This window comes from Sarcophilus harrisii, chromosome 6 (genome assembly GCF_902635505.1).
Source record: "Sarcophilus harrisii chromosome 6, mSarHar1.11, whole genome shotgun sequence".
Taxonomy (NCBI): Eukaryota; Metazoa; Chordata; class Mammalia; order Dasyuromorphia; family Dasyuridae; genus Sarcophilus; species Sarcophilus harrisii.
In genome coordinates, this window is record NC_045431.1 from 147,983,626 (window position 1) to 148,105,521 (window position 121,896).

The 121,896-nt window shown below is 35.6% G+C and overlaps 1 protein-coding gene and 1 pseudogene across 4 annotated transcripts; one reads left to right on the plus strand and one right to left on the minus strand.

Annotated features, from left to right (window-relative positions):
* The first annotated feature begins 33,756 nt into the window (after positions 1-33,756).
* LOC100918148 lies at positions 33,757-35,082 on the plus strand (annotated as a pseudogene).
* Positions 35,083-51,123: 16,041 nt separating this feature from the next.
* SLC39A8 (solute carrier family 39 member 8) lies at positions 51,124-119,485 on the minus strand. Of its 4 annotated transcripts, none has more exons than XM_031943492.1 (9): positions 119,412-119,485; positions 117,966-118,581; positions 98,592-98,754; positions 90,972-91,141; positions 79,784-79,906; positions 79,151-79,321; positions 57,694-57,901; positions 57,301-57,485; positions 51,124-52,921 (listed from the first exon to the last, which is right to left on the minus strand). In XM_031943492.1, exons 2-9 carry the CDS (start codon positions 118,185-118,187, stop codon positions 52,772-52,774), a joined length of 1,392 nt encoding a protein of 463 aa, XP_031799352.1. In that variant the 5' UTR covers positions 118,188-118,581; positions 119,412-119,485; the 3' UTR covers positions 51,124-52,771. The 4 variants fall into 4 exon arrangements, with proteins under 4 accessions (XP_031799352.1, XP_003772984.1, XP_031799351.1 ...); XM_003772936.4 differs by lacking the exon at positions 119,412-119,485 and adding an exon at positions 119,149-119,370; XM_031943491.1 differs by lacking the exon at positions 119,412-119,485 and adding an exon at positions 118,930-119,097.
* Positions 119,486-121,896: the final 2,411 nt, after the last annotated feature.

The window sequence follows — 121,896 nt, forward strand, 5'->3', positions numbered from 1 at the left end:
TTAAAGGGGGAAAAGAAGCTATTGTATTTGGGTATACTCCCCCCTCCCCATAACTCCTAACACAGCAGCAGAACCAGAGTAAAGACACTGCAAATATAGGAGAGGGAACTGATTAAATCACTAGCCTTTCTAATGGCACAATAAATGAACTCTTCTGAGCTTGTAACTCAAAGTTGCCTGGAGCATTTTTTACTCATTTTTCCCCTTGGAAAAATCTTTTAAAATCTATAAAAGTCCCTGATAATGGGACTTGCTCTACCACTAATTTAATGATTACTTCTCTCTGAGACTCCAGAGGCAACTCTAACTTGGTTGGTGTCTGTAGAAAAATAGTCACCACGAAAACATCAGTCAAAAACTCTTCATGCAATAGAAAGAAATCAGAGTTGTTTCACTAAAGTTTTTACTTTTGGTTCCTAGAAACAAACTAGAATGATTAATACTCAACTAATAAAAAGATTAGGGACTGATCAAAGAAATTTTAAAAGGTCCAACATATTCCAGATAGTAGTCATTCAGTGGGTACTTGATGGAGATTTCCTCATTTGGGCTATTTGTAAATTAATTAAAAGAACAAATTATTTCCAAGAATTTCAAGTATGTTAAAAGAAACCAATTTTCTACACTGGATGAGAAATCATTAATTACTCTAACCTATCCAATAAGTTGATCCCTTAAGAACCTTTCCACAATGCTAAATGGCAAAACTTTATCCAGGTCACCCATGCAAACCGCAGGAATCCCATAAGGCTCTGTCTCTTAGATATCTTAAACTCAATATATACCAATTTAATTCACTTACTTTTCCACAAAATCCCTCTGTCTTCCTTTTAAAATTTTATTTTTAATTTATTAACAAAATAAGCATTTCTGTAACATAATATATTAAAAAAAAGATAATTGTACATGAAACTGCAAATCTATTATGCACATGTTATTTCTTTCAAATATACAAGAAAATAATCATGCACATTTCTCTTTTTTTTCTTTCCTCCCCTTATACTTCCCACCAATCCTAGAGATGCCTACCATCTTTCCTGTGATTGTTAAGGTCACAACCACCTTCCCATTTATCCAGACTAACAACTTGGATATTATTATCAACTTCTTACTCTCTCACCATTATCACCCCTGTTCAATTAGTTGGCAAGTACTGTTAGTTCTACTTTCATAATATTTCTCATATATTTCCCCTTCTCCCCTCTACCATTGTCACCACCCTAGTACAGGACCCTCAACCTCTCACAGATGGACTATTGCAATAGCTTTCTCATTGGTCTCCTCATCTCGTATATTTTCTCCACTCTAGTCCATCCAACATTTATCTGTGAAATTATTTTTTCTAAAGAAGAAAACTAGCCATCTCTCTCTCTCTCTCTCTCTCTCTCTCACACACACACACACACACACACACATACACACACATGCACACACATGCACACACACATACACATTTGTAACCTTGTTAGCTACCTCCTTCCTACTCTTTCAATGTTCTTAGATCCTTGCATATACTCTGTAATCCAATGACATTGACCTCCTTACTGCTCCTCAAATTAAACCCTCTATCTTTCAATTCTTAGCATTTTCACTGGCCATCCCTCCTCCCTGGTTCTCTCTCCATTTTTATCTCTGCCTCCTGTGGTTTCCCAGGTTTCCTTCAAATTTCAGTTTAAGTTCTACCTTCTATAACAAGCCTTTCCCTAGTGCCTTTCCTCTGAGATTAACTCTTAACATACTCTATTACTTATGTATACCTAGTTGTTTATATATTCTTTTCCATTAGGCTGTGAACTCCTTGAGAAACAGGACTTCTGGGATTTGTTATCATTGTTGCTTTACCTGTATCATACCTGGGGCTTAGAATAGTGCTTAGCATATAATAGGTCCTTGATATGTTTATTGACTTGACTTGTTAACTTGAAGACCAGTTTGAATTATTATGATCAGGAATGTATAACAGGGATGTAAAATTAAAATAGAAACATGGTCATTAATCCATACATAAGGATCTCTATGGGCAACATATTAAATGAGCTTTTAAATGTTAAAGTAATCTATTGTATTTTTATCTATTTTGTTAAACATTTCTCAGTTACATTTTAATCTGGTATGGGCTGCACTTGCAAACATGTTTGAAACCACTGACATACAATATAATCAATGTTTCATTAAACCAAAACTTTGACAGGCACTTTACCCTTAACAAAATATTTCACTATGGAATTCCTTTGAAAATATCTTTGCTTCTGGGTATGGTGGTACACACCTGGGATCCCTTCTCCTGGAGGATAATGAAACTGTGGAGGGAAGGGTGTTGTGCCACAGTTTCCTGTTATTGTCCTGCCTCATTTTCCCTAAATGGTTTTGCCTCAGTTCCTTGAATTGTTCTGCCTCAATCCCCCTGGTTGCAAACGCCCTTCCTGACCATTACAACTGAGATAATTAGGGCTGGGACCCCTAACTATTGGCATTCCATAGGCAGATAAATTATTTTGAGATATGCTTACATATCTCTTGTTCCAAACTTTCTGCCTCTAGTGACTACCCCCTTCCATCCCAATTTATCAGAATTTATGGTCTTACTCCCAGCCTGTCAAAACCAAATTGATTCCTGCAAATTCCCCCACTCACCAGTGTTTGGACTTCATCCCTTGCCTTTGTTTCCCCTGATTTCTGGAGCCATATAAAAACCATTGGAATCTCACATTTGATGCTGAATTCTTTGAAAATCCAATTCAGCCCTGGGGGGAATATTAAATCTGAGCCTAGCTGGCTCCATATTATTATAATGCCTCCCTTATACATGTAGATTTCATTTATCATTTGCTTAAGTGATAATAAAGATCATATTGTCCAACACTCCCATTTTGAAAATGATAAAATTGAGGTCCGTAAAACTCAAGTGATAAAACCAAAACCACAGAGTAATAAGCAGCCAAACCCTGATTCTGATGTGGTACAGTCCTTAGGAATAACCCCAAGGCTACCTGGTCTAGGGAATAATGTAGTTTATATTGATGCATTTCTTCCTTTATGCTGTCCTGCCTTAGTTCACTTTATATGGCTAGGATGCAGATTATAATGGGGTTTCTGAAACCAGAGTAACAATAATGAAGTGTCTGAAGTTAGCAGCACAAAACTGTATGCCTGCCACTTGACCTAGTTAATTTGCAGGCCTAAAAACACACCTCTGAAAAGTTTCTCTTCTCTCCCCAATGTCCCCCCAACTCTGCCCAGAAAACCATGGGTACTGCACCTGTGCATAAAATTATAACCAGACCATGCCTCAACTTCACTTCTAGCATAAAAAGTTAGCATGTCAGTGGCACGAAGCACCTAGTTTCTCTTACTTTTCTCTATAAATTTATCTTCTTGGTACTTGCTCTTTGGTAATCTCTTTTGGAATTTAACCACTCACTGGCAATACAATTATAATAACCATTGTCCCTTGACTTGGAGGTGGGTCTGGGTCTACAAATTCTTTTGAGATACCTCATGATACCCCAACATTTTGGGGGTTCTCTTGGTCTCCAACAAGTCTAACCCACATCTTTGGATACCAAGATCCAATCCTCTTCTTGTTGTATTACAACAATTCTTCCAAGCTTACAGCATGTTTTCTTGTTGTTAATAATTAGCATTAGCTCAACAGAGATCGATTATAACTGGACAGCTGAGAGGGCTCAATGAACAATGGCATTTGGTGTACAGCAATATAGTTATATAATTCCAGAGCTCTGTAGGTTGTACATTTTTCATGACAGACAACAACGAAATACTGGGGAGAATCTGACTCATTACAGATGGAAAATGCATGGGGAACAATAAAACTTTATTAATTCAGATCCCACTAATTAAGAATTCATTAGGGTAGAAAGTTACCTTTTCACTCCAAGTAAAATCTAATTGCAACAAATGCCATTACAAATAGGGCCAACTATGGTTAGACCAAAGGGTCTAGAGTCAGGAATATCTGAGTTCAAATTTTACCTTAGATACCTACTAGTTCTGCAACTCTGGGCAATTCACTTAACCTTTTTTGCTTCAATCTTCTCATCTATAAAATGAGCTGGAGAACGAAATGGCAAATCACTCCAATACCTTTGCCAACAAAACCCCAAATGGAGTCACAAAGAGTCAGAGATGATTGAAAAAGATGATTAAATAACACCATAGCTGTCTCTCATTTAAATCCATTTCACTTGCATGTCATGGCATCAGAAACCTGCCGTCATGGTCCTCTTCAAAGAACAACAACAGTTACAAAGAAAAATCCAGTATAACAAAAGTATTGTTAGTCTTGAGAAACCTGACTGAAGACTGTCCAACCTATGCATTAACTCACTATATATTTGCTCTGAGGCAGGCAGTTAAGGAGGATTACTAAATTTTGACTAAAGGAACATAAATTCAAATTCTGTTTCTAATTCCTACTATCTGTATGGCCTTAGGCAAGTCACAACTTCCTAAGCCTCAGTTTCCTTTGAGGTTCTTTTTAACTTTTGGACTTTATGTAAAACCCCATAGATTTAGAGTTGAAAGGAATCTCATAGTCTATCTAATCCAGCCCCTTCTTGGCTGATAAGAAAACTGAAACCCAGGTTTAATAAATTAAATGTTAGAAGTGTGAATTTAACCCAAGGTAATCCAGAAATAGAGCTTTTTTCCACTGTGTCACAATTCATGATCTAGCTCAGGCACTTCCTTTCTGTGTGACATTGGGTTCTTCTCTTGACTCCGTTTCTTCAGGTGCAAAATGAAGATAATTATTCTCATGCTATCTACCTCTCAAGGTAACAACCTTAGAACATTAAGGATGAGCTTAATTTTATTTAAGGAATATCTATATAGCATTTACTTTGTGCAAATCAAGTCAAGCCAGACATTATGAGAGATAAAAGAGACAAAGAGACAAAGACAGACAGACACAGACACAGACACAGAGAGAGAGAAGAAAAGGAGAGGAGAAGAGAGGAGAAAAGAGGAAAGGAGAGGAGAAGAGAGGAGAGGAAAGGAGAAGAGAGGAGAAGAGAGAAGAAGGGGGAGAGAAAGGGGAGAGAAAGGAGGGGAAAGAGGGGAAGTAGGGGAGGGAAGAGGAGGGAATGGAGAGGAGAGGAGGGAAGAGGGAGGGAAATAAGATAAGACAGAGAAAAAGCCTTAAATCGCTATTTATGTTTGCTATTAGCTATTATTATTGCAAATACTATGGTGTAATCACTAGAGAATAAAACTTGAAGTCAATAAAACAGGAGTCAGATTTTGTTTTATGGAGACAAAGAACAAATATCAAATGTTCCCTGACCTCATTGAGTGCATTTTCCATTGGCGGGGGAAGTACCTAAAAACCTTAAGTAGATTACTACAAAATATATACCAATTAAGACAAAGTAATTTCAGGAGGGAGAGTTATACCTGGAGAAATCAGGAAAATGGTTTTATGTAGGAAGTCACACCTGAGCTGTGTTTGGAAGGAATTCTACAAATTAAGGATTCTTGCCTTCCTCTTTACCTTGCTTCCTTTCCTCCCTCCCCACTATCTTTCTCAGCACTAGTACCTGGCACATAGTAGGTGCTTAAATCATGCTTATTGACTTGACGACTACACTTGTACAAAGGCAAAAGGTGGAATGATATTTGAAGATCAAGTTTCTAGCCAGATTAACTCAAACAAAAAGCCCATGTAAAGGGAATAATATGAAAAGACTGGAAATGTAGGTGAGAGCCAGATTGTGAAAGGTTTCAAATGCCACTGGAGATTTTTAAGTAGAAATCCTTGTAAATCTTAGAACACCTACTTTCTCTCAACAGATGGTGGTGGGAAAATAGTGAGTTCCATAAGAGGCATCATACATAGTTGAAAGAAGAATGGATTTGATGTTAGAACACCTGAGATTAAATCCTGGCTTTATTGACTTAGACAAGTTACATACCAATTTCCCCATCTGTAAAATGGGAATAATATTGTTTAAGGATTCAAGTGAGATACTATATATAAAGCATTTGTAACCATAAATCATGATATAAATATAATTTTTATTATCACATATTATTCAAGGGCAATGATAATTAAGAATAAAGTGCTTGGAAAAATCACAGATCACATTATTCCACAGATATTGATAGATAGATAGATAATAGATATACCAGTCCATTTTGAACCAGTCATTTATTGCCAACATGTTGTTCTACTAAAACTTAAAGATATTATCTGTTGATTAATATATAGGGAAGTAACAGCTATGTTGTTTGGTAAATGTGTCACACTGACGTATGTAAAAGTAATACTTCAGATATCAACATTTGTGTTCTGGAGGACAGAGAGATGGCCACCCACACACATATATCTACATGCACATGCCTATAGTTTAAACCATATGAACTCTTTTTAGTTTTCAGATGTCAAGTGATTTTTAAGGGCCTACAAATGTTCTGTGTATGAAGAGCAATAGATATTTCTCTCCCAACAATACATTCACATAAAGGAAAGTAGAAACAATTGAAAGGCTGAGCTAGAAAACATGAAAGCTACAGAAGCTCTTTCAATTTCCTTTAACCTTGAGAGAGCCAAAGGCAGTCATGTGGCAGAGACAGAACAATAGAATGGAGTGTCACTAGAATTCAATTTTGAACTGACCAGATGAGGAACTTATATATGTGTGTATGTTTATGATATATAGTTGAATGGGCAGCCCATACTGATCAATCAGTACATATATCTTAGACAGACTTTCTAGATGAATTACAGAATTGAAAAAGAGAACAAGCTTATTTTATCTTTTTTAAAAAATCCATATACTTTTAAAGACATCAAACTTCTTCCTGAAACAAAGATCTATCTTTTTAAATTCACTATTCTATGATGCCATGCCACTGTGACTCATGAAATTCTACAGTGTCTAAAGAATTAAAGTTAGAGATCACCCAAAGGACAATGGAAGTACATAAATGAACATGAGTAGGAAGGACGGAAAAGAAAGGAGAAATAAACATTTATTTAGCATCTATTATTTTCCAAACACTGTGCTAAGGGCTTTGTAAATATTATCTCTTTTGGCCCTCACAATAACCCAGTAAGCTATGTTGTTGTTATGTTATTTTATATATGTTCTATAATAGATTCCATTATTCCCATTTTAAAGATGAGGAAACTGGGGCAAATAAATGATAAGTGATTTATCCAGGGTCATATAGCTGCTCTGTGGCTAAGACTAAATTTGAACTTGGATCTTTCTGACTCCAACCCCAGCACTCTAAGTGCACTGAAGCCTACTATATTAAAAATATCAACAATGAAGAATTGCACAGGAGAAGCAACATAAAGGACATCATCACATAAACAAATAACTAAAAAAGGAGATGGATCCCTTCCAAAGTGTGTTGACAACAGGTAACGTATGGATAGCCCACATGCTTCTTTAATATTCTTGAGAGAACTTGATGAAAGCTTCCAACACATTGGATAGACTCCATATGGATCATTTATAAGAAGACTTGGACAAGAGCTATTTAGGATAAGAAAATTGTGGTTAGATTGAAATCTGAGCAGCTGGCGGGAGTACTCATAGCAATAAAGCAGTTACAAAGAATCTAAGTATTTATGTTTGTGAACAAAGAATTTTATCAGCAACTTAATATTAATAGGAATATTCTGGGAGGATGAATGTTCAACTTCCAAAAAAAATTTTGGATTATATTGGTCATATTTATTTTCATAAAACAATGTACTATTTATAAATGAAACTGTTCTATTGAAGCAAAACTGTTTCACAACATGGAAATTAATTGGAGTTATTAAACATTGTTTTAAAATGTCAATGGTATTCTTTTCTGTTTAATACTTTACATAGGTTATCCCATTTCATCCTCAAAACAAGAAGCAATTGACATCATTGATCCCACTTGGACAGATGAGAAAACTCAAGTTCATCAAATTTAAATGATTTTAATTGATTTAAAATTTTTTATTTGATTTTTAATTTTTTTTAGTAATGTAATCATTTAAATGATTGCATTATACCCATGATTACACAGCAAATAAGGCAGGACTGAAAATCAGGTTTTCATATGTCCAAATTCAGTAATTCCTTCTAAAACATTACCCTGTGTCAGGATATCCATTCCACTGCTGAGCTGGCTACTCATCCAGTTTTACTCATGCTGGGGTATTCTTGTTGTTAAGGGTTTCCATAAATTTTCTATTGATAATCCATTCAGCATAATGGACTCCTCCTAAATATTGAACATTTTTTTAATTTAATTATTTTCCCCAATTATATATAAAGTGATTTTAACATTCTTTTTTTTGAAATTTTGATTTCCAAATTATCTCCTACCCTCCCACCTCCCCCACCCTCATTAAGAAGGCAATTTGATAATGATTATACATATGAAGCCATGCAAAGCATAGTTCCATGTTAGTCCTGTTGTGAAAGAAAACAGATCAAAAAAGATAAAGGAAGGAAGGAAGGGAGGGAGGCTAAAATAAAGAAAAAGTCTTTTTTTTGATCTGTATTCAAATACATACATTCTTTTACTGGATGTGAATAACATTTTCCATCCTAAGTCTGTAAAATGGTCTTGGATCATTATATTGCTACGAATAGCTAAGTTATTCATGGTATGGCATCATGCATGTTATTGTATATAATGATCTTCTAGTTCTGCTTGCTTTACTTTCCATCAATTTATATGTTTTTCCAGATTTTTCTGAAAGCATACTGCTTATCATTTTTATAGCACAATAGTACATCATCACAATCATATATTACAACTTGTTCAATCATTCCCCAAATATTGGACATCCCTTCAATTTCCAATTCTTTACCATCATTAAAAGAGCTGCAAGAAATATTTTTGTACAGATATGTCTTTTCCTTTTTTTGTTTTTTATCTCTTTGGAATATATACCTAAAGAATTTTTTAATTCACTATTCTACGATGCCATGCCACTGTGACTCATGAAATTCTACAGTGTCTAAAGAATTAAAGTTAGAGATCACCCAAAGGACAATGGAAGTACATAAATGAACATGAGTAGGAAGGACGGAAAAGAAAGGAGAGATAAACATTTATTTAGCATCTATTATTTGTCCAATAATTACTTAATCAAAAGGTATACATGTTTTTATAGTCATTTGGGTATAGTTCTAATTGCTCTCCAGAATGGTTGAATCAGTTCACAACTCTACCAACAATGGATCAATGTCTTAGCTTTCCCATTTCCCTTCTAACATTTGTTATTTTCCTTTTCTATTTTGCTCTACTTTTTCTCTTTTTTCTTTCATCCTATCCATCCTTAGAAGTATTTTGCTTCTGATTAATGCCTTCCTTCAGCTTCTTTCCCTTTTATCATTTCCCTCACTTCTCTTAATCCCACCATTTCTACTTTCTCTTAAGATAGATTTCTATATCCAACTGAGTGTGTATGTCTTTGAACCAGTTTCAATGAAATTGTTTCAAGCACACATATACCTATCTTCCTGATCTTCCCTTCCATTGTGAAAAATGTTTGTACCTCTTTTATATGAGATAATTTACTCCATTCTGTCTCTCCCTTTCCCCTTTTCCTAGTGAATTCCTTTCTCACCCCTTAATTTTATTTTTAGATACTCCATCATATTCAACTAATGCCTGTGCCCTCAATCTGTGCATGCTCCTTCTAACTGCACTAATAGTGCTAAAGATTTTTAAGAATTATAAGTATCATCTTCCTATATAACAATGTAAACAGTTTAATCTTACTGAATTCCTCATTGTTTCTCTTTCCTTTTGCATCTAGTATTTGAAAATCAAATTTTCTATTCAGTTTTGGTCTTTTCATCAGGAATGCTTGAAAGTCTCCTATTTCATTAAATATCCATTTTTCCTAGTAAAGGATTTTACCCATTTTTTCTCAGTAGGTGATTCTTGGTTGTAATTCTTGCTCCATTTGCATCTGGAATAACGTATTCCAAACTTCTAAAGATTTTAATGTAGAAACTACTAAATCTTGCATTATCTTGACAATGGTTCCATGATATTTGAATGGTTTCTTTCTGTTTGCAATAGTTTGTCCTTCACCTGGTAGCCCTGGAATTTGGCTTAATATTCCTGTGAGTTTTGATTGAGAGATTTCTCTCAGGAGGTGATCAGTGAAGTCTTTTTATTTTTATTTTAACCTTTGATTCTAGGATCTCAGGAAAGTTTTGCCTGATAATTCCTTGAAAAAAAAATATGTCCAGCCTTTTTATTGAGGAGGTGCAGGATCATGACTATCAGGTAGTCCAATAATGCTTAAATTATCTTTCCTAGAATTATTATACAGGTCAATTGTTTTCCCAATTAGATATTTCACGTTTTCTTCTATTTTTTTAATCCTTCTTATTTTATGTCATTGTTTCTTAATGTCTCATTCATTCCTTAGCTTTCATTTACCCAACTCTAATTTTTAAAGAGTTATTTTGTTCCATGAACTTTTGTGCTTTCTTTTCCATTTGGCCAATTCTGTTTTCTAAGCTCATCTCTTCAGTGAATTTTTGTATAACTTTTTCCCCATTTGGTCATGTTAACAGAATTTTCCTGGCCTTGTCTCTAACCTGGGAATGACCAGAGATGAAATACAGCTAGTCAGAAGTAAGTATATCAGCAATCAAGTAGTGGTTTAATTAATTCATTTCAGAGTGAAGGATGTGGTTTGCAAATCTTTGAAGTTCTCTTGGAGAGAGCTCCTCATGCTGCAGAAAAAAAACAAAAATTATATAAATAAATCAAAAGTAGTAATATAGGGAGAAATGTATTACAACACAATCATTTCTAGGATTTGAACAATTTCCCACAGTAAGCTTATGAGTGCAGGCCAATACAGGTGTTCTCAAGTCATGTATAAAGTTGCTTATTTCAAGTTCTGGTGGAGTACAGAACTCCACCAAAGTTCTGTAATGGGAACAGATTCTGCAGTGTTTGATTCACTTCACTTAGCATACACAGGCATAGAAAAGAGTGATTGTGAGAGTGTTAACAAGAATTAATTAATAACTTTAAGCTTTATTATGAGTCTCTGATTCCCAAACCAGAATCTTCTGGCAAAATGGGAACTCTAAAAAAAAAAAAATCTGTTATTAGTATATTAATTACACATATCATATCAATTAATATGAAAATTACAAATCCCTTCATATTCCCTCCTTTTGATCAAAGGTCAGAATAACTCTGAAGAGTAAGAAGGAACAATCATCTGAAAAAAAATTAGACTAGAGAGTAACTCAGAATTGTTACAGAATCGATCTATTATTTACAAAGTTTATTGATTATAGAAAATTATAATAAAAAGAAGAAAGATGGAGATAATTATATGAGAAGGAAGAATTTCCTTAGCTCTGTTTGATTGCAGTCATGAGTCATATCTGGCCTTCATTTATGTAATTACAAAGTGTTAAAGGCAAGGATTGGGATTAATCATGTGGACAATTTTCCTTTTCCAGAACGGAAATAGTACTATGGGGAAATAGAGTCAGTAGGATCCCATCTAAGCCGTATCCTACCTCCACAATCTTTGCCAGGCACAAATATTTACCTTAACAATCCCCAAACTGCTTACATGCCATTTTCTACAATTGACTTATAACAATTCAGATAACTATCTTAGTGATTAAAACTCAAAGCACATTAGAATCCCAGGAATTTTTACCTTAAATAGTAAAATACCACTAGCCTCAAATTAAGGCTTGACTGCCATTAGGCATTTAATGAAAAACAAACTGCTAGTTCGATGAGCAGCTGCAAACCTCAGAACACATCCTAGTCTGCATCTACTGTCATTTCTCTGTTAGTCTGCAGTGTTTCCCAAACTTTTGACATATGTGTACCCCTTCTATGATTTTCATAATGCTGAGTACCCCTTGTCAAAAAAAGCTTGTATTTTAATAGCAAAATATATTTATCTTTTTTATACATATACAAAATAATAAGTGAAAAATAAAATTATTCATAATAAAATATAAATTCATGCCAGAAGGTTTGCCACATGCAGAAGAAGAGCAATTGTTAGAATTGGCTTCAGACGGATTCTTGAAAAATAAACATAAAGTGTGTACTTTAACATCATTCTGGTTATAAATGCAGCATATGTATCCTGTTTTAACAGAAAAAGTTCTGAAATACATCTTGCCTTTTCCAACTTCATATTTATGTGAAGTTGCTTTTTCAGAATTTGTAGACATTAAGTCAAAAAAAAAAAAAAAAAAAGGAACAGACTATTGGACATGGAGCCGCATCTCAAATTAAAATTAACAACCAGGGAACCAAATTATGACGATCCGTTATCTCAGCACAAATAATTTCATCCTTCTATATAAAAATAAAAATCAGTGGGACTTACTAAAGCATATAACAAAACTTTCCCATAAGAAAAATCGCACAAAAGCTAAAAATACACAAGTGTGCGAATTTAGGGTTAGGGAAGCCACTAACTATTAACAAAGTAAGTTGTCTTTGTAACGAAGTGCGGTATATTCATGCTGTGTCACACCAGACCATCTCACGTCTCACAAGATTGTCTGGACTTGACTCATGTGGACGTAGAATTAGGCGCAGCTAAGCACGGTACAATGCATATTCCCACCAAACTCCGGGACAACATGTACCCCCACCAAACTCTTCCCATACCCCTGAGGGTACACATACCACACTTTGGGAAACACTGGTCTGGGGGATCTTGGAAACAGCAGTCTGTCTCAGATATCAGTTATTTCAGACTCTATTTGATTTTCAAGGTCAGGTCAGCTATAGGTTCCACAATCCAAATGGGTGCTAATGATAAGCTCAAGTAGCAACTCCTACTTCAAAATAAACATGTGACAAATTCACAATGAGTATTCTCTTTGCTAAAGGGTAGGCTTATTTAAAGGAAATACAGACTAATAAGAGGTAAAACAGGAACCAAGAGTGATAAATATGAATTCGATATGGATGAGTAAAGGGGTTAACAAGGAAAGAAGTTTGGAAGAATATGCAATAAAGCTGAATATGTTATTGACTGGCTGGTTAGATCCATAGAGGGATTTAGCAGATTAATCTGAATTAGCTAGAGTAAGGATAAAGACATCATTAGAGGTAGATATTTTGAAGGAGAAAAGCAGAAGCCTACTGCCTTCTAGTGAGCTTAGTCCTGTAAAGAAATCAACAAAGATCTTCATCAGAAGCAGCTCTTTAATAGGGAAAATACAGCCTTGGGGTTTTTTCAGGGGAGAGGGCAAAGTGCAATGCAATGGGAGGGATCAAAGAGGAAAGAATACATGACTGACCAGGTCCCAGACCAATCTAAAGATAAGCTAATCAATATCTCAAAAGGTTGTTTAAAGATGCACAGAAGTTGAGGGATAGACAATGAAGGTAGATAAAGAGTTCTGTCTTTACAATTACATGATAGTCCAGGACTTTGTTATGCCCCTTTATAGCTGGTTGGACTTCTTCCTAACAAGGAGAAAGAATAAGTCCACATTTCTACTGCTCTTTTGAGATGTGAAAGGTAGATCCAAGACGCCACTCCCTGGAGTTTGGCAGATGGAAATGGTGATCAGGAAGTTAATAGCTCTAAAAAAAAAAAAAAAATAATCGTTTCAGAGATGATGTTTCTAATAAATCTGGTCACTGGGTTAGATCAGGGGCCAAGTCTTGATTGAAATTTCTAAAGAATGGGACAGTAAGATAAGTTTCTAATATTTTCTGAGTCAACCTAATACAGTATTGTAAGAGGAAGCTTTTGTTTGCTATGCTTCTCACGTGTGGGTACAGTGGCATTGGGAGTATTGGGAGTCATAGGGACTGAGTTTGTGGGAACCAAATGATCTAGATCTAAGGCCTAGCAGGGCTAAAGGAAGGGTTTGGGGCCAGAGGATAACTAACCCTTCAGAAAAATTAATGAGGATAGTTTTAAGTATCCCATTAACTCTTTCAGCATTCCTGATAACTTGGGGACAATAGACAAAATGAAGGTGCTGAGTAATTGGCCACACTGCAAAGAGCTTAGCTAAATGAAGCTTGGGTGCCTTTATCATTGTGCATTTCTTTAGGAACCTCCCATAATGGAATGATTTTTTTTTCCTAAGAGGATTTTTATTACCCCAAAGGCTGTGGCAATAAAACATGGGAAACACTTCCACCCACCAAGAGAACATACAGATCATAACCAAAGCATATTTGTAACTATGGCAATTGAATGAAGTCAGTCTTCCAGGTTTCAAAGGATACATCTGGTAGAAGAAACTGCCCAAGAGCTGGCTTCAGAAGCTTGAATGCATTGTGTTTGGGGGAGGGGGGAGACATCTCATAGGTGGGTGACAGCAGCCCTGTAGAAACTCCCCCACCAATATTTTCAGGCAAACTTTATTAGCTTTTTGAGTACCCAATGGCTGAATGAATTAAGGTGTTGCATCATAAGGAAGGATAAATTCTTAGGGAGTATTTAAATCCATTTGTACCTACCCATAATCCCACAGTTTTATTAAGTGTACATCCCTTCTTTTGTAGTTTTCCCTGCATGTAATAAGTATCTTTTTCTAGGCTATAGTTATTTCTTCTTTTGATAGACTAAGAGGCTTAAGCAGGCCTTCAGGGTGAGATGGATATGCTAATGAGGCCATACTTATGGGACAAAGTAAAAGTTCCAATGGGACCATGCTGTGTGAGCCATTCCCTGAGGAATTAAGGAGAGTTAAAGCAGCAGTTTTAGCTGCTTGATCAGCTAAATCATTTCCAGGAAAGCTGTGGTTTTCTCAGCCATGGCCTGGAATTTTAATCGCTGCTATGGCCTGAGGAAGCCAGTAAGCAATCTAATAAATGGGAAACCTGCTTCTGATTTTTAATGGATTGTCCTAAGAAGATGAGGAAGCCCCATGTTTCCACAGCATCCCAAAGTCGTATGCCATCCCAGATGCATGCCTGCTATCAATATAGATATTAATTCTTTTTTTTTTCTTTTCCTAATTCACAAACCCTGGCTACTGCCTTGAGTTTTACTTGTTGTACCAAATGAGCATAAGGTAGTGAAGGAACTTCAACCACTTCTGTGGTGGTGGTGATACTAGAATCAGCAACTAAATATCTTGAGGCAGGATCTATCAGTATATTTGTCAATTCATCTTTTTTTTAGAGGCAATTGGGATTAAGTGACTTGCCCATAGTTCAAGTGTCTAAGGAAATGTCTGAAGCCAGATTTGAACTAAGGTTCTCGCGACTCTAGACTAGTGTTCTATCCACTATGCCACCTGGTTGCCACTCAATTCTGCTTTTTAAGTCATTCTCTTCAGTAAATTTGTTTGCCTCTTTTTGCCATATGATCTATTGTGTTTTTTAAGGTATTATTTTCTTCAGTATTTTTTTGTGCCTCCTTTACCAGGTTGTTGATTCTTTGTTTCAAGATTTTTTTTTACATTACTTTTATTTCTTTTCCCAATTTTTCCTCTACCTCTCTTATTTGATTTTGAAAATTTTTTGAGCTCTTCCAAAGTCTTAGAACAATTCAAATTTGAGGCTTTCAATGTAGCAGTTTTGACTCTCCTATATTTTGAGTTTGTTTTTTGTCTTCTCTCTCACCAAATAACTTTTTATGGTGGTGTTGTTTGGAGTTTTTTGTTGTTGTTGCTATTGTTGCCATTGTTGCTTGTTTGCTCATTTTTTTCATTCTATTTCTTGACTTTTAATTTTATATGTTAAAATTTGATCTCTGACTCAGGGTGGAGGGGGCATTGTCCCAAGCTTCAGGGTATTTTTGTACAGGTGTTTTCTGAGCTAGTTGTGTGGGTCTATAAGTTTTTGGTTGTTCCAAGATGGTGTTATCTAAAAGAAAGATGGCCTGTGCTCTGGTCTGTGAGAGACCACAAGCATTCTTTTTCACCCTGCAACTATGACTAGGGTTGCTGCTCTTCTGTAACCACAAGCACTTCTTTGCTAGCACTTCTCTTACTGGGACTGTGACCCAAGATTGTGACCCAGATCTACATATGGACAATGCAACAGAGTCTCACATCCATGACTAGAAAAGAAAACTCTGTATTCTTCTTCTGATTGGTTTTCCAACTCCCTTTTCATCTGTGAATTTAGAGGTATGGAATTTGCCATTGCAACCACTGATTCAGTCACACCCATGGCTTGCTGCTAGTTTGCCAACGCACAGTCTACACTCATACCCAAGTGTGACAAGCCTTTCCTGAGGACCTATCTTGGGCTCGGAAACTGTTTCATCCCATTTTTTATGGGTTCTGCCACTCCAAAATTCATTTTGAGGCATTATTTAAAAATGCCTGGGGGAGAATTTGGAAGAACTCAGGCAAGTCTTTGCCTTTCTCTGAATCCTTTTGGTATTTGACCTTGCAAGAAATCTTTAGAAACATTTTACATTTTGTATCCTGCCTCCCAATAGAATGTAAATTCCATGAAAATGGACACTGTTTCAATTTTGTCTTTGTGTAAGGTGGGATGATTGATTTACTTGACTCCATACACACTTAAAAATAGATGGTCAGACAGAACAATTGACTAAACAATCAGTCTCATAGACCTTGGACTAAGAATGGAAAAACTCCTTCCAACCATAATTATGTTACACAAAAACCATGTGTAACATCATTATATCAAAGTAAATTGGCCAAATCTCAAGGGTCATATACAAAGTATCAACTAGAGAAATGAACTCATTCAAGAATTTGTAGCAAATGTGTCATTCTAATACACCCCTGAGGAGGAAAGATATGACTGAGCTATGGCAAAGAAAGGATATCTCTTTCAAGGAGAATTAATAACATGAAAAAGCATCTCAGAGCAGATCTCAGGGAAATCTCAAGAAGAGACCAACTCTCTCTCAACTTCTCTCCTATTTAGCTATAGTCACTATACCAAAATCTACTATTTCATTACCCAAAGATTTCCAGTAAAGTGAATTTTACCTTAACTTCAAGGAGATCAAAAGTTAATGTAGAAGCAACTGGATGATACAGTGAGTAGAGTAGAATGACCCAATATCAAATCTGCTCTCAGATATAGTACTAGCTGTATGACCTTGAATAAATCATTTAAAGTAGAGCTAATAATGACATTTCCCTATCCTGGGGCTGTTGTAAGGATGAAATGTGTTAATATTTTCAAAGTGCTTTGCAAATCTTAAAGCATATGTAAATGCATACATTCGGTAGAGAGCTGAATCTCTCTGGTTAGGAATTTTTCTAATTGGGTACTCAAAGTGATTGTGGGAGGATTCTGGGGGAAAGCAGGTCAGAAAATTTCAAGCTCTCCAGATTTTTCCCTATAAACAAGACAAAACTGTGCCTTAGAGTGAACATAGAATGATTTAAAAAAAATCAGACTGGGGCAGAACAGTAGTCCTTTTGAAACAACCAAAGAACCCAAACATAGAAAGTTAATATGAGAATAAGAAAGAAAAAGAATAGGGTTCATCTTCAGAGGAGGGTACTGAAGTTAAAAAAAAAAAAAAAAAAAAAAACACTCCATTACCTAAAAGAGATCTTATGAGGAAAACCTACAGAAACATCATTGCTAAATTAAAAAATAAAAAAAGATCAAAGAGAAAAATTAATATCAACAACAATAAACAATTCAAATATGTTGAAGTCACAATTAGAATCACACAAAACCAACAGTGGCTACAATAAAAGACTATAGGTCTTGGAATACTATATATTTAAGATCAAAACAACTAGGTTGTAGGCCAAAAAATCATATCCAGAAAAATTAACCACAATCCTAAACACAAAAAATGACATTCTGAATGAATTGCCAGATTTTCAAGATTTTGTTGCAAAGTGAAACAAAACAAAAATCCTGAATTTAGTGGGAAAAAATGAAATATAAGAAACAAGAGAAATATAAAATTAATTTCAGGATTTAGTAAGGACAATCTGTTTTATATATGAAAATATAAACCATATGTCTAAGACTGTCATTAGTAATAGGATATTTCAGAAAAATATTGGGGAGCTGAGTATGTGATTCTAAAAATCAAAAATGCAAAGGAAAAGGTAAAAACAATAATTGTTATATAGATGAGGTGCAAGAGCAAGAACTGACATAGAAGCATAAAATGGGGGAGGAGGTTAGGAAGGAACTAGAGGGAGTAAGGGATAATTTATTTATCAGATCTTTGGAGAAGGAAGGAATTTATGACCAAAGAACTAGAGAACATTATGAAATGCAAAATTAACACCTTTGATTACATTAAATTAAAAAGGGTTTGCATGAACAAAACCAACACAAATAATGTTTCTGATAAAGGTCTCATTTCTAAAATATGTAAATAATTATGTCAAGTTTTTAAAAATGTGTCATTCCCCACTGATAAATGGTCAAAGGATATGAACAAACAACTTTCAGATGGCAAAATTAAAATCATCTATAGTCATATGAAAAACACACACAAATATGTTTATATCTCTATATCCATACTTAATTGTGACCTGCTGGGGTCGGGGGAAAGGAAACAGGAAAATAAGAATAAGGTAAAAAGCGAATGGATATGGAAGGCTGAAACTCTGAAAAGATATGCTTGCATCAGACAACAGAACACTTAAGGCCAATTACCTATTTGATGTAAGATAATGGTTCTATATACATATTTAATGAGATGATGATGTGATGGCTCTCCTCACCATTGGTGATTGCTGAATGTTTTGGTAGTGAGATAATCCAAAGGATTGGAGGGTGGTGGGGGGGGGGGAGGGGGGAGAGAAGTCAGAGTTACTTAGCGGCAGGATGAGGAAGAGAGAGGCTGGAGTCTCTGGACTCCAGAATCCAGGATACATCTTTGGCAAACTGAGTAGCAGCTTACCTGCCTCCTTCACTTCTCCCCCTAAAGACCAAGAACTTTGATTGATCCTGACTCTGACTGATCCTGAGGCCCTCCAAGGAGTTAGTCCAGACATTACATTTCATGCCCCAATGTGGACTAAGGATGGTAATTTCAGCGAAGAAGTCCCTGTGACCAGGAAATAGGGTGAGAATTAAAATAGGAAACTTTGTTAAGAGTTAAACTAGTAACTTTAGTTTTCTAGCTGAAATGGGGCAGATATTAGGAAAAGATTTTCCCATTCCCACCCTGAGGAAGCTCTATAGAAAGCATTGTTAGGTTAATAAAGAGGCAAGGTTTGCTTGTAACTTGGGAGCAGATTGATGGACTCTCAGAAACATTAGAATCCATGTCCCCTTGGTTCTTCAAGGAAGAAGAAATAGAAGCAGATAATTGGAAATTAGTAGGAGAACAACTAAGTGAATATTACAATGATAATGGTCCTGATTCCATTTTTAAGGAAACATTCTATATATATATACAACATAATACAATTGGCCTTAAAGAATCTCACAAGTTTTAAGAAGAACAGCCAGACAAGGAATCTGGAGGAGAAAGAGGAAGAGAAAGGGGGATGGCACTGATAAAATTGCTGAAAGACATGGAGAGTTGAGTGAACTTAAAGGGTGTGGTGATTCTCACTCTCACAGCTCAGCTTCATCTCCGCCTATACCCGAGCAGGCTCTTCCCCTCCCCCCCATCACTTTCCTGGGTGGAGGGAAGAAGAAGAATGGGAGGGACAGTGATACTACCAGCACCTCCCCCCCAGCAACCATCCCCACCTATGACTAGATTGCAAAAGGCACTACTTAAAGCCAAAGAGGAAGGGCAGAATACAGCTGATTTGAGAAGAGAAATTTATCCTGTGATTGAACAGCTTAACTCTTCAGGTCAAAACAAAAAAAGATACACTCCTTTCAATCTAGAAATTATCAAAGATCTGAAAAAGATTTGCACTCTTTAGAGGTCTACATTACCTTATGTTAAGATGTTATTAAAGAATTTGGCTTATGAAATTTTAACCTTAGTGATTGGAAATCTATAGCAAGAACATGTTTAGAACCTGGACAAAACTTGTGGCTTTCTGAGTATAGTGAACTCTGTAGAATACAAGCCCAATGAAATAGGCAACCTAGAGTTAATACCCCAATCACCTGTAACCAATTAACAGGTGTAGTTCATTATGCAGACACTTTAGTACAGATTAATCACCCTATTGCAGCGTATGAGCAAATTGCTTCTGCTGCTATCAAAGCATGAGGCACCCTCCTAGGAAGGCAAGATAGAGGGGTCCAAATGAATCTTTTGCTGATGTTGTGGACATCTGCAGATAGCTATATATGAATTATTGGTGAAAATGCAGCAACAGAAATTATAAGACAACTTGCTAAAGAAAAGACTAATGAGGTTTGTATAAGACTTATACTGGGACTACACAAGAATGCTCCTTTAAAGGAGATCATACGAGGCTGTGCCACAGTGGGCACAAATGCCTTTGATAGCCAGGCTATGATGCAGACTTCCCAAGATCTGAATATGAGAAGACAGGTCCCTTTTGGCAAGGGACTTCCAGAGAGACTTGTCAATGTTTTCAATGTGGTAAAGTAGGGCATTTGAAAGTTCATTGTTGGCATAAAGACAGAGTGAGAAAACAGGATGGGAGAACAAGACCCAAAACCTCATGTCTAAAATGCAACAGAAGCTTCCATTGGGCATCAGAATGTATATTGATTCAGGGAAATGAGATGGGGAACCCAACCCCAGGGCCCAAAGCAAAAAATACTTGGGGCATGATGGCAGCTGATGCTACACCCAGAGAGTTTTTAGAAGTTCAGTACTCAGACATGACCAATCAGCCAAGAAGCAATCTGATGGGAGAAAAGGATTACATAATCAATCAGCCAGGAAGCAACCTAATGGGAGAATGGGGAGAATAGAGTTGTATGCAGCTGGGACTACTAAAATATCCCCTGGAGAGATGAAATCTGTTCCTCTCCAGCCTATGGATCTGTTGCCTCCAGGCATAGTAGGCTTGACCATTTCACCTCCTCAGAGTACTTCAGGGTACCATACACTCATATAGGAAACTGGGGAATGTGTCACTAATACAAGTAGACAGTGCATGACTTATCAACCAGGAGAAGTAGTAGCATCAAGTTTACTGATACAGACTCCTAATAGGCAATCTGGTGATAATTGCCCAGATTCTAAATCCCAGCAACAGAATCCAGGAATATTCTGGAGAGCAGTTGTGACAGCTGACCATCCTATGCTCACTATCTATATAAATGGCCTACCATTAGAAGGATTGGTAGACACAGATGCAGATCGTACAGTCATTAGAGGTGCCAACTGCCCCAGTCAGTAGCCAAAGATTAAGGCAGACACCTACATGTCTGGCGTAAGAGGATCAATAGCAGCTGAAGTTAGTTCTACCTCTGTGAAATGGACATTTTAAGGTGAGACAGGAGTTTTTACTCATTTTATAGTTGAAAAAATCCCCATCAATCTGTGGGGAAGAGACATTTTACAACAGTCAGGATTATAAATGAGTTTTTTAGGCAGGGCTGCTGTTGAAGGCCTGCTAACACTCTCACCTGTTCCTAATCAATGGAAAACTGATACACCAGTGTGTATAGAACAGTGACCCTTAGCTAATGATAAAATTCAGGCTTTATTAGATATAGTACAGGAGCAACTTCACCAAGGACATTTACAACCTTCTCTAAGTCCTTGGAATTCCCCTGTATTTGTTGTAAGAAAGAAACCTGGAAAATGGAGGATGTTGAGTGATTTAAGAAAAGTAAATGAACAGATGGAAACTATGGGAACTCTTCAGCCTGGATTTCCATCTCCTACTCAATTGTCTACAGAATGGCCTTTTTGGGTTATAAACATTGAGGATTGTTTCTATTCTATCCCTCTAGATAAGGAGGATATGAAAAGATTTGTCTTTTCAGTGCCCAGCATTAACTTAGCTGAGCTTTATAAAAGATATGGATGGATAGATTTGCCACAGGGAATGAAAAATAGCCCTACTATGTGTCAAATGTATGTTGCTGCTGCTCTTACTTCAGTAAGAAAAGCATTTCCAAAAGTTATGTTATTACATTACATGGATGATATACTGAGATGTGCACCTGAGGAGCAAATGACCATAGAAACACTAAGCAACTACAAATTGCATATAGCTTCCTCCTTCTCCCTCTGCTTTCCTTTACCTAATCCTCATCTTCAACTATATTTATGATCTGAAGTTCCTAGATCTATTAATTGTCTCCCAGCCCATCTCCCCTGAACTAGTCACTTTTTCTTCTTCTCCCTATCTAGAGCCCTTGCTAAACCAATTCAACTCTATGCTGTCTTTTCTTTGGGGTCCCTTTATTTTTACTATTGGTAAAAAAAAAAATTCTGACTGGGTGCACTACAAATTTATATTATACAATATCAACCGAACCCTCATTGAGACCAGGGAATCCTCTTACAATGCCTACTAATCAAGTCACTATCTTACTCTCTACAGCATCTCTTTCAAATCTTTTCATCCCTTAAACTTTCCTTGGCTTTTCTCCCCCTCTCCTTCTAAGGTGAAAACCTTATCTCAATTTTACATATTTAACAGAGGCCATTAGCCATTAGGTATGAGGTCTCTCTTCTCTTCCTCACTTCATATCATTCATATGTTCTTTGCCATGATAGCCTTCTTCACCCCTGTCTCACATGATGAAGAGACCCTATTCCTTTACCAAGACTTATCCTTCTGCTTGTTTAAGTGTCCCATTACATTCTGTCTCTTCCAACAGATTGCTCCCTCTGTCATTCCGACTTTACCAATTATTTTGTCTTTTCCTTTCTATTGGCTGCTTCCCCTACTGCCTACAAGTTTGCTTCTCTCATTATCAAAAACCTTCACTTGATTCTTCTATCCTTGATAATTATTGTTCTAGGCCTCTTCTGCCTTTTATAGCTAAACTCTTTGAAAAGGCTTTCTATAATAAGTTTACTTTCTCACTCTCCTAAACTCTTACAATCCAGTTTCAGATTCATCATTCTACCAAAAATACTCTCTCCAAAGTTACTAATGATCTCTTAATGGCCAAATCAATGGCCTTTTTTAATCATTCTCCTATACTTTTTTCACCGTTTTTAAACTTTTTTTTTAACATTTGCTGCTGTCTTTTCTCCAGACTTTTGAAATGCAATTCTCCTTATTCTCTTTATACCTATCTAAATATTCCTTCTCAGTATCCTTTGTTGGATCTTCCTCCAGATCACATTATCTAAACATATATGTCCCTCAGGGTTTTCTCCTAGGCCTTCTTCTCTTGTTCCTTGATACTACTTCACTTGATGATTTCATTGACAATTTAATCACTATCTCTCTGTTGCTGATTTTTAGATCTACCTATCCAGCCCACATCTTTCTGCTGACCTCCAATCTCTCTTTTTTTTTTTAATTTAATAGCCTTTTATTTACAGGCTACATGCATGGGTAACTTTACAGTGTTAACAATTGCCAAACCTCTTGTTCCAATTCTTCACCTCTTACCCCCCACCCCCCTCCCTTAGATGGCAGGATGACCAGTAGATGTTAAATACATTAAAATATAAATTAGATACACAATAAGTATACATGACCAAAACATTATTTTGCTGTATAAAAAGAATCAGACTCTGAAATATTGTACAATTAGCTTGTGAAGGAAATCAAAAATGAAGGTGGGCATAAATATAGGGATTGAGAATTCAATGTAATGGTTTTTAGTCATCTCCCAGAGTTCTTTCTCTGGGCGTAGCTTGACCTCCAATCTCAATTATCCAACTGTCTTTCAGACATTCCTAACTGGATGAACAGTATTCACCTTAAATTTAATATGTCCAAAATGTAACTCATTATCTTTTCCCTTAAACCCTTCCCCACTCCTTTCTTCCCTATTAATGTAGAAGATGACACCATTTTCCCATACTCACAGGCTCACAACTTCAATTCTTTACTCTCTCTTACCTCCCATATCTAATCTGTTGCCAATTTCACTTTTGCAATATCTCTCTAAATGTGCCCCTTCTCTTATCTCACTGTTATCACTCTGATGCAGGCCCTCATCTATGCCTGAGCTATTATAATACCCTGCTGTTGAGTTTTCCTGCTTCAAGTCTCTCCCTATTCCAATTCATCCTCCCCACCAAAGTGATTTTCCTAAAGGTCCCTCCCTACACAAAAAACTCCAGCTTCCTTGTTGTCTCACAAACAAAAAGCTCCATTTCTTGGACATTTTCTCTGGTTGTCTCTTATGCCTGGAATGCTCTCCCTCCTCATCTCCACTAAATGTCTTCTTTGGTTTCCATTAAGTTTCAACTTAAATCCCATCATTTACAGGAAACTTTTTTTTTCAACTCTTCTTAATCTTAGTGCCTTCCTTCTCTTATTTGCTTTCCATATATCTTGTATATAACTTGTCTGTACCTGTTTATTTGCTTCTTTTCCTTCCTATTAGATTGTAAGGTCTTTGAGGATGAGGATCACCTTTTGACTCTTGGTATCTTCAGTGCTTAGTACAATGGAACATAGTAGACACTTAATGAATGTCCATTGACTGACTGACTGACCCATGACTCAAGGTCCATTTGGATAAGAGTTTGATTGAGATAACTCATTCAATGCTTCCTGCCTATATAAGGATCAGAGATGATGAGATGAAGATCCCTTTACTTAGGGAAAGAAAGAGCCCATCTGACTTAGAGAGAAAGCACACATATTTCTATATTCTCTTCAATGAGATTCCTTAAAGGAAGAAAATAATTCTGGATGAATCCAGTATGTAGAAGAGCCAATACTTCAATCATGTCCTATCCCCAAACTGCTACACTAGTGACTTGGAGAATCTCACCTTTGGTAAAATCTGAGACTCTCAGTTGAGCTATATCAATCCTAATAAGAAGTCATTCACTCTGTATTGTCTGGCATGTTTTCAAACGTACACCTTCTCTGGTTTGTGTTTTTGCTATGGACTTAAATAAATAGATTTATTTACCATACATTCTTCTTTATGGAAGTAACATTTAAAGGGAAAGGAGTCGTCTTGGATATATAAATTAAAGCATCCTTTTCTCATTAAAGAATAGTGATCAGAAATGCTGTTTAAATCTAAATTTTAAAAATATTGGGATAGGAGAGAGCAAATCTATTTCTAGCCAATACCTTTTCTTTGAGGAAAGTGGCGTAACCATCCTCTGGACCAGAAGTATGCTAGGTTCATATTTTTCTTGAGCATAGTTGATAAATTTTTAGTGTGAGGATTTATACCTCAGAAATTGTGCTACATGGGGGCCAAATTAATTTTTTTGTTGATTGCCTAGTTTTAAAAAAAAAAGGGGTGGAGAAAATGTTAATAATGCAAATTAGACTCAAAAGGGTCCTGTGTATATTTTCTCCAAGAGGCAATTGTTAGATTTGGAACAGTACACTCTTTCTGATCCAACCTCCTACTTTCACTCTAGAAAGGAATTAAAGTCTCCCTTAGAGAAGGGTGGGTGGAGATGTATATTCTAAAGATGTATATCTCTAGAGAGATGTATGTCTAGAGATGTATATTCATACCTATTCAATCCTCATCTAGACAGACTCATATAGACACATATAACCTATAGAGACCATACAGTACACACTTCCCCTTACATGTGTTACATGTTGTTTCCTTAGCTGATGTGTAAGATCCTTGAAGATAATTTTCTTTGTAACCTCCACACATAGTAACACATAATAGGTGCTGAATAAGTGTTTGTTATTTAACTGATTATTTCATTATTAGTTTTGCATGATATTGCTTGTTGATTTACTCTGATGATCAAAATTTGGGAAACTGGCAACAGCATCTATCCAATAAGCCTGCAGCTTTTCATAACTTCTAAGGAAGGTGAGTTTGTCCATCCTACTATTCTCAAGAAGTCTGAGGCAAAAGATGTGACAAATCAAGTCAGAAAAAAATTGATCCTGTTGACTGTGTTCTCTAGCCCAAAACTCACATAAGCCTAGATGGTGAAATGATCACAGGACTTTGGTGACAGCACCCATTATCTTAAAGAGCAATTTAATGAGAAAGAACAATTCATTTTGCTTAATGAATGAAAAATGTCTGGGCTTAATACCTATCATTTTTATAGCCTACCATACAGAATAGCACAAAATCAGAATTCAGGGAATCTTTTATATTCTAAATATACATTGTTCCAGAACTATTTAAGATGATTTCCTTTTTTAATTTAAAAACTTCTATATATATTTTTACATTCTATAGATATTATTCCAGAAATATTTAACATCTCATTTCTGAATAAGTTATCATACCCCTCCCTAAACTAATTTTCTTCCTCTTAAATAGAAAGAAGGAGGTTTCTTAATGACCAAAAATTAAAATGAGTCACGCTCTTCCATCTTTACTTTTTCTGCTTTTTAAGAATATTCTCTAAGCTAATGCTGGAACAATCAAAGTGCAGCAAGTTATTCTGTATTCTGCAAGCCATGCAGTGAAGGGCAAGTAATGTCTTAGCTCAAAGCATTTTTTTGGTCAAAGCTCCTTAGCACTGCCTTTCTTCTCCCTGAGAACAACCATTCTCTTAGACTACCTAGAGGAATAACACTTCTGATTCAAAGACTTGGCAAATTCACTTATGTCATGGTGAAGAATAGGTGAGATCTGAGCCCAGAGAATGCAATAGTAGAATGAGAAAAGAATCACTAATGTTCCCACATATACCTTCAATCACTGTATTGGGGTCATTCACCATAAACTCTCAGGGAAGTCCCTGCAGTAAATGTTTGCTTAATGCAAAACATAATTATTTTAAAATAAAGATAAATTCAGGTCTCCCAAGTCCCCTTTCAAGATAGCTAAATAATAGCTATATTTCAAGATAGCACTCTGTCCATTGCACCAACTGGCTACTAAAAGTAGTTAATTATGATTGAGTGTCAAGATAGCTAAATGAATCCCAGAATCCCAGAATTGGAAGATATCTCAGCAATCATAACTGGAAAAAAAATTTCCCATTCTGAATTTAACTCGACAACTTCTGGAACCAATACATTCAACTTTGAGGAACCTGAATTGTTAGGAAGCTTTTCCTGCTATCCATCCTAAATTTCTCTCTATACAAATTGGACATATTGTTTTGCTTTCTAAGGCTAAACAAAATGATTTGAAATTGTCTTTCACATATTAGATCTTCAAATAGTTGAAAGCTATGAAAACTCTGAAAGGTGAGTCAGTGGCTGGCCTTGGAATCAAGAAGCGATGGATTCAAACCAACAACCAAACATTTCAAATCAAATGGATTTGCTAGACATAATACCTTACCTGTAAAATGGAATTATAACAGCAATTACATTATAGAATTGATGTGTGGATCAAATGAGCTATTTATCAAATACTTAACATACTACCTATCATATAATAAATGCTTATTCCCTTCTCCTAAAGTGTTTTTTCCCTTTCAAGCTCATCATACCCTAATCTTTCTCTTTTTTGAGGGTTGGAGGGTAGTAAAGCAGTTGGGGTTAAGTGACTTGCCCAGGGTTATACAACTAATAAGTGTCTGAGGCTGGATTTAAACTCAGGTTCTCCCAACTTTACCACCAATGCCCTATCTACTGTACCATCTAGCTGGCCTTCATACTCCCATCTTTGAATCAAACATCACTTACCATCTCTGGCTCTTCATCTGCCATGTAGCAAGTTTCTTAATTAATTGATTGATTAATTTAGGCCTGTTAATATTCTCTTTAAACTCTAATGCCCAGAACTGAACACAATACTTCAGAGTAGAGGATAATAGAACCATAATCTCTTTATCCCTAAAATTCATGCCTCTTTGTGTAGATCTTCCTTCAGTTGCCACATTACAAGCCTCTATGAAGTTTGTAAACCAATGAAATCTCTAGGGCTTTTTTGTGTGTTTCTTTAAAATGGCTGTCATTGAATAGTAAGTCCCTGGTATTCTATATGTCTGAAGTTGGTAGCTAAAACACAAGTATAAGTAAAATCACCTATATTAAACTTAATTTTATTAGATTTAACCCAATATCATCATTTGTCAAGAATTCTTCAGTGTCATCCAATGTGTTTACTATCCCTCTCAGCTTTTTCTCCATGGCCTATTTAATGAACAAGATATCTAAGCCTTTACTCAAGTAATTGATAATTATTGAATAGCACAGAACCAAGCAGAGGTAACGGGAGCATTCCAAGTTGATGCTCAATCATAATTACTTCTAGTAGACAAGTGGTGTTAATTGATAAGAATGTAAGGCTTGGAGTCAGCCTCAGATACTTAGCTATGTAACCCTGGGGATATCACCTAATTCCTATCTGCCTCAATTACCTCAAACTCAATTACTTCAAGCAGCTACCTAACCAGGGTGCTGTGAAGATGAAATGAATTAATACTTGTAAAGTACCTGCCACATGGTAGATGCTCCATAAATATAAGCATTAAGGGAAGCTAGATGGTTCATTGAATAGGGTACCAGCTCTGCAATCAGAAGAATCTGAGTTCAAATCTGGACTCAGGCACTTAGTAGCTGTCTAACCCTAGGCAAGTCATTTAACCCTAATTTCTTCCAAAAATAAATAAATAAAATAATTTATTGCTCCCTTCCCTTCTCTACTTCAATCTAGCCATTCAGTCACTTCAAAATCTTTCTAATTATATAAATAAGATTACATGTTGGGTTTATTTTCTTATAATTATAGACAAATGTCTCCATTTTAACTCAGATTGAAAATGGAATAGAAAATATTCTTTTTTCATAAGGGACAGACGGGAAATATTATTGAAATCTCCAATTTGTTTTATTTATTTTCTTCACAGAAATGGTTACCTTTAACTTTTAATGGTTAACCTTAGACATTTTGTGGTAAATAATAGATTCTAGGTCTTTGCTTTGCAATCATGGAGGCCTTCTGGTAAAGTCATAAAATTTCCTCCCTTTCCAACCTGACACAAATGAGTATTCTATTTTTTTTTCCCGTAAGAGATCAGCTAATAGTTAATATTGAATTCTATTTTACTCTGAAAGTTTCCAAACAAGAAATGATCAAGAATCATAGGAAAGAAAAAAACACAAGATTAAAAATTATAAAGAATATATACAATGAAAAAGTCGGGCTATCCTAGAATGACTTATGAAAAGCATTTATTAGTCCCAGGAGAACAAAAATATACCAATATTCATTCTTTTTTCAACAGTTTAATGTGGTGGAAAAGATGGGAGAGATAAATTTAAAAAATAGAAAATCACAGTTTTTTTCATTAACTAAGAATTTCCTGTTGATCTTACATTTCCAGGCAGCTTAACATAATGGTTTTCTTTCCTTTACTGAAGTTCTTTGGTTTCTCCTCCTCCCTCAACAAATCTTCTATCCTCAGTAGCCCTCGTGGTTACATTGTTCCAACCCAGCAAGAATAAAGCCCATGGTTTATTGAATAAATGATATAAAAACCAACAACCAAATACTAGAATTCTTGCATATGAGCTGCATATACAAAAAAAGAAACCCCATAATCTTTCCTTATCCCCCTTTATACCTATCCCATGAGCCATGCAAGTCAAGAAAATGAGAGTTCATTAGCTTCTGGGCACTTGACCACATTCCCAATACACAAGCTGTTGTGAAGATTGTTGTGGGAGAACTCTGGCTCCACCCCAACTCAAAATAGTGGCTAAAAAGGCAGAAATAAAATTTGGTCTGTGCTCTGGAGGAAAATATGTTTGTTCCTTACTTTTTGACTCCAATTGTATTCTAAAATAACAGGAGATAATTAGACAAAGTTATGCAACAACCTGGAGTGGAAGTGTTTCATAGAGAATGATCCAATCTATGTACTATAGTAAAATGGCCTCATTTGATCAGTTGATCTAAAATATTGAAGTTCACAATGGACCCTCAAAGGAAGTGTTCTCAAAGCACAATCATATTGAAGCATCCAGTCAAGACATAAGAGGAAGGAAAAGCATGTTAACTTAAGTATAAGAATAGTAAATGGATAGCTCTGAACCCTTAAGATCCTGACCACAAGAGAGATGAGTAAGGTCCATGGTTAAGAAAAGAGGTGATGATGGTCAATCATCTCAGACAAAAGGATAAAAGTGATCAGGATAAGAAAGAGAAAGACAGAGAAACAGAAAGAGGAAAACAGAAATAGAAGAAAAGAAACAGAACAAAGCGACATAGAATATTGCCTGTTATTCTAGTCGTGAATTCATACTCCCTAAATTAATGTGAGGAGGATAAGGTAGACTGTGTCATATTCTTTACTGATCTAAACTCCCTCTTTTACTCTACATAGTCTATTCATTCTGCCTCGGTTGTTAGTAGTTATCTTGTAGTATTAATGAGATCTTCAGTCTTGGTTGGTCTTCCAGGAATTCCAATGTTTTCTTTGACTTCCTTCTATCCTCTCTTGCTTCATGTTAAACAGTGACAGTAACATAGTATTATGACCACCAACTAATATAAACACCCTTTTATAACAAGCATGACCAAGAGTATTCTTTACCTAATCATTGATTTTCATGACAGCTAAGCCTTTACCTGTTTTTCTTTGTTTCATTTGAGTAGAAGACTTGGTTTCCACCAATCTCTTGATCAATAATCTGGTTGGATATAGATTTCTAAATTGATTTTTAATTCCCAGCAACCATCTTAAATTCATCCGCTCTCTAATACACAATCCCTTCTTCTAAAGAAAAAGTGGGGAACAACTAGCCCACAGGTCATATAGGGCCTGCAAAATCATTTGCTAAGACAACTACACATGATAATGAATTGAAAGCTAGGTACAACAATCTTTCACAGCTTGAGTTCTATAAGTTGATAATTTTGTATGGTCTATGAATAATGTTATAAAAATATTCCATACCCCTGTTTAAACAGACTGTAGTGCCTGTCCTATTACAACTATTTAAAGATACTGGATTATGACTTTTGTGTAATTTAAGAGATTTTCAATAGTAATTTTAGTTATAAATGTAGTGGTGATTACTCTGGTTCCCATTTCTTGAGGACCAAGTGAGTTACATTTCACGTCTCCCCCAGGGTTCTCCAGTACCTTAATGGATTTTACTGCCATTGGCTCAAGCCCCTACCAATTTTAATGTTTCCCCAATTTTAGAAATTCCCTGAACTCCATTTCTATGTAATCACTCTATTTCCATATAATCACTTAACTATCCAGTTAGCTTTTGCAAAGGATTATTTTCTTCAAAGACATAATAAGAATAAATATTAAACATTTCTCACTAATACCTGGAGGGAAGTACATAGTATTCCCTTGTACCTCTTCAGTCTCTGGAGAAGAGGAAGAATTAGGTTCACAACCTAACAGATTCTATATAGCATACTTCCATCAAGTTTGAAGTCCAAAGTCCCCTTTGGATTTAAGTCCTAGGAACCCACACTTTTCAGGACTTCCCAGTTGGATTGACAGCAGTAGCTGTCTTGAAAACCCATTTCCAAAGTTTCTCTAATTGAATTTTCTGGATCTAAGGACTCCACAATCTGCACAACCCCAACTGAAAAGGACAAATGAAACAAATCAAAAGCTTAGACCTCTTTTCCAAGGCTAAAGGACTTAAAGTGAAGTGTTTAACCCTTTCAGAACTCCTTCCTCTTTCTAACTCAGTTCATGATGTCTGATAAACATCTTGACTCTTTGGAGGCTACCAGAAAGAGACCATTTCAGTCTGCCAGTTTGAAAGATATAGTCTCTTCTAGCTATGCAGCCAGTGGAAAGAGGTTTTTCCTGTTCCTGGGAAACATATACAAATACAGAGTGTCTTCTCCCTGGCATCTCCTGCTCTCTTTAAAACCTAACTCTCATGGAAGATCAAACTATACTCTATTCATCTTCAAGCCCTCTATATACCAATCAAACAGATCTCCTTGGTGTTATACATTCCATTCCTTGCCTGGAATGTGCTTCTTGGAACCACCAACTCATTTCAAGATTCAGCTCACAAGATACTTCCCTACATGAGACTTTTCCTGATCTGTCCAATTTTTCATGCTAATCACCCTTCCAGATGACTTTGTTTATTCTCTGTACTCTGTATTATATATATTCTTTTCTCTGTATATACTATATTCCTCCAGTAGAAAGTGAACCCATTTATCTTTTTTATCCCAAGTACTTAATACTTTATATATGTTTAATATATGTTGTTGAATGAATGATTACAAGTGCCCTGATTACCTCACTACCACTTTAGGGTTAATTCTGGTCCTGAGAAATGAAGCAGCCCTCTATGAGTCTTAGACAACTGCCCCAGACAAGTGGACACATTCTGAGTAGCCCCTGGGCTATTAAGGCTAACACTGTTTGCTACTTAGGGAGACAAAGGCAGCTATAGGCTTTTAAAAATAAATCAATGAATGTGATTATGATACCAATGTAAAAGAGAAGCATAGCTCTCCCACATAAAACCCAGAAAGTATCTGAAAAAAATGATAAAACCAAAATGAAACAGAAATAAATTCTTCCATCTACTGCAGAACTGCATAAAATGATCACCAGAAGCTAACAGGGACAGGGAGAAGGATAATGCCAGGAAAATCAGCATGCTCTCAGGTAAACAAGGAAGCTGGCAGAGATAGAGAGAGAAACTATGCCAGGGAAGTCAGCACAAGCTCAAGAAAATGTGCCAGAAACAAGCCAGCACTCTGAAGGGGGTGAAGGTCACAAGCCAGCACAAGCTTCAACAACTGGAAATCTGAAGTCAAGTCCTATCAGAACAGAAGCAGGGGATAGAAGCAGCCACCACAAATCACTGAAGAGAAAAACATAGAGATCATGTAATCTTTGGAATTTCAAGCACCATGGCAGGAGATAGGGCCAACACAAGGGTTTATACCTCATCACCAATCTTGAGACCAGCATGAGAGCCACCATGGATTGGGCAAGGAAAGAATACAATCAAAACCAGAACTTCCAGTGGATGACCAAGAAATTGACCTAAAAGCTAGCGATTGAGACTGAGGATGGACTTAATATCTGTTATCTTATTGAGTTTAGCAAGAACATCCAAACTAAAAAGGGAACAGGACCAAATAAGGTCCATGCAATCAATTCAAGATTGTCAGTGGACTGGCACAAATACAAAATTCCCAAACAAGAACTGAAAACAAATACTATGAGTAAACAGAAGAAAATACTGAAGGGAAAGAAGAAAGGCTAGAAATTAAGAGTTAAATCCAGAATAAGGAAAGCCGTTCTACAACTATAAGAAAAACGTCAATAATAATAAAAGAATTTGTTACAAAAACTACAGGGATGGCTTGGGGAAATGAAGCAAAGAATTAAAAATTAGATGAAAATTTCAGAAAACTTTTGAAGGGAAAATAAATTGTAAAGTTGAGAAATATTACCCAAATAGTAGATCCCCTGAAAAATGGAATGTAATAAGAAGAAAATGACCCCAAAAGACAACATACAATATTAGACAAAGTTAAAAAAAAAAAACTGGGGAAAAAATAGAAGAAAATGTAAAGTAACTACTACCAAATACTGACCTTCAAAATATGTCAAAGAAATAATTTCAAAATTATAAAATTCCCTGAAAATTGTGATTTATATATAGTTAGATTCATAAATCAAGAGTTTCCAAATCAAAGGGAAAACATAGTGCCGGCAGCCAGAAACTATCAAAAAACCATGCTCAGAACCATACAAAGCTCAGGAGCACCTACTATAATGGAGAAAAAAAAACTGAATAAGAATTTCAGAAATCACATACTTATACACAGCCAAGTAAAATAGCTGATTTAAAAACTATGATTTATGAAATGACTAATTACTTTAGAAGCATAATGATGAAGCATTCTTTCCCTTACTTGGCAGAAACATGATTGGACTAGGGGTACAGAATGAGATATACTTTTTCAAACCTGGCCAGGATATGGATTTACTATGTATTAGACTATACTTTTTTCTTAAGAGGGAAGACTTTTAATTTTAGCCTCCATGTCTCTGAAGGTCAGACACCTCCAGCCTCACCAAAGACCAATAAGGTGTCAAGCAAAGGCACCATGGTTCTTGCCAATAACAGAGGTCTATTTCCTGATGTGTCTGAAGGAACAAGTCTGTGATGTTATTGCCTATCTGGGCAACATTGGACAAAGGTACTTTGAAAAGGCCAGGAATCAGGCATTGAAACTTGGAGCCCAAAAAGATTTTCATCAAGGATATCAATAAGGAATTTGTGGAGGAGTTCATTTGGCCAATATCCTGTAAGAAAATCATTACCTCCATGTCACTTCCCTTGCCAGACCTTGCATTGCTCATAAATTGCTCACAGATAGAAATTGCCTGCCAGGAGAGAAATAAGTACATGTCCATGGACATGAACAGGAAAAGTTTGCACTCACTTGCTCCTCCTTAGCCCCTCAGATTAAAATTATTGCTCCCTGAAGGATACCTGAATTCTACAATAGGTTCAAAGGATGCAACAACCTGATGGAGTATGCTAAACAACATGGAATTGCAGTCACCCCCAAACACCCATGAAACATGAATGAGAACCTTATGCACATCAGCTATAAGGATAGAATTCTGGAGAACCCCAAGAACCAAGCACCTTCTGACTTCTACACAAAGATTGAGGTTCCTACAGAGGCTTCCAACAGTCCAGATGTCTTAGCAATTCAGTTCAAGAAAGGTGTTCCCATGCAGGTGATTAATATCAAGAATGGTGCATGTCACCATATGTACTTGGAGCTCTTTCTCTACCTGAATGAAATTCCAGGCAAACATGATGTTGACTGAATTGACCATGTGAGAACCACTTCATTGGGATGAAATCCAGAGGTATATATGAGACTCCATTGGGAGTCTCATTTAGACATTGAAACTTTCACCATGGATCAAGAAATGCACAAAAACAAATAGGATTCTGGCTTAAAATTCTCTGAATTGGTGTGTAATGGTTTCTGACACAGTCTAGAGTGTGAGTTCATCTGCTAATGCATTGCCAAGACCCAGGAAGGGGCTGAGGGCAAGGTCCAGGTGTCTGTCTTCAAGGGCCAGGTGTGCATCCTTGGCCTAAAGTCTCCCCAGTCACTATATAATAAAGATCTGATGAGCATGAATGTTTTGGATGACTATGAGCCCTTTATGCTAGTAGCTTCAGAAACATCAACTCCCTCGGGCTAAAAGAATATCATTGTCTACAGAGCAAGGTCACTGCCAAATAGACTAAGCAGCCATCAATAATGTGGAGTGGTTCTCAGTGTCACTGTTGATTTCCCCACATAACAGCACTGAATGTCCTGGCATTTTGTTATTGTTTCTCACTCTACTGGCTGCAACTTAGCCAGGCTTTGTTTCATGTTCCTGTAGCAAATAGAAATGATCTACAAGTGGAGGACAAGGAGAGAATGGAGTAGAAAACACAACCATAATAATAATAAAAGGAGGAAAGGGAATGTTTTTATTTAGAGTCAAGGAAGAGACAATAACAATACTAACAATAACTGACATTTATAAATATTTACAATGTTCCAGGCGCTGTAAACATTTTGCAATTATCATTTCATTTTATCTTCACAACAACCCTGCGAGGTAGATGCTAATATTATTTCCATTTTACATATGAGAAAACAGAAGTTAATTGACTTGCCCAAGTTGACACAGCATGTACATGTCTCACACCAAATTTGAACTTGGGTCTTCCTAACTCCAGCCAATGCTTTATCTACTACAGTGCCAAATTATTAGTTAGAGTGATTAGTGACAGTATTAATTTTAAAAAGTAATAAAACAACATCAGTGAATAATTTAAAAAAATAAATAGAAGTGAAAAACAGAAAGCTGAGAAGACATAGACAAGCAGTGCTATGTTGGAGCTATAAAGTTAAAATTGAAATATCTTTTTAAAAGTAATAGAATCAGGAAGCAGAGCCAAGATGGCAGAGGAAGACAGGAACTCATCTGAATTCTCTCAAATTTACTTCAAAACAACTATAAATTATTACCTCAAAATGAATCTTAGAAAGCAGAATCAACAAAATGATGGAGTAAATAATGTTTCAGCCTAAAACACGTTAGAAGGACATCAGGAAAGGTCTTTTTCAGTGGGGTAAAGGGAGAACACAGTCCAATGCATGTAGTTTCCAGGCAAGTCAGCAGCAGGCTGTGCTGCAACAAGCCATCAGCAAGGCCCCAAACTGCAAGACAAGCCAGCTACAAGGCCTTTTCCCTTTGGAACACACCAGCACTGATCCAGTGCCCCTGGGAAAGGTACTTTGGACAGTGCTCTATCCAACTCAAGGGTAGAACCCAACTTTAACATAAAATTAAATGTCAGTATATAGGCTGGGAAATGAGAAAAAGAAGAAGAAGAAGAAGAAGAAGAAGAAGAAGAAGAAGAAGAAGAAGAAGAAGAAGAAGAAGAAGAAGAAGAAGAAGAAGAAGAACCACCTGACCATAGAAAGTTACTTTAGAGACAAGGAAGATCAATATACAAACTCAGAAGAGGACAACTATCAAAATGGTTACATGTAAAGCCTCAAATTAAAAATAAGAATTGGTCTCAGCCTTCCCTTTCCATCTCCTCCCCCTAAAAAAATCTCCTATAAGAGCTCAAAAAAAGTTTCAAAAATCCTGACATTTGAAAAGCTGATCTTTCCACCCATGTCTTTCCCATTACCTTACTAATGTAGCTCCAAAGAAGTTCTGACACTCAAGCATTAAGTTGGCAACAGAATTTTCTCTGTCAATCAAGCTTCCTACAACTTCCTACAACTACAGAGTGTTAAGCACCTAATTGTTGTTCTACTTGATTGGATAAGAGCCAAGTTGGCAAATGGAATTACATTTAAACTGTGGGAATTAAAGTAAACGGCCTATCAGGTCCCTTTTAGCACTAATTTTGTGACTAAGTCTCAGATATTTGGAGTTTTTCAAAAGTTAAAAAGTACAATGCAAATATAAGCATTATCATCATGAAAGTACCCTCACAAGAGACAGAGGAAAGCAAAAAATATATAACATTAAAATTGAAAAATATATATCAGACGACATTACAAACTATACAAAATGGGAAACATCAAGGGACCAAAGGAATTAAAATAAAAGCCAGGAAATCATTTCAGTAAGCTTGTGATCACTCACTCTTCATCTGTTTTTTTTTAATCCATTTTAATTCAAGTTGCAAATATATTGCCTTTAGGTAGCTATGAAGAGCACCTCAGTTTCAGGTATTGATTTTTTTCCAAGAAAAAATCTCTATTCTACTTATAATTGGGCAGAAAATGGGTGATTAAAAAAAAAAACTAGTAAGCATTCATACTGAAGGAAAAATATATATGGTCAAATTTTATAGGAGAAAACTGAATCAGGATACACTCCTCATCAATAATTTCCATGAATAATGTTAAACAAATCATCATTCTCATACAAGGAAAGACCCCTGTGATCCAAAGGAGAAATATTCTCTAAAACCACATAGTAACCACAGATAAATTTATCATTTTAAAATATAAAAAGAATTCCCTAGTGAGCTTACAGAATTTTTTTTTGCTCTAATTATGCATAGAAGAGTAATTTTAAAAGGAAAATCTGACTCTGAACAAAAGTACTTCCAGCCTAGATAACAGGGAACGTGACAAATTAAAGTTATTTCTACTTTACATAGCCTCTGATTTTGTAACTCTCAAATGCACTCAGTGACACCATGAACTAGAATTCCCCTGCTAGAATCCATGGTCCATGAACTGTTAAACTTTGTTTCTGCCTCACATCCTTATCATAAGACACTGCCACCTGCAGAGGCTCAATAAGGACTTGGTATGTGTACTTAAGTAGAGAGTGTCTTTTTCTTACTGATGAGGCAGCTGGATGGGGTAGAGAATAGTTAAGAAAATCTGAGGTCAAATGAATTGATGACTGGCAAGGCAATTAATTTCTCTCAGGCCCTATCTCACTAGGTTGTAATGATCAAATGAAATAACATTTTATGAATTGAGAAAGCACTTATTTAGCACTCACGGTGTGCAAAGCACTATGCAAAGTGCTAGAGGTATAACTAGAAAAGTAAGATAGACCCTGCTCTCAAGGAGAATGCTCTTCCACATTCTAATGGGAGAGACAACACATTTGTAATCTTCAAATGTGAGTCTGATGGAAAGATTTTATTATTCTTGGGGTACAGCAACAAAGCAGATGGCAATGTCTTCTTTATATTTCCAATGATAAAAATTACATTAGTTTCTTATGTTGAACCATGCATGTAACAGTACTAAGAACATAGGTGACAAGAACTTTCTTTTCTAGGTTTTCAATAGTTGCAGAAGCTGCCTAGTTTTGTCTCCACAGGTTTTGCTTTCTAGGAAAATGTCTTAGGGCACTGGGCTGGAAATACTGCTGTTCCTATGGTTCTTGAGTTCAAAGTTCTAGTCATTCTCTAGACAGCCCAACAGGGCTCTTAGGAAAGATAGTGGTCAAGATGTTCAGATTTGCCAGGCATATTGTGCCTCCTATCTCTCCTTCGTGGTGCCTAACTATTATCATTATCAAATGAGATAATACCTCTCTCTCTCACTTTTTTTAAGATTGTATTTTATTATTTTTTGCAAGGCAGTTGGGATTAAATGACATACCCAAGGTCACACAGCTAGTACTTGTCTGAAGCCAGATAGATTTGAACTCAGGTCCTCTTGATTTCATGGTTAGTGCTCTATCCACTGTACCATCTAGCTGCTCCAAGATAATATATCTAAAACATTTTAAACCTCAATTAAAAAGCATTACATATATATATTATCATTATTATGGAATGATAATAAATTAGCATTTTAAAAGATTATATGTATATTTTTTCTTTCCTGTTTTTGCAAAAACTTTTAGTTAGCACTTGATCTTAAAATAGGACTGAACCTAAAATTATACTTGGAAAAAGAGTTGAAGAGTGACCTGGTTTCAATGCCCCTTTTCTATCTCTTGCAACAAAATGTTTTCATCATTCAGTTACACTCTTCTCTGAGGCTTCCAAACAGATATATCATTCAGCTTTGACAAACAAGAATATGCAAGAATGACTATTTTTAGTCTTTCATCTGTAGCAGAAAAATATCTCTGTCAAAATGTCTTTCCTAGAACACCAATCCCTATGAAGATGGTAGCTGTCATCATTTATTTAATGAATTGGTTTTGTCAGATGATGGCCCCTATAAATGTCTCCAAGTTAAGGTTTCCAGGTATTTATCAGCAAATTTTAAATCAGACACTCCAGGAACACAGTAGGACTAGAGATAAAGGGGCCAAAACTGCATGCTATCTTTGAAAAATGAAGGTCTACATGAAAAAGTTAAATTCCATAATTAATTCTTTCACAGAGATTTTAATGCATGGAAACATCAGGGACAGAGATGAAAGAAATAGAGACTTAGAAAATAACCAAAACCACAAGCCTGACGGCAGCTGAGGAAGGAGAAATAGGCAATCCTCCAAACTATAAGCCTTCTAATGTATCAGTGATTCCCAGAAGGAACCCAGACACTAAGGAAAAGAAACAAATAATCATAAGATAACTATTCTTACCTAGCTTTTAACTATCTAATGGGCATTGCCTCAGACAAGCTAAGAGTTGGGAAAGAATCTAGGTTTAAAAAGAACAAGGTCTTTTGCGCAATCCCACTGCGTATATAATCAACCCTAATGGCTGCACAGCTCTGCCTCACTTAAATCCAATTTACTTGCAAGTCATAATGTCATTAGTCCTCTTTGAGAATGAAGGATGAACAACAACTCTAAGAAATGCTTCCCATTACACAGGTCCCAATACAACAGGTACCCATGTTTTGGGTACCAGAAATGCACTATCCTGAAAACATTTTTGTTCTTTTTATTCCAAGTAGTCCAGTCTATCCCAAACATTAATTTACTCTTTACTAGGAGCAGAGAGTGAGAAAAGAAGTTGAACTCTCCTTATTTCCACAATCCTAATGTCTCTAGTCTCACTGAAGGAGCTAAGAATGAGGAACAGATGACATAAAGTTTCTTCTTTCTGAAAAGTTAATGAAAAATACTTTTTTTCATAGTTATGTTAAAAATAAATGCTGAAAAGGGATCTGACAAACATGGAGACCTTATAAGTTTCCTCAGCTACTACAATCTGTTTGTGTAGAGGATGCTTAAGAAGCCTCCTTCTAGAAAAAATGTTTATGGGGAAATATTTTGAAGAAACTGTAAATCATATGTAGACGTGTCATATCTGGTTCTTTTTGAAAGGGAAACTTTTAAATTTGATTCAGAACCATAAGGCTGTCAGCATCAGCCACTTCCTTATTTGCCTCAGTTGCAGTTGGGGAATCTCAGTGGCTCTTACTCACCAAATCTACTAACTGTGAGACCATACATCAGTTCTTGGCCTTTTCCTTTCTTTTTCATCATTGTAGATGAAGGAAGTGAATAAAACCTCCAATCTTGGAAGATTAAGCCACAAGAATCTGGGAATTAGAATCCAGGTTATCATCAATGTCCCAAAAAAAACAAAGATGAGCCTCTAGGTAAGGATGGGCAGAAAGTACATCCCAGCCGTAACTGAGAAAACCACTCATTTAGCATTTATGTCACCTTTGTACATATACTTGGTGTGACTAATGTTATCTAAGAACTGTGCTAAGTTTTGAACTCCCAGAGACCAAGTGTAAGGGAGAGTATACCTGATCATTAGCATGATGGATCCAGCACTAAGTGCTCACATGAGTCCATTGCTAAATTTGCAGTGTGAGTATTTATGCCTTGGAATCAGTAAATGCTTTCAATTGGGAATTGTTTTGTTGTTTGATGATTGTCGACTTAGGAAAGCGATAAATAAAAATGTTAATAATTCAGATAAAACCAAAAAGTGTTTTGTTTCCACATTTTTTGAGAGTTCCGAGTTTATCAACATACATTTGCATGAGTGGTATTGGAGGAACTATGTGTATGTTTGTTCTTCCCATATCTTCAAAGTAATATCCTAGTGAAAACTGTCAATAAATATTTTAAGGACCTATTATGGATGAGGTACTGTGATAAGTACCTGGAATACCCAAAGAGGGAAAAGTCAGTGGCTGCACTCAAGGAGTTTACAATCTAATGGGGATGACAAGAAGCAAACAAATATGTGCCAACAACCTACTTACAGAATTTTTAAAGAGAAGGTATTAGAATTAAGATGGATTAGGAAAAGCATTATGTAAAGGATGAGATTTTTATTGAGACTTAAAGAAAGACAATAGGCAGAAACTTGGAAGGAGAGCATTTCACACATGAAGGACAGAGAGAAAACTCTTCCCACTTTTATATATCCAAAATTTAATCCAGAGCTTGGAACTACTGCTATCCCTTCCACATTATAACTTTCCTCATTATGGTTTCAATATATCATCAGTTGGCATAAGAAATTAAATGGGAATTTGGAGGAAGTTTTGTGGAAACCATAGATGACACAGAAATTTTGGAACTCAGAAATGCATAAAATATATATATATAGTATTATATAATATCAACATATCTTATTTTTTAATACCATAACAATTCAGATTCCTTCTCTAGTACAAAGAGAGAACCAAAAAAAATTATGCAGGTTTCTAGATTGTAGAAGTGCTATGCCCCTAACTCCCACAATTTGGAAGTGATAATTCTAGTGTGTGCTTAATAAATAGTTGGTTTTTTGATTGATTGCTTAATAAAAACTTGGTTGTTTGATTGATTGCTAGGAATTTTAAAATAAGTATTACCTTATACCCAGTAAATAATTCCTCAGTCATTGGTCATCATCAAAAATTAAGATTTTTCCAATGTACATGTTCCAAATTAATTTCTTTAAAAATTAATATTCCTTTTTCCCCACATTGGAAATGGTGATATTTCTACAATGTTTTCTAAACTTTTTTTCCTTTCTTGAATAAAGACATAATTTAATACTTTTCTTAATGGCTCAGGGTCACCCTTCTGAACCTTTAAAATATTATGTTTCAGTGACTGAGCTTCTTATTCCATAAAGATGGTGGGCTTTTATACCTTTCTCTACCTTTTAGATTTCCCAAGTCCTGTCATGTCTTTTTACTGTTTTCAATGAAAAATGTCTTCTCCACATCTAACCTGCTACCTTATTTAATACAAACTTGTTAAGGCCAGCTGTATAACCTCACTTGCATGTAGGCCTCCCCCATATCCACCCCCTGCACATAAAAAGTCAAATATGTGGGCTCAGCTATGGCTGTTTTCCTCACTGCTGAGAAATACTTTTTGCTGACTTTAGAACTCCTTCCTATGTTTGGTCTTGTTGCAGTGGTAAGAAGCCTGCTTGCTATGCAGAGAAGTAGTAAGATACAGCATCAGTATATGTCTTCAGTACAAACCCTACCAAACTTAAGGACAGTAACCACCCCAAAACATTTGGTAGCATTGCCCTTTGGAGGATATCCAGGCTCCCTTGGCTGAAAGTTCAGCTCTTCTGCCTAAAAATGCCCATTAATTCACATTTTATTGTGCCCCATAACTGTCTCTTATGGCTCATTAATGCAAAATATCTGCACACAGCCCTGCAAAAAGAGCCTACCTTCCAACCTGTTTATCAAAGAAGGACAATTTCTTCTTTCAGGATTATTTGGGCTAAAAGAGACCATGATAAGATCATTTTATTCTTAAAGGTATAATCATTAGGCCTAATTAAGCTTAATAAAACTGTTATAGAAGTGGGAGTGTGGACCAATTTGGACAACTGGAAAGAGATGTTGTTTTAAAAGGAAAATGGAAGGAGAATTTAATTGGGTAGAATCATGCCACTTTGCAAATGCCAAACTATGATTTTACTATTTTTATAAATATCTGATTCTACTTTGTGGAAGGAGAGAGGAGGGAAAAGGAAGCAGAGGCTGTGAGCCTGAAACTCCCCCTTTCTGGAGATACAGAGGAAAGAGAAGCCAGCATATTGTACCTCCTTGTTAAAATCTGACTAGAAAGAATAATTATATTTTTCAATCTTTATTATGAATAAAATTTCTAGTATATAAGAAAAGCCTGGTGGCAATTATATGTTAAGTTCCCAAAACAGAAATGCTTTTTGGCATGTGAGAGCCATTGGAAAGTAGTATAAAAATTGCTTAACTGAGGGCCTAAGAGACCTAGGCTCAATTTCAAATTTAACATTTTACTAGTTTGCTTCCATCAGCCAATTATTAAACCTCTATGACTTGTGAATGATAAAAAAATCACATTACCTTACAAAGTAAAGTGAGAAAAGTATTTAATAAATTGTAAAATTAATACAAATGTAGACTGGCAATTTTGTAACCCTTTAACAGAAAGATAACTAGGAAAATGATTGCTAGGCAAACAGTGTTATAAATGAGAAAAGTATGAACTTGAAGTTGGAAGACCTGAGTTCAAATGATTGTTTTGCCACTTACAAATCCTGTAATCTCCTGAAACCTCTGTTTCTTCATCTGTGAAGTGGGAGCCATATTCTGGGCACCTTCAAAGATTGTGAGGAACTGAAAAGCACTACATAAATGTGAGTTGTTATTAAATGCCCCCTTTTTATAATACTATCTTTTTATTTTTTTAAATACATGCAAAGGTAGTTTTCAACATTCACCCTTGCAAAATCTTGTCTTGCAAATTTTTCTCCCTCCTTCCTTTCCTTCCCCTCCCCTAAACAGCAAACATTCCAATATAAGTTAAATGTGCAATTCTTCTACATATTTCCACATATATCATGCTAAACAAGAAAAATTAGATTAAAAAGGAAAAAAAATGAGAGAAAATATATACTATAACTTACTCAACCATTCTCCAACTAATGGGCATCTACTCATTTTCCAATTCTTTGCCACCACAAAAAGAGATGCCATGAATATTTTTGAAAATGTGGATCCTTTTTCTCCTTTTATAATTTCTTTCGGATATAGACCCAATAGTGGCACTGCTGGAGCCAAAGGTATGCATAGTTTGATAGTCCTTTGAGCACAGTACCAAATTGCTCTCCATAATGGTTGGATCAGTTCACAACTCCACCAAAAATGCATCAGTGTCCCAATTTTCCTACAACACCTTCAACATTTATCATTATCTTTTCCTGTCATCTTAGCCAAACTGAGAGGTAATACAGTGGCACTTCAGAGTTCTCTTAATTTGCATTTCTCTAATCAATAATGATTTGGAGCATTTTTCGTGTGATTAGAAATGGTTTTAATTTCTTCATCTGAAAATTATATGTTCATATGTTTTGACCATTTGTTAATTGGGGAATGACTTGTATTCTTATAAATTCGAGACAGTTCTCTATATATTTTAGAAAAGAGGCCTTTATCAGAAACCTTGAATGTAAATTTTTTCCCAGTTTTCTGATCCCTTCTAATCTTGTCATGCCCTCATTCTTAATATCAATGTTAGATGAAAATGAATATAGTGTTAGGAAGACGCAAGTTTGCATCTCACATCACACAGTTACTAGCTGTGAAACCCGTAAGTAAGTCACTAACCTCTGCCTTGTCTCAATTTTATCATCTTTAAAAATGGGTGTAATAATAGCACCTCCCAAGATTATAAAGATTAAACAATATCAATAAAGTGCTTTATAAACCTTAAAGTGCAAAAACCTCTGTTATTGTTTTTGTTAATTATCCTTTCTCTTTTGTAGAACAAACCTCTGCTTGTTGTTGTTTTAAACTGGACAAATAAATCTGCAGCAAAAACTGGGAGTCTTAATTGGGATTAAATGACTTGTCTAGTGTCACACAGCCAGTCTTTGAGGCAGGATTTGAACTTGGATCCTCCTGACTCCAAAGATGCACTTCTTAGTTGCTTCTGTTGACAGTCTTAAAAACGTGCTAGGTTAAGAGGCGAAGTAATGTGTCACACAGCTTAGGTGACATGGAGACTTGATTCAGATCCAAGTCTCCCTGACTGAAGTCAACTCTTTAGTATCTATTCCTTGATGCCTTTCACAAGTGATGTTTTTTTCATTTATGCAACCATTCATTTATTTGTTTATTTATCAGACCAGTGGAAGGTATTCCCTCAAAAGGAATTCCTTCTATTGATGTAGGTTTTCCATATCTTAAAGAGTTTCCCAGCACACTAAGAATTTAAGTGACTTGCCCATAGTCACAGAGTAAAGTTGGAGGGAGATGCCAGACTTCAGTTCAGGTCTTCCAAGATAACTCTTTATTCACTACTCTGCATTGCCTCTCCTATCCTTTTGTGAGTTTCAGTAAATCAAAGCAGTGTGTGAACAGTTAATGTTTATTTTTTAAATATCATCAGGTGCAATTATTCTGACAATAACCTAGATTTGAGGGGCTAGAGGTAAGTTTCTAAGACAGGTGTCTTAAAAAACTGGCTATCTATAAAAATCATAAAATCGCTTGGCATCCAAGTGATCTGCTGGTTGCTAAGGAACTGTACTTTTTCTGTGAATCCATGGCATATGGAGTGGGGCTAAATTCAATGGCCTAGATTCTCATCCTACATAACACAGCTTTCCTGGAGTTTTCTGAGATAAAACTCTAGTTCAGAACAAACTGTCAATCTGTAAGTTGCTACCTCAGCTATTCTTGCCTGTCCTCCCTTTTAGAAATCATTTCAGGCTAGAAATACATCATTATTTCAATTCCTAGATCATGTACCACACCTTGGGTCATTTGGATTACCATATGAGCCCACTCATTATCTCAGGGGCATTTCAATGGCATATAAGTGTCAATTATTATCTATAGTCATCATTGACCAGAAGCACAAATTCTGATATATGTCAGTCTTAAATTAGTGAAATAAACAAAAATATTTATTATTTAGATATATGCACAAAAATACAGCCCAATGATGAATTTGGGAATTACCTGACATTTAATTTGATCCCCAAGTTTTGGTTTGGTTTTTTTTTTCTGTTCTGATGAAGAACTTGTAAGAGAAATTTTGCAGAAATTAGGAAGGTGACTCCAAATGTCAACAGAAGGGAAAACCAAAAATAGCTTCCTGGCTCTGTTCATTTCAAGAACTAGAAATTCTAAAGTTGAAACAAGTAGGTCTTTAAGCAGCTCTCATAATAGGTTTATTTATGGTTATTAATATCTCTTCAACTCCTGTTTTCATTGCACAAAACTTTCAATCAACTTAATTCTTTCCTTGTATTATATTCTGTCTAATACTTGACATTCTGAAATTTTTCCAAGATTTTATATCTTCAAAGACCAAGGATTTGCTATGTATCACTGTGGCTGATAATTCTCACATGCTGTCTTTCATAAACTGCAACACTATATCTTTTGCTTAATGGAGAAACAACAAGGCAAATTTTTTTTTTTTTTGCCAACTTACTTTTGGGTAAATTAACCTCTTTGGATCAGAGTTTCTAAGTCTCTGAAGTCCTTTCCATCTGTATTATTTTATTATCCTGGAACTGGTTAGGTTACCATGGTCAAAACACTTAATATTCTTTCACTATTCTAAAGGAGCAGCTAGGTGATATAGACCTGAGTTCAAATCTAACCTAAGACAATTATTAGATGTATAATCCTAGGAAAGTTACTTAACCTCCATCTACCTGTTTTCTCCAGTGTAAAATGGAGATAATAATAGCACCTATCTCCCAAGATTGTAGTGAGGATCAAATAAAATAGCATATGTAAAGCACTTAGCACAGTCCCTGGAATATTAAAGGCACTTAATAAATGTTTGGTTTTTTTCTTCTCCCTCCTATTCAGTGCCCTGAAGCAACACTCTTAAATTATAATTGCATATCAAGTCACAATTGGATTGGTAGAGGGAATTTTCTTACCCAGAGTTTCTTGCTTCAAGGAAATCATAGATCTGGTGCCTTCCCCTCCCCTATTGACCTTATTATATTAAAACATAATAAAATTCTTTTATAATAATGCCTATGCCAAGAAAAAAATTATATTATGAAAGTTATAATTTATTTTTTCTCCTTTCATATTTATTTAAATTCAGGTCTCCCAGTTTATTAAAAGGTAGCTGTTAATTATTTATGCAATATGATGTTGGCACAAATAAATATACTAAAAGAAAAAAGTATTGGGTACTTATGACACAAATGTATGTCTCATGCACACAGATGTATTATATATGTGGCACCAGCCTAATTCCCTAACCATCCTACTCGGTATATCTATATTTTATAGTCTATATTATGAATGGAAATGACTTATAGAAATGCATATCAGGATATCTTTCACATAAAGAAAACTGTACAGTAAGGATTTTTGGAAAGGCATGCAGTCTTCCCCAGCTTAAAATCTATGTCTTTATTATAAGTCTGTGAGAAGTTCTGTGCTTAAAAATGAGCACTTGCACACACACTTTCAGAATTATCTTTCTTGACCAAAAACACTTATCAAAATTTTCCACAGTCCATTCATATATGTATATGAACCCTTGAAACTCCCATTCTCTCCCTCCATATCTGTTAAAGTATCCACCTATGGGGCAGCTAAGTGACACACTGGTTAGAGCATCAGCCCTGAAGTTAGGAGGACCTGAGTTCAAATCTGACCTCAGACACTTATCACTTTCTAGTTGTATCACCCTAGGCAAGTCACTTAACTCCAATTGCCTCAGGGAAAAAAAACATAAAGTATCCATCTATGAGGTCATTTTTTCTTTTGGAAATGACCCTTTGTCTGCCTTCATTCCTTTGACCTCTATTTTACTCTGCCCACCAACCTACCTTTGTTTCAGGGACACCCCTTTCTTTTACAAGCACTAAAGTGACCTACTTAAATGTGACCTTTGTCCATCATGATATGATTAAACTAAAGACAAATATCAGTAGTTTCTAACCCTACTTTATCCTAGAGACAACTTTTAAGAGAAGAATTAGTTTTGAACAATAAAGGATGGAGCTTGTTCTATCTAGTACAAACTGTGAAATTGAAGAAAAACACACAGGAATATACCTGATTGTAGGATGTCGAACAGCAAAAATCTTATCATAACAACCAGTTGAGGATATGGTGTTCTCAGAGATTATACAACCCACATAAAAAAGAAAGGCTATGAGAAAGGGGTGATGGAAATTACAGGCTGCATAGAATTCAAACCAATAAACAATCCTACTGTGCACAGATTCTTAAAGTCTTAAAAATCCTATTCATATATTCATTGGAGTACAGATGTGACTATGGATTCCCAAAGGCTAAGCCCATGAAACATAATATTTCATAGATTCTATTTGAGTGCAGCCATCAACTCTGTGGGCTAAGTAAGCTACATTTGGCAAGGCTCATTTGCCAAAAGGATTATCTACCAAGTAAATTGGCAAAAAGGGAAAAGGAGTCTCAGAAATTCAGAGACCATCTACTTAAATCCAAATCACTGGAGACAAGGGCTACATTACACAAAAATCATTTAAAATTTGAAGTTGATATATTCAGAGAACTAAATACTAGAGAAAGATAACATATGGACAAGAGAAATAACATGATCCCTGCCTAAATGGAGTTTAAAATATTCAAATCTCCATTAAAAAAAAAAATCTTACATCCTACTAATTCTGAGTTATTGTGCTATATCTCTCCTCCATTTCTTAGCTAAACATCTTGAAAAAGTCATCTATACTCATTGCCTCCATTTCCTTTGATCTTATTCACTCTTTAAACCTTCTGTAATATGGTTTGGTTTCTGATCTCATCACTCAAACAAAATTGCACTTTTCAAAGTCATCAATGACTTCAATTGCTAGTGAAATGGCTTTTCTCAGTTCTCATACTCCTTGATCTCTTGGTTGTATTTGAGACTCTGAACCACTTTTCTCCTAGATTTCCTCTCTGAATTTTTATTACTGCTCTCAGTAGTTCTCCTCCTGCCTATTTGACCACTTTTTTTCCCTTATCCTTTGCTGATTTAGCATCTATTTCATATCCTAACTTTGAATGTGTGCTAAATTTTGTGTTAGGTCCTTTTTCTATATATTCAGGCCCAGTTTCTTGCCTGAGATCCAGACCCACACCACCAACTGACTATTACATGTTTCATATTGGATGTCCTGTGAACCCCTCAAACTCAATACATCCAAAGTAGAATTCATTTTCTTAAGCCCAAACCCTACCCCATTTTCTAAACATTCCCTTCTTGCATGGTATAGCCATCTTTCTGGTTACCCAAGTTTGCAATTTTGGAATATCTTTAACTTCTCACTTTCACTCACCTTACATTACCAAACATTTGCCATTTCTTGTCATTTCCATCTCCATAGCATCTCCAAATGCATTCTTCCTCTCTACTAACACTGCTACCCTACCCAAAAATTCAGGCCATAATTACCTCTCATAAGAACTTTTGTAGTAGCCTCCTAAATGGTCTCCCAATTACTAAGTCTCTTCTCAGTCCAAGCCTTGAAAAAATTCTCGAAAGTGATTTTGCTAAAATTTAGGTCTAATCATATCACTCCCACATTCATTAAATTCCAGTGTCTCCCTAATACCTTTAAGACCAAATATAAATGTCTCTTTTGAGTTTTTAAGCTCTGCCATTCAAAGATACTATCCTGCCTTTTGGACCTTTTTACATATTATTCTACACTGAAATCATATTAGCCTTCTTTCTGTTTCTCATTTGGCATTGCCTCTCCCATTTCCCCGCTTCTGAATTGGCTTTCCCCCAAATCTGGAATATTCTCTTATCTCACCACCTCCAACTTGAATGCTACCTTCTGTTAAAGATCTTCTTGCCCCTTAGGTACTAGTTCCTCTTCCTACCTCCTTCAAGATTATCATGTTTCTGCTTTTTGTATGTGTATGTGTGTGTGCGCGCACACGTGCATGTGCACGTGCATATATGGCCTACCCAAAGAATGTAAGCTCCTTATTTCTGGTTTTGTTTTTGTATCCCTAGTACCTTGCAAAAGGCCAGGTGTGTAGTAGGTGTTTAGCATATGCTTGTTGAAGAAATTATTTTCTTAAAAAAAAGTTGTAAGAAAACTGGCACAATAGAATTAGAGAAGGAAAAGAAGCAAAAACAAAAACAAAAACAAAACAAACAAACAAAAACCCCACATACCGAAATTAATAATAGGAATAACTTCAATCCTCAGGTCCCCTAGATCAGTAAAGTTCCATGTCTAGTTCCTATTCCTATCCAGCCCCTATAATTTCGTTACTAACTACTCAGAATGCACTTCTCTGAATAGCAAGGATTCTCATATGTCAGTGAATTTGGTGATAGTTCATGGATGAAATCTTCTAATTTCTCAGAGTGTGAAGGTGACCTCAGTTTCTCAAAGGCTGTGTCAGTAGAACATAAATTCTGGTGGTTCTACCTGAGCTGGAAAGAGTCAAAAGATAGACCTCCTCCATCTTATTTTGATGGAGGAGGTGCTTCAGACTAGAAAACCAGAACAAGGTACCCATAAGGTAACAAACAACATCATCTCAAATCCATCTTCTAAGTGATGGATTTGCAAGTCATTCCAATGGAAAAGTATCCATAAAGACAATATTATGCTTATTAAATTAAGTACAGTGGGAATACACTAAAGAACTGGAATTTGACCAAGAAGGAATAGTTAGATAGGTAGTAATCAAAAATGCAATGTAACAAAAACTTAGAAAGGTGAGTACTGAGGAGAAGAGAGTGATTATAAGTGTCAAGACTGCAGAGGATAAAGATTCAGAAAAAGCCATTAGATTTGGCAATTAAGATGTTATTGGTAGTTTTGGAGAAACCAGTTTCAGTTAAATGATAAAGTTCAAAGGCAGACTAAAGCATTAAGAGTAAAAAGAAAAGACCCAATCAAGGACTTTATCCATAAAAGGGAAGAAAGATTTAGGACAGTAAGGATGAAGTGATGGAGTAAGGTTTTTTAAAAAGATGAAAAAGACAAGGTTATGTATTTAGGTAGCAGGAAAACAGTTAGTAGACTTAAGATTAGTGAAAGAGTGAGGATGATAGAAGGAAATGTTCTTCTTCTAAAAAAAAATAAAAGTATTAAATGGAATCATTTAGAGATACTTACCTTAGTTCAGCATTTCATGTAAGACTAAGGTGAAAAAGATAGTGGTGATGGTATCTGAGTGTACGACAAGAAAGAAGGAGCTCTCAGCAAACATGAAATATGAAGCAATATTCTCAGCAGATATTGTGGGGGAGTTATAGAAGATATAAGAAGGGATGAAAAGATTTGGAAAAGCTACTGTGAAAAGAAGAATAAATCAACTGTCAAGAATAAAAGGATTGCCTTATTGAAGTGAGAGCCCAATTGAATTATGAAGCATAATTCTGTAGTGTAAGCATAAACTTATTTATTCTCACAAAAAAATTTCAGCATATTATATATCAAAGTTTATTTTTTTCTGAAGGAAGCCACAATAGATGCCATCAATTTATAGTTTCAAAAAAAGTTTACTATTTGATTGACTGTAAACTTTGAAAAGTTGTCATCTGTGTCATGTAATATATAAAACATAACATGTTCATCAAGTCCATTTTATTGCTGCATAAAAACACTGTACAAAATTGGAAGGGAAAGATCACCATTGATTTCAAGAATTAACGATCATTTTTTTTGCATTTTAAGACTCTTTTAATCTTTTCTTTAAAGGTGACATGGGAGTGTGAATTATCCTACACACATATACAACATACAAAGTTAAAATCATTTAGGCCAATTCACAAATAGCTTTAACTCCTAACTGAATGGACAGTATGATATCTGTTATGTCCTTATCACAATATAGAAAAATAACCTGAGTTATTTTGTATTGAGGTACTTAAAACTAAAAAAGAAAAAAAAAGTAATCGACAAAAAAGTCAATTTTCAAAAGACCTTATGGAAACAGTGACCACATACCTCTATTAACTCTTTACTTAAAACAACAGTCCAGCTGTTTTTTATACACTTATAAAAACCTCACTGAACCAACATTTATCCTTCTTTAGAACTGTTTAAAAGTTGACTGTCTTTCATGAACAAACAATCCTTCTAGAAAAAAAAATTATCAAACATTGATACTGAGTATTTAGATGAATGTTGACCTGCCACTCAGTAAAAATATATGCCACAATAAAATCTGTAAATGCCATTAAAGGCAATTCTAGTTTTAGAATAAAATCTACTGGCCTAACAAGCCCAAAACTAAATGAAGTTGACCCTTTGGGGTAAAATATTCACAAAATGGTTAATGAAGTTTTTTGGAATGTTTAGATTGTTTTTTATATTTTTAAAATGGGCTTTCAAAAATAAATCTAGAAGTCCTTGAGTCACATATAAAAAGATAGCAGATCAAAAGCTGAAAGTGGTCTCTATCTTGTTTCTTCTTAATAATTAAGATCTCAGCATTACTTATATGTGTTCTGAAATATTTTGATTCTCTTCCATGTTTTGATGGGTTTATCCATGAAATCACTGTAACAAATTAATGAGAAATAACCTACCCTGAAACCACTTGAGCCATTGCTCCCATCCCAGCATAATTAAAGCCTGGAAAACCTGTAATAATTTTTCTCTTCTTTATGACTTATTTGCTAGTCATATGGAAGGCACAGGGCTCAGCTACTCTGTTACATATAATATGCAACACTGTTTACCAAGGAACTGGCAAGCTTCATTTAATGGGAAAAGGAAATCCAACTTTGGGATTTGTTTGTTTTTTAATAGAATTTTATTTTTTCCCAATTACATGTGAAGACAATTTTTAGCATTCATTTTTCTAAGATTTTAAGTTTCAAATTTTTCTGGATTTATTTTTCTAACATATGGTTGATGAGTTCTTTTGCAAGCCTGGAATCAATAACTGGTTTTCTGTGACTTGCAAAAGAAAACAAGATTATCTTTTAACTCAGTAGATCAACTGAAAGCCCTGTGTAGACTAAAAGAATTCTCCATTTTTTTATTGGTTAATTGTTTTCATTAGCTATGCCATCTTCAAAGTCAGATTATTCCAATTCAATTTCTCCTGCAAACAAGGTAATGAGAAGTATAGCTGTGAATCCCGTTAGCAGACCAGCATTCTGAATAATGAAGAAAGTCAAATCTGTTTTTCTTCCAGTTACTTTTTCTCTTAGCATATCATTCATCTCCGGGAACTAGGGAAAAAGAAAGGCAGATTTTTAGATAACTGTTGCCATCTTGTGGTGAAACAATACTTTAATCTGAAATTCATAAAATAAGGGAATTAAGACTGAAAGGGACCTCAGATGTCATCTAGTTCAATCATGAGGAAAATGAGGGCCAGATAGGAGGGAGTGATTTGCCCAAAGTCACAGAGATCAAAGCTGGGTCATCAGCCTGTGTCCTCTAATAGCAAATCCAGAGCTTTCCCTATCATGTCAAATGATGAATCATTGATTTAATAATCTAGTTCAGCTGTTGAAATACATCAGAATAAATGAAATTACAGGAGAAAATTTGCCTTATCACCAAGAATGGAAAAGCTGAAATCATCTTTAATGGAATAAGATTAGTCAACCATCAGAAGGCTCATGATAAAACTCTTGAGATTCCTCTATACCTTTTGTCTTCATTGTTACCTTTCTTACATGCTATCTCTTTACTTCCTTTTCACCTATCCTACTAGAACAAAATGTCTTTGGTTATATAATACCTCATTACAGCTGAAGCAATTAAAATTAGGTTCAGTGGTTACCATCCAATTTCTGTGGCAATATCTAAAAATGCCATCTATTCAGATAGCTTCCCAAAGATGGTATACTAAATACCATAATCCCTTTATGAGTACCCACAAGTACAAAAATTTAGAGAATCTTCAAGCAATCACAACAAACATAGGTGCCTTCATAGGATTAGGACAAGAAAAAATAAGTTAATAAATGAGGAAAAATTTTGCAAAGCAAAAAAGCATCATATAAGGTGGTATTAGAGATAGTATGGCATTGTGGATAGAGAGCTGACTTAGAGCTGGAGAAAGACTCACATGCATGTCCTGCCCCTGCCACAGCTTGGCTATGTGACTCTGTAAAGTCACTTAATTGCAGTCAGTGAGACAGAAGTGGAAATTCTCCATTTTTACCAAATTCCAGTTCTCCATGCTATTCCCACTATCTTCACTTTAAAAGGTATGACATTGTCATTGCGAATATTCCTACACTGGAGTGGTTGAACATCTCATTACCTTATGATTACGCTTGACTGGTTCTCAAGTCAGAAAAATATACCCCAGGGAAGCCTGAACTCTATTCAGCTTAGTAGAATGGCCAGAATTTATGCTTTGCTGTCTTGGCTTCCAGAGCCTAGGATTCCCTTCACATCCTCAGGAGCCACTAAAGAAGGCTTCTGCAGAGAGCCAGCCCTCTTGTCTGATTTATACGAAGAGAATAATTCCCAAACTATATGGAAAGACTAGACACTGATTTCATCAGGAGCTCAATGAAAAAAACCCTAAGCCCAGCAAAATAATACTATCAGAAATTTTAACAATGGTTAATATTAATGTATTGTTATTAATATCATTTAAAGAATTATCCTATTTATTTTATATTAATGTTTTTATTTTTCACATAAGATGTAAAAATTTTATATTAATTATAAATAATTATAATATTTATATTATATTGTGAATTATAATAAATAACTAATATTTTAAATAAGACTGTCACAATTTGAACAATTCTCTAGGGATAGGGAATAAAACTGTGATTTCATTGATATAAAGAACACTCAGGTGAGGAAACCTCCTCCATTAATATAGGCCAGTATTTGCTATGCACCTTAGACACTAAAGAGATGAAGTGGAGATAGTGAGGTCAAAATCAAACAGAAAAAAGGCAACCAAACTGTACTTAAGCATTCCTAGGAGCTGTATGTTGACTTTAGAAAAAACCACATATTAATGTTGTCTATGGGTATCATTTTTTATTTATTTTTTTAAAAATATCATCCAATTATACTAATCTGGAGGGTTACAGGCCATGATGTCACAGACTGTGCTTTTGATATCTCTGTTATCCAACTTGTTCGGGATTATCACAGACATCCAGTATATGGCAGATGTCAGACTTCAACCCAGGTCTTTCTCTCTAAAAGCCAAGTCTCTATCCACAAGACCATGCTGTTATAGGGACACATTTTTATTAAGGCATTATTAGATGATACAACAAAGTAGGCAGAGGAAATTTTGTGGAGTATGTATAGTTTTTAAAAATCATTTTTTTCAGGATTTTTAAGGATCTTTTTTAGTAGGGCACACATAGGGGAAACTGGCAGCGTTCAAAACTGAAGAATACAAGTTCAGTTTGGAGGCAAGAAGGTGGATAAAAGATCATTAAATTAGCTATTTAATGGCACTGAAGTGAAATCATTGAGTCTAAAAGTAGAGTCCCTAATGTTGGCAACTTCACTCTCTAGAAAGCTGCCCATGATTCATTTAATGATTTCTAACCAACCAGTCTTCTAATTGAAACACACACACACACACACACACACACACACACACACACACAAAACTTCAAAACTCATGATTTCATTGGGCATTCCACTATCAATGAAGGTCACAATCTTTCCACTTTCTTCATAGTGATCCACACCATGACAGTTTGTGTAGCCAAATAAGTCTCCTGAAAGCCTTTCTACACTTTCTACACTCGGATGGTCTGGCCCTTAGATAACAGATCTAAATGTGTCATCATCTAATGAGCATTTACTAAACACTTAATACTTAAGCCAGGCACAGCTAAGTGCTAGAGAAACAAAGAAGACCAAGAACAAAAACAAACAAAAAAGAAAGAAAAGTGCCTTTTTCTGGAGATGCTCACAATGGTGTCAGCAGCCCACATTCAAAGTCTTACTACTCTCACAAGACTTCTCAGCATTCCTTTGAAAACTCAGGTTCACAAATTCCACTCCAATCAAATATGTAAGATTTACTGAAGTGTCTATATGTGAGTGTACTGATGTGATACAGACACCATATGTAGTCATTTAGAGACATTGTTAGATTCTCTAAGCTCTCATGAGAAGATAGATTTTAACCACTGTCGTTAGTTTTAATTGATTCCTCTGGTAATTAGGCATAGGTATTCACTTCAAGCATCTGTGCTTCTGTTCAATCTCTTCCAATACAGATCACCCCTCAGAAAATGATCTTCAGTTGTTATACTGGTAGTAGTAGTCATGATAATAATAACAGCTCTGCAGCTACCCTGGAGCTGAGCTTCCCTTAACTTGGATAGGTCTTCAGATGAACAAAGCAGGATCCAAGCTCTTTCCACAACTTACTTGTCAAATTTTGTTCTCCAAAGACATGGCCCTCAAGGACTCAGAGTTGACTCCACATTATCAGAAGATATCCTAGAATGTGTCTAACACTGAACTTAGAGAACTCTGCTACTTTTCTAGGTGATCTTGAAAAATTCAGTTAAACCCCGTTTCCTCATTTAAAAGCTAATGAAGCTATACTAAATGATCAGTAAGGTTTCTTCCAGTTCTAACTACTGTAATCATTGTGGCTCAGTTGCTTAGTCATGTCCAACTCTTCACGACTTTGTGGTTCATACTGTCCATGGGATTTTCTTCGCAAAGATAACCGAGTTGTTTGCCATTTCCTTTTCCAGTGGACTTGCCCAGCATCACAGTAAATGTCTGAGGCCAGATCTGAAATCAGGTCTTCCCAATTCCTGGACTAGCACTTTATCCACTGAGCCATCTAGATGTCTTTCTATAATCTTACATATATTCAAACAGACACAACCTGGATTTTTCAGGAAATGTCTGGCATATGATTCTTTTTATTCCAACTTTCTATATTTAGTTCAAGGATGGGGCTGGCTAAGATATCCACTGCAGAGATAGAGGAATTGAGCATTCAGAGTATTCATCATCAAATTGTGCATTACCACAAAAGCAAAATACAAACAAAAACCAAGTCTTTGGCTATAACAATCCCAACACAAAATGAACAAGAAGGGCTTGAGGACAATTTCCACTATTCTGACAAAAAAATAAAGTCATGAGTAAGGTCTGATACTCTCTAATGCAGGGGAACCGAACTCATAGGCAGCAAAACTCCCAAATGTTGCTAAGCTAGGAAATGTCTGACAAAATAATAAAAATACAATACAAGATATTTAATGTTCATTTGTGGTTTTCTGAGTCAATACGTGGGTTTGAGTTTGACATCACTTGCCTAAAGTATCAATAACCTTAAGATTACCTGTGACAGGTTTTAAGTCCAGCCATCCACACTGCCTCCATATATTTGCTGCCTACTATCCCTGATATTCTCTCTTAGCTAAGAGTTTTTACAGAACTGGCAGGCTTCCTTTTTATGTTTTGAGTTTGTTGCTGTTGTTCTTATTTTTAAACTTCCATTATGAGTTTCCCTGGAGAATGTATCTTTCTTTCCCCTCTGTGGGAGGCAGAATAATAAGAAATAAAAGAGTGGTGAGCCTCTAACCCTAGTCATTTCTAGATTTTAAGGTAAAATTAAAATGAGAGTAAAACAACTTACCATGTCTGCCAGAGAAATATAGAGGAACATGCCACCAGCTAGTGCAAAAATAATATTTGGGGCAAAGTTGTTGCCCACCAAAATGCCAAAGGCTAGCCCGACATAGCAAGAGCATGCTGAAAGAAAATTGAAAAATAAAGCTTGCCGAGTACTCATTCCTGCATTGAGTAGGATCACAAAATCCCCTGGAAAAAGAGAAAGGGAAAATGCAAAGTTAATTATACTGTTTTAGTATGTTGCTTCAAGAAGAAATGATAACCAGGGTCTCACAGGTTTGTTTTTTTTCATTTGAATATTGCAGACAGGATTAAATCCTTCAAATTTCAAAAACTTTTTTTTGATGAAAATCACATCAAAGCAAATAGATTCTGGCCCTGAGTCGAAGTCTCTTACCTAACTCATGAGGAAACTCCTCACATAGGATTGCTATAGAAGTGCTAAGTCCCTGAAGAAGTGAAAGGGTGCATGAAGCACCAATGGCCAGACCATCAATAAAGTTGTGGAGGGCATCACTGAGGGTTATCATCCAAGCAATGGTGCCTATTTCTGACAGCTTGGGTCCTTTTAAACAGGTACATGAACTTAGTTCCCTTTTCCCATCCTATGGAGAAAAAGAAAAGATAGTCAATTAACAAATAATAACTAAATAATAGATACAACATACAAGGCACTATTTTAATCATTGAGGGAGAACTGTTTTAGGAATTGAGGGAGATGAAAAACAAAATCCTTGACTTGAAGAGTTTTACAGCTGAGTTGGAAAAGTAGGGAATACAAGTTAAAAATACAAAAGCAAAACCATTATACATCATATGAACAAAAGAAGAAATATTATAAATCATACATATGCAGTTTGAAAAGTATCATTATTACATATAGAATAGTCAGGAAGATGTAGGAAAACCTGTCTTTGCCCAGATTTAGTGTGTAACCCTAGGCCATCACTTAATCCCTCTTTGTCCACAGAAAACTCTAAGACTTTAAATTCTACAGAATGTCTGATCTGTACTGGGAAAGTTTCTCAGTGAAAATTCTTTATAATAAAGAAATTATGGGTCCTACCAACAACAATAACAAAAAAATTAAGGATATAGTTTATTGTCAGATAAGTAATGTAGACAGGCAGTAAGATCTATGACTGCAAACAAAGGGAAGTCTCTATGGGAACACTTTGTAGGTGAAGGAAGATGAGCTGAATATCAAAGGGAGGGTTTGAATAAACAGAAAGGATGTAGGAAGGAATTTCATGTAGAGAGGATACCAAACAAAGACACATGAAAATAGAGGTATCTAAGGGAAGGTGATCTGAATAATGAAGGGACTCCAGGTCATACTTCATGAGGATCAGAACAAGTAAATGGGGATCTCAACTTGGAGAAAATTAGTAGCTGGCTCTCCTCAGGAATTTCAAGGGCTGTCCTGAAAAAGAGGAATAGTTCAGTCTTTTTCTGCTTGAGCCCAGACAGCAAAAGTAAGAACAGCTGGTACAGTTACAGAGAGGCAGATTTAGTCTCCATGTTGAGGGAAAAACCTCTCAGTTCCTAGAATTATTTAAAAAAAGTAGAATAAAATGACCTTGAAATTAGTTGATTCTCTTTATTCAAGGTTTTCATGTAGAAGTTGAATGCCCATTTGTCAGGGACATCATATAGGGGTTCTTATTCAGGGAGAGATTACACAACAGAGACTCTAAGATCCCTTCCAATTCTGATTCTAAGCAATATATTGTGAAGGAAAAATCAACAGGGCATGGCCAATAACAGATATTAGACAAGATTATTAAATGGATAAATCTCATTAAGGATGCAAAGAAATGTATATACTCTCTAGATTTCCTAAGGCTACCTCTCTCTGAAATCAACTGCCAAAAAAAAAGGAGAGAGAACCAAAAGAAGACTGCTAATCATTCACTCCACACAACTTCTTGACAAGACAAATACTACAAACTGAGACTGTATTTGTACCAATGACTATTTAGGATCTCACTGTCATTGGCTTTAATTTGTGTTCATTTCTAGCTTTCCTTTCAGCCATTAGATTGAAAACTGAATAATTAGCATGTCTGCCATTCTTGAACATTCATCAAATTCTAAATGCTAATGATTAATAAATGGTTCAAAATCATAGAAAAATGTGAATATGTTTAAGTCAGTCAATCAGTCAACAAACATTTAAGATATTGCCATGGCCCACACACTATGTTATCTGGCTATCTGAAGAAAGGCAAAAAGTCTTTGCCCTTAAAGTCTCATATTCTAATGGGATGGATAATAAAACAATTCAATGAAAAAGAATCACTTCTTGATCTGCTCCCATAATAGAGTGAAGAGTGGCATTAAAGGTATTAATCTTCTGAATATATACATATGCATTTGTATTATTCAATTCTTCAAAAATTAATAAGCATCATGTGTAAAATACTTCACTAGATATGAAAGAGAGATACAAAAAAAGACAAGATAGTCTTGGATTTTAGTCTATATCACTTATCACAGAGAGGCAAAGAAACATCAAATCATAGCAAATTAGTGACACACACATGAGATCAAAATGCACAGGGCTTTGGTCTCCTATTTAAGATGTCTAGCAATGAAAATACAATACAGCAGTTTCGATCTTCATTTCAGTTCACCTTCTCTCAGAAATCCCAGCCCTTCGTGTTTCATGTCATTTTATAAACTGTATACCGAGTTCCTAATTTCAAAGAAATCAGGGGTTTAGTTACAGATGGTTATGTGCCACTGCAATGAAGCTATTGATAAAAACTGCTTTCACAGACTCCCTAAGGTTTTTAAAAGGCAATCCAGTCCAGTCCTTGAATATGTGCCCCCCCCCAAACAAAATATTTCCTTTAAATTGTATAATGTTGCCTAGACTCAAAAACATTTTTTTTAATTTAATAGCCTTTTATTTACAGGATATATACATGGGTAACTTTACAGCATTAACAATTGCCAAACCTCTTGTTCCAATTTTTCACCTCTTACCCTCCCACCCCCTCCCCAGATGGCAGGATGACCAGTAGATGTTAATTTAAGTACATTAAAATATAAATTAGATACATAATGAGTATACATGACCAAAATGTTATTTTGCTGTACAAAAAGAATCAGACTCTGAAATATTGTACAATTAGCTTGTGAAGGAAATAAAAAATGCAGGTGGGCATAAATATAGGGATTGGGAATTCAGTGTAATGGTTCAAAAACATTTCTAATTTGACCTCAGTGTGTAACATTTTTTAAAATTGCAATTCAGGTCTAAAAACCTCACATAGAGGAGAAAGAAGGAGATGGGGAAGAAGCAAACAAGGAGAAAAGGGAGAAAAGATAAATGTTTTCCTTACAAGAAATCTCATCTCTAAAAATTCTTCCTTGCTTTTAAATGTACATTTTAATTACAAATTTTATGGTTATGAGTTTGGCATTAAACTTTTCAAATAGTTTGTTCTCTAAGCAGAGACTGTCTTTATATTTACCAAGTATTTTATAGTTATATTACATACCATTAGTTTCAACAGCCTCTCCCACAGAGAATATGAATGTGTTACTTTATCTTCAATAGGGAATGGAATCTAGGGAGGAAAAAAAGCTTAATTGTCTTCTTAAGAATGACTGCAGCCATTTCTGGAGAAAGGTCAAAGTAAGAGAAACCTCTTAAGAGAATCTCTTTCCTTGAAAGACTGAGAGGGAAAGTGTTTTCTTTGACAAAGACTAAAGAGATATTTCCTGAGAGAAATGAATTCAACTCATGATATGGAGAATCTACTTTAAAGAGAATCCTTGAGAAACTTTGACTTATACTTAGAAAGGGCTGAGTGGTAAACTGTATTTCCAGAGTTGTAAAGAAGTTAATAGTTGTATTCATAGCTAGAGGTGTCTTTGGCTATGATCTTTCTCTCTGTAATATTTTGATGAACCAATCTTTGTATTATTTGTTACAATTTGAATAATTGTATAGACATTTAATATTGTTCCTTATTTAAATTTGTGAGGCTAGGGGATTTCAGAAAGAGAAGAAAAATGGAATAAATGTTTCTCCATTTTACTTTATAAACAAGCGGCTCAGATATTAGCATGAACAGTGGTATATGGAACAAAAGTTTGGATCTCCTTAACTGTTGGTATGCATGATCAGGAAATGAGGCATAGAGGAGATAGGACTTGAAAGGGATCTTGAAAAAATTTATTTCCAAAACAAAAACACGTTTAACAACCATTTGAAATCAGAATGATGATTTTGATTTCTCAAATAGTTCACACATTCACAATAATTTATCTTCTAGCAATGATTTGGAGGAAAATGCCAAGACTAAACCTCAATTACTTCCTTGCTCATCTATAGAAACTGTATTGGAATATTTTTAATTCCGAAAAAGAAATTAAATTAATATTTGAAGCATTAGTTCCCTTAATGACACAGATATTATTGAGTTGACTTATCATCTCTCTCATTAACTCCAAGAGTGTAGAGTCCTAATGGACATCTTAGAACAAGTTAGTCACCATAAATTTGCAACAAATTTTCAATAATCCACTATAAGAAAACTTTTACAAAGAGAAATCTGGCAATTATGTCACCATTAGATAGTCTTTCTAGTTAGAACCCATTTGCTCAATCTATCCAATGCAACAAGGTCCTATGTGGGGTTGTGAGATGGGTAGCCACAGGATTGGGATTTAAAAAAGAATAATACTAACAATTCCACCAAGCTATTCCAGTCAGTCATTAGATTTGACAAGTCAATAAACCTTGCTGCTCTTCATCTGTCTCCTAATTTTTTAGTACAATGAAAAAAGTGCTAGATTTTTGAGTCAGTGAACATGGGATAGAATTTGTAGCATATGTAACTTTTGACAGACAACTTAGGTTGTCTGAATCTCAGTTTCTTCATCTGTAAAATAAGGAACTAGATTAGATATCCTCTAAAGCCCAATTGAAACAAGAGTCAACAAAAATGGAAAAGTCATAGAAATAGGAGTGGATAAAGCAAAGATAGATCTAAAGATGTAAATTGGGTGAAAATTCTAAATATCCACTTGAGAGAGAAAGACCAAAGTTAACTAGAAAAGGAAACACAAGTATGGAGGAAGAACAAAGCCATGGACTTTATTATTTTAAAACAGGTTGAAACCATTCAAGCAACTTGTGTTGCTAATGCTTCTCATATAAAAGGATTTCTTTTGTGGTTATTCTTGTGTAATAACAAAAAGCACAGACAGAACATAGCTCTTTGCCTGGAGGAAGATGAACAGGGCATAATCAATGCATAAATGTTCTCATGTTTTTATGTCTTTGTTTTCTATTGAGAAGAAATCAGAAGAGGATAAAACATAGAGGACACACTTGAAAGTTCTACTCATTCCATGGAAGGGCTGGCAGGAAAGAAGGTACAACTAGGAAACCACGCTTTGGGCAAGCCAAAGACATAGCTCAGAGAAAGGTAATGAAAATGTAAAACTAGAGAATGAAGGCCGAGGACCTGAGAAATGAAACCAAGACAATTAAAACAAAGAACTGTCTTAATTTGACTTATACCCATAAAATAGAAATTGATACATCAGAAGACCAAGCATAGCAATGAAATTTCAGAAAATGTAAGGTAAAATAATAAAATGGATTTTAGCTTGAATGTACAAAGTTCCAGGGCAAGAGAGATAGCACCTGCCTAAGGAAAGTGGATGGAAAGAAAAGAAAGACATAATCATATTTCATCTCTGATAAGGATATGGCAGAATTTGAAAGCCAGTCATCCAGAATTATAAGAAGGAAAAATATGGAAAGCTATAAATAAACTGGGGGAAGAAGTGTTGAAAAGGGAGAGGGGAGAGAAATTGCCAAGAGAAAGGGAAGAGGGGAAGAATAACACATAATATTTCAAATACTTTCTCAGGCAGAAGAAATTCTAAATTCCATAAATACATAAGAAATAAGATTAGAAGATTAACTAACTATAAGGGGAAAACATGCTATGGAAAATGGAAGACAAGAACTTTAAAAGTTTTTTAAAAGCAAGAAAATAACTTTTTATTGTGATTATAAAAAAAGAAGTTTTAATAAAGTGAGTGTTGGTAGAAAATCTGAATGTAATTTGGTGATGGGAAAAGTGATAGTCATGTATATTAGACTGTAAACCTCATGAAGGCAAGGAATTTCTATTCCTTGTGATCCCTTAGTTCCTATATTAACTCTATGAATATTTATCAAGTGAATGATTATGGTATAAGTATCACTTATTTCATAAAGATAGATAAATATCTCTATCTATCTATCTATTTATAGAAGCACTTTGAAGTGCTACTGACCTAAGAAGTGAATAAAAACTTGAAGAGTTACAGCCATCATATAAGGAAGTGTTTCTCAAAGTACAGTCCAGAAAATCATTTTAGACGGTCCTGAAAGTCAAAAGAATTTTCATAATAATACTAAGATTCTTTTTTTTTTCAAATCCAGTAAATATTGATATCCAGTAAAGACCAATAGATCAAAAGATAGCCAGGGATGTACTGGATCCAGCTTGAACTGATTCTCCCAATTGTTACATTTTTTACTGTAAGCATTTACATCCCACAAAGCAGCAAACACTTCAAATCAGGGCTTGATTTACCGTTTTTATTGTCTAGCTTTAAGAAAGCAGTAGAGAAAATGTTAATGTTGCAGATTAAACTTAAAAGTGTGTCATGATTACATTTTCCCCCAGAGAACAAGTTGTTAAATCATTTACCAGCCCACCCCTAGATATAAGCCACACAAATAAAAGCTCTTTGGGTAAATGCTCAATAAGAAACCAAGAAGTCTGAGAACTCCTGGTGTACAAGATTGTTGTCATGTTTTCTTACTTCCTGAGCTGAAGATAATGGTATTAAAACAACATTTTTCATGTTTTTCTCAAGATGAATCAAACTGATGCCTCCATGCATGAGACAAGTTAGATATAAATTTAAGACTGGTAATAGGTTTCTCCATGTCACAATTTTCCATTATTTACACTTGTACTTAATTTCTAAATGTCGGTTTTACCAGTAAATCCAAATGACTGCTACTTTGCTGCTGTTATTTGTCATTTTCCATCCTAAGACAAAAATTCAACATGACCATGGGGCACAAGTTGATAGATCTAAGCTGGAAAGGGGCTCAGAAGTTATCTATTCCAATGGTCTCTATTGATAAAGAAATGACAATGAAAGAAATTAAGGAACTTGCCCAGATCACCTAGGTAAGCAGGAAAGGAAAATGTGGCCAAAATGAAATTTCAAACAGAGTAAACAAAAAGGAAAGTTTGAATTTATGTAATCATGTTTAAGTCAATTGTGCTTAGTTTCCACTCATTTGATTCCAAAAGGAGCCCACACTCATTTCCAATACTCTTGCTAATGAAAATAATTATTAACAAGAAAGCAATCATTATGAAAAGGCTGGCAAATGATTTCCTTTCTGGAATGTGAGAGGCATCGTCTTGAGAATTAAAGATCTAAAACAAGTTTGCCTCATTTTCACTTGGGGACCATACAATTTTGCTTCCCTGATACAAATGAACTTTTGGGAAACCTGAGGAGTTCTCACAGTTTAAATTAACACTGTCAGTGGAATTTAAAAGTACAAAACAAATTAAATATTTACAGTTATCCTAATGGCCCATCACTTGAACTACTTTTGAAAGGAAGCCTCTACTCTCTGTGGATGAAAATAATGAAAGTACTCTGGCACATAAAGGAAACAGAATATTACTTCTTATAAAAACCTATTTCCAAGATTCTTTTCTAATACAACTCATATTGTCACTGAGAAGCCAAAGCTCCAAGAACTTAGAAGATTGTATTCAATGTAATATAAATGGGTTCCTTATAAAGCTCAAAAGTATTCAAAACAAGTGCTGTACGTGCCTTCTAAAATCCAACCAAGGATTAATTAATTAAGTCCTGAGAGTCCACAGTATATTTTCAGCTTTGCCAAGGAAAAACACATGAAAGGTTATATGACATCCAGTTCCTCTGAGAGATTCTACAGCAAAATTAAAAGAAGAGTTAGTATAAGTAATCAACCCAAAAGGCAACACCAATAAGCTATTTTATCAATACTGGGAGATCAATGAGACTAGGTGAAACCAAGGGGCCTCTGGGGCCTTCCTGGAAAACTAAAGTCATGGTGATTTCTTGATATTTAGTAGAAGACAAAGAGAATTCCCAGTTGGTGATTGTCTAAGGAAGAGGGGAAAATGGCATGATCCAGACAGATTCACCAGAAGACAGAGATTGCACCAGACAGGGAGTGCAACAAATGGTGAGAATTCTTGTTCCCTATCCAGGCCAGAACTGAGAGGGTAGAAAAGAGAATCAGGAACCAAATAGGCCATTCAGAGTTATGACAAGGTAGCAGCATAAGCAACCAGAGTGCAGCAAGAACAGCAGCAGGAACAGAAACAGGGACCCTTCTAAGAGAGTATGGGGGGATAGAAGATGGAGCTGAGGCAAGAGATACAAGTAAATGAAAGAAACTCCTAAGTACAATGAAGAAATACTATATATTAAGAGAAATCCCAAAGCTGAAGTCAGAAGCAAGCAATCCATAAGAAATAAGAACAAAGTTTCATTATAGAAAAGTTTGGCCATAAGACTCTAAGAATATATGAAAGAATGAAGCAATATATAAAAAATGAAATTAGAACAAGAAAAAAATTGATGAATTTTAAAATGGAAAATGGAAAAAAAAATGACCCAAGGAATGGCTTCTTAAAAAACAGACTGGAACAAAAAGAATTTAATGATTCAAGAAGACAAGAAGAAATATAAGAACAAAATGGGGGGGGGGGCATTTTTTAACTGAAAAATCAGAGGAACATGTGAGGCATCACTATCAAATAAGGTAGTAGACTCAAGAGAAGCAAGGATTATTTTATTTTTGCCTTTCTGACCCAAATGCCTAGCAGTGTCAGAAAGGAGGTGCTTAATAAATATTTGTTTCTTGATCGACTCAGCCTGATGATTTCACTCTTTATATGTATCATTTTTCTGGGTAGTCTCTTTTTTTGGTATGGGAGAGGTCCTAATGATACAATTCAATGCTTCACCCAATGGGAGAAGAAAGAAAGCACCAAAAAAGCATTTATTGTCTACTATGTGCCAGACAGTATGCTAAGTGCTACAGAAAGACCACCTCATTTACTACTTTCAAAAACCCTAAAACTGGGTTTTTGGGTTCAAAAACCCATAAACATACAAATAATAAACATAGGTTTATTACTATCACCACTTTACAGTTGATAAAACTAAGGTACACCAAGGTAAGGGATTTGTTCAGGATCAAACACCCATTTTAGTAAATGTATGAGGCTAAATATGAACTCAGGTCTTTTTTACTCCATCTCGTTGCCCCTGTGGTATTCAAAAATGCTACCAGCTGTTTGGATTTTCATACCTGGATTGTACCCAAGCCAATTAATCCCATTGTGCATGACAACTACGAGTCAGAATGATGTGTGACTCCAATAAGAATATCAATGAAGGAAAGTTTCAAGAAGCAAGCAAATCTTATTTTAGATGTGGATACAGCAATGGTAGAGAGCAAAGAGAAATGAAATCTGGATAGAAGAAATAATATACTGAAAGGATCCTAGAATATGAAAAGACTTTAAAGGTCGTGTAGCCTAAACCCCTCCTTTTATAAATACAGAAGTTATAGTCACAAAAGATAAGAAACTTATCTAAAATAAATTAGTGGCAAAACTGGGATTTGAATCAGGTCCTCTGATTGGTGTTAAGTAGGTTAAACTTGCTCAAAAAGTCTGTGAACCAGAGGTCAGTTTTCATTTGTTTTAAATCAATCGGGAACATCTGTGGTATTTCAAGAAGAAAATGATGCTATAAAAGTAGAGGAAAACTTTAGCTCACCAGAAGCTTGTCATGTAAAGAGTTCTAGACTTAGAAGTGGCTAGAAAGAAGGGATTCAAAGTTGGGGCTGGGAGTAGAGAAGTAACTTGTAATAAAGCAGAAGCCTGTGGATAGTCAGTAATAACAAATGATTGCTGTCAAGGAGAATGCAGACCCAAAGATTACACCTGCTACTCCATGGTTAGTTTGGGGCAAACAGAGTATAACCATTATTGAGAATGCCGATGAAAGATAAGTTTTTTTTCCAACAAAATTAAGATACGTATGAAAAGTCCATTATAAATTAGATGTAAGAAAGTAAAAAAGAAAGAGAAGAGGTAACAATACTTGAGAATAGGCAAGAGACAGCAACAAAAAGATAGGAGTTAGAACAACCCAACAATCTTCAGATACAAATGGGCATCTTTTGTCCACATATCAATAGAGGACATCTATGTCTGGGTTACCTGTACTAGCAAGAAAGATTGAGAATGAAAAAGAATGTCAATGATATTCAGTATTTATCAGGATAACCATGAGCCATCAATTAAAGTCCAAAGATGGTCAACACATAATACCTTTAAGAAGGTAGAAAAAACACCTTTTGGATGTACTTTTTAAACAGAATTCCACTTTTTAAATGCAAAACTTCCAGAGCTAACATCTACTTGCTGGACAGAATGACCGGAATGACTCAGCTAATCAGAATGATTCATTCCCAAGATTTCTCAACATTTTACTGTACTGTGTGACAGTTTTTTGTTTTTTTGTTTTTTGTTGTCTTTTTGTTTGTTTTATTGTTTTGTTTTGGTGCATAAGGTAGGTTGAAGTGGAGAGATGACTAAACAAAGAAAGTCTACTAGAAGTGGTCCAGAATACCTGGTACTGGCTTGGCCACCACATTAATAAAACCGATTTCAAAGATTCAATTATCCTGTCAACCAATTCATTTCTTTCTTTGTTGTTGCTGTTGTCGAGTTATCTCTGACTCTTCATGACTCCATTTGGGATTTTCTTGGAAGAGATACTGGTGTGGTTTGTCATTTCCTTCTCCAGCTCATTTTTAGATCAAGAAACTGAGGCAAACAGGATTAAATGACTTGCCCAGGGCTACAGAGTTAGTATCCAAGGACAAATTTTAAAACTCAGAAAAATGAATCTTTCTGACTTCAGTCCCAGCACTCTATCCACTGTTCCATCTAGCTACCTATTCTAGTTTCCCCCAAATGACCAAAGATTGAATCTCAAATAATAGTCAAACATTTCAAAGATATTTCTTATAAGATTAAGATGTTAACAGCATAAAACTATTTCCATTGCTATTAAGGATGACTATCTCATTGTGAGTCAAAAAATGTGATCTCTGTGTTTATACATATATGTATATATGAATCTTGTGCATGTAAAATTATATTTAATCAGGATGCTTCTTGTCTAAGGGAGGGGGGAAAGGGAAAATGAAAAAAAAACTGTAATACAAGGTTTTGCAAAGGTAAACATTGAAAAATATCTTTGCACATGTTTGGAAAAATAAAGTACTATTTTAAGAAATAATGTATACATACAAACATAAATATAGACATTTACATAGAACTGTATGGAGTAATAAAGAGGGAGCAGAAGAGGTAAGTTGGCTAATAACTGGCTCAAAGTTTTGTAGGAAGAAATACTAGGACCTAGAAATGAGATCAAGAAGAGAAAAAAATAGCACTACTAGATAGGAGAATAACAGTGATGTTTGTTAACCATAATGGAATAATTTGAGGAGAGAAAGAACAGACGATTGAAGAGTCTGAGAAAGAGAGATCATAGTACATAATAGGAAATTCTGCTCATCCTAAGGTTTCTGTACCACATCAGACTTGTGAAATTAATTCCCAATTGATAACAAGTATTAATTGTCATCTGTTGGAATTTTTTGTTTTAGGTTTATTTTTTGTAAGACTCAACCTATGATTTCTTTGAAGCCGAATAATCTGGATGAGGAAATTTTCTTTATCAATGAAACCTGGCACCTGTTCTGAAAAGACTCATATTGTTGCCTGTTTCACTGAGAGGTTAAGTGACTTGCCTAAGACCACAGAACCAGTATATGTCAGAATAGGACCTGAACTCAGATCCTCTTGACTCCAAAATCATCTCTTTATCCACCACGCTACACATCCTTTTAATGGAAACAAATAAGTTGAATTGACTAAGTAAAACAATATAAGCTAATATGAAGAGCCAAGGGGTGGGCATAGGGGTGGGATTTTCTCAAAAATCAACCATAACAGCCCATCAGAAAACATGAAGCAGAGTTCTACTTCCTAAACCACCAACAATCCTTATGTGGATGTTAGGATTTCAGTACTGCAAGGCTATAATGCTCTGAAGCATTCAGAACTTTTGCCTCACTTAAAAATATACATTGACTCCGATTCATAGATTCTTCTGTACCAAATTCATTTTATTTATATGTTTTATTATTTCCACAGCTCCTTCTTCACTACTTCAGTACTTAGAAGGTGCCATGATTTCTTTAAGTGAAACAATCAATAACTTTGGTATCAAAGGTTCTGGGACTGAAAACTGGCTGCACCAAATAAGTGTGTGATCTTTGGTACATTTCATCTGTAAAATGATAAGTAGAAGAAATCAAAATCTAAGATTCATAATCACTGTGAATACTTCCTCATGCAACACTGCCCTTTAGAAGACAATTTCATAACTCTTTGTAGCTCATGGAGATTGGGAGAAAGAAGAATATTCTGGGTATCCAATATTCAATTAAAGAGCTATCCTATCAATCAATCAACAAGATTATTAGGCATCTACCACATTCTATGTATTGTACTAGCTTATAGGAACAAAATACACCTCATACTTATATTAATACTTCTTCCTCAGTATTTTGGAAGGATACCTTCCAAATACTGCCTCTTAATTTCTCTTAAATCCCAGCAAAAATCCTACCTTTTCTGGGAAGTCTTTCCTGATTCTCTTTAATCCTAGTATTTATTTCAAATTTATCCTTTCTATAGCTCATTTGCACATAGATGTTTTCATGTAGTCTCCCTCATTAGGCTATGAGATCCTTTCATTTTATTCCAGGTGCTTAGCATGGTGCCTAATAAATGTTTACTTAGAATCATGAGTTCACTTTTTTGCAATATATTAATTCTCAGAGAAGGAAGTTACTGCACAACATAAAAAGTCAACAAAACACTGAAGGTCAGCTTGGAGACTTTAGTCCTTCAGAGATCTCGAAAAGACACAATCTTCTAAATTTTCCAAGCTATTAAAAAAGATCACTGGTAGAATTGAAACAGGTTTTATGAAGCAATATTAATGACATGCTTTGCATTTATATCCAAAACAAAGGTGCTCGCCAATACATATACATATAACACATATGTGTGAGGGTGTATATATATATATATATATATATATATATATATATGTATATATATATATATACATATATATATACACACACACACACACACAAGTAAATATACACACATATTAAAACCTACATTTATATATAGATATAGACATATCTCAGAAGCATGCATTCTCAGACATAGCCAATGTATTATATTTGTTTTGCTTAATCATATTTTGCTATATAGGGAGAGTTCGATGTGGAATAGGCAGGTGGGGAGGGGAGATAGATTAGGAAGTGACAAGAAAAAAGAGCACAAATAAAATATTTTTAAATAAAGAAATCACATTTTTATGATATCTAATGTAGTGATGACTTCATAACAATAATAAGAAGAAATGAAGATTCAGAGAGAGAAGTCTCTAGACAAAGTTCCTTCCTTGGGTTAATGAGCATCCAAGTCACTGATTAAGCATGGAGAACAGACACACATATTTTGCTACTTAATTAAAGCAATTTTGTATTCATTCAGATAATTGGATAGAGAGTTCTGCAGAAGGATCTATCTAAAAGCAGGTTCACTATGGTAAATGTTAATATAAATTTCACCAGCCTATCAATGATTTTGGTGGTAACTTATAGGTACATTTATTAAGAGTGAGCAAGTAATTTAGTCTCCAAGTCCTACAAATCCTTAGTATAGTACAGTATAGTATACTATAATATAGTATAATAACACTACCATACAAAACACTCCAGCTATGAAAAGGGTATAAAGAATCTAGGACCTTTGCCCTCAAACAAAAAACTATTTCCTTTATGCATACATTTCATATGTATAATAATATGTTATTGCATAGACCCTAATGCAAATAGCATTTAGGCTTTATCACATCTGATTTTTTCACTGTGGGTATCTTTTTACTTGCAGGACTTTCCTTACCAAAGTAACTTAGAATACAGAGAATGAATGATAGTACATACCCTGTTGCCCAGCACTTCACCTGTGTCACAGTCTTTATTGGTTATTAAAACAGTATAACAACCTAGATATGAGTAATTTTCCCTTTCATGCAAGCCATTAAGTTAGAATCACTCACCAGGGTCTTGATCCAGAATCTCAAAACTGCAAAGTGTAGCATGTAAAAATATAGCACTGTATTAATATAAAAGAATAAGCAAATAGTGAAGGGGAAAAATAAAGAAGAGTCATATTTTGAACAATCTCATTTCTCATTATGTTGCTGAATAAAGAGAAAGAAAAAAATCCCTTATGTAATCATAGTGCTGAAGATTCAGTATCAGTAGGGATATTATTTATTTCTTTTAATATAACTGCATTTATTCTAAACGTTTGACTCAGTTTGACCTTGATTCCCTAATGAGCAACATTTGTCTGCTAATGTTGGGAGTGTGGTGTTAGAACAGTTTCTCTCTGTGTGAGGTTACCCAATCATCTCTTAATCTATACATCAGATGCCCTTTCCTTTCATTTTTATCTTTTAATTTGTTTTACTCAGAGCTTATTCCTAGCCTCTCATCTTGATTAGGAGAAAAGCAAGTGAAACTCTTGTATCAAATATACAGAGTCTAGCAAAACAAATTCCCATATTGATAGACAATATTTTCTAAATCCTCATTCTTCTGGACCTCTGGAACTTTTTTTGGCCAGGCAATTGAACTTTAGTGACTTGTGGTCACATAACCATTAAGTGTCAAAATATCTGAGGCTGGATTTGAAATCGGGTCTTCCTTGAATCCAGGACTGATACTCCATCCACTATGCCACTATGCCCTCTCTTTGTAACTTTTAACATAGTTGGCCACCTTTTCCTTCTGCATAGTCTATCTCCAACCTCAATTTTAAAATCCTGCTCTCTCTCCCTAGTGCTTCTCAGCCTCCTTGCTAGATCATCACCCATAACCTGCTACATCAATGTTATTCCCTGAGGCTCTGTGCTAGACAATTCTCTTCCCCTTTCCCCAGTTCCCATGGGTCCAATTTTCATCTTTATGCATATGACTAAAAAAAAAAAATCTATATCCAATCCTAATTGCTTTGCTGAACTTCAATCTGTCATTAACAACTGGCTACTAGATCACTCTACCTGAATATCTATGGGCATCTCAAATTAACCATGCCCAGAACAGAATTCATTGTCTCTCTTTCTCCTCTCTCTCTCTCTCTCTCTCTCTCTCTCTCTCTCTCTCTCTCTCTCTCTCTGCAATTCATTTAACCTTGCTTGTCCCAGTTTCTTCATTTTTAAAAAGAACTGGAGAAGGAAATGGCAAACCACTCTAATGTCTTTGCTTAATAAAAATTTCCACATGGAAATTGGGCACAATTGAACAAGAACAACTTTGTTTCATGGGTTGCCATGGCTAACGAATTCATCCCTACACGTCAGCCTTTTGGGAAGGAATGAAGTTTGCTACCCTAATGCTCAGAAAGCAGACAGTCAACAAGACTACACTAAAAGCCTTTGCCAGCATCACAGAACCTACTAAAATTTATTCTTCACTGATATAAGCTTTCAGAGAAAGATTGTAGCCCGTTCCACAATAACTTGTAATCCAGGTTTTGGAGCTCTTCCAAAAGGACTTTGAGATGGAGCATTGAGAGGTAGGGGCAGAGTTCCTCATAGGCAAGCTCTTTAAGCACCTTACATCCAGACTGCTTTTGATTCTTACCTTTAAGGAGAGTTATGGGTAAGAGAAGCCAAATAAGCAACCAGATACAAAGAAGGAAGCATGGAGGAACAAAAATATCACTTGCTTAATGGATGCAAAATGAAGTAGACTGAACTAAGAGCAACTCACCAGATGGAGTTTAAATATTGGAACTTGTGGGTTTAACTCAAGTATTATCACTCACTAATGACAGAATCCTAACACTGGCCAATGACCTTGTGAGATGCATGAAAAAGGATGATTCTAAAAGAGGTGCTCATCACCTTTGTGCTTTATGTGGAGATCCTCTCATGTACTATATGTGCCAGTTCCTTCTGTGCTTTATCTGCTATCTGACAAATAGATAGAAGAGGAAATCAACCATGAGTCTCTTTTGACATGAAGCAACAGATTGTGACTGCTTTTAAAGCTGTTATTTTCATAAATAGTAATATGTTAACTGTTTTCTCAGTAGTGTAATGATGTATTAAAATCTAGATTAATATTCAAATCTGCCAAGTTTGCTTCTTTGAATGCTAGCAGTAAAATTGGGAACTCTGAAAGAACAAAATCCTGGAAGAAAAGAAGATTTAAAGTCTTGGGTTTAAATAAGTCCAAAATTAAATTAGAAATAGCTAACTGGAAAAGCATTTACTATATATTTCTCTAATAAAAACATCTATTATTGTGATAGATTACATATAATATATATAAAAGTTTTTCCCCAGTAGGTAAATGGTCAAAGGATATGAACAGGAAGATTTCAAAGAAACATAGTAACTGTGAAAAAATATACCAAATTGCCAGTAACAGAAATGAAAATTGAAACTTCTCTACCTCACATCCATCATATCAGCAAAGAAAAAAAATGCAACAATAATTCATAAAGGGACTGCACAAAAACTATCAAAAGCAATTAACATAAGTCTTAAAGGATCTTAAATAAATACAAAGCAGTAAATAAATTGGATTTCCCTATATAATTTTGGGAGATAATTTTTGTGGTAGAGTTGAAAAGATGAGTTCCAAAAATGGATAACTTAATTGTCAACTTCTATTATTTTCTAATTTCTGGAGATTTTATTCAAATTAGATACTGGGGAGTATGCAGGAAAGAGTAACAGAATATCCACAGACGCAGATTCTATTGAAAAAGAGTATCCAATTACTCAAAACTTACTTAACATGAAGGTTTTGCTTCCATGGTAGAAAATACATGGATGCAGAATGACACAGTCAATTGTATAGACCATAACTTCTTTGAGCAGATGGCTAATGTTTTACCAATCTTGGACCCCATAACCTAGTATAGAATAAGTGCTTAATAAATAATTGTTAAATTTGAATTCTGGGACTAACATTATCAGTAACTATAACAACTATGGCCCTTAATTTTTAAAAGATGGTAGCTTGTGTCCCAATTATTTCAACAGTACTACAATCAAAGATTCTCTTTGCATGCTTAAAGCTTCACACTCATTTTTAAATGCTCTTTAAAATGAACTGGATATGTCAGACTTTGACAGATACTGCTAGCCTCACAGAGAGAATGTGACATAACTCAAAGATTTTCATAGAAGATCAGCAGTGCAAAGATTGGCAATGTTATCATGCAAATGGCAAATTAAATTGGTCTCTAAAGTTATATTCTATTCAATTATAGCAAATGTTTCAGACTTGATTCACTCTCCTTGCATCTCAAAGAAAAGAATGGTACTGTCCTTCTTTACTTGTGCTCTGAAGGTTATTTTCATAACTAGAGAGTTCAGTACTTTTTTTAAAAGTAAAATTTTAGATTCTGTGTGATGCAGCAAAAAGTAGTGGAAAGTAAGAAGCAAAGAGGGAAGGAAATGAACAATCTCTAAATGTTCTGCATTACCATGCTGAAAGAAGTGGAGAGACACATGATGAATGTGGGTCTCAGTATATTGCCAGCAATGATTTGTATCTGAGAAATGATATAACGAAAATCAGAGGCTGTGAAAGATTGACCAGAAAGAGAAGTGAGTCAAACAAGTAACAACAGCAAGTGACTGTAGAGGGACAAGCCAAGTCCTTCATGATTTGTAGTAAAAAAAAAAAAAAAAAAAAAAAATCTAAGGAAAGGTCTTTGATGTATTGATTTAATTTCATAGGGCCCTAAGTAGATAAATAAAAGTGCATAAATCTATGTACTTAGAACTACAAAGGACTTCTGAGGTTATCAAGTTCAACTTAAGTGACTTGCTCAGAATCATGCAGCTAGAAAATGTCTGAGGCAAAATTAGATCTCTTAGAACTCAAGTCTTGTGTACCATTTAAATGCATATTTTGGCAGGGGGAAGGGTAGAAAAAGACATACATGGGCAATAATCATTTTTTAAAAATGAGGATACGTGAAATCGGTATTGGAGGAGGGACTACCCACAGTGATGAATCAAGTCTCATTGAAGTGTCATGTGTTACTCCCTTCTGGGAAAATAACATTAATGCAAAATGCAGAAAGCCTTAGAAGTTACTGGATTTGACTTCTTTGCCTGACATGTAGGACTATCCTGGATACCCAGAAAAGTACCATAATGCACACTATGGTTTAAGAAGTAATACTTCTGACTATTATAAGAAGAAAATCCCTCCTCTAGTTGAGTTTAGTTGCTATCAAAGGGAGTCTTAGGACAATTCTCAGTTGAGAAAAGTGTGAGATTAATGTGAAGCCAATACATAGGATTTTAAAAACTGATTATTTGTTTAGCATTAATTATTATTGTTACTGTTTTTTAGTCTTTTCAGTTTCATCTGACTCTTCATGATGACATTTGGGGCTTTCTTAGCAAAGATACTGGAGTGGTTTGCCATTTCCTTCTCCAACTCATTTGACAAATGAGGAAACTAAAGAAAAGGAAGGTAAACTTACTTGCCCAAGATCACACAGATAGTATCTGAGGTCAGATTTGATTCAAAAAGATGAGTCTTCCTAACTCCAGACATGATACTCTATCCTAGTTGACCCATTTAGGTAATTAGGGGCACAAAAAAGATCATGAAACCAAAGGTATGTGATGCCAAAAAGGAAAAATACTGAGAAAGACCAGAAGACACTATAAAATTAAAGTAGAAATAAAAGAACATAATAATAAAAGAATAAAATAAAAAGATACATAAGAGATTTTTTTCATTTGATTTGTTGCCTTGTAAAGCTTTATTAATAACTATAAGAGTTATATAAATCATCTTTTGTAACAAGAAAAAATCATAACATTTAAAGTCCAACATTATGAAGAACCAAAGAACTAATTCAACAAACATTTCAATAAATTATTGGTGCAAAGCATACACTAAGTTATGTGAGGAATACAAAGGTTTACCCAAAAATGATCCTTACCCTTAAATTTATATTCAAAGGAGGTAATTAAGAATTACATTTAACTCCAATGCAACAGAGTATGTGATAAGTGCCATACAAGTGATGTAAACTAAGTTCTATGGACATGCAGACTGTTCCTCATTAGGAATGATCAGGAAAAACAACATGAAGGAAGGGCAGAATTCAAACTAGATAAGATATAGGAAAAGGGTGTTCCAGACAGAGAAAATTATTTGATTGTAAGTATGAAATTGGAAAACCAGAGAGAATATTTGAGATGATATGATAGGCTTATGAAGAAGGTTCATGTAAGTGACAGAAGTCTAGAATGGTATACTTGAGGCAAATCTTAGAGAGTTTTAAATACCAGAATAAGGGGTTAAGTAAATGTTTCTCTATATCCCAGGTTATTAAAAAGAATGAAAAGTTTCTTTACAGAATGGAAGAATGATTTCAAAAAGAAAAAAATGATCTAAAAGTGGCAGATGAGAAACCTAACCTATATGAGTGAGCTCAAGAACAGATCAGTTATGCAATAAGTATGAAGTAATCCCTCTCTAAGGAGGAAATCACTTCCTTTGCTACATTATATGTGGTGGGGTATCTACAGATGACACCATTATAAAAGTCATTTGTTAATGATCAAGAAGCAAGTAGTAGTATTTGCCTTTCCAAAATAGATGACTATTGACCAGGGATGAAAGATAAAGAAGCTGGTTGTCTTCCTAGGGTACATAACCAAGATGTGACTGAGAAATTTAAGAGACTTTACAAATATGACACATTCAAACTATTCCTGGTAATTCGTGTAAAGAGAAATAATACTGCTGAACATAAACTGGTTTCCTGTCAACTAAAGAGACAAATCATCTAAATTCTAATGGATTTGTGCAGCTGAAATGCTTCACTTTTCAATAAAAAAAAAAATTATAACAATATACTTCTCAACTAGGCTATAATTTTGTTATTGTTATTGTTTCCTCAAACAAAATGTAAACTCATTGAGGGCAGACATTGTTTCATTTTTATTCTCCTATTCCTCTACCTAACACTGTATCTGGCCCAGAAGAAGTGCTTAGTAAATCCTTATTGGTCATTCAATAATGTATTTATTTGCTTTAAAATAAGAGCAGTGATTACTAAAATTAATGCGGGAGTGATCAAGACACTCTGATCAATTGATTTCCCAACTCTCCTACCCAACTGATAAAATCACAGAAGAGAAGGAGCAGATAAGAGACATAGTGAGGTGAGTTTTTAACTTTAGAGCCACAAAAACAATTAAGACAGAGCTAGTCCTAATCTATTCTGGGTCATATCTCCTTTTCTCCTCCAGGGGGAGCTTAAACACTTAATTTTAAAAAGTTGCATTCCATTCCTTGTAGTTTGACATCCAAAAAAAAAAAAAAAAAAAGTCATTTCAGGAGTTGGTGGTTTATTCTCTGATGTTGACAAGCTGAGGTTTTACTTTCCCAGCACAGTAATGAATGCAGGAACTGGGTTGGTCCATCAAAGCTCTAACAGGGAAATTCATTCATATTACTGCATAATTCCCTGTATCACATATTTTTCCTTTACATACAAATATATTGAGGCCAGAATCAAAAGTAACATTTTCTCCACTTATTTTTTCTGCCCCACCCTTTTTTAAATAACAACTATGTATCCAATAAGGAAAACTAAATAAAACATTTTTGCAAAGGCAGTGCATGATTAAAGGAAGTAAGCAGTTACTTGCTGCTAGCTTAATAGGAAAAGAGGAAAGTTAGTCAGCACTTCTCTATTGCCCTTAGCTACATTTTGCTATCCTTTCTCGTTACCTAAATCAGAAGTTCTTTTTTTTTTTTCTATTTTGATAATTGCATTTCAATATAATTGGTTTCCTCTCTAATCCTTTTATTTTACTTTTATTATATGTTTTTTTACAAACGTTATGCTGAAAAAAGGATCCAGAGCCTTGCCCAGATACCCAAAATTGTCCAGGATCTTTATTCTAATCTTCTTCTGACCCAATAAGAGAGTTACAGAGATATCATTAGTCCTTCCCTGCTTACCACCCAAATGTGTGTTTAATTCTGCTGAAGCACATAAACAGTAATTTAGGATTACAACTACTCTTTCCCTAAACCAAAGATGCCTTAAACCCAAATATGAAATAGCAAAGAACACTTTAGGATGTAAACAGAGTTCTTATTTCAATTTTTAAATCATCTCATTCTTCCAATCTCCTTTCTTCAATTAACCAAAGTGGTGCTAAGCACTAAAGAATTGTTAAAGTGTCAGAAATATAAATTTTAATTAACTTTGCCATTTATTACTGTATAATTTAGGGTGAGTCACCATTTTTTAGTAAAGTCACTCATCTTCAGTAAAAAAAAATGAGAATCTTTAAGATAATAAATGTTGTCAGAGAGTCAGGAATCAAGTTTCCACAATTTCTCAACTTTCTTGTCCTCCTTCAAGGATTGAGAATAGTCTTGTCTATGTAAAGGGAAAGAAAGCATTCAGATAAATAATAAATTCATTGATTAATTTTCATAAGGTTGATATCTTTACATGGCACATGAATGCAGTAAATTCAACAAGAAAATGAAAGAATCATACCTGAAGAGAAACCACACTGACATTATCAAAATGGAGATGTCCATTAGGCTGGGTTACTGCAGGGTTTGTATAACATTTGACTCCATTGATGGCAGGCAGTTTAGGGGTTGGAGGGTTTGCTTTTTCTTGCGAAGGAAAGAAGTCCTCATTTCTAAAGTGAGCATGATCATTCTGCAGTAGAAAAATGGAAAAGTCTACATTTTAGACCTCAAGATAGAAATTGATCAAGATAGGTAAACAAAAGAAAAGGAATCTACTTTCTACTCAGAAGTAGAAAAAAACACATTTGTTTTATATCTATGTCAAATACAATCTTTAAAAATATACAAATTTATCTCACTTTAAAATGTTGTCCTATTGCTCAGATTCTGCTGATTTCTTTTTCTAGGAAGATGTAGAAATATATTGACATAGAATGAATTACAAACTTAGCTATTTTATTCAATGTTTGATTATCTTTGCACTAAATAAATGGTAACTTTTATCATGCTAATTAATATTTTGATTCCTATCACCATTTTAATTCTATTAATAGCAACTATATATTCATTTGCTTACATCAAATCATTTGTGCCTAGCAAGACATCAAAAGAGGGAAAAAAAAAAAACCTTTTTCAAAAAAAAGCATTATACCTGCCCATAAGTCTTCAATAGCATCTTAAGTACTCGTTCAACAAAGAAGAGAATATAGAATCCACCAAACACAGCAGCTGCTTTTTCAATGTAGTTATCAACTTTGGGATCAAAACCAAATGCCTAAGAGTAGAACAAGAAGAATTTAAATGAACCCAAATAATGATATAAGTTAACCCAATTAATCACAAGCAAATAACCAACTACCATATTTACTATGACATCAATTAGTACCAAAATTGCAAGACCAATTTTCCCCAAACACACACTTTTATGGATCTATCTTTCAAATATACATGTAAACATATGCAAAAAAACAAAAAAGTGATAATTAGGAGGCAAGATGGTAGAGTAAAGATAGGGAATTTCCTGTGTTCTCCCCAAATCCCCTCCAAATGTCTTTAAACAAATTCTAGAACGACAAAACCCACAAAAAGAAGGAATGAAACAATGTTCCAGCCCAAAATAACTTGCAGGATTAGCAGGAAAGGTCCGTTACACCAGGTGAGAGTGAGCGCAGTCCAGCATAAGTAGCTCTAGTACAACTCCAGCCTTAGCAAACCTGGAGCTACTTGAAAGTCAGTGAAGCAGCAGGGCAACAGCTGCTTCCTGAGCTCTCAGACCACACATGGTAAGGGGGTCAAACAACTGTTCAGAAGGCAATTACAGGAATGTCTTTGTTAGCACTGAGGCAGAATTCTGTTGCTTAGCCTCTACTAGTATACATGTCATAGACTAGGTGGCAGTCCTGGGTGTCAAGGAGTACTAACACACCAGAGATTGCAGCCATAATGGAACAGGTTCCCTCCTTGCAGTTCCAAGTCAGAAAAAAAAAAAATACTTGCAATTTAGAATACAGACAAGGAGAAGAACTGAAAACTTTCAACTTCTTAGAAGTTTCTCTGAAAACAGGTGCACAAAACCTCTGAAACTTGAGACAATGAAGCTCCACCTTGGAAGCATAGTCCTACAAAGAGCTGAAAGTCAAATAATAGGCTGAGAAAATGAGAAAACGGCAGAAAAAAAAAATTCTGACCACAGTAAGTTACTCTGGTGATAAGGAAGTTCAAAATATACACTCAGAAGAACAAAACAAAGTCAAAACTCCTAATTCCAAAGCCTATCAAAAAATATATGAATTGGTCTCAGGCCATGAAACAGCTCAAAAAGGATTGTGAAAATCAAATAAAAAAGGAAGAAGAAAAACTGAGAAGAGAAATGAGAGTGATGCCAGAAAATCATGAAAAACAAGTTAATAATATTGGCTTGGTAAAGAAGTCACAAATAAAGACTAAAGAAATGCAGCCAAAAAGGTACAAAAAACCAATAAGAAGAATGCAGAACTGGTCAAATGAAAAAGGAAGGCTCAAAAATTCATTGAAGAGAAAAATTCCTTAAAAAGCAGGATTAGCCAAATGGAAAAGACAGTACAAAAGATGACAGAAGAAAATAATTCCTTAAAAATTAGAATTGAGCAAATAGAAGCCAATGAATTGATGAGAAATCAAGAAAGAATAAAAACAAAAACAAAAGAATGAAAAAGTAGAAGACAATGTGAAATATATCATTGGAAAAAACCAGCTGACCTAGAAAATAGATCCAAGAGTGACAATAGATTGTTGGACTACCTCAAAGCCATGATCAAACAAGGGGGGGAGGGGAAGCTCCTAAACAGCACCTTTTAAGAAATTATGAAGTAAAGCTGCCTTGATATTCTGAAACCAGAAGGTAAAATAGAAATTGAAAGAATCCACCAATCACCTCCTGAAAGAGATCCCAAAATTAAAACCAAATTCCAGAACTCTAAGGTCAAGGAGAAAATATTGCAGAAAGAAACAATTCAAAGATCCTGAAGTCGGAATAACATCATATAATATCATATTTATAATAATAATATAATAACATCATATTTAACAGCTTCTATATTAAAGAACCAGAAAGTTTGTAATATGATATACTAGAGGGCAAAGGAGCTAAGATTCCCAACAAGAATCACCTACCCAGCAAAACTTAGTATAATCCTTCAGGGGAAAAAAATAGGCATTCAATGAATAGAGGACTTTCAAGCATTGTTGATTAAAAGATCAGAACTGAATAGAAAATTTGACTTTCAAATATATGATTCAAGAGAAGTATAAAAAGATAAACAAGAAATGAAAATTATAAGGGACTTAAAAGGATTAAACTGTTTTCATTCCTACATGGAAAGATATTTAAAATCTGTAAGCACTATCTTGTTATTATGGCAGTTAAAATGATTATATATAGACAGAGGATAAAGGTGTGAGTTGAATAGAAAGGAATAATCTCTAAAAAAAAAAAAAAAGTAAAATTAAGGAGTGAGAGAAGAAAGTACTAGGAAAAAGGAAGAGGTAGAAAAGAGGCAAGAAAAAGCTTTCACAGCAGAGGGGAAGAGGAGGGAGGTAAAAGGAAGTGAGTGAATCTTAGTCCCATCAGTATTTGGCTCAAAGAGAGAATAATATACAAATTAATTGGGTATAAAAATCTATCTTAATGTAGAGAAAAATAAGATGGGAAAATAATAAGGTAAGAGATTAGAGATGATAAAGGGGAAGGCAGGCTAGAAGAGGGGATAGTCAGAAGAAAAAACATTTTTAAGGAAGGACTGGGTGAAAGGACAGAGAAAATTTAATTAATGGAGGGGAGAAGGGATAGGATGGAGAGAAACACAATTAGCAAATGTAAACATGAAAAAAAAATTGAAGTTTTTCCGATAAAGATTTCACTTCTCAAACACATAGAGAACTAAGTCAAATTTATTAAAAATAAGAACCATTCCCCAATTGATAAGTGATCAAAAGATATGAACAGTTTTGAGATGAAGTAATCAAAACAAAACTCTCTACAGTCATATGAAAAAAATGTTCTAACTCAGTATTGTTTAGAGAAATGCAAATTAAAACAATCCTGAGGGCACTAACCCATAGCTATTAGATTGGCTAATAAGACAGAAAAAGAAAATGACAAATGGTGAAGGAGATTGGGGAAAATGAAATATTAATGGAGTGTTGGTGGAGCTGTGAATTGATTCAGCCATTCTGTAGAGCAATTTAGACCTTTTTCCAAAGTACTATCAAACCGTGCATATCCTTTGACCTAGCAATACTACTACTAAGTATATATTTCAAAAGAGGTAAAGAAAAAAAAAAAAAAAGGAAATGGACTTATATATACAAAAATATTTGTAGCAACTTTTTTCTGGGGGCAAAAAACTGGAAATTGAGGGAATGACCCTCAATTAGGAAATGGCTGAACAAATTATGTTATGTGATAATATTTTGCTATAAAAAATGATAACCAGGATACTTTCAGAAAAACCTGGGAAAACTTACATGAGCCAATAAGAAATGAAATGTACTGTGTACAAAGTAATAGCCATGTTGTAAGATGATCACCTGTTAACTACTTAGCCATTCTCAATAATAAAATGATCCATGACAAATGAAGAACTTGGGAAAAATACTATTCATCCCCAGAGAAATAACTGATGTCTGAATACTAATTAAAGCATACTTTTTTAAACTTTCTTTATTTTCCTTGAGGGTTTTTTGGGGGGTGGGGGTCTATATTTCTTTCACAATATAAGTATTATGGAAATGTTTTGTATAACTACACATGTATATTGAATTATTTGCCTTTTCAATGTAGGGAGGGCATGAGGAGGGAGGAAGGAAGAATTTGAACTCACAATTTTAAAACTGACTATTCTATGCTCAAAAAGTTATCAAACTGTGCATACCCTTTGACCCAGAAATGTTTCTACTGGGCTTATATACCAAAGAGATCCTTAAAAAAACGGAAAGGGACCCACATGTGCAAAAATGTTTGTGGCAGCCCTTTTTGTAGTGGCAAGAAACTGGAAACTGAATGGATGTCCATCAATTGGAGAATGGTTGAATAAACTGGTATATGAATGTTATAGAATATCATTGTTCGGTAAGAAATGACCAACAGAATGACTTCAGAGAGACTTGAAGAGACTTACATGAATTGATGCTAAGTGAAATGAGCAGAACTAGAAGATCATTATATGATGATCAACTCTGATGGATGTGACTCTCTTCAATAAACTAGGTCCAATTGTTTAGTAATAAAGAGAGTCAGCTATACCCAGGGAGAAAACTATGGGAAATGAGTATGGACTACAACATAGTATTTCCACTCTTTCTGTTATTTGTTTGCTTGCATTTTTGTTTTCCTTCTTGGGTTTTTTCTTTCTTTCTAGAGCCAATTTTTCTTGTGCAGCAAGATAATTATATAAACATGTATACATATATTGGATTTAACATATACTTTAACATCTTTAACACATATTGGACTACCTGTCATCTAGGTGAGGGGGTGAGGGGAAGGAGGGTAAAAGTTGAAACAGAAGGTTTTGCAAGGGTCATTGATGAAAAATTACCCATGCATATGTTTTGTAAATAAAAAGCTATAATTTTAAAAAATGAATGTTAAAAATTGTTCTTACATGTAACTGGGGGAAAATAAAATGCTAAAAAATATTAAATAGAAAATCATTTTTTAAAGTGATAATCACTGTGGCATATTCAAGAGTAAGTCAAAATTAACTCAACCAACAAGACCACAGATAACAAAAAGAGTAATATACTAGTGAAAGACAAAGTTAGGAAGACTACCTGGCTATGACTAGTCAACAAACCTCATTTCATAAGACAAATGGAAAAGTAATTTACTATGCTCTGGATATTTCCTTTAAAAGGAATGGACATATTATGAGTATTATTACCAAAGTCATGCTATTAAACTTTAAACAGTGAAGTATTTGTGCTCATAAGCCAAGAGGGAAGAAGGAAAAGAGAAAACTCAGGACTTGGAGTGAAAGATAAGGAAGAGAGAAATTTAAAGAGGCAAGAGGAGGCTAAAGAACAGAAAAATTAGAGTTGATATAAGAAGAAAAAAAAAACAGCTAATACCAAAAAACATAAAACATCCTATGATGAACAGAGATATATTCACCTACCTGCAAAAAAGGAAAAAGGAAAAAAAAAAGGAAAATCAACATAAAAACAACACAGAAATCATTATTTAGAATCTCCTAAACTGTAAATAGCTCTTATGTGAACAGCTTTGAGTTAAGAGCCAGCATTCTCATAACTCAAATGGAATTATGATCTCATCAGATCCAACATGACTCCCTTCTAGTTAGCCACTGGCACTTCAAACGAACCAGATTATCAAGAGGAGACCACACTTCTACCAAGAGGGAACTGAAGGCCTTTCTCTTTTTCTCCTGACATTGGCAAGGTTCCAGGAAGGAAGAGGAAGGAAGGAAGGGAAGGAGAGAGGAAAAATTCTGTCCAGCTGCCATGTCTTGTCCTACCTTCGCTTCATATCATTTCTTCAATGGCATATTTTAGTTCCATTCTCTGACATTCCTCATTGGATATATTCTGTAGCTTTCTCCCACATACCCTATCTTCTTTCAGCGAACTCTGTTGCAATATATATATTTTTAAATCTATAGAGACTGTTGTATGTGATACCTCAGTGACACACAGCAGTACTGTTGCTGATGATGTTGTGGTGGTTTAAATAGAACTTTGTTTCCAAAAGAAACTTGAAATCAAGAGCCAGGGCAGCTTTTTCCATTCCTTTTTCCTTTTTTGGAGGCAACAAGGTTAGGTGATATGGCCAAGGTCACACTGCTTCTAAGTGTCTAAGGCTGGATTTGAATTCAGATCCTTCCAACGGACCCAAGGGTCAGTGGTCTATCATGACAAGAAGCATATATAGGCCTCAGTTTTCTCACCAGTAAAACACATCTGACTTCTCTACTTACTTTATTGGGTCATTATGAAGCTGAAACAATTTTAAAAACATGTGAGCAGCATTGTTCAAATTGTCATAGACATTTTTGTATAATTTGGTGAAACTTTTGGACCTCTTCATACACTAAAGTCATGATTGAAGTACAAAGAAACGCTATTTAATTATCAATCACTTTATAAACTTTTATTAAATGCTTAAGCACTAAGGATACAAAGAAAAGTAAAAGGGGCCCTGCGCTCAAGGAATCTACAATCTAGTAGGGGAGATAACAACAGTGGAGCTGAGAAGATGGAATAAATGAAGGAACTCACCCAATTTCTCCCCCAAACTGTTCCAAATTTCTTTAAATAATGACTCTAAACAAATTTCAGAGCTTCAGAACACCCAAAAAGACAGAGTAGAACATTTTCCACCAAAGAAAACTTAGGTCAGCAGAAAAGATCTGTGATATCAGGGTGAGAGTCCAGCGTGGAATCCTGGTGCCATGCCAGTGTAGCCCCAGCCCAATCCCTAATCTCAGGCCTTTAAGTGAAGAAAAGGTCCAGGGACCTCTGAATCAGTGGCAGTACTGGTGGCTTCCAAACCTCTCAGCCCAGAGACACAAAACAGGAATAGCAAAAAAGGTCTGTGGCACCAGAGTGGGAGCCCAGCACACAATCCTAGTGCAGGCCATGCCAGTGCAGCCCTGGCCCCAACACCAGCAAAGAAGGAGCTCTGAATCAACAGTAGCACTGGTGGGTTCTTGTTTTCTCAGCTCAGAGATACCAAAGGCAATTGGGAAGATCAGCAGAAAAGATTTATCAGTAGAGTGAGAGGGCCTTGGGAAACCAGTAAACTAAGAGTGAGCATGGACAATGGTGGTGGTGATAGTTTTCTGAGGCCTCAGCTCACAAGAGGTCTCTTCATTAACACTGAGGAAGGACTTTGTTGCTACAGTGGGGCAAGGACATTCCTAACAATTTCAGGGCAGGAAAAAGTGCTTAAAATCAGGTCCCTAAAAGTATCTCTGAAAACAGCTGCATAGAATCCCCTGAAGCTTTGGACAGTGTACCCTCTACCCTGGAAACTGAGCCCTACTTTAATTAAGAATTAAAAGGCAAGTAATAGGCCAAGAAAATGATCAGACAACAAAAAGGTTTCTGACCATAGAAAATTACTATGGTGATAAAGGGGATAAAAACACACACTCACAAGAAGATAAAAAAGTCAAAGCTCCTGCATCCAAAGCCTCCAAGAAAAATAAGCTATGGAAGAGCTCAAAAGGGATTTTAAAATCAAATTTAAAAAAAAAAAGAAAATCAAGTAAGAGAGATAGAGGAAAAATTAGGAAGAGAATTGAGAGTGGTGCAAAAAGAAATACAAAAAGCTAATGAGGAGAATGCCTTAAAACAAAATTGGCCAAATGGGAAAGGAAGTACAAAAGCTCACTGAGGAAAATAATTCCTTAAAAACTGGAAGTAAGTAAATGAAAACTAGTGAGTTTATGAGAAATCAAAATACAATAAAACAAAATCCCTTAACAATGAAAAAAATTAAAAATTGTAAAATATTTCATTAGAAAAACAACTGATCCCAAAAATAAATCCAGACAAGATAATTTAAAAATTACTGATCTATTCTGAAAGTCATGATCCAAAAAAGAGCCTAGGCATCATGTTTCAAGAAATTATCAAGGAAAACTGTCTTGATATTCGAGAACTGGAGGGTAAAATAGAAATTGAAAGAATCCACTAACCACCTCCTGAAAAGAGATTCCAACATGAAAACTTCCAGGAATATTACAGCCAAATTCTGGAACTCCCAGATCAAGAAGAAAATATTGCTAGCATCCAGAAAGAAACAATTCAAGTATAATGGTACCACAGTCAGAATAATATAAGCTTTAGCAGCTTCTTCAGTAAATTATCAGAGAGTTTGAAATATGATATTACAAAGAGTAATGGAGCTAGGATTACAAACAAGAATCACCTACCCAGCAAAGCTGAGTATATTTCTTCAGGGGAAAAGGTGCACATTCAGGGAATGGAAATTTCCATTCAGGAAATAGAGGATTTTCAAGCATTCATGATGAAAGGATTAGAGCTAAATAGAAAATCTGATTTTCAAATATAGAATTCAAAAGAAGCATAAGGAGGTAATCGGGAATGGGCTATAAGAGATTTAATAAAATTTATCTGTTTACATTCCTACATGGAGGGATGATACTTGCAACTCATTCGAATTTTCTCATTATTATGGTAGTTAGTAGTATATCTAGATAGAGGAAACAGGTGTGACTTAAATATTAAGGAATAATATCTTTTAAAAAATATAAATTAAGAAGTGAGAAAGAAATGTACTAGCAGAAAGGGAAAGGGAGAAGTAGAATGGTGTAAATTATCTACCATAAAAAGAGGCAAGAAAAAGCTTTTACAGTGTAGGGGAAGAGAAGGGAATTGAGTGAGACTTACTCTTTTCAGAACTGTCTCAAAGAGGAAACACCATTCACACTATATGGGTATAGAAATCTATCTAATCCTGTAGGAATGTAGGAGGGAAAGGGGATACAAAAAAGGGATAGATTAGGTGATAAAAAGAGGACATATTGGGAAAGGCAGTAGATAATTCTAGGCAGAAGATAATAAAGGCAGAAGATAATTCTAGGAAAAGCATCTGGAATAGCACAAACACACTGGGAAGAAATCAATAACAAGCTAATATAATTTTGAAAACATTTAATGTTAGATTATCAAGATAATTCAAAGAGAAAGATGCTCCCCTAAAAATCATTATCACCAAATAGAATATTAAGAACACATCATCACTTGATCTCCTTATATGATTATGGGTTTCAATGATTTAACAAGATGAGCAAGAAACAATCAATATACAAAGAATTTTCAAGAGATTTGTGATTTCACTGATCTGGGTATTCCATTAATTGATACAAACCATAGCTTGTTAAGGTTTTAGAAAAAGACTCCTTAATTTGGGACTCATTAACTTTACTTTTTTCAATAATTTGATAAGTATAATCAGTTTCCTTTACCATCGTATGTATTTTAGTTTATGCATTTTGGCAAGGGTCCAAGGACTTGACCAGACTTTAACTCAAGGAATCCAGGACACACACAAGAGTGAAGAACCCATGTTTTAGAAGTTTCACAGGTTGCAACCTCCAACTTGCTAGTAATGAAATTCTGTTCACTTTGTGGAAGACAGACGTCAGAGAATCTGTCACTACCATGTATTGGAAGCCTTCCCAACATGAGAAGTGCTGCCAAAATTGTACTCAAAGGGCATAGAGCTTGAGAGCCCAGGGAGACCCCTATGACTCAATGACACCATGCAGGAGGACTTTATCCAAAGGCATAGAATGTTACAGATACATAGCAAACATGAGCACATAGTTCAACTACTAACCAGAAAGAATAAATTCATGATACAAGGGTCTAATTATGCATTTTATTCAGCTGTATTATAGGAATTAGGATTGAACCCCTGATTCCACTTATAAAGGAAACTCCCTCTATGGATGCAGATCAGCACCTTTTCTGAAGCCTAGAGTCCTTGAAGGACAGTGATGGATTTAAGACATTTACCCAGGGTCATACAGCCACTATACATCAGAGATAAGACTCAAATCAGCTTCTATTGTACAAGTCCAGTTCTCTATCTCTAAACAACATTGCCTCCCATATATAGATAGATAGATATAGACATAGATATATTGTACTCGTGTACATCATATGCATTTGTCAAATGCCAATTATATATTCTACTACTTTAAATTATATAATTAATAAATTATATAATTACCCATGTTATTCTATTTAAGCTCTTACTGACCATTGATTAGTCCAATAAATATCCCCTTTTTTTGATTTTTAGATGTCAAAACATGGAATTGCCAAATCAATCTAGGTCTACACTGATAAAAGCAGAAACAGAAATTCAAGTGACAGTACGTGCTTATGAAGCTATGGTAAAATCATTAAAATCAAATGTTTTAACTAAAACTGTCCCCAGTAAGCACACATAAGTAGGATGTAATCAATAAATTTGCTAATTACCCTTTCCTGTTTCAGAAAAACTTTGGTCTTCGATGTGACATGTATATATGGTAATTACTATATAAATAAAGGTTCTGTTTTCTTTGTAGCCATTTTACATATTGCTCAATTTAAAGTAGCAATACAATAATATAACTCACTATTAAGAGATACAACCTCTCTGGTCTTCAAGACATTTCTGGCTCTTGACAATTTTCTCTGGCTCAGGAAGCTGATTAACATACTGAAAGGAATAAGAAAACTGGATTCCAAGTTTGGCTAACTTACTAGCTCTGTGACTTTGGTTATAAGATATTTCACCTTTCTAGGCCTCAATTCCCTCATCCATAGAATGAGGGACTGGAACAAGTTCCCTAAATGTTTTTTTAAACTAAATCTTATTATTTCAAAAAAAGTAATATCCCCATTTGGGCCTATGGTTGTGAAAATTTAGCATGGCTTTTAAAAAAATTTCCTAAATCATTTCCTAAAAGACTACAAGATGAAAAATGTAATTTCAAGAAAGCCTTTTTCATTCTCTACTATTTATCACCCTCTTTATCTGCATATAGATTTCTTTATGTATGTCTCAATGTAAAGGGATACCTTCTCTATCCCTCTGTCTTTCTCTGTCCCTTTCAGGATTTTTCAAATTCATCTTTCTCTCTCTCTTCCAATACCATTTTATTTTCCTTCACTAGTCAGAGTTTAGGTAGAAATGAACTATTTATTTATTTGCTAAGTAATTATATGTTTACTATTTTTAATTTTAAGAGCAGTTAAATGGAATATTTTCTCTTCAAGAAAAAAAAAAGTAACAACAGCTTTATTTTGTATGGCCTTCAAAAGAATTTTGTCTGTGGCTCAGTAGCCCTTGATTGAAAGAAATGTTCCTAACTGCTGATCTGCTATGCCTTGGACTTCTTGAGAAAAAGTAAATAACAGATGAATATTTTTTTGTCTTTTCTGAGTAAATATGACACTGTCTACTCTTAAAAGAAAATGGTAATACTGTATTGAAAATGTTTACATGCCAAAAGGCAAAACAGTAAAAATCTTTGAGCTCCTCAATAGTGCACAGAAGTTGTTTGAGCATAAACCAGGGGCCAGAACTTCCAGAATGGTAATTTTGTTGCAACACAGATATCCTCTGTAGCTTAGGGTTTAGCCTACAACCCTGCTAGGAATTCAGTTTTCCCTCAGAAACAATCCACCCAATTCAAAAAATGCTGTGAGGATCATCATAACTGAAGAAGCTCAGAATGTTTTAAGGGGGAAACTGTATATTTTCTGGGCACTGTATATTATTAATAACCACCTAATCAAATAGCCAAACACCTTACCTCTGGAATAAGCTGGAAGATTGCATTTGAAAAGAGAGTCCCGATGGCCAGTCCCACAAAATAAGTCAAAATCTTGGGGAAATATGGCTTCTTTAGCAATGGAGTTAAAACCAGTCCCAGGAGAGATGCCAGGTTAATGATAGTCACCGAAAGAAATCCATATCCCCAGACTGTGAATGAGAACCATCAAAGATAACGGATGAGTCTGATAAAAAATATACTTCAAATTCTAAGTCAAAATAAATACTTAACTATAAATTTCTTTAAAGCAATAAAATTATATTATAAGTTTTATTACATAATTAGAGATAGGGCCTAGTCTTGTGATATCGACTAAAAGGAAATCTCAGGGAAGAAAACTTTTCTTTCATTGCAGCTGGGTACTTTCTCTTTAATTTATACTCTTAGAAGAGAACATCCTAGAGCATAGAGAAATTTGGTGATTGATCCGGGAATATACATACAGCTAGTATGTGGCAATGACTGAATTTGGATCCAAGTTTCCTAGCTGCAAGACTAACTCTGCCCACACCAGACTAGTTCATGCACAGTTGCAAATACATGATTAACTTCAGTGAAAATGGCCCTCTATCATTAAGAATCATAGAAGATTAAAACTGGAAGGACCTTTTGTAATAATATAGTGAATTTCTGCTCTATTTCTTATTTCCATGACCCATGTGACTTTGGGCATCTAAGATAACAGTGATTTACATTTGCTTAGCTGGGCAGCTGGATGGACCAGGGAATAAAACATAGAACTATGAGTTAGAAAGAACCAATTTCAAAATCTTGCCTTACATACCAAATAACTGCATGATTTAGGGCAAGTCACTTCAGTTCTCTACCCCTGAGTTTACTCATCTGCAAAATGAAGACATTTAAATTCCTTTCCAACTCTAAATCTCTAAACTTTCTAGGCCTATTAAAAAATCATTATGTTCAGATCATGAAAACCCCTAAGTTCAGATCATGAAATATGATGTGTTATAGTGAATTAAGAATCAAGGAAATCTGGATTTCAGCCTTGCTTTTGAGTCATACTGGCTGTATGACTGTGGATAAAGCATTTATTTCTAAGTCATCCAGGCAGCTTTCTAAATCTGTAAACTTCAAAGCAAATACTTATTACCTACTTTAGTAGATGGAATTTACTCACTATTAATAACAAGAGTTTTCTCACTAAAAATGCCCTATGCAAGGCTGGGAAGAGAGAAAGAAGGGGGAATAAAGATTAAGGTAATCTTATTTTTTAGATAAAGATGGTAAAAAGCAAAGGACACCAGAAGTTATTCACCACCACCACCACCCCCAAAGAAAAAAAAAAACCTCTTTCCTCAGTGTTAGTGAATTTACATAAAATCAAGTAGTCTGGGAATACTGGTATTGCTGATATGATCATCACAAAAGGTATAACAAGATCAACTAACATTTAAGATTGCAATGTATGACCATAGCAAAATATTTAAGGCTCTTTTGACTTCAGCTTCCTCATCCATTAAATAAGAAATCTGGGCTAGATCACCTCTGAGATTCCTATGAATTTTATCATAGAGAATGGATGGATGGCAGGAAGATGGCTAAGGTGTTATTTTTTTAAAGAACAAAAGTGGGTGGTTGTAGTAGGAAGAGGAGGAGGAGGAAATAAAGGAGGAGGAGAAGAAAGAAGAGGAGAAAGATGAGGAAGAAAAGGAAGAGAAGGAGGAAGAAAAGTAAGTGGAGGAAGAAGAGGAGGAGGAAAAGGAGGAGAAGGAGGAAAGGAGAAAGAGGAGGAGGAGGGAAAAAGGAGAAAGAGGAGAAGGAGGAGGAGGAGAAGGCAAAGGAGGAGGGTAGGAGGAGAAGGAGGAGGAAATAATAAAAAGTAGTAGTAAATAGTAATAGCATTTATATAACACTTTAAGGTTTGCAAAGTGCTTTTCATGTTATCTCATTTGAGCAGCACAATAGCCCTTCAAACTAAGTACTATTATTATCCTTTCTTTGCAAAAGAGGAAACTCTGGGCAAAGCTGGAATGACTTGCTTGTGGACACACTGCTAATAAATGGCTGGGACTGAATTTGAATTCAGGTCTTCTTGATTCCAAGTCTGCAGCTCAATCCACTGCACCACCTAGCTGCCTAGATATATGCCACAATTATATAGTAATAATAATGATGATGATGCATAAAGCCTAAGTTTTGCAAAGAATTTTATAAATTTCTCATTTTGTAAATTAGTATGTTTACAGAAGGGGCAACTAGCTGGCACAGTGGATAAAGCACTGGATCTGCAGGCAGGAAGATTATTAGAGTTCAAATTTGACCTCAAATACTTATGTGTTTGGGTTATGTGTCCCTAAGAAAGTCACTTAACCCTATTTGCCTCAATTTCCTCATCTGTAAAATGAGCTTGAGATGGAAATGGGAAGAAAACTAGAAGTGGAATCATAAAGAGTCACACTTAACTGAAAAACAATTGGGCAACAAAACAACTCTGCAAAGAGCTTAGTCACAGCTGTGATTATTGTCAATAAGGTCTTAAATACAATGATAATCATGTATGTTCCTGAAGTACATCTAATAATTGGCACATGATTAGGTAAAAGCAATTAGTCTATTACCCAGGGCCCTCACTGCCTGAACACAGGGGATAAAGAAACAGATTATTATTTTAAAATAAAATGGAGAATTTATATTTAATGTTTTATCTTGGCTTGACTAAATCTGATAATGTAAAATATTATAGTTTGCTTTAAGGGGAAAAAGTAAAAAGATAAATTACTAAAAAGACAGTCAGCAAAAAGAGAGAGAGAGAGAGAGAGAGAGAGAGAGAGAGAGAGAGAGAGAGAGGCAGCTCAAAGAAAAGAGTAATACTTAGGAAGAATTAAACTTCATGATTTTCTGATTTATGAATTAGAGAATATGAAATATGAATAAGTTACTAGATGCCTAATAGAAAACACTTTTTAGACAAAATATTTTAAAGTAATATGTGCCTTTACATCCTGGAAATATATTCAAATTTCAGTTTACCTGTGTGAAAAAGAAATTGATAGACATAGTTCAAAACACTGTGAATAAATGACACTTTACTTAGGATACCATTTAAATATATCATTCTCCAAATCCACAAGTTGATTTCATTCACCTCACATTAATTCATCAAAGAATAATTTCCATTAGATCTTCATCATAAATATGTACTTATTGACATATTGCACACAATAAGTGTTGATAATGATTACAGCTGACTGGGAAGTAAGGTCTCCCTCAACAAGTTTCTTCAAGCAAAGGCTGGATGATGATCTAATTTCAGGTAAATGTGGGAACAGAGGGCCAGTGAGATCTCCCAAAAACCAGAGCCATCTATGGCCCCATTCTTCTAAGACTGTCTCCTGTTAACCAACTCTGGAACAATGAAAATTTAAACTATACCCAGTTCTAGTTAGAACTGACTGCTAAAATTCTTCAGCAAGCTTGCTGACAGTATAACTTTAATTCCACCTTCTCATCCTAATTGGATCTTTCTGGTTAATTTTTAGAGATCTCTACCATTTTTGCTACTGATCCATGCTCCCTGACTTCATCACCCCACCCATGACATGAGAGCTGGCATAGAAGACCCTACATAAACCTAGGTACTCAATAACTCTGGGCATATAGATGGAGGACACATCCCCCTGCCCATCTAGATTACCACCTACAACATACTGCCCTGTGGAAGGGGAGGGAGCAGGAAGGCTGAATCCCCGAGATACTGTTATCTCCCATTCTATCTTAAATTTCTCATTCACTTAAGAGCCACCCTAAATCTGCATGCTACTCTAATTCTGAAACTTTGATTTACCAGCTATAGGCAAGTAACTGAAACTGTCTGAGCCTCAGTTTGTTAAATGAAATATTATATTTGTGCCAGAGAAATTAATAATTTATAAATAGTAAAGCATTATATAAATAAATGCCAACTATTTTTATTGGCCTCTCTAAGGTCAAGTCTCTTTAACTAAAATAATAATGCTCTTCTTACCCATCCCACAGGTTTTTGTAAGTAAACATTTTTTGAAGTGTTTGTACATAAGCATCCTTTTTCCTTTTTTGTGTTAACTTCAGTATACTGGCCCAATAGAGACACTACTGGATCAAAAGAAATACAATTTGATACCCCTTTGGACATAGTTCCATATTTCTCTCCATAATGGTTGGATCAGTTCATAACTCCACCTACGATGTATTAGTGTCACAGTTTTCCCACATTCCCTTCAACATTCATTATCTTTTACTGTTATATTAGCCAATCTGAGAGGTATATAGTGGTATCTCAGAGTTGTTTTGATTTGCATTTCTCTGATCCACAGTAATTTAGAGCATTTTTTCATATGACTAGAAATGGTATTAATTCTTCATCTAAAAATTGTCTGTTCATATCCTTTGATCAATTATCAATTGTAGAATGGCTTGTATTCTTATAAATTTTAGTCAGTTCTCTATATATTTTAGAAATAAGGCCTTTATCAGAACCTTTGGATGTAAAAATTTTTTCCCAGTTTTCCTTCAGATTAATCTTGTCTGCATTTGTTCTGTTTATAAAATTTTTAATTTAATATAACCAAAATGATTTACTTTATATTCCATAATGTTCTCTAGTTCCTTTTTGACCACAGATTTCTTCCTTCTCCACAGATCTGAGAGGTAGATTCTCTTTTGTTTTTCTAATTTGCTTATACTATCACTCTGATTGCCAAACTAGTTCTTGCTTTCCTAATTTGCTTATAGTATCACTCTTTATGTCTAAATCATGAACCCATTTTGACCTTATCTTGGTATATGGTGTTAGATATAAGTCAATGCCTAGTTCCTGCCACACTAATTTCCAATTTTCCCAGCAATTTTTTCAAATAGTGAGGTCTTATCCCAGAAGCTAGGGTCTTTTACCTTCTTATTTCTTTCTTAACTTAGAAGACTTCTCTCTCTCTCTCTCTCTCTCTCTCTCTCTCTCTCTCTCTCTCTCTCTCTCTTTCTCTTTTTCTCTCTCTAAATATATAAATATAAATATATATATATATATATGTTATTCCCTCTTTAATCTATTCATATGAAAATAAGGTTTCAACATTACCTGTCCTTCCCCCTCCTAACTTCTTCTGTATCAATCTTACCCTTTTTGTCTCATCTGTATGAGTTAACTGATTCTTTTTATTTTTCCCTATGCAGTTTTAATTATTTAGAATCACCCCAAAACACTCAGCTTGTCCAAGCCTTTCTTTCAAACTACCCAAGTAATAAAAGAATTGATAATATTTTCTTTTTTGTTGTTGTTGTGTCTTTGCTGAGGCAATTGGGGTTAAGTGACTTGCTGAAGATCACATAACTAGGAAGTGTTAAGTGTCTGAAACCAAATTTGAACTCAGGTCCTCCTGACTTCAGGGCTAGTGCTCTATCCACTGTGGCACCTAGTTGCCCCATAGTTGATAATATTTTCATACCTAAGAAGTAAATGATTTAACCTTATTGTATTCCTTAATTTTTCTTTAATGTTTATATTTTTCCTGGATGTTATATGCCAAATTTCCCCTTAAACTCTGCTATTTTTGTCACAAAATTTTTATCAAAGGTAACTTATCTAGCAAAGTTCAGTATATTCCTGAATGACAAAAAAGACATTTAAGGCACTTTCATGTATTTGTGACATATATATATCCTTTGACAAAGCAGCTGCTAAGTCTTGTGTAATCCTTACTGTAGTTCCATGATATTTACACTGTTGCTTCCAATATTTTCACCTTACCCTGGCAGCTTTAAAACTTAGTTATGATATCCCTGCAAGTTTTCCACCTGGGATCTCTTTCAAGTGGTGATTGGTGGATTTTTTTTTCCTATTTCTGCTTTACCTTCTTGTTCTAGACCATCAAGGCAATTTCCCTTGATAATTTCTTGTAATATTATATTTAGAATTCTTTTCTCAATCATAATTTTCAGGAAGTCTAACTATTCTTATATAATTTCTTCTCAATCTGTTCTCCAAGTGAATTGTTTTTCTGAAGAGATGTTTCACATTCTCATCTATTTTTTCATTCTTTTAATTTTGTTTTATTATTTCTTGGTGTTTTAAAACATTATTAGCTTCCCTTTGCCCAGTTCCAGTTTTCAAGGAATTATTTTTCTTTCTGATGTTTTTGATTCTCTATTTCCAATTGGTTGACTCTCCAAAATTTTCTTGGATTGCTCTTTTTTCCTAATTTTTCCTCCATTTCACTTATTTGATTTTTAAAGTCATTTTTAAGTTCTTTAAAGAACAGTTTTGTGCTTGGGACCATTTGACATTTCTCATTCAAAAAAGGAGTGGTTTTTTTTAGCTCCATTACCTTCCTCTATGAACCCAGATCTTCTCTATCCCCATAAAAGTGATCTATGATTGGGTTCTTTCTTTTTTGCTTTCTCAATTTTTTCGGTTTTATTTTATTTTTAAAAGCTATTAGTGTGATCAAATTCTAGTCCCCAGGTATGGGGAATAATCTCCTAAACCTTAGGCATTTCTTGTCCCAAGACCTAACTTTGGGCTTCCCCTCTACTCCTAAGCCATCATGAGAGAGCCCCTAGTCAAGCTGTCCTGCATATGATCTTACTCCCATTTTTCCCTCTGATGGAAGCAAATTATAGTTGTTCTCTCTTCCCTGGAAATGAAACAAATGAAACAAGTCCTGCAAATTCCTTCAGTCAGCAGGATCCCTGCTCCTTTGCTACTACACTCTCCAGGTGTGAGCAAGCTCCTTCTCCCCTGCAGCTTCAGCCTACAATGGGTTTGGTCAGCTTAGGTATGCTTGGCATCCTTCTACTTAGAAAGTCCTTCAATCTTCTACTATTTTATTATTTCTTAATGTCTCATGAGTCATTAGCTTCCACTTGCCCAATTCTAATATTTACATAATTATTTTTTCAGCCTTCAGACCCCAGATAGTCAGTGAGATGAAAGTTTCTAAAGCTGAGGCTGCTTCCCAAAGCCAGCAGCCCCCACAGCTCATTTTTTGTTGATTTGGGCAAAGTTGGCCTGGAAGTATCTTATACTTCACTCAAGCAGAACCTCTGCCCCAGGAGGTCAGGTTTTTCCTGGACTTTTCTAAAGTTGCCATAGGAGAAAAACTGCTTTACCCTGACTTTTGTTTATTTCTATTGCTCTACATCTCCTCAGAGGCAAAGTTTTGTCTTTTCCTGTGAAGAAAATTTGGGGAATCAAACATTTTATGATCTACTTCTCCATCTTTCCAGAATCCTCTCCCAGGTGTGTTCAATTGAAAAGAAATGGTCCTAAATCTGAAATTCTGATAGGAAAAAGTCAATCAATTGATAAATTGTGAAAAAAATTAATATCTATCCTAGTTCTAGACAAACCATAAGAATCAGTGCTGCTTAAACACAGGAATTCAACTTTACCCAGTTTCTGAAATGAAGTATTACTTTGATCGTTAACAAGTTAAGAGTCATCTATAAAATAGTTAAATATGCCATTAACCAAGGCCTGGTAATTCACATTTATGAGTAGTTTTTAATAGCAATTAAACAGATGAATTAGGAGACAAAGCCGGAAACAAACTTTAGCCACAATATTTCTGATAGCCTCATTACTCAGGAGAATAAGTTACATACTTTCTGAAGGCGATGGTTTGGATTTGTGCTTTGGATGGTGATTACAAGGATGAAACATCAGCTGCTGTAAGACTGCTGGACATATTACTGAAAAGTTAGAACTGGTGATCTTCAGATCCTTGGAAAGCCCATGAATGGAAAAGATCTCTTCAGCAGACAAACACTGCAAAAAGAAAGAAAGAAATGACATCAATAATACAAAACTACAGAAAAGGAACTATTGTGAAAAGACAAGGGGGAAAAATTCATCCCAAGGCACTCTAAAAGCTCTCTCTATAAAATTCCTCTATTTAAGTCTAGATTGCTCTAAAGCTAATGAGTTACCTAGGATTCTCTAAAAACAAGAAATTGACAAAAATCTACAAATGCATAGTGAATTAAGTCTGTCTGTGACATTTAGTAAAATGAAAATTTGCATTCAAAAAAAGAGGGATGGGGGTCAGGAGAAGTCAGGATAATTCTAAAGCAAGAGTTAAACGTTTTTGTCTCATGCCTTTTTACAGTCTGGTGAAGCTTCTGGACCCCTTCTGAGAATAATATTTTTAAACGAATAAAGTAAAATACATAAAATTACAAAGGAAGCCAGTTAAATTGAAATAGTTGTCTAAATATTTAAAAAGCAATCCAACCCATATAAGGTTTTAAAAACCCTGCTTTAAAAGATACCAGTGGCCCAGGGAAATTCAAGCAATAGACCTAAAAGAAATTCCATATACTTAGTCTCTTTTCAGCCAGATAGCTCAGTGGCTAAGTCACTGGACCTAAAGTCTGAAAGATATGGGTTCAAATTTGAATCATTTAATTTCTGTATGCCTCAGTTTTCTGCAAACTTTGTGAACTTTAAAGTGCTGTCATTATTTACTATTTTATGTGAGAATTTGTTTTTGTAGCAAACTTCCTGTGAGTACCCTACAGTTAAAAAAAAAATCTCTTTTCAATTGCAAGACTATAAACTCCTTAAGGAAAGGAACAATGTAATTTCTCTTTTTTTCTCCTTTTAATTAACATCTCTCCTTCTCTGTCTCTTTGGCATTTTGGCTTCTTTGAAATCCTCCTATTTGACTGATGTTTTCCATGTTCTCCACCTTCTTGATCTTTTTACAACCTTGAACACTGTCAATAACCTCCTCCTGGGATATTCTCTCCTCTGGAGGTTTTGAGGAAACTTTTCCTTTGGTCTTCATCCTACCTGCCTGTCCTGTCCTAAGTCTTCTTTGCTAAAGTGATCTCTCTGAGATCCTGCTCCGAATTATGAATATACCCCAAGGTTCTTTTCCTTTATCTCTACAAGTTCTCAGAAAGACCTTTGAACACCCTGGCTCAAGCCCACATCACCACCCTAATTGATCTCCCAACCTCTAGTCTCTTCCCTCCAATTCAAAAGTAACTTGACCAGGTTCAATAGTTATCATATCCCTTCTTAATAAAAACAAAGTACTCCCTGTTGCCTCTACAATCAAATATAATATTTTTGATTCATTTAGCATTCTTCAAAATCTGATCCTGCCTCATCTTTCTAGCCTCTATGTATTACCTCCAGGTAACACTGGCTTTGCCATTTTTTTTCACATTGCTTACTACATCTATCATCTTTGTGCCTTTGTTCCAGCTATACCCATGTCAGCATATATTCACCCTACACCTCTTTATATTTCATTCTCTCAAGATTTAACTCAAAAGCCATTTTGAAGTTTTTTCTAGTTCCTGTAGTTGCTATTCCCCCACCCCCTAGGGTATCTTCTATCTACTCTGTTGGAATTATGTATATACTTATAAGTCTCTCCCTGTGATAGAATCAAAATCTACCAGTCTTTTCCTCTTTTCCATATGAGTCCAGTGGTTCTCAAAGTATGGTCCTGGGGATCTCTGAAACCTTTTTAGAGGGTCTACAAATTCAAAAGTATTTTTTATTTCCAATATGGTAAATGTCTATCAATATAATCCAGATAAAATGCTTTGGAGAAATCTTCAATAATTTTTAATAGGATAAAGATACTGAAAACAAAAGTTCGATAACCACTGAGTTAGACTAATTGTTTTCTTTCCAAGACAAGGAAGGTGTGCCCAAGATTTGATTAGCCTGGAGAGACTAAACTTTCTGACTAGGCTTACAGTTGCCTCAAGCTATGATAATGTGGGGGTTTTTTTTTTGGTTTTTTTGGTTTTTTTTGGCCTCTTAAGAATATTTTTAAAATCTTCCCAAATGGTAGTTAGGGCCCTGGTAAACTAAGTGCTAAATCCATAATCACTGCAAAGATTTTTAAAATCTCCTTTACTTAATTGTTAAATGGCAATTATTAACCTAACCTATCAGGGGAGGGACCTAAATCAACCCATCCTAGTCCAGGACTAAGAAAGCTCTTTTATAAAAGATGTACATGTGTGTAAAAATGTGTATGTATGTGACAAGTTGGAGGTACTAGGGCAAGTTAAAGAAGCAAGTTGTACTAAATGACCTCCAAGGCCTTTTTCATCTCTCTATCTATAATCTTACAGTATAGTGCCTTATGCAACAGCATTAAGTGATGATGAAAATAATGTGTGTAACTAATACTTCTTTGATTAACATAAACACTGTGTTGTAGCATTTGGATAAGTGATAGCTTAGTCAATAAATTCTCTTTTCTATATTTTTACTAATTAAATAATCTAGTAAACTTTCTGATATATATAACATCATATATATATATATAATAAAAATAGAATATAATAAAAATAATAATATATGTTATATAATAATATATAATATTTTATATATATATTCTCACAAGGTGTTAACTAGGTAGAATTGATGAGAGAGTGGTTATCTAGTTTGGCATGGTTCTCTAAGTTCAGTGTGATTGATTTGATCTTACAACAAATAATGGTTTCCTAGTGATCTAATGATTGGTTTATATTCAGTGTGGAGCATATAAGCAGGGACTGAGAGCCACAGAGGGCAAGCGCACTAGAAGCTCTCAGAGCCAAGGAGACAAATTCATTTCACCTTCAGTCAGGCTCCTGGTGGCTGACCTGGCCTCCAGCACTTACACCACTGAGACCAAGGCGGGTCTGAAAGGAGCTCCAGAAAACTGCCCAGCCCCAGGAAGGAGATAATAAAGGATTTGAACTTTAACACCTGGCTGCTCTTCTGGTGATTACTGAACTGAAAAGAAGGCTACCTCCAGAGACCCTCCAGGAAAACCGAAACAGAGAACATTACATATAGATATAGATATAGATATATATACATATATATATATATATATATATATAATCATGGTCCTGAGGAATAAGCATATTCCTTTGACATAAATAGTTTAAGAATCCAAGGATCATATTTTTAAAATACCCAAATACTGTTATTAAGGAGTACTCAAGCATTTCACAGAAGAACCAAAAAATCTTCACTTGGCTAAACTTTATTATGAAATTGTGGGCTGATACTTTAGAAAGCTGGAATTGGCTTCATCAAGGAATTATTTAAATTGTAAATCTCAAGCTCCAGGATCAGCAATGAGGTGAAGAGATAGTTCCCATTCATACATATTTTATATATACTTATTTCTATGTTGTTTCCTGAATGGAGTATAACCCCCCTGAGGACAAAGACTTTAATTTTTGCCTTTATATCACCAGCATTTAGCAGAAATACTGCTTAATTAATGTCTGTTATTAAAGAATCCTGAGACCTTCTGAATCAAATGACTAATAATTGTAAAATTCTTTGTAAAATTGTACATTGTAATTGTAAAATGCTTATATAAGCACTATAAATCTTAGCAATGATGATGACGTCAAACAGTGATGTTGATGGCTGTATGGGATAAACTGAGTGAAGACTCCCTCATAAAGGTGTGGCTTTGACCTATGCCCTAATTATGACTTGAGACTCTGCAATAACAAGCTAAGCTTTAGCTAAAAAGCTGCAGGTATTCAACTGCCTTGAATAAACATTCCCCTGCATTTCCACTTAAATAAAGTCAATTTATTCTTTTGTTTCTGGGATAGATTTCCATGTTTAGAGTAAAAAAGCCTGGACTCCCCTAGACAATGGGAAAAAAGATGAAAGGGAGGGAACTTCTATTCTGTTTAATTTTGTGTTTTACAGTATGTTCTTTGCACTCTAAGTGACACCTTGTGGGTTAGGAGTTGCCCTTTCTAAGGAGATCATAATAAACCCTTTTTTGCTTTTCTTACTCTAAATCTCTGATTGTTTTTGTGGTCACTACTGTCCCACACAGTTTGGGGGCTCATTCTGGGATATTTCCTGTACATGATGGGTCTCTCTGTACCGAATCCTTGGGCAGGTGCCCTCCAGAGAGTTCTCCTTGGACTTGAACTCAGCTGAGGAATTCCCACTCTAAGCAATCAGATGAACTTCCAAAGAGAGACACTCAGAGAAAGTAAAAACAGAAGTAGACTAGCAAAAATAGAGGATTAATTCAGCCCAGAAGATTAAACCAGATGAGAAAAGCTTGAAATTAGTCAAGTAAATTATGCACAACTGGGGAAGGAAGGAGACCCTCTAAGTGGTAAGATTTTAAGAGGACTTTCCCATTACCAAAAATTGGTGAGCTACTTGAGTAACTGGGATTGGGATTAGGAGAATTTAGGCAGTTTACATCCATAAAAGGCTTCTATTTTCCTTTGATTTTTCTTTGGTAAAATCAGGTGAGTCTTCTGAGCAAGATACTGTGAACCTTGGAAAAGAAAGGTAGCCAGCTCTAAACTTATCTAGTTTCCCAAAAAGATAGATCTTTAGACCAAATTGGGATGAAGTACCAAAATGTATAGGGATTAAATACCATTGTTTTATTTGGGCAGATGCCCTGCTCATTCCAAGGAATTATTCTTCTCTTGAGGGCTGCGTGTAAATACAAAGGAACAGGTCAGCTCCTAAAGTTTTGGCTCCAGAACACTCCTCCTAGCTTCCACTCCAAGCTGGGGCCGAGAATAGGGGCTAGATTGATATAGAAAAGCACCAAGATGTGTTTGTGTGTGTATGAAACTGGGTTTGTCTTCTGTGTTTCTCTCAGTCAGTCAAATTACAAAGGAAAAGATCTAGATATTTGGGATTTAAAAGCACTTGTTTTGGATTTATGAAAATAGCTTTTAGCTAGAAAGAGGAAAGACTAATTCTGAGATGGGAGAAGTTTTTAACTGTCACATCAAAAAGAAAAGAACTGACCTTTCTATGGATCTAGAACTGGCCAATTTGGGTCTGTAGAAAGAGTAAAGTTACAGAACTATTAAAACATTTTGACAGATTCTGGGGTTTTTGAAACTAATCATTAAATTGTTTGGCACTTTCAATCTGCTAACTTGAGTTAATCTACTATATTTTTAAGTAGGCCTAATTTACATAACTAATTTACATGACTAAAAGCAAGAACTTGAGGCTTACTGCAAAATTGCAAGAAGAAAAAAAAAATGCCCTCCCTGGGATTTTAAAATTTAAAATTGGAATTCTGATTCTGAAATAGTATGAGATAATTACTATTAACTAGTACGTGCTAAAATTGTGAACTTGTTTATTTTGGCATAAGATTTTTGGAAATGTATGTACTAATATGGAAGTACTGCTACTAGTAATTTAAATCTGTCTTTGATTTGATTTTATGTTGAAAAATTTTTGATTCTCTGGTAACTTGCCTAAAGAGGTCACATGTTTGTATCTCCAAATTAGATGAAATATATTTAAGCTACAATGTTGTTTTCTAAATTGTATATTGGATCATTTGTAAAAATTGTATGAGCTGTGCTTTAACATTTTGTCAATCCACCTGGATATGTGGTATAAATTTTGTGAAATGTGGTCCAGAGTTATTTAGATATTATCTATATGCTGAATATTAAGGTTTATCTTATTTTCTCCCTTTAACAAAAATAAAAAAAAAAAAAAGCAAGAAAATTTAGTATACAGGGATATGTGTAATTGCAAAACAAATTGTATCTGAAAGGTGTGTTATTGAGGAGATGTCCCTAAGAAGGGAGGGAATTTTGCTTCAAAATGTTCAGGTTAGGTTTTAATGAAATAACACCAGTGGAGAAATTGAAATATAATGGGGATTGAAATATAAAGTGGAAGCTTTCTCCTGGGCTCTGCTGCTTTAAAAGAGGTTAGTGGAATAACACTGGAACAAATTGTAACTAAGTATGAATTGGTAGAGATTGGTATGTATTCTAATAAAGAAACATCTTATTTCTAAAGTTTTATAAAAAATAATGGGGAGGGAATGCAAATTGAGCAGCAATTCTATAACCCTGGGCATCTGCCTTTATCAGGGAAATTGGAAAGAATGTATAAAATTCTTAAGAAACTGATTACTAAATTGATGTTAGTGACTAATTTCCAGCTTTCTAATTAGAGCAATACTATCTTCCCACTTTCTCAGGGTCACTACCATGCTAGATTATAACCATTCATCTAGCCCATTGTAATATGTCTCCAGTTGCTCCTGTTTCTAATGCACCATTCACAATGATACCAGAATAATTTTCCTAAGGCATAGGTCTGAGGTGCTAAATAACCTAATCATGTTCATTAGTAGAAAAGCACTCACCATCACAATTAGCTCACCTTCCCACATTTCAAAATATGAAACAAGTTAAGAGTTGTAAATCTCTCAAACCACACTCTCTTAACAATGTTTAATTTATTTCCACTCTCCTTATTCATATGTTTTGCTTGAGGCATGGGGTGAAGGAAAAAGTGATTGTTGCTTCTGTTCTTCTTAGACTATTATCTCCCTATCTTATCCACAGGTCAGTAGCCAGGGATTTATCCCCACCTTAGGCAACTTGAAGTCCTTTGCTCCCAGATTTAAGTGTGGGTGCCCCATCAGCTTTTGTTCAGCTACAATCCAGAACTTTGAACTCAAGTGATCCACTATAATGATATTACAGAACTGGATGCTTAGCATAGCTTTCATTACCCACATTTTTTGATTTGAATTCTACCTTAGTAGATCCTATGATTGGGACTTCATGGGGGACACAGAAACCAGTTCAGTGATGATGATGCAAAATAGTAAGTTATTTTGCAAACCTTAAATGTCTATAAAAACACTGGTTATTATCATTATTGTTGTTGCTTCTACTGTTACTATAAAACAAAGTTCCCTTTCACAAGCTTTTCCCTGCTTCCTATCTCAACCATTCCAATCCACAAAAAGGTAGTTTAATTTCTTCTTTAAGAGGAAAAAGAAAACTTTTAAGACTTAAGTTTTAAATTCAGTTGGCTCCTGAAATGCATAATTGGGGATCTTTTGGGAACATGCTAACTACTCCCAGATATATGAATGTGGGCCTACAATTATTTGTAATTTGAAATAGTAAAATTATCTGAAGATAGCTTAACCACTTTCTCATATTGCTTAGGGTGTATAGAACATTCAGTTACTCTTGTTTTTAACCCAGTTGGGTTGTAAATGATCCCAGTGTTAAATGTTTGCTTTGAGGCATTTGTGCAGTTACTTGAGCAGAGCCTATTCCAAATGGCGTCAAAATGGCGTCAAACTTATGAACTCTTATTCTCCTAAAATCTTAAAACTCTCCTCATTCAGCATGCTTTACAGTTCCCCAGGGAGCAGCACTCTTCAACTGCAGTCCTAGTTTCTACCTACCATCTGGATCCGTTTTTTTCAAAGAGAAAATAGTTCTTTGCTAACACAGAATGTTTCAAAACACGTTTTACATGTTTTTTCAAAAATCAAATCACATGATACTAATCACATAATAAATTTTAAAGATCAGCTGATCCAAAGCCTCCATTTTACTTACTGATAAAGAAACCAAGACACCAAATTGTGACCTGATCTGACCTGACCAAGGTTACAAAAGTAATATGTAGATATCAAGACTTAAAGTCCGGGCTCTTGATCCCAAGTCCAGTGATCTTTCCAAAATCCCACATTGCCTCTTCTATCAAGCATGTCATTTAGGTTTCTTAATGAAATAGGAAACAATTTAGATAAAGTTCTTTCCAACCTTTACTTTCCCCCAGCTTCACACACACACACACCTCTGTATCTGTATATCCAAGGGGGATATAATCAGAAATGAAACTATAGAGAAAGCACAATAGCAACTTCCCTTCAGATATACTCTCTAAACACTCTGAGAGAAAGAAAAGAATACATGTTATTGTCTGTGAATCAATTATTTTAGCTGCAGCTCTTCTCTAGTAAGATCCCATGAATCTAAGGGAGTACTTTATCCCTTTCCTTTCCTTCCTCTCCTGACATTTTCTGTTTTTATCTCCTGCCCATACATAAAAATCAGATATTGCACTATCAAGATGAAAGCTTAGAAGGAAGTATGACAGAACAATGGATAGAGTACTAGTCCTGGACTCAAAAAGATATGCATTCAAATCCCACCTCAAACCCTTACTACCTTCATAGGCCCAAGCAAGTCATTTAACTTCTGTCTAACTTAGTTTATCTATAAACTGAAGTCTATAAAATGAAGATAATAAGAGCATGTACCTTTCATGGTTGTTGTAAGGTTCAAATGAAATATTTATTAAGTGCTTTCTAAACCTCAAACACTATGTAAATACTAACTATGTGTGATTATTTTATCAATTCTCCCATGTCTGTCTAAGACAAAATATTTTGAAATTACTTTCTCGGGCTAAATGTAAGAAAAGGGCTAAAAGACTGCTTGTTTAAACACTCATCCAAGGTAGAAACCTCAAGTTTAGATGGAAGCAGAAAATGGTATCTCTGTCATTCCTGAAGACTAATAGTAGGTATTAGATCTGTGATTTCACTAGTATAGGGAAGTCTCAGGTAAGAAAACTCCTTAATCAATACAAGTTAATATCATCTCTTCAATTTATTATCTTAAAGGATGCCTTACAGCACCATGATGTGAAATGGTTTGCTAAAAGGAATTACCAGCAGAGATGAGTGGTAGGACTTGAACCCAGTTCTTTTAACTTCAAGGGCATTTTTCTATCAGCTAGATCATAGTCTTCCTGAGGAATACTGAAGAGAAAATACAAATTAACCAATCTGTGTCCTTTTTGGTTAACTGGATAGAAGGAAAAGCAAAAGTTACAGATTCTTACTTGTTCTCTAGAATATTAAAGTTCATTTTAGAAATATACTACACACAAAATAGTAAGGATTTCTTAATTCAGAGATGAAACAAATGCTAAAATATAAATTTGTGAGGAAAAAAGTAGCAAATCTTAACTTCAAAGGATTGATAATGAAACATCTCTGTCAGCTATTGTCTCTAAGTGTTTAATACTGCCAGCCATGAACAATGTATTAATCTGTGTTGGCAGCAGCTCCCTGCCTAGGACTAGGCCCCTACCTGTCATTAATATATCTTTTGATCGTATCTGCTTGTGGACAGGGTTGATAATGACAGAAGAGAAATAGGTGGATGAAGAAGAGTGTCAGACCCTTCCCCATCTTATCCCTCTTGGCCATATCCTTCTCCCTCCAACCAGGAGCTTCTGGACTAGTCATGGCATAAGTAACATCTAACAAAAAGATGAAGCAAACCAGAAAGAGATGGACGTGTAGATTTTGCAAGTATCATGCAATTATCAAACCCTTAAAGCTGACAAAATTGTTTAAAAGAAAGGGTAGAACCAAGATGATTTCAGAAAGGCCTGGAGAGACTTACATGAACTGATTCTGAGTGAAATGAGCAGGACCAAGAGATCATTATATACTTCAACAACAATACTATATGATGATCAATTCTGATGGACGTGGCTCTTTTCAACAATGAGATGAACCAAATCAGTTCCAATAGAACAGTAATGAACTGAACCAGCTACACCCAGCGAAAGAACTCTGGGAGATGACTAGGAATTATTACATAGAATTCCCAATCCCTCTATTTTTGTCCACCTGCATTTTTTATTTCCTTCACAGACTAATAGTACACTATTTCAAAATCCAATTCTTTGTACAGCAAAATAACTGTATGGACATGTATACATATATTGTATCTAACTTATACTTTAACATATTTAACATGTATTGGTCAACCTGCCATCTGGGGGAAGGGGTGGGGGGAAGGAGGGGAAAAGTTGAAACATAAGGTTTTGCACTTGTCAGTGCTGAAAAATTATCCATGCATATATCTTGCAAATAAAAGGCTATAATTAAAAAAAAGTTCCTAATGTGCAATAAATAAATGGAAAAAATTAAAGAAAGGGTAGAGAACAGAGGGTTCAGGACAGAGCCTAGAGAGGACCCCACAATAAGAGAGTCTCACTTGGAAGGAAAGGATAAGGAGAATTGAGGAGAAAGGTATTAGAAATAGCTTATCTTAAGTTAACCTTGAATATTCCTGATATTCTGTGTCCATAGGTGAAGTCTAAAACAACAGTCTCCATCTCCAGATTGGGCAAAAGAAGAAAGGTGTCGGACGTGTATATATCTAAGTGGAAAGGAGGTGAATGTCCTTTCCCACCAGCAAGACTTTACCCCAGGAATCCTCTAATTCTAGCCTTTAGCCTGATCTAGATCTCCCTTTTTGAGCCCTAAATAGGGCAAGACTTACAAATTTTGGAGTCAGAATTCTAGAGGTAGTAATTGGACATGTGTGAGTTAATAAAAATCACTGAGAAAGAATAGAAAAAAAGGAGTGATCAGTAGAGTCTCAGTTATGGAGTTAGACACAAACAAATCCAACAAAGGTCACTAAAAAAAGGCAGATAAAAAGGAAGACAAGATGGAGAGAGTTATAAAAAAAGAAAGACAGAGAATAGAGACTAACCCAGAAGAAGTATTGAGTGACAAGGCCAAAAAGCTTCAGAGTTCAATAATGATGAAGATTAAGAAAAGATCTGATTTAGCCAACTCCAACATTGTTGTCACCTTTAACAAAGGAAATTTAGTTAAATGGTGGGATCAGAAACCAGATAGCAAGAAATGGGGAAGTGAGTCAAAGGACAGAAAGTAAAAGCAATAGGTGTATATGTGGGATAGATAATGGATTACTTGAAGAAGTAACAGATTCCAGAGTTTCAGGTATTTTATTGTTGTTTGTTTGTTTGTTTGTTTTTAAGATAGGGTAGACTTAAGTCATTTGTAAGGAACAGGAAAAGAGTCAGGAAATAAGGAGAAATTGATGATTAAAGATGGGGGACCAGGAAAGAAGACTGAGAAAGTAAGCTCCAGAGAAATGGGATCAAATGTTTGACTTTGGGCAAAAAAGAACCATTTCTTTTTAAGAAACCAGAATAAATCAAAAATTAGATATGGAGGTTTTAAAATACCAAAAAAAAAAAAAAAAAAGGAAAAACAAAGAATATATAATGCATTTACTCTATATTCTCAATAAAGTAAAGGGCAAAGGGCAAGGACTGCTATAGAAGGCTTTAGAAAAAAAGACAGAGGAACAGATGGGTGATTCAGTGGAAAGAGCACTGTGTTAGAATCAAGAAGATTCATCTTAAATTCAAATTAGGCTTCCTAAGTTTACTAGTCCTGTGACCCTGGGCAATTTGTTTGATTATTTACCTCAGTTTCTCATGAGCTAAACCACTCCAGAAATAGGAAGGAAGGAAGGAAAGAAGGGAGAGAGGGAAAGAGGAAGGGAAAGAAGGAAGGAAGGAAAGAAGGGAGAGAGAATTTGAAACAGCCATTTCTGAAAATGCATTAGAACTAATTAGAGAATAAAAAGAATTATCATGTGGAACTAAAGACCTACTTCATAAAATCATAGATTTAGATGTAGAAGAAATTTTAGAGGCCAACAAGTCCAACTCTCTCATTTTCTAGATAAGAAAACTGAGGCTAAGAAAGATTAAATGAATTTCTAAGGGCCACACAGTTCATGTCTGGGGCAGAATTTGAACTCCAGTCTTCCTGATTTTAAATCCAAGGCCCTTTCCACTGAGCTATCTATTATGGAATATGAATTTGTGCTACACTTCATCCGTATAAAATGATGATGGTGGTGATGATGATGATAATAAAAGATGGCAGTTAGCACAATTTAAGGTTTGCAAACTTCATTTGATCCTCACAACAATCTCAGAAGACATATGCTATAATTATTTTTGTCTTGATGAGAAAACTGAGGCTGAGAGAGGTTAACTTACTTGTCCAAGGTCACATAGTAGATACATGATTAAGAGAATGTAAATTCAAGTCTTCCTAATTTCAGGTTCAACACCATGCAGTTTCAGTGAATTCTGGCAGCTTTTAACAATTGGTTGAGCCAATTTTGAAAAGTCAAATGGTCAGGATCATCCCAGGGCTCAAGTTTAACAAAGAAGAGACAACCAGAGAAGCAGGCAAAGTAGGTTGGCCAGAAATTCATGGGTGATAGATTTCAAATAATTTTGACTGGAGGTAAGATTAAGTATATGGTTGTCTCAGAATGTAGCTGAGGTTGATGATCTGGAAAAGCAGAGTTTTTGAGGCCAGTCTTCAGTCTCAAAGGTTAGGGTATAAATGGAGGCCACATACTGAATTCCTTGAGAAAGAAGTGAAAGTTGACTGTAACAGTGACTTGGATATGGTGAGATAAAGTGAGCCTCAAAGAAGAAGTGGTTCCTAGGCAATGGTGATTATCCAGTGTATAGAAGACACGAAAAGAAAAAAAAAAAAACAGCCCTACCTATTTAGAAGGGACAAAAGAAGTAAGAAACCATGTGCACAGTCCTGCAGGAGATCACAAGTTAACTCTATAGGAAAATTGAAATGGGCAGAGGAGGGGCAGGAAGGGGGAGGAGGGTCATTTCAAAATTATAAAATTATCAAAGTAACAAATTATATTTCTCAAAGCAAGTTACTTGACAACAGTTTAAAAAATATAAAAACTTAGGAATCACAAAAAGGCTTACATAATGAAACATACAAAAGAAATTTGTATCGAAAACCTAACAGTGTTTCCAACTTCACATGTTAGATTACATACCTGAAAAATAACTTAAAACTAAGTCTCCTTTAGGATCCTTTGTTCATAGTGCTTCATTCAGTTACACATCAAGTTTTCATTGTATTTGAAGCTTATATAGTTATCTAAAAGGGTGTTTTGCTGGACACAAAAATTGCTAATATTGTAAAATCTAAACAAGAAATCAATGGGCTAGTTTGAAGGCTAGAGAACATGGTGCTGAAAACTGTATTCCTACCTCATGAAGTATTCCCTTTCTCCTGGTTAATTGTGAGTTCCATTAGGGAACTTGTCTTTTCCATTGTTAAACCCCTTTTCTTTTTCTTTTTTTTTTTTTTAAGAGAACAATTTAATTATTAATTTATTAGAGAGTAAATCAATTGGCTGGATAGGACTCTCCTCTCAAAGTATCCAGCCCCGAGTATTGTTACATCAAGACTTTTTATAGAATAACAAGATCAATGACATGTTGGGAGGAGGTACCCAGATGGGTAGACCCTAATAGGGGGAGGTACCTAGAATAACATAATGGAGGGAGGTACTGGAGAGGTTACTTATATTCTAATGATAGACCTTTATCTTGTCAAACATTAAAAGGAGTGTTTATAACCTAAAGATACAAGATCTTTATCTCATGAAATATTTAAGAGGGAATGATTATAGCCTGGGGTTTGGGGGCAGAGCAACTGAGGTAGGATGACCTCAAGGAGACTATGGCATAATATTCTCCACTTTCTGTCCTAGGTTATTCAAATCATTAAATCATTTTCCTCTTGATACTTGGGGGTCTTTGCACCATAATTTTAACCACCTCCACTTGGGAACAGATGAGGTGAAGAAGATTAGAGAAGATGCAAGGACCTACAGCAAGGGCAAGAAGGAGAAGCAAGGGTCCCACAAGGGATGTAATAAGGGTGGTTAGCCATGGGGACGAATTAAACAGAGACTGGTACCTTCTTTCCTTGACTCTGCTCCAGTTGTCTAGACTCAACATTCTTTCAAACCAGGGCCAGACTTTCTCTGATTATCCCAGAATTATTAGCATAAAAACAGTATTCCTCATTTAGGATGGCACACAGACCTCCCTGTTGCAGAAATAGTAGGTCAAGTCCCCTTCAGTTTTGGAGTACTATTTCTGTCAAGGAGTCAACTTGGCTTTCTAGTTTCGAGATGGATGACTCGATCTGAGTCAGGTCTGTGGTCATTTGTGCAGTTAACTCAGCATACCCAGAATTGCCCGTCAGGAGGGCTGCGATGCTAAGGGCGGTAGTGCCTGCCAGCCCAAGCCCTACTATGAGGGGAAGGAATGGTCTTTTTTGTTTCTGTCTGGTATTCTCCAAGGGAGAAAATTGGGACTGGAAGTGGCTCCATCCGTCCCCTCCTGGGAGGACAGTTTGGGAAACACTGCTACCAGGACACAGAACGAATCTGGCCTTCTGAGGAGGGTACTAGAGTAGGCACACCTGGTCAGTCCATCCCTACAGGCAAACCATGAACCTTCAGGGACCTGGTACCAAACAGCAACATCAGTTGAGGATGCTGAGATATTAATCAAGGAACTGGGGTTACAAGACTGGAGGAGAGGGTCAGAAAGACTTGTGGAAGCAGTCACCAGACAGGTTAAACCCCTTTTCTTACTAACTCTAATATCCTTTCTCCTGCTTTCCCAAATCTATTTCATATTTACTACTCCTCATGTTTATTTTATCACTTCATTTTGTCTGAAACCTATTGTTGTAAATCAAGGTACGTTTTGGCAAAGAGAACACTATTAGGGATTTTTCATACGTGTCTTGCAACTTTCAAATTGTTATTTTGCGATCTCATCACAGGGGGTCCCAAGGAGAGTAGGCACCTTGAAAACAGAAGACTCAAACCAAAACAGGTATCATCAACCAACTCTAAGTGATTTAGGATGATAAGCTTTAAGCTAAAGTTAATTACAAGATAAAAACCAAAACAGAGACTAAAAAGTTACAAAACTTGCAACTTTGCAGTTGTAATGTTCTGGTTTAGCCTTCTGGAGATCTTGGGACCAGACTTGTCTCTGCAGCATAATAACTACAAGAATGGCCAGGAATAAAGTCCAAAGTCTTTATTATCTCCTTCACAGTGTGTCTCCTTCACCTGGGGCCGGGCTAGCTTTCTGGAGGCCCTCGGGAATGGGTCTTGATTTCAGTGGAGGAATGCAGGAGGCAGGACAATGTCTATCTTGAAGTCTTTCTCCCAGATCTCTTACCTCTTATATACTCTATTATAAGTACATCATCATAGGTGTCAATCTTGTAGAACTATACCAAGTACTAAGTACAGGTAAACTAGAGAATCATTTTCTCAATTCCTTTGAGTTAACACCTTGTTTCAAGTATACTTCTCCAGAGTTCTGGCTCTCTACATGCAGTTACAATACATTGCAGCTGCTACTTTGTGGAGGGAGTCAGGTTTATTTGACTATACATGAAGTATAAAAAGGAAGATCTAATATGAAGGTTAGTTAATGTAATGGGGGTTCCAGAAGGCACAATGGAAGGGGTAAGGGAAGGCAGAGCAAGCTAGAGATGAGGAAGAAATAACAAACACAGAGTGAGGGGGAGGAAGTTAATGGGGAATGAGAATTTTGTCTGATGCCTTCTTAAACCATAGGACAGGTAAAGTATAAGTTATTCTCACCCTCAACCATCCCTATAAAAGCCTCAGTTTCATTTCTCTCAAAGAAGGTAAAACAGAAAATCACAGAATCTGTAGTTAATAATCAAGGGATTGGGAGCCCAATTCATTCCAAAATGGCACAAGATGACCGATGTCCTGCCAGGATATACTGTACAAGAAATATGTTTTTCATTCCTGAATGAGCAGGGCACCTGAGGGTCTATTTCTAAATAAAGTTCTAGCAGCCAGAGCCCCAATGTTTAAGACTCAGTTACTAGATGTCCAGACTGCAGAATTCACTAAGTTATGGAATGAGTCAAAAAAGTACCTCAAGGGACAATTCCTTGTGTGTTCCTACCAGAAAGACTTTGCTACCATACTGTATGTAACAAATGGTTATCTAGATTATGCTTAAAGACTTCAATGGAGAACCTCAACATCCAGAGTCCATTTAACTTGTAAATAGCTTTAATTATTAGAAAGTAAAGAGAGGAAGCATTCCTCAAACATAAGACCCCGAATTTGCCTCTTTACAATTTCAACTCATTCCTCTGAGTTCTGCCCTCGAGGGTCAAAGAGAACAAAAGTTTATAACTGTTTCACAAGACTGCACTTGCAATACCATACTTGAAGAGAACCCAATCTTGAAGTGTTGGGCTCCTCACCAATGGAGATATGCCTCTTCTGGACTGTCTCCAGTTTATTCTTATTACTTAGAAAGGGATAAAGAAATTGCTGTGTAGCAGTAATAGCCCAGTAGAGAACAGATAATATAGAAAGCCTAGTGACTGAGATGGATGGTTATCTTATCTCATTCTGTAGTCCTCCACACCCACACTACATCGAACTAGCTTTCTGGAGGCCCTCTGGAAGGGTCTTGGTCTCAGCAGGATAGACACCACGAGAATGGTCAAGAATAGTCTAGAGTCTTTCTTCTGGCCTAGTTTTCATCTTAGTGCAGGAGGCAGGAGAGCCACCACGAAGCTGATCAAAGATAGAATATCTGTGGCTGACGTTGTCCTCGGTTTAAATACCCTATTACAATTATATCAACTATAGAACTATTATACCACCATGCTAAGTACTAAGTATATGTAAACTAGATAACCATTGTCTCATCAATTACACTGAGTTAACACCTTTCAAGTATCCTTCTCCAAATTTCTAGCCTCTATACAAAAGGACTGTGTGTTATGGATTCCTTAAGCAGTTTGAGGAATTCTGTGAACCCTTTTTCAGTATAATGTTTTTAAAATGCATAAAATAAAGTACCTAGGATGTGAAAGAAATCAATTATACTGAAATATAGCTATTAAGTTTTTTTATTATTTTTGTGGATATTTAAAAGTCTATGATTTTTTGTGCGTGTTAAAAAAAAAAGCAAGTTCACTGTAGCCAGGTTAATAAACCCTAAGTATATATGATACAAATAAATAATGTTTGTGGACTGTTGTCTATATAGTCTTCTGACTAGACTATACAATCCACAAGGGCTGGGAGCCCAAGTGTTATATAAATTTTATATCTCTTTAGGTATTAGATACCTAATAAATGTTTTTAATTATCTGCAGATATTAGAAATGCTGCAAAAGGGAAAGCAAAAGTTTTTTTATAAGGAAATAGAAAAACTTGAAAGTCAAGACTAGTGATCTAAAAGTTCGAACATTCAGGTGTAAACCCAAATGCCTCTTTAGTTAATAAAATTTCATGTAGCTTATACCTTCTCAAGGGGTTTGGAAGAGGGAGGGAGAAAATTTGGAATTCATTTTTTTAATGAATGTTATATTTTTTTACATGTAAATGGGAAATAGTTAATGAAATAAATTTATTATTAATCACTGAATCTTGTAGCCAGAAATACCAGGTTGGAGATATCTGAATTATAGGATTTTGGTATGTTTGTAACATTTTTTTTTTTTTTTATTTCTAGGATTTCCTTCTAGGTTTTGTAATCTTCCTATTATTTCATTCATTCAGAAAAGTATATTTTACTAATTGTGAAATTTATTTCCCTTGCAATATTAGAAAACCAACTATTCACCACACAAAAATACTTTACAGAAACTAAAAACAAAATATATTTGAAGAAAAATTATGCATTTGGAAGATGTGTTTTCAAGGAGTAGAATCTCAACTTTAAGCTGGTTTAAATCTGCATGTTATGACCCAACTGGAGCAAGAAGAAAGATCCACTTAGGCCACCTCCCAGTCAAGGAAAGGCTGGAAAAGCAGCAAACCAACTGCTTTCTCTAAAGTTCCCAGGAGCTTCAACCTAAGGGAATACTATTTTCAAATTCCACCTTCCCACTTTTATAAAGGGTGTTATATTTCCTCCTTCTTCATTAACTATAACAGAGAAACAAAACACAAATGCACCAATTGGGTTTTTTTCTCAAATTAACCTCTAACTATTATGGAGCCTTATGGGAACAGCATCTTGTTAAACACTACCTAGTTGCTGTAACTATATTTAAAATATATGAGGATATATATTTCCCAAGTTGGATAATTTTCCCACCAGAGAATAGTTTGTTGTCTGGTATAAGCTAGCTATTATTTATGTTACAATCCACATTCAGAAACCCTGAACATTTATAGAGATCAGCAAGCATCAAAATAACCAAGCCCTGACCTTTGGGAAAGAGTTCTGAACCCCACTTTTAACTTTTCTCAATTGCTCAAAGTAAAGTTCTCCCAAGTCTTTTCTAATGAGGTTTTGATTCATTCTTAGTTTATTTTACTTGACTCCAGGGGCAGCTGACTGAAATCAGTGTTGTTTAAAGTCTATTAACACACTAAAATTGTCATCAATGTTTCTCAAAAATTCAAGTGGCTTTTCCATGATAAGATTGGGACTGAACCTGCAATGTGTTTGACATAGGGAACTTCCAAAGGAAGAAGTCTCCTCCAACAATACAAGTTTGCACTTTTTCCACAACCAAGATTCTCACGGAGTTGCTTATGGAAATGAGAGGTTAAGTGTTGACTTGCCCCAATCATACTTGAACCCTAATCTTCCTAGATCCCAGGCCAGCTTTCTATTCCAAGCTGTGCCTTTGCTTATTGCTCCCTACAAAAATCAATAATCTCAAATTAGTGTATAGTTGCCATGTAAACACTTCTTAAATAGATGGTTTGCTTATTTAATTTGTAGGTTTATTTTTTTGGTCAGGTCTGGAAATGTGAAAGATGAATTCAAATCTGGCCTCAAACATTTCCTAGCTATGACCCTGAGCAAATCACTTAATCCTGTTTGCCTCAGTTTCCTCATCTGTAAAATAAACTGGAGAGGGAAATGACCTAGAATCTTTACTAAGAAAACCCGAATTTGGGTCACTAAGTGTAGTCATGACTTGGGGTTGAAGGGAATGAAGGAAGTCAAGAAGCAGAGATGAAGATGGGGTCAGCCAGTGAAATTGTCCTAAATGGGGAAATGGAGGGTCTTGTGTGAAAAACAGCAAGTGCCTCATCGGAGTGTCCAGCATCAATGAAATAGCTATCTGCAATAGGTTTTCACCCACCGTTCATCATGGCAGGCATAAAAACTGCCACCTATTCCACTCTGACCCTTGAGAAATCCGCTTAAAGCAAACTGGTATTGCTTTTCTTTAAATAAATCAAAATCAAAAAATTTTTTAAAAGTCAGGCAGTGAAATTGCTGATTTTAAATGCCAGCGTCTGGCTGTTCCTTCCGATCGACCAAATTTCTACTCCACTTTTTATACCTGGCAGGACAGCAAAAGAAGAAATGAGAAAGAATGGAACAGGCACCTCTCTGACCGCTGCCTTCGCGCCCAGAAGTGGCCGGGAGAGTAGAAAGAGTGAAGCCCCTGTTACTCTAATAGTCATTATCACACTGCGTACCTGGTTATGGTGCAAATGCTGTAGCTTCTCAACTTGCGTCCGCGACGCAGCCCCTAGATCATCCAGCAGGTGACCCACTTGAGCCGTTGACAGGCTCCGGTTCTCCCCGAACACGGCCAGCAGATCATCAGTGAAGTCTAGCCCGGAGCCGACAGCTCCCCCGATGCCTCCCACCGCTGCTAGCAGAAGAAGCCCCGCCACGGCTCGGACCGAGCCCCCCATGGCGAACCGCGAAGCTGTGCACTCCTGGGGCTCTCCACGTGCGCGCCACGCACCACTCACTCAGCCAGCCTAGCGGGCCGCCGCGCTCCGGGAAGCACGAGTCCGCCGCCGCCTCTGGTCACCAGCAGAGCGGAGCTCCCCGGTGCAAGCTACGTGCAATGTCCTACACCGAGGGCCGGCTCGGGCTGGGGAGCCTCCAGGCTGCCCCAGTCCGATCTTACCGCGCCTCCGAGCCAAGCGAGCGAGGGTCACCAGCAGCTCCCCTCTGCTCTGGCGAAAACTCGAGTCCCCTCCTCCTGGGACGGCCCAGGGCTGATCTGCATTGAAAAGAGCGTCCAGCAGGGAGGAAGCGATAGGCAGCGGCAGGTCGGGGCCCCTGCTCCTCTGGCTGCGCCTGCGATAAGGAGGACAAAGGGGTTAAAGAGAGATAAAGGTGGCTTTCGGGGTCAACTTGCTCGGCAGCCTGCCCGCACCGCCATAGCGCTCAGGGACCAGCTGATCGGGCAACAGACAGCCTTAAACTCGGAAGCCCGAGTTGGCCAAAGCCAGGGTTCTTACACACCGCCTTGGAACGGGATTTGCAGAGGAAGACACGGTCAGCTTTGACTCTGGCTTCCAAAAATTAAAAAAAAAAAAAAGCCCTAGATCAGCCAACTTCGCCGGTCCTCCCTTCCCCTCGCACACACTTCCTTTCTTTCTTTTTATTTTCCGAGACTAGAAGCTAGGTGAGAGACGGACTCACCCTGGAATGACTAAAGGAGTAAAGGCCGGGGACAGCCTGTGTCTAAAGATCTCTCTCCCCTTTCCGCTAACATGTGCGTTTAGCCTCTCCAAGCCCGCCTGTCTCGGCCTCTTTCCTGTCACTCTCTCTCCCTCCCTCTGGATCTGGCTTTGTTTCTCTCCGTCTAATGAGTCGTCTTTCTACAGAGAAACCTGGGAGAACTGAAGCTTCGCCTTTTACCAGATAAAGGGAAAGGAAAGGAGGGGCCTCAGGCTCGGTTAGAAAGTCCCGGGGTGACTGCTGAACTGGCCGGCCCTCGGTTCTCCATTTAGGGGTGCACGGACCCGCGCGGGGGCGCAGAGCAACCGCAGTCCAGCTGCGCCTAGCGTCCAACTTCACTTGCCGCTTTCCCTCGGCTCCTCCCAGTCTTATCCTGGTCACCGCCCCCAGTTCCACGGATTAATTTGCCCTAGAGGAGTCACATCTCAGTCTGGGCACCTGACCTTGCTTTCTGTTGTTGTTGCTCTCCAAGCCCTCGAGCCCTGAGTGAAACGAATGTTCTGAAATCGGACCTGGGGTATCAGGCATTGTTTAAGAACTTGGCAGGAACTGATTTTTAGGAGTTTTTTTTTTTTAATTATTATTTTTTAAATCAAAAGAGAAAGAGGAAACTAAAGCAGCAGCCTGGGGTCCAGCTAGCTGAGCCAGCGTTATCCAGATTGGCCCTTCCTGACACCATGGGGGTTATCCGTGGACAGAATAGATGTTTATTTTTCAGGCTGGGATTCAAGAAAAACTGACTTGGGTGTGAGGTCAAAAAAACATGTGTAGTGGGAATGGGTGATAGTAAACAAGTTAGATCAGATAGCTTAATTGTCCCTGAATAAAATGAAACCATTATATATTGTTGCACTCACAGGAATGATAATAATAATAGCAAAGCGTCTAGTGCTGCCTTTCATCTTGGGAGCTCAGAGCACTGTGGCAAACAAAACACGGGATCATTATTCTTGACTAGCTCTGTTTGATGAGGATTACTGATTATGAAGAATCACATTCAGGGCTACCTGGATGGTAAGTGAAGGCCTGTAAAGAATCTCATAAAGTGGAAAGGTTGAAGAAACTGTTTAACAGGAGGAAAGGGAACTACAGGAAGTGAAACAACTAGTTTTAGAGGTTTGAAATGCAATTCTATGAAAGAGGAGTTTAATTTGTCTATGTAGATACTGATGAGAAAGAGGGTAAATGGGAGTTATTTGGGTTATATAGGTTGAAAGAACTAAAAATTCCAGCTCTGCAATAATGGAATGAGATTCCTGCAGTTCCGGAACTTTGATGACTTAAAAAAGCCTTTTTCATTCTAAAACTATTTTAAAGTTAGGAATGAACTTCATTTCATAGGAGTTCTGATATAGAATTGGAAAAAAATTTCAGAAGCTGTCTAGTTTGACTTGATTTTATAGATGAAGAAACTGAGGCACAAAAATTGAGTGAATTGTCTAAGGAACATGGGTAGTCAGCTAAAGAGAGAGAGGAGCAAATTTGCATGTAGGCCCTCTAACTCCAGAGCCAGTGTTTTCTACACTATACCAAAAGAAAGAAATTAATTACCAAGGACAAATGAACATAGACTAAACAAAGCTGAAAGTTAAAAAAAAGATATTTAGTTGTATGTCTAGTTGCTGTCAATTTTATGTCAATTTCTTCCTTTGCTTATGTAAATATATGAATGCAAGCTTTGTCTCAAGTCATTTCTTGGAAATCTGGGAACACCATCCCATTAACAGCCACCAAGTTTATTTCCAAGAAATGTTCTATTATGCATCTTACTGACACATTAATTTATGAAAAAAGTTGCATTTTCAACCATTATTTTTAGGCCCTACAATTCCATGATTTCATTGATGTGGGGAATTCTCTAATGAGTAAACTCCCTTTGCTATTGTAGCACCTACTTTGCAACTTTTACTCTTAACAGAGTTGCCTGGAAGTGTCCTGGTTAAGTGACTTGCTCTGTCAGCAAGTATGGATCAGGGACTGGGTTTGATCTCTGGCCTCCCTAATTAAAAGGCCAGCTATCTCTATTACATGACACCACTTCAAAATTATAGATAGCTAAATTGTGGGTTTGTGTGGAATAGTTATGTTATTCATGTGCACTCATATATACTAGGAATAGTCACCAATCTGCTGCCCTCAAAAGCAGTAAAGGACAGAATAAGATAAAGTCATAATGCTTCATGGCTTACCCAAATTAAGTTATTGCTAACCTAGGCAAGTGGGAAAGAAAACTTCAGAATATCAAAAGAAAATATTCATAGCAACACATACTTAATAAGCAATTTAGGATTTATAGAATGATTTCTTCCTAACAATCCCATTAAAGTAGTTAGTGCAAGCATATTATTTCCATTTTACAGATAAGAAAATTAAGGCTCTGGCAGATCACAAGGTTTTGCCAAGGACTATACCTCTGTAAATTACTTGTCCTAGAATAAAAAGACTTGGATGTTGATCCTAGGTCCAGCCTTCTGATTCCAAATTCTTAAGTAATAAATAGAACTCATTAGGGACTCCTTTCTATACACAAGAATAGTATACACAGATCTCGTATAAAATATGAATGTGAATATGACCTTTTTGTTAAGATTGACCTCTATTTTCCTTCTGGGAGATAAGAGTATAAACTGTCTCATCTATCTTATGAGGTTGTGTGATGTGCAAATGAAAGTATGGGTGCAAAAATGCTTTGTAAACTGAAAAGGAATAACTTCAAATATACTATAAAATTAGTGTGATTTCACCAGGAAGACAATGGAATAAGCATGCTGAACACCCAGAGGAAAAAGGAAAAGCAAGTCAAAGACATTATCACTTGGATGATAAAATTTAGGATGTTACTGAAAAGACAGCTTCAAAAGATAGATTAAAGTCAGTATCTCAGAAATAATACCTTTCTGACTAAGTTAATTATAGACTTACTAACTA

Coding starts and splice junctions, on each gene's coding strand:
- SLC39A8 (XM_031943492.1), bottom strand. CDS start 118,187: ATGGGGGGCTCGGTCCGAGCCGTGGCGGGGCTTCTTCTGCTAGCAGCG. Junction 91,142..98,591: donor CAAACCATCGCCTTCAGAAA/GTATGTAACTTA, acceptor TCTCATTCACAG/TCTGGGGATATGGATTTCTT. Junction 52,922..57,300: donor ATATTTCTCTGGCAGACATG/GTAAGTTGTTTT, acceptor CTTTTTCCCTAG/TTCCCGGAGATGAATGATAT.